Source organism: Indicator indicator, chromosome 27, assembly GCF_027791375.1.
Source record: "Indicator indicator isolate 239-I01 chromosome 27, UM_Iind_1.1, whole genome shotgun sequence".
In the NCBI taxonomy this organism is placed as follows: domain Eukaryota; kingdom Metazoa; phylum Chordata; class Aves; order Piciformes; family Indicatoridae; genus Indicator; species Indicator indicator.
In genome coordinates, this window is record NC_072036.1 from 6,757,323 (window position 1) to 6,901,501 (window position 144,179).

The following is a 144,179-nucleotide window of genomic DNA, read 5'->3' on the forward strand; positions in this document are numbered from 1 at the left end:
TGCTTGGGAGGACGGCGAGACAAGAGCGGCAAGGCTGGCGCGGCTTGGCGCAACAGCCCTAAGGGGCTGAGGCCGCAGCCCGGTGCTGTTGGTGGGGACGGCGGCAGTAGGAAGCGCCTGAGGCCGGTCCCGGGGCTGGAGCAGCCGTCTCTGGCAGTGCTTCGCGGCTGGGGCGCCGTCGGCGCGGCTCCCCGATAGGGCCCGTGACGGCGGAGCCCGAGCAGCGGCGGGGGCCAGGCGGTGAAGATGGCGACCCCGGGGATGGGCTGGCAGCAGCCGCAGCACAGCTACGGCGGCAGCTCCGTACCCGGCGCGGGGAAGCTCGGCTCCGGTTCGGCACAGCCGGGACTGGGCGCAGAGCACAGCCCGGACCTGCATTTCAAAATGAGCAAGAAGATTGCCCAGCTCACCAAGGTGAGGAGCGTTCCCCCGTGCCGAGCTCTGCCGCCTTTTCTTCTTGCCTCTTGTTCTGTTTCCCTTAGCATCTTGCCGGCACCGAGGCAGAGATGCGGCTGAGAGAGGCCGCGTTGTAGCCACGAAGGCCGAGCCCGGCGAGACCGCTTTGCTCCGGGAGAAGCCCCGGTCTCCGAAGGGCGCCCTGCCGGGTCCTGCGGTGAAAGCTCGGGCACACCGCGAACGTGGAGACCGGGAACGGCGGGTGTCAGGCAGGAGCTGTGCACGGGAACTGCCGCAGTACTGGTTCCCGGTTAGCTGTGTCCACATTCCTTTTGGCACAGCCAAGTATCTGGGTATGTGGTGGTGATGCCTGATTGCTAGGATGATCTTTGCTATGTAGACTGAAAATTGTAGCTTCTAGCTCCTTTGCAAGCCGTTCTCAGAGTCTTTAATCAGAGATGTGGGTGATGCATGCTTTCCTTTAGCCTAATAGAAGTGCTCTGTAAGGTGTCTGGCAATATCCGAAATGCCTTGGAGGGTGAGGGAGAAATTAAAGTATCTCTGCTCGTGTATTGCTGATTGAACAGGTTCTGTTGCAGATGCCCAGGACAGAAGATACACTGTGCCTTTGCTAAAGGTTGGGGTAAAAACTACAAGGTGTTTTAAAAACATACTGTTAAGGTTAGTAGGCCCCACTTTGCAGATGTGATTGTGGCTGTGATTTACTGAGAATAACTCAGAGAAATGCCTTGGTGCTGTCATCTCTGTTGTATGACGTTTCAGCTGTAGGTGAACAGCATTGTTTAGGAAATGAAAGGCAGATTATTTTTGTTAAAGCAGAAGAAATAGTTTTTGCCAGGAATGAAATAGCTAAAGGTTGAAAAGTATTTTAAAAGCACAGTGGGAACTGCTAGTAATCTTCAAATGTATGCTAAAATGGATGAAGGTGACATTTCATTGGAACTAATAATGAAGAGAATGAAGGCTGCTGGCAGTGTCTCAGTGGAGACAGTTTGTATTTAGGCACAGCTGATGTACTGTCGACCATTTAAAAATAGTATTTTTCATGGCCCACTGTGCACCTTAATGTTCTGGGAAACTGATGACTGAGAAGTATTTCATCTTGCCTTGGAATTCATACTCCAGTTTCTTTATATGCTAACATTAGTGGAACTAAAATTATCATATAAGGAGAAAAGTAGAATTAAAATAACTTGAAGAATCTTCTTTTGATTTTATTCCGGCTGCATATTACGAATTACAATATTAAAGATGGGACAACAGACTTTTGCTCCTTGAAAGCTTCAGAAAGTACCTAGAGACCACAGAAGTATTTTAGACTTACTTTAACACCTGGTGCATATACAAAATACTACTTTCAAAGAACAATTTTTATTTATGTGGGTGTCCTTTGATATCACTTCCCTTCCTGTCTCTAGGAATTTACTTAGCTATTTATAGCTGATCTCAGAAGCGGTGTTTCCCTTCAGTTGTGAAGTTATTTGTGTATGCCCATGAGTTCCACGTCACTGGGCATGTGCCCTCTGATCTCTTGCTGTGTGATATATCTTGAGGTGGATGTGAGTTAAAGATGGATTTAAATGTGTGGTGCTGGAATGTTTTGAACTTCTGTATTGGGAAGAGATTGAATGTAAATACTGGTTTTCCTAAGGTATTTTATGACCCATCGTAGAGTTCTTCTAAAATTTTAGAAACTCTTTCCTGACAAAGACTTCAGAGTATGCTATGAATTGTCTTCTCACAAATTTAAAGTAAGTGTAAACTATGCTCTTGTACAGGGAGTTTATATATGAATGAGGCTTCTGACTGAAAGCTATTATTTGTTTCCAGTGATTTGCAGATTCTAGCATTGGTTTTGTTTGTGTTCTGTTTTCAAGTTTTAGGGAGAAAACTTGGAAAAGCAGCTTATCTTTGTCCTGACCGATGGTCTGGAGTGGAGAACAGAATTTATAGATGTAAAGCAAAATGTATAGTAAAGATATTTCTGCTGCTCCTATTGCAACAATAAGACTAAATATTTAAAGATTAAGATTACAAGTATTCCATAGCATTAATTAGTAGCTGGAAGGTTCAGGTCCTACATTTCTATTTGTTTCTTGGCCTTTCAGAAACAGAGGCTTAGAAGAAGTATAGAAACTTCTGGGAAAAGTGTTATCTAAACTTTCTAACCTGCTCTAGGATCTGAATCCTGATTTGTTAGATGGCTGCAGAAATTAGTCTTTAGAAAGGACTCAATATACAGGGGAAAAATAAAAATGTGTTAATTTCTGTAAGTGAGAGTTAACTGTCAGAGAAGAACTTCACTTTGCAGCAGATTTCTGGAAATAAACTGATAGGAAGAAGATAGGATATTTCTATGAAAGTCTTTTGACCAAGTCTTTCTGCTCTAGCTTTGTCAAATGCTTACTAACTTAAGTGTACAGAATTCCTCTTCAGTAAACTAGAAACTTCTTATTAAGAAAACCACTTCTTAATTATATAACACACTTCTCACATACATTCCGTTTTCCCCCTTTATCTTTTTTTGTCTTCTAACTCTTCTCTGCTAAGTCTGTCAGTGGGTTTAGAGCTGGAGTGAGGTGCTTTACCAGGTCAAAACAAGCCCATCAATATAGTTTAAATCTAAATATGCATGGGGCATTGCCAAAGGGGTATGTGTAGTTGAGTTACCCAAACAGCTTCTCACAAAAGAAATATTGACTTTCAAGAGTTTATTTTTGCATATACTTAAACAGTTTGTATAACAAGCTATGAGTAGCAGCAAAAGTGAATGCTTTCCCCGCAGAAGGTGCAGGTCATTCATGAAGTAAATGTGAAATTCCGAAATTAGGATTCCTCTGTCATGTTTTTGCCTTATTTAGAGAGAATTTGATGTTTCAGTCAAAATAATACAGAAACACAAAGAAAAAAGTGAAATTTGTTTAATAACCAGATTTAATCAGTAATCCAGAGTGAGGCAAAAAAAGATACACATTTTGTAGAGCACAACACTTCTGAAGTAGGGAGGAAAAACTTGATTTAATACGCTTAATTCACAGGGGAAAGCAAAACAAATAGTTAGAACTGCAGCTTTAAAAAATAAAATGATACTCTATGTCATATGTGGAGACTGTGGTAAATTGTAACTGAAGCAATTTTTAGACCTTCCTCTTCAGTATAAGCTCTCTATTTTTAGGTATTTTGGAAGGTCTGTGTACCAGTTTGGGGATAAAGTAGCATCTGACACAAAGATTAAAGCCAACAAGAAATGAACTGCGATTATGAGATTGCATAGATATGTTTGCACCACTGCATGCTGGAGTGCTAATGCAGGGCTGAATTATGCCTGCTGCAGATGGAAATATGCATATATATATTTAATAAGTTTGCATAAGACAACTGGAATAGAAAACAAAAAAGCAAGTTGCTGCTGTGCTTACATCAGTGGGGGAGAATGGGATTAATTTTTACAGTTGCCAGAAGTGGCTTTGGTTTGTTTTTTTTTTTTGTTTTATGTGCTGTAGTTTGCAGCCTGAGCATTTGTGATTGAAAAATCTGCGTCCTAAATGTGTCTGCAAAGTCTGTTGTGCAAGATTTGTGAAATCCACATAAATCTTTGACTTCTATGGAATATCTGCATGGGTCCATGTGGGCGTTATGCAATGGCAGTCATAATTTATGTGGTTGCATCATGTTAGTTACAGAAATCTTACGGTAACTGGAAGAAGAGTCTGTAGGTGACACACAGATGATCTCTGTATTTAATCAAAAGGAAAAACTGTAGAACTCCCATCTTTTCCCTTGGTACATGCTCAGGGCTGGATAGTTCAGTTCTGGAAAAGTTCCAAAAAAACCTCAGCTAGTTCAAAGGCTGAGGCAACAAAGTTATCTGAGAAACACCATAGTTCAGTAAACAAGAAATTAGACTGGGGTCTCCTGAGGCTAGAGTTCTGTTCTCAAATCTGCCATCACTTTATTGTGTGAATTTGGGGAATGTTGTTGTTGTACGTTGTTTTGTTTGTTTGGGGTTTTTTGTTGTTTGGTTTGGTGTTTTTTGTGGGGAGTTAGTGGTTTTGTTTGAGTTGGTTGGTTTTGGTTTGTGGTTTTGATTTGGGTTTCTTGGTAGGATGAAGTGCTGGTGTATTTTTTTTTTTTGAGGATTTTGTGTGTGTGTTTTTGGGTTTGGGGTTTTTTTGGATGGTTTTAAAAGCCCATAATTTTCTACTTTTTCCTTTCTGACTTCCTGTCTTAGAGGGAAGTACTTGAAGACTGGATGTTAAGGTAATAGGTGACCCCCTGAGAGTAATTAAACCAGTGAGTTGCTTGGGAGTGTAGACAGTAAATTTCTTTCAAAGAATAAAGAGCAAATTTAATGCTCTTAAATTCAGGTGGTTATGCTTCTTATTGTGTGTACTTTTTTCTGGAATAGTTACAAGTTCTCCCTCAGCCATCAGAATGCAGTGCTATGAAAGAAGAGCCATAGGGTTTAACTTACAGTAATGATTTTTAAAAAGGGTTTCCAGTGAAACTTTGCCAGTATTTATTTGGAAGTATCCTGCCTCAGGAAGCAAAACTAAGCCTCTCGCAGAAGGTTCACTGTGCACAGTGAGAAAGTGAAAATCTAAACCCTGTAGAACTGTTTTGATGTTAGCTGTCACCATGTGGTAGTTGATGCCATTAAGAGTTTTGCAAAAACTCGAGTTTTAGTTTTTTAAGCAGCCTTCTGCCATCTTTCCAATGTGTGTGAACATTGGCAGCAGGCCAGTATTTGCTAACAGTTCTAGGGTTGCATGAAAAGAACGGAAATTTAGAGGCGGCTGTGATCTGACTGCGGATTTGGAAGTCAAATTTTTTGCATATGCTTCTGACTGGTAATGTGGGAATAAGTAGTATGTTTTGTTATTGCATGAAATAGTTTTCAAGGACTAGAAGATAGGAAAATGTAATATTAGGTATTAAATTCTTTTGCATTTCTCTGGAGATATTTAATTTTGGTTTGTGTTAATTATGCCAGAGGTAGCTTAAGTCTCTCGAGAAGGGAGAGACTGAGGACAGGAACTGAGACAGTATTTTTAAAGCAAGTTTCTTAAGATTTTGCTTTTTTCATCATGCTAGTAAAGTCTCTCCATCTTCCTTGTCTGGCTCTGTCCATGTGGTGTTCTCACTGTGTCCTTACTTGGCAGTAGTTTTGGTCTTCAAGGATGCTCACAGAAGAGTAATTTTCTATCCTGATGGTGGTATAAGGGCAAAGATGGGACTGGGTAAAAATGTCAGGGCTTTAATACCATCTGGTGTAGTTCAGAAAAATCAAGTAGAGCTTTTAGGCTCCCAAAATCTTCTTCAGACCTTAAATATAATCAACAGTTATTGTCTTTATCTGAGTACTTTCTGGTTGAAGAACTTGGAATAGCTTTGAAGCAGCTGTGGCTTCTAATTTAAACCTTCCCACGTTTAAATAAAAAGATTTGACAGTCCTGATATGAAGCCTAGGAACTCTCTTTTAATGTTGTTTATTCCCAATCAGGACTCATTGAAAGAAGTTAATTTTTTTCTGATACCTTGAAGACCATGTATGCCTTATAGTTCTTCTATTCTCTATCATTGCACACTTATAAGGGCAGACTGCAGGGTGCTATATGGACTTAGAATATATATTATATATTATATTTTACAGCTCAGTATGGTGGTATGTGTGAATTAGGTCAATGACTTTTCAGCCTTTTTTTCACAAGATGTTAAGAATAAGAAGTAAGCAACAATGAAATGTTTCGTATAAAAACAAAACAAACAAACCCTAAATATTCCTTTGCTTTCCACCTCCATAACCTTAATGGCTCACTACTAACTCAGACTTCTAGACCACTGCCAGCTCAATGTCTTAAAGATACTTTCTGTCTGTGTAACTGAAAGTGTGATGTTGCTGAAAAACTGTCTGATCACACATTTGCTTGTCTAAGCTACTAGTCTAGAATGCCTCTTAAATGTGCTTGTGCATATATCAGCTTCTCTGAGGTTATGTTGAGGGTTTTTTTTCATGTTGTGCAAACATTAAAAGCAGTTAAAATTAAAAGATCAATACACTGGGGAGGAGAATGAATACTGATGTGGCACTTAGGGACACGGTGTAGTGGTGGACTTGGCAGTATTAGATTTACAGTTGGCCTTGATGATCCTAGATTTTCCAGCCTAAATGATCCTCTTGCTCCATGCTTATTCTTTACTGCTACAATTTAATAATATAAAGATACAGGAATTGGAAAACTGTTAGGTGCTATTGCTCTGACATGTATGTCAGGTGTTACATCTGATACATCAGTATGAAGATATTTAAAGAAAAACTATGAAGAGGATTTTATCACTGAGTTCAGCGTTGCTAATATGTCAAAATCTAAAAACTAAGGAAGAAAGAACATGGAGGCCACAAATGCATCCTGATACTGCAAGTTCCATAAAGATTAAAATCTGTTAACCTTTAGCTGCTTTTCATGTGTGATGATATAAGTCCCATGGGGGAAAAATGTTTTGAATTCAGTTTGATTTTTGAGTTTTTTAGCAACTGTTATTTTGGGGGTAAGTACTGCATAGTGAAAGAAGGCTTTTGCTGTTATCTCAATTTAGATGAAATCAAGGAAGTGCCAGTTCAGAGTTAAGAACGTAATACTGAAATGCTTTCCTCCAGATGCAACAGTTGTAAACAGGACAGTCTTTTATATATATTTGGAAAATAAAATAATTGAACTCTATGTAACTGTACAAGGTATTTATGGTTTAATTTCTTTTGTACACTTATAAATTAGTATGGACACAGCACTTTGAAGTACTCAGTCCTGCAGGGAGTTTTGATTTGTCATGTCTTTATAAAAACATGTCAGCAGAAGACAGGCTCATTTTGAAACAACCTCTGTGCACATTTGTGGCACTCCAGATATCAAAAAAGAGACTATTTGAGTAAAAGTCCAATTGCAATTTAATCTTAGTAGTAGTTCTGTGTTCTTCAACCATTGTAAGGCTATATTCAGTAACAGCCTTGTTTGGATTTGGTAATGTCTGTATTCTGCAATCTGCTGGTGTTGTGTACCTTTTTTCATGTCTAGAAGTAAAATTGGATGTGTAGTGCATCCGATAAATACGTATAAATTTATTGTTAAGTCACTTTAATGGGACAGTAACTGCCAGCCTTAAGTAGCCACTGAAATTCTTTCAATATCTCATTATTTAAACTCAGGCTTTGGCATTAAAACAGTTATTTTGTCAGTGATGCTACTGTTTCCCTACCCCTTCAAGTCTCTGTTGAAAACTTTACCCTCCTGTTAACTATGGGGAGGTGGGGGACATTACCTTTAGTAGTCATTAACTTTTGCTGTTTGCAGGCTTACTGCTAAATCAGCAAATCTCAACATAACATTATGAAATCAGATGAGTATGGCTCTTGGCTGATACAAGTTTGGCAGTAGTAAGCCAGGCTTTTGTACATTGTTCTAATGACTGATGTCATACCAATAACCAAAGGCATTGCTTTCTAAAAATAACCAGAAGAAACAAAAACATTCTGAAGCTATTCACCATCTTGTCCTACTTAATGCATATTACCTGGTTCTGCTCCCTCAGTCAGGCTTTTTTAACTGAATCTGGAAAGCTATGAGGAGGAACAACCTTTTGCTGAGGTTGTCACTTGGCTAAGCTCAAAATGACAGCCTTTAAAAATAGCTACTGTTAAAAAGTTCATGAAGTCCTCCTTGTTCCAGGGGCTTCCATTAAGTGAAAGACAGCTTTTTAGCTAAAAATGATATGATTATAAGAAATATATGCTAAGAATAATCTCACGAAAAGAGAAATCTTTCCAGCCAGTTTCCTCGAATTTCATTTCTGGAAGCCTGAATAGTAATGTGGTTAGAAAACAGGTGTGCTATAATCCAGAGATTGGTAATTGAACAATGCTTTTGCTTACAATGTGACTGAAAGCTATAATTTCTAGTGAAGAGCGTCTGACACTGCCTCCTCAGATCAAGTATTTTGCAGCATATATGCTGATGTGCTTGGATGGGTTGTACTGTATTTCAGTAATCTCCTGTGACTGTCTTTGTCCTGTTAAAATTTCCCAAATGAGTATAATGGTGCCTTAGATCTGTAATCAAGATTAGGGGCAAGGACTTGATTTATTTTAATCTATTTTCTGTAATTAAGTTCAAGTTTCACACTTGAAAATATACAAAGTTTATTTGTAATAAGTACTTGAGGATATGTTTGCAGGCTAAAAAAAAGGGAATTAAACACCTTGGAAACTTTGTGTATGTCTTTCTTTCTAATATTAACCTGTATTACCAACACATTAATGTTAAATACCTGCATTATTTATTTTTATATGAATATAAATAATACTTTTTGTGTTGTGCTACTGGGTGGTAGAACAGAAGAAATTTTTGATCCATTGATTTGGTTGAGTTGTTCGCTAGCTTTCTGTGCTGTGTTGGATACAATATTAACTTTGTTCCATTAAGTTCCTATGTCACAAAAATCAGTCAGTCCTTACCCTCTCCCCCTTCTTTTTTATTTTTACTTTTTAAAAGCATATAGTTGTTCGCTTTATGCTGAGATTTGCAAAAATATGTTCTAAAATAGAAACTGATCTTTGGCAGGGAGGACACTTGACTTGTTCTTTAGCTGATCTGAGTATATTCTGTGGCCATTCTCTACTCCCATGGTTCTTGTCTTACGTTCCTCTATTTCCATGCTCTGCTTCACACCTTCTCAATCAACAGTGCATGAGAGTGCAGTTCTTGTAATTTCTGTTGGGGCAGGCACTGCTATATTCAATATCCTTGAACCTTCTGTGCAAGCAAAGAGCCTGAAGCAAATTTAACTTCTTTTTGTTTGTATTGTTTTCCATAGCTGTGAGTTAATACTCTAAAATGAACTGTATTCTATAGCCCAAAATATAACATTACCTTTTTTGACATATATCTGTGTAATTTTTTTTAAATGGCAAATTAACATGTTTTCTGTTTGGTTTTGTTCTTATGGGCTTATGGTCCCGGTTCCTGAGAGAAGGTAAATTTCCTGCTTTTAGGAAACTATTGTGTTGTTCAAAGTTGGAGATGGACGTAGAATGTTGTTTCACTATAAAATGTATATGCTTCTCTATCTGCCTGTATGAAATTCTGGTAAACATAGCTTCTGAAATTTAAGCTCTGACTGGCATGCCCTAATTAGTGGCTGGTTTAATGACCACGGTGGTGTCAGGTTAATGGTTGGACTCCATCTTAGAGGTCTTTTCCAACCAAAACAGTTCTATGATTCTATTTGATTGTAGATTTGCTGCTACTTCTTGAGCATCTTCTGTTCTCATGTACAGAAAATGGATTCGTATAGGGTAGCATTGAAGAGGGAAAAAAATTATGCTTGGTACAGAAAAACTTGCAGAAAATTCTCTCATCGGGGAAGCCAAGCCCCAGTCTTTTGTCCAAGAATTGAGAGTATCCTCCCGCCTAGCCCCGAGGACTGCCTTGCTGCCGCTGTTCCTGGTGCTGAACGTGGGGCACGCCGGGGGGCGGGCACCTGCCGCTCGCCGTGGTGCTGAAGGCGGCCCGCCGCGACGTGTTCACTTCTCTCTGCACAGATCATACAATCATAGAATGGCTTGAGTTGGAAGGAACCTTCGGGATAACCCAGTTCCGACCCCCTCATTGGGTAGGGACGCCTCCCACTAGACCACGTTGCTTAAAGTCTCATCCAGCCTGGTCTTAAACACTGCCAGGGATGAGGCGCCCTCAACTTCTCTGGGCAGCATGTTCCAGTGTCTCACTACCTTCATAGTAAGGAACTTCTTCCTGGTGTCTAACCTAAATCTACCCTGCTCTAATTTAAAACCATTGCCCCTTGTCCTGTCACCACAGGCCCTTATAAATACTCCCTCTCCAGCTTTCTTGAAGTCTCCTTCAGCAACTGGCATGTCAAAAGCAAATGAGTTTTACTTCCAGTGATGCAAACCAGTACAGTTCCCTGATAGCAAGATCTCTTTAGAGGCTCAGCTTATACAATTACAACTGCCCAGTGCTTGTATGTAGTCAGTGTAGGGAGCTGTAACATTAATTACATTGAACACTAGTGGGTAAATACAGTGAGTTACTTCTTTGAAAATGTGTGCTGTGCCATTTTGCAGTGGCTTCCCAAAAGCCTCATAAACAGAAAAAAATGAAGATAAAAATACCCACTATTATTTTTCATGGACTTCTATCAGTTAGCAAAAGTTTGAGAATATTTAAATGAGTGGCAGCATTTTATTCATGTCATCAAAACTCTAGAAGAGAGGTGTCCTAAGCTGACTTGGGGTAAATGCAACACAAATGTTGACTGTTTCTTTCAGAATTTATACTTGCTTTAATTCTGTTTTGAAGTGGTGGCATTGTAAACCTTTTAAGGGTTTTTAAAAGTTGGAATTGCAGTTGTCTTAAAATTCATTTAAGGGATATATTCTGTTGCTGGATGTTGCCCAACATATCTTAGGTTTAAAATCTCTTGTAGCTCTCAAAAGAAGAGGAAATCGCATCTTGTAATGTCAAAATAAATGTGTTTTATTTTAATCAAACCCAGCAATACAGATTTCTAAGATGACTACCTTTTTTAAACTCTGATTCTCTGCTTGACTGATGGTACTTTTTATTTTGGGAAGCTTTGTTCATATTGTGCTGCTGAGAGAAAATGTATTTGTATATGGAACAATTCTTGTGGAGTGAAGATCTTTGCTATGTTGTTTTTACTGTTGTGCCAAAGGCACACTGCTCTTATCTCCTCAATACAAAGTCAGTTGCTCATCTCAGAGAACTTTCCAGTGTATTGTTCACAGTCTAAATGCCCACAAACAGATGCAACACAAATCTACTGCCTTAATTTCCTCTGTACAGGGATCTCTGTACCTGAAAGGTTCAGATAAAATATGCAAATATTCCAGAATTAATTCTGTAAGGAAGTGCACCTCAGTGCCTAAGACACATCTTGGAGTAGCCCTTTGGCCTATTCTGTATTCCTTGCAGCAATTTAAGGTCTGATTATATAGCAGATGTGTCAACTGTATTCTAGATAGATGATTGGAGGGGAAATGGGATTCTTACTCACCAGGAGGCAGATTGGGAAACTTGTACATCTGTCACTAAATCTTGGTTTTTCTTCTTTCAGTATGCTTCTCAAGATTTAACTGTCTTAGGAAATGGCCTAAAGCTAACCACACTATAGATTTGTGATGGTTATTTCTCACATAACCTGACTGATAGTGGTTAACATGCCAGAACTGAAAAAAGAGGTTGATTGAGTGTGCGTAGTGCCACATCTCTCCCAGCACAAGGGCATTGGGTGGCAGTTGCAAGTGTATGCTAAACCAGCCTGTAACAGGAAGAAGTAGTTCACCCAGGCTGTGTGCAGAATTAATTCCTAAGCTCGGCCTGTTCATTTTCTGAGTAACTTTTATCACAGTGGAATTTCCTATCCTCTTGGTCAACTCTTACATAATATTTGGGGGGAGGTGGAGGAAAGGCAGCACTCTTGAAGTCATTTGAGTCTCTGACATTCTAATTCAAATCAGATTTATTACTTGATGACTTGGAGTATAATGCACAGCTGACTTTATTTTTTTTCTTATGCACTTGTGTTTTCCTTTTACAAATGTTGGGTTTTATGCTGAGAGTCCAGACAGTCTGAATCAGATGCTGAAACATTAATGTTCTGGCGGTTACACCTTTACCACAGTTTATTCTTTCTCTATGCTTGTTTTATAAAGAAAACTGTTATGCTCAAGTAGGAATCATAAAATCATAGAATCAGTCAGGGTTGGAAGGGACCACAAGGATCATCCAGTTCCAACCCCCTGCTATGGGCAGGGACACCTCACACTACATCAGGCTGGCCAGAGCCTCATCCAGCCTGGCTGCAAACACCTCCAGGGATGGGGCCTCAACCACCTCCCTGGACAACCCATTTCAGGGTCTCACCACTCTCATGGGGAAGAACTTCTTCCTGAATCTCCCCACTTCCAGCTTTGTTCCATTTCCCCCTAGTCCTGTCACTACCTGATATCCTAAAAAGTCACATAGCCTAGACTGCATAGCTTATTTTTAGGTATTTTTTGTCTATCCTTAGGCAACCGGGACAGGATGGAAGTTGAAGCTACAATGCAGGTTTCACTTCTTGACATGTGTAGTATATGAGGGATATAGATTAGAGGAGTTCAGCACTAACAGCTCATTTCATATCTTGCTTTCTGAAGTACAGTATAGTATTACCTGACATGAACCTTCTCTGTGATGCAGGTTTAAGAGCCTTGCAAGGAAGCTTATATCACTTTCCTGCAGATGTTCAACACTGAAAGCACTGAAAACCTTAGTTTTCATTGGTTTGTTTTGGGGTGGGTTGGTTGATTGGTTTGTTTGTTTTCACATGTCCTGAGAAACACTGTGATCAGTTTCTTTATCTTATGTTGGTTCTTAGTTTTTTCTCAGTGGAGTAGAAAGTAAGTCTAATTCCTGGTGGTGAAAAGGAATTTCTGGTTACTTAATGCTTTGGTAATCAGTCCATACCTGCTTTCTGCTTCTTTTTGGCATGTTTGTTTGGGCTGGGGGGCACATTCCTTCTTTATGATACATGAGTATCACTAATGTTCCATTTTAATGACACATCAAAGAATTAATTGGAAACTCTGCATTGAGTTCTAATGTATTTTATGTCCTGGCTCTTTGACTTCAAGACTGCCCAAAATACAGGAGGTGTACTTAAAATTTAATGGAAATTAACAAGTGCAAGCATTGAACTTTTTATCTGTAAAAGGACACGTTTCTGAACTGTACAAAGTTCTGTTGGTGTACACTAAGCTTGTTCATCTTTAGGAGGCTTTTCATCATAAATAGCTACACTTCTATGGAACAGATGTTGTTTTGGAAGCTGTATTGTACATAGTCTAACTCTTGAAATATAGGTAGAATGCCATGGAAGTTCTATTGGAGTACAGATTAGAATTAGGGAGAGAATCTACCAAAAGCAGAACAGAAAACCAAGTATCAAAATCTGTCTTCTCTTAGGAGACACATACTTACAAACCAAAGCATAAATGCTATTTGATAGCTAAATTTGAAACTGCACCTTGAAAAAGTGTTAGAGAACAGCAGCAAACTTGTTGTCCACTGCTAAATGTTTTTTAATCTGCAAAGAAAATTCTCCTGTACAGTACCTTAAGTGAAGGCATCATTTATCATAGAATCACAGAATGGTTTTAGGTTGGAAGAGATCTTAAAGATCATCTAAATTCCAACCCCGCTGCAACTGGCAGTGATACTTTCCATTAGACCAAGTTGCTCAAGGCCATGTCCAACCTGGCCTTCAATAGCTCCAGGGAGGGAGTTCATAATTCTGTGGAATTAAAACTGGTCTGTTGGAAGCTGAGTTGTACACAGAACAGTCTGTCAATATGCCTCAGAATAATTTCTCAGATTCTATGACTTTCTATTCTTTATGTGGCTTATGAAAATAATTCTTAAATCTTTCTCTTAGCCAATTGTATATTTTGCAGTATGCCACCAATCATGTTGTTTCCATTTCCATAGGAAAACAGACTTTTTCAGTAGTAGTTGGAACTAGGCATGTGTGAGAGACTGAATATATAGAAACTGACATGTGTGTGATGCAGACCTGTAGCCACCTCAGGGCTGCAGTCCTTGAGCTAATCATTTAATGTGGGGTTGCACACGAGTGCTCAGTAATTTTAATTCCTTTTTCCTGCAAATCTACTTAATTTATGTGTTCCTTGATTTGGGATTGCCACTAGTTTTTCAACTGCTGAATTTAAAAAAAAAGTATGTGGAAGGAAGAGGACTTCTTGGTTTCCTTTAATTTCTTTATTGTATTAGCTAGCACAGATTTTCTTAGGATAACTCCCCACACCCAAAATGAGGTCTTGATGAATAGTCTTACTTGACTAACCCATCAGGTGTGGGCCATTTTTGTTGGAAGTGAAAAATTCTGAGCAGTCTTACTACAGACTGTAGTATGATGAATTGCTGGAATTAGGAGTTCATGTCTCCCATTTAATGTGGAATAAAGTATGTATTGTAAAAGAGGCAAATCTAGCTAATTATTACAATTTAAATTATCTTAAAATAACCTTCATGTATTCTAGCTGCCAAACAGAAGCAATGTTAGAAGCCTTTATTGCAATTACATGGGATGGCTTTTGAGGAATATTCATTAGTGTGGCTCTCTGGAAGAAGACTCTATCACTGATGATGGAATGAAAGGAGAAGAGGTGCTTTAGGATGAAGCTATATAGTTGTCTGGTTTTACCAGGGCACCAATTTTATTATAGATCTGAAATGGAGACACTATAATTTTCCTCCTTAAGTATTCATAGTCATTCATTATTTTTTTTTTCTTTATTGAGTAGTTCAGAAAACTTGTGGTGGAAAGAACTGCACAAACTTTCCCAGTCTCTATCAAGATACTTTAAAACATGTGTTCAGTTCTTTTTTTGTAGAACTTGTAAAGGAAATGTAGAATTGTTACATCTTCACTGCTGCTTGAAATATGCCTGTGCTTTCTCCAGCTGTGTTCTAGACAAGTAGACATGAAAGTGAATTGAAAACTGTCTGAGCTGCTGGGTTTGAAAATATGATGGTCAGCAGCATGAAGCCCAGTTGGAGCCAGTCTCTAATGGCGTCCTCCGGGGGCTGATACTGAAAGCAGTATTGTTAAACATCTTTGTTGGTGATCTGGATGATGAGATAGAACATTCATTCAGTGAGTTTGTAGGCAATACAAAACTGGGACAAGTGGTTGATAAAGCAGGTGGGTGGGCTGCTATTCAGAGCTGGGCAGGCTGGAGAAATGCACTGATAGGAACCTCATGCGAAGCTGTGCATCGGGGGCAGCGTAACAAGTCCATCCTTGGGATTGACTGGCTGGAAAGCAGCTTGACAGAAAAGGCCCTGGGGTCCTGACAGCCACAAGTTGAATATGAGCCAGCAATGTGCTTTTGTGGCAAAGGCAGCCAGCAGCATACTGGACTGCAGTAGAAAGAGCATTGCCAAGAAAGAGCAGCTCAAGGGAGCTGAGCCTTCCCCTCCACTCAGCACTGGTGAGACACCTGGAGTGCTGGGTCTAGTTCTGGGTGTTCCAGTAAGAGAGAGACGTTGACTTTCTGGAGCATGTCCAGCAAAGGCTACTAAAGTGATTAAATGACTGGACCATCTGTTGTGCTAGGAGAGGCAGAGGGCTGGGACTGTTTAGCCTGGAGAGGAGAAGGCTCAGGGGGATGTTGGGAATGTGTGTATGTACCAGATGGCAGGGAGAAAAGGCATATTCTTAGTGGTGTCTTGTGAAAAGAGGAGGTAATAGGCACAAACATAAGTATATGAAATTGAGTTTAAACATAAGAAAGCACTTCTGCTGTGAGGATGGGCAAATAGCAGAACAGATTGGCCAGAGAGGTTGAGAAGCCTCCTTCCTTGGAGGTATTCAAAACCCACTTGAGCAAGGCCCAGCACAAGCTGTTCTAGCTGACTCTGCTTTGAGCAGGGGAAGCAGGGATAGATGACCTCCAGAGGGGCATTCCACCTACAGCTCTTCTGTGATTCTGTGCACATCTTATTTCTGTAGTGGTTAACATGCCAAACCTTTCAGTTGTTGGTGTGAAATGACGAAACTAACAGCCAGTGTTGTGTAAATACAGAGAGGTAGCTAGGAATTATGAATAAATTTAACTTCTGGTAGATCCTATAGCTTACTGGAAAGTATCCCAGTGGGCCATAGCAGACTTGTCCTAGATTCATCTCAGGCTGAGCTTTGAGAATAGACTTGGACTCCCAAGTGGTGTGATTTGGGCAAAAGTGACTGTGCCACTCTCTTTGCTTACTGTATGGTTTTGCTCCTATAATAAAAAAAAAAAAGGGGAAAAAAAAGAGCAGGAGCTTAGTAATCAGTCCTTAGTTTGAAAATATTTTTTGTTGTTGTTAAAATATGGGTATTTTTTGCAGGGAAAAGGGAGAGAAATTACTTCAAGGTAGTATATGGGGAAGTGGCTCCATTTCTTCTACATTTATTAATAAGTCTATGCATAGACAAGTTCCAAGTTGGAGTTTCCTTTATTTTCATTCTGGAAAATTAGCATTTGCCATTGAACCCCCAGTGATGATTTGGTAGTTAAGGCCTTCCCTAAAGTTGAAAAAACAAACAAACATACGAGAAAAAAACCCACCATCAACAAACTGGGAGTCTTACAGTGTGCTTTTCCACTAATTTTTTTTCCTGTATAGCTGCGTACTTTTTTGGAAGGCTGCATAATTTTCTTTCTTCTAAACAAGTCTGGAAAGTAGAGAGACAATTATGATCAAGAAATGAGTTTGTTTTCCAGCATGCCATTCAAACCACTGCTGAGGAATTCCTCTTTGTTCTGTAGAGGCCACATGGTATAATTCTCTCTGAATAGTCTCTCTTTCTGTGAGGAACCACTAAATGCTGGAATTGGTTAAAATCTGTAGAAGCTCGTGGATAAATAGCAATCAAAATAGATCAAACTTTGAGAGGAGAAGACTTGCAGGCAGAGAGAGTGTGAAACAGCTTTGTTTTGTTGAGGAGGAGAAACTGGGAAGACCGTTTGTGTGGCTTGTTGTACAGTAGTGCTGCATAAGTGGGGAGGCTGAATACAAGAAACCCTTTGTTTTCATCTGCTCAGTGCTTGAGGACTCATCAGTAAGCATGAATAGCATGTGTAAGGGACAATAATGCTGACTATGTTTGTAAGCAAACAAAAAGGAAAAGAGAACATCTTTCTTTTAGTGTTAGCTTGATTTCCAATTTATCCAAAAGCACTTGTTAAGTTTTCAGGGGATGGCACTGAAAAATGTTGCTCTGCATGTTCTCTAGAGCAGATTTGGAAATGGAAATGCTTCATTTTGCCTTACACTTCAATGGTGGTTCTGTCTCTACCACCACCCCACAGATTTAAAGGGTAGATGAAGGTAATTGGTCCTTTGTCCCAAATCACTCACAGGTTATGCATGAGCAATTCCTTGTTGGCACTGTAGCTGTGGAGTTCACTAAGTGGGTGTGCAGCAGAGTCTTGGGATACCTCTGGAGGCTCTGGTGTTCCAAACCTGCAGGTACAGGCAGCAGTGCTCATGAGCAGCAGCACTCCAGTGGCACTGCAAACAAGACACTTCACCTGAACTGGGCTGAATGTAGTGCCCTGAGCCAGGGACCCATGTGTGAAGTCTAAACTGAAGGTTTGCCAGAGACATAAGGCTGATGTTTATGTAATGTGTGGTGATGATGTTTCCTTATAGCTATCAGTTTCTGATTCCATTTAAAATGAGAAAGAATCAACTGCAGATGTTTCTTGAGAGATTTTTTTTTTGTGTGTGTGTGTGCTGCAAAATACATTTGGCACTTAATACTAGCACATACTTAACTAGAAAAGCATTCTGTCATGACTAAATTGCTGGCAGGAGCAGATGACCAAAGGCAGCTGACCATGAAAGAGCTGGTCAGCTCTCCAAGCCATAACATCTGGTTTGGAGGCAAAAATATTTCTCAGCCAAATGGTCAAACTTCCATTTTTTCAGCCACAAACAGTGGAAAACACCAGTGTTTGTATTCCATGAAGTTCAAGACCCCAACACTAATTCAGCAACAGACTCATTTAGCCTTACCTCATTGAGTATTGGATTATTTAGTTATATATATTTGGGGAGATGGTTGAGGTCCCGTCCCTGAAGGTGTTTAAGGTCAGGCTGGATGAGGCTCTGGCCAGCCTGATGTAGTGTGAGGTGTCCCTGCCCATGGCAGGGGACTTGGAACTAGATGATTCTTGTGGTCCCTTCCAACCCTGACTGATTCTATGATTCTATTATTTGCATTAAAAAAAAGTTATTACTATTGTTGTTACTGACTTACTCTCTTATAGTTCTGCATATCAAAGCACATAGCATTTCAATAGATTATTATTAATGATGTTATTGTTTTGTTGAAAGAGTATTAAGGCCTTTAGCTGGCAATCTGGGTGCTCTTGGAGAGAGTGTTGTTCTGTCTGTATGTCTGGAATGATATGCTAACAGAGATTACAGTAAAGCATGGTATAAACTTACTTTTATACTGCAATGTGGATGATGCATTTAGAGTGTAGCTGGCAAAAACACTAATTACTAAAATGAACAGTTTATGCTTCTTAATAACATGCAATTGCACTGAAAAAATTGCTAGTATTTTTGAAAGCATTTACCAGCAGGCCCATGAAATGACTCATCCTCTGGTAAGAGTACAAAACTTGCTTGATCAGCCCACCTCCAGCTTTTGCAACCTTACTGCCTCTTGAGTCTCAAACTTACTTAAGCAAGAACTATTTATTTGAGCTAGGATTTTTAAATGCATTGATTTCTCCAAATGTATTTCAGTTTCTGTTTTCACTTCACTGAAATGCTGTTAGGATGTTTTTGCTTCAGTGAGCACAGGCTTCTTTTCAGTGTTCCTGTGCTAATCCACTGCATCAACTTCTACAGCTGATTTCATCTTTGAGCTGTTCTATTACTTTTAAAATACTTAGATTTGTAATATGAAAAAAAATTCTTAGAGCTGGGATTCAGGCTGCTGAAAAATGTTATGATGTAATATTCAGGTTGTGATAGGATGAGAGGGAATGGGTTGAAGCTTGAGGAGGGCAGATTTAGACTGGGGATTAGGAAGGAATTCTTTACAGTGAGGGTGGTGAGACAATGGAACAGATCACCCAGGGAGGTCATGGATGCCCCTTCCCTGGAGGTGTTTAAGGCCAGGTTGAATGAAGCCTTGAGCAACCTGGTCTGGTGGAATTGTGTTCCCTGCTCATGGCAGAGGGGTTGGAGCTAGACGATCTTCAACGTCCCTTCCAACCCAAACCATTCCATGAATTTGATTTGTGTGCATTTTATTTTTAAGTTTTCCATGCCTTTCATTTAGGGAATGAATGGTGCTTATTGAATATGTAGATGTTCAGTGCTCTCCTCCAGCAGTGTGTGCACACCTTGGGATTGGGCTCTCCCTTTTTACATCCTTGTCCCCACAGTTGTTATTGGGATTTCTTGAGAGTTCCTGGGGGAGGGGGAGGGTTGCTCCTGCCCCAATGCCCCATAATGTCTGGCATGCCCCATGGGTCTTGTTTGCAACCATAGAAAACCTCCCAGAAGCAACTCACTATCCCACTTCCATAGAGCACCTCCTGTTTCAGCTGCTACTTGTTTGTTTAAGACAAGATGGTCAAAAGTTTTCAGTCTCTCACAGTATGCTAGAAAAATTGAATTAAGGTGATATAAATTAAACTGATTTTTGTGAGTCTCTTAAAATTATTTTCTTGCCATATAAAAATGAGTGAGTCTGGATTTTTTTGTTTTTCTTTCCACCTGATATTGTTCCATATTCTTTCTTTGGTGCTTATTTGTATCATGAAAGCCTGCCAGTTGGTCAAAGAAAATTTCAGAGTGCCTAGGTGATTTTTTTTTTTTTTTTCCCCCAAGATCTACCAGGTAACTCTAATGCCTTTTCTGTGATGCAATATTATTTTATGTTTCCAGGTAATATATGCTTTGAACACTAAGAATGATGAACATGAAGCTGCTATCCAAGCCCTTAAGGATGCTCATGAAGAAGAAATTCAGCAAATTCTTGCAGAGACCAGAGAGAAAATCTTGCAGTATAAAAGTAAAGTTGCCGAAGAAATGGATCTCAAGAGAAAGATCCAAGTCTTAGAAGAGTCACTGGAAGATCATAAAAAGATGAAACATCAGGCCTTGACAGAATTTGAAGCCTACAAGGATAGAGTTGAAGATATGCAACTTTGTGCAGAAGCTCAGCATGTCCAACGTGTAGTGACCATGTCAAGAGAAGTAGAAGAGATCAGAAAGAAGTTTGAGGAAAGGCTACGAAGTTTCATACAGCTGCAAGTGCAGTATGAGAAGGATAAGCGTACAGCTCTGGAAGATTTGAGAGCTGCCCACAGGCTTGAGATTCAGGAACTTCTGAAAACTCATCAGAGTCAGAATGCTACTTTAAGTAAGGGGCAAGAAAAGCTGGAGGAATTGCACAGACTGGAGCTGGAAGACTTGAACACTAAAGTCGAAGAGTTAAGACTGGAAAGAAAAAAGCTCATTGAGGACTATGAAGGCAAACTCAGCAAAGCACAGTCCTTTTATGAACATGAGCTGGATTCTTTGAAAAGATCACAGCTTTTTACAGCAGAAAGTCTGCATGCTTGCAAAGAAAAAGAAGTGGAGCTAAGAAAAGAATTTCAAAACCAGGAAAGTATTTTACGGAAGAATCTAGGAAAGCTGAAAACTGAACTGCAAATGGTGCAGGATGAAGCTGCCAGTCTACGGGAGAAATGCCAAAAACTTCAGGTGGCTCTTGGTACAGCAGAAAACAATGTTCAGGTGAGACAGATGATATGTTGTTCTCAAGACTGGGAGTTTTCTCTTTCTGTTTTGGGTAGTAGGTTGAAATGACTGGAACATGTGAACTTAATTATTTTTTGTCACTTGTACTTGATTATTATCGACTTCTAATTTTATTGATTTCTAATTTTTAATTATTTTTTCCCCCAGACTGAATTAATAGTACTTTATTTTAGCAGAATCTAGAAGCCCCTCTCTGGGGGAAAGTTTGGGTCTCCTTCCTTTCAGCTGTTTGTGAACAGGACATGATTGATCTAGTTGTAACACCAAAGTGTAGTGCACTCCGTAAAATATTCAAAACTTGCCACTTAATAGACAAAGATCCCAAACCAAGTCCTTTTCCCTTCTCTCCAAAGGTAAAGGTGGGAAAAAAATTTTTGTATCAGGTGTCCACATAAATTCATCCCTCCCTCCCAAAACAAAAAGATTCAGAGAGGAAAGGAGAATGTTGTTGACTGGTACCATTGAGATGCTGACAAACTTGGAACATTTGCCAGGGAGGTTGTGAAATGCCTCATCTAGACTGCACAGTTTCTTGCAGAAACACATTTGACAGCAATGTCTTACAACTGACACTGTAAACACAATGAATAGTCTGTGCTCAGTGCAGCCTTGCTTGAAGAGGTTGTTAGTGACTATCTTGCCTCAAGGTGTTGTGTTAAGGGAAGTAGCTTTGTGGGAAGCAAGAAAAAAAAAAGGTGGTGGTTGTTTGGGGTTTTTTCTAACTTTTTATTTCAAGGTCTTTTTTAGTGTTTCCACAAGCAGTAACTGAAATACTGCACACATTTTCAGTGTACTGGTTTTGGCTGGGATAGAGTTAATTGTCTTCAGAGCAGCTGTGATGAAAACATGTTGACAACACAGAGATGCTTTAGTTACTGCTGAGCAGTGCTTACATAGTCAAGGCTTTTCCTGATACTCAGGTTTCCTTACTAGCCAGTAGACTTGGGGGTGCACAAGAGTTTGGGATGGGACACAGCTGGGACAGTTGACTTAAACTGACTCCAAGGGATATTTGATATTAGCAAGAAAAAGGTATAGGAAGAAGAAAGGTGGGGGGAGGCATTTGGATTTATGGCATTTTGTCTTCTCACATAACCATTACAGATGATGGAAGCCAGCCTTCCTGCACATGGCTGAACTCCTGCCTGCTGATGGGCAGTGGTGAATGAATTCCTTGTTCTGTTCTTGCGTGCACAGCTTTTGCTTCAGCTGGCAAAGTGTCTTTATCTCAACCCATGAGTATTCTCATTTTGACCCTTCTGATTCTCTCCCCTATCCCACTATGGGGAAGAGAACAAGTGGCTCTTTGGTACACTTAAGTGGTATGCTTAACACTGGTAGGCAGATATGTTTGAGGTTCTGTCAAACAAAAATACCAGAATGGCCCTTAGAATTCTTCAGAGCCTAGTGCAAATAGAAGTGTGGGTTATTTATGAAAGTGCTCCTAATTTTTAAGGATTGTATGAATGAAACTTCTTTACTGAACTGTGTTTTCTGTACCTTTTAGCCTAATGCTCATTTTAATTCATAGATGCACAGGATAGTTTAGGTGGAAGGGACCTTAAAGGTCATCTAGTTCCAACACCCCTGCCATGGGCAGGGACACCTTCCACTAGACCAGGTTGCTCAAGACCTCATGCAACCTGGCCTTGAACACCTCCAGGAAAGAGGCATCCACAACTTTCCTGGGCAACATGTTCCAGTGTCTCACCACCCTTACTGACTCCTCTATGAAATTTCTTTACTGAAATGCCTTTTCTGTACCTTCTTTGAAACCTAATGCTCATTTAAATTTGAACATGATAGTATATAATGATAACAGGCATTATACTGTGCTTCCTCTAGGTTCTTCAAAAACAGCTAGATGATGTGAAGGAGGAGGAAATGTCGTTGTTAAGCAAACACAAAGAAGTGGAAAGTGAGCTCGCGGCTGCTCGAGAGCGCTTACAGCAGCAGGCGACTGATCTTGTTCTCAAAGCCAGTATGTGTGTCAGTAACTTAATCTGGAAATGAACTTCATCTGTGTATTTGAGCCTTGCCTTTCTCTCTCAACCCTGTGCAGGATTTAGAGTGCCTAAAATCTGTCCAGTTCTGTCCGTAGAAATTTCTGACAAGTTTAGGGGCTTTTAAAAGCTGAGTGTCTGCTGCCTAGGGGAGCTTTATACCTAGTTCCTTAGCAACTGAAATTTAAAAGCAATGCTTTATTATTAAAACTCAACTAATCTGTCATTTTTGAAGGCTGTAGTAAAACAGGGGAGTTGTGACTGGAAGTCATGACTACAAAAGGAATAAAAAATATTTATTCTGAGTAAACATGGAAGTTTCTTACCTGGATGCTTTCTCCATGTGAAACTGTTAAGCATCTCTGTGTAATCCTTGAAAGACTGTTTAGGTGATGATTTTTATTTTAATCATATGCTAATTTTGAAAAGGTACATTTCAAACATGTCTAGGTCAGGGTTTCTGTCAGAGGACTTCATTCCAAGGTGGAATATCAACTTGGCTATGACTTCATGATGCTCCTGCAAAGATGGTGAAATAGTGGGAAAATCTCCCCCCCTCTTGTCTTTGAATTTAACAGTCTTAAAAACATCCTCTTTTTCAGTCTCCTGCACTCTCTTAAGCCTGTCCCAGAATGACAGAAGTTTCACTTTGATCAGTTACCTAATAGCAGTATTTTCACTAACACAGATGTAAATTTAGAAGAACAAGGACAAAAATTTCCTGAAGTTGTTAATCTTTCCACTGCTGATGAGGACAAATTATTGTCCTGTCTGACTTTGGAAATGTTTTTTATTATTATTTAGGGAGTGAAAAAAAAAAAAAAAAGTCTAACCTGCAAGGATTTAGATTGTGCTTTGCTGTGAAGAGAATGAGTTCTGTTACATCTTTTAGTCATGCCTATAGCACAAAAAAAAAAAGTCTAATTCAAGAAGTTTTATATAGCTTTAGCTGCTACACCTAGCATGCTGCTTAAGTTATAAGTTTGATAAAACAAATGCCTCTTTACTGTTAGACTTCTGTGTTCTGCTTATTGTTGGGTAAAAATGTGTGGGTTTAGGTGGGGTAAGTTCTTCAAGGTAGACTGTGTTCATACACAGCCTACATCTGATTTCTCTCAAAGTCATTGTGCAACTCTAAACCAGGAAAATTGAAACCAGGCACTTGACTGTAGTTGGTTGTTTTACAATAAAAATAAAAAAGGGAGTAGTTGAGGGAAGGGTAAGCAAAGCAGTGAAGGTAATGAAGATCCAGAAAGGCTTCCAGAAGAGTTGTACTTCTAGAAATAAATCACTGGGGTATGAATGTATACTTGAATTGTGTGAAACCAATGCCATGAGGTTTAAAAGAGTTGTTTTGGCTTTAGGTCACATTGGAATGCTTCAGGCTACTCAAATGACTCAAGAAGTTACAATCAGAGATTTGGAATCAGAAAAGTCAAGATTAAAAGAAAAACTATCCCAACTGGAAGAGGAAAGGAACTTATTACAAAGCAAAACACAAAGTCTGGATGAGCGACAAAGGCAGCAAATTCTGGCATTGGAGAAGGTTCAACAACTTACTGATTTCAGCTGAATAAAACCAAAATGCTTAGAATTCTTAGGGAAAATTTTTTTGATTATTTGTTTGATATGACTGGAGTAGGACCTGTAGTAGTATGTTCCAAGCATGTCTCACGTAGCAAATAAAATGAGTAATGCGGAGTGTAAAGTGAAAGTAGAGAGGAGTCAGGTTAGAGGGTGTTCAGACTGCTTTGCATGTCTTTTAACACTTGCATTTGATTTATGACCTGGTGTGTAGATGCCTAGTAGCTAAAGTGTCTCAATAAGGAGAAAGGTGAAATGGTCAAAGAACAATTCATAAAGCCATTCTCTGAAAATGTGCTGAACATGCTTGGAAATACTGAACTGAACTTTTCTATGGGCTTGATACCCAACTGCTGTTTTCAAATAGAGCAGGGAAAATTATTTTTAATATGGATGTAGTGCTTTGCATGGCTATACTGAAACTATTTTTTTATTGAACTATTTAATTGGTGCTTAGTGTTTGCTCAGCTTGTTTTGTATGAAGACAATTTTTCTGGGTTTATGCCACCAGTGATACGTGTGTGTTTTTTCTTCCTACTGTTTGGATTTCACTGTTTAATCAAAATAATTTTGTTTTTCTCTGTCTCATAGAAAGTAAATGAAGCAAGGGAGACACAACGTGAGTATTATGAGAAGGAGCTGGTAAAATTGCAAGCAAGATTGGAAGGAGAAGCTGCACAGTTAAAGGAGGCTCATTCCAAGACCTTGGAAGAATTGGCATGGAAACACCATACTGCAATGGAGGCTGCACACAGTAATGCTAATAAGGATAAGAAAAAACTGCAAATGGTAGGTTTGTGTCTTCTTAATGGTCAAACATATTAGAGAAAGCAGATGTTAGAGTTTGAACATTGTATTGCATGGTCTTGTTGTGTGGCAAGGTTTATTTGGAGTTATCATGTCTCCTAGCAATGGAAGTAGTTCTAGGACACATTCATTTAATCTTTCAGGTTTGCTTTCTTTGTAAATTTAAATATGCCTGTTATTAAAACAATGTCTATTAAGGATTTCTGGAAATATATTTGTTTTATTATAGTCAAATGTGGGTTCCTTTTTTTTTGTTACTAGTGTTGAGAATAAAACAAAGGATAACATAAAATTCTTCTTCTTAAATCATGAAGTTATTTTAAATGGGAAATAGCTCCATAAATGTGAGAAATGTGAAATGATTTTTAGCAAGGAAAAATTAACTACAAAAACATCTTGGGTCAAGGTCTTGGATCTTAACTGTCTCCTCTGTCCAGCCTGTCTTGCTAAGCAGATATTTTTGTTATTCAAGGAACAGACAGTCCCAAAGGCAGAGAAGAATTGAGTTTAGTATCACAGTATATCAGAGGTTGGAAGGGCCCTCAAGAGAACACCAGGTCCAACCCCCCTGCCAGAGCAGCATCACTTAGGGTATTCCATACAGGAATGCATCCAGGAGGGGTTTGAAAGTCTGCAGAGAAGGAGACTCCACAACCCGCCTGGGCAGCCTGTCCCAGTGCTCTGTCACCTTCACTGTGAAGAAATTTCTCCTCATGTTGAGGTGAAATCTTCTATGTTCTATTTTGAACCCATTGCTCCTCATCTTACCACTGTGAACCACATAGTATGAGGAGAAAGCATGGTACTAGGAGCCTTGGGATAGAGAACATGAGGATTATTTGGACGAAAATACTGGGAAAGGCATTTGGGATTGGAAGTCTTTGGGGAAAAAAGAAACAAGAGAATTCTAAAGAATGACAGTAGGACTGAAGAAATGGCCTAAATATCTCTCTCTGCTTCAATTCTTCTATCTATAAAATGAGCTGTAAAAATGGTATCAGTTCATAGGAGAATTATGAAAATAGAGATGCTAATAATTTTGCAGTACTGCACAGCTGTACTGACAAGTGTCATAAAAGAACTAATTACTCAGTTGTAAGAACAGGGTCTGAATAGCATTAGTGAAACTTTACAGCCAGCAGATTTCAGAGTGAACAAGAAAAACTGAGCAAGTCCCTTTTAGCAAGCACTGTTTGTCCCACATGGTGACTGATCTGGGCCCAGTGAAGAAAACAGGCACTTGTGAGTTCTGAGTTTGAGTTTTGTCTCTGTATTGCTAGGAGTGTCTGCCTTGTCACTTGGGTCAGCTTCCACTAGCCCAGTTTGCTCAAGACCTCATCCAACCTGGCTTTGAACACCTTCAGGGAGGGGGCATCCACAACCTTCCTGGGCAACCTGTTCTAGTGTTTCACCTCCTTCACTGTAAAGAAATTCTTCCTACTATCCTGTCTAAATCTCCCCTTCTCAAGCTTCCATCCATTCTTGTCCTATCACTACAAGCCCTTGTAAAGAGTCCCTCCCCAGCTCCCCTGTAGCTCCCTTCAGGTACTGGAAGGCTGCTTTTAGGTCTCTCCAGAGCCATCTCTTCTCCAGGCTGAGCAGCCCTAACTCTCTCATCCTGTCCCCATAGCAGAGGTCCTCCAGCTCTCTGACCATCTTCTTGGCTTCCCCTGGACCCACCCCAGCAGTCTGATGTCCTCCTTATGCTTCTTATATTCCTTATAGATGAGGAAGGGTTGGTCTCTGTTGCTTCTGGGAATGAGCTGGATGACACTAAGTTGCTGTCTTCCAGCTTCCCAGTTTTTCTTAGATTTTTATATCATTTTATGGCATTTTTTTTCCTCTTGTTTTTGAGTGCTCAACTCTCCTTGTCTCTAGTCTTACCAATGCCTGCAGTTGTGTTCATGCATGGCTCTGGTGTATGCATTATCATAGCTGTTCCTGAGATATTGACTTCTCAGAAATCTGAGTTCAGGACCACATGGAAGCACTGAATCAATGCTAAGCTCTGCACTAAAGCTAAACCCCTGGGAGGGAGTTAACAAAGGAGCCCCAGCAGCTGCAAAGAAAACACTGGAGTCTTATATCACCTGGCTCTGCAGCACCTTACCTGGCAACTTTAATATTCCTCAAAAGGACTTTGTGGTATAATAAACTATATAGCACATTCCACTGCAATATAGAGCTGTTGAAGTGTGAGAGCTGAAATCCTCTTCCCACACTGACAATAATCAGGCTAGCTCAGGCTGGAAGCAAATGAAGTTGTATTTACAGTCAGAATACAAGCTATGATGAAATGCAAGGAATATGTACAAATATACACTATTCACAACATTTACAAATATCTACAATCAACAGAAAAACACAACCAAGCCCCCTGGCTCCCCCCTAATGGGCCAAGCCAGAAGGACTCAGACTGCCCTGGCAGAAAGCAGAGAGCCAAGAAGCCAAGAGGCTGTTAGCCTTAGCTTGTCAAAGTCAGTATGCAGGAGTGAGTGAGAAGGCAGAAAGAGAAGAGAGAAGCAGAGCAAGCTGAGAGAAGATGGACTTTGTTTTGAGTAGTGATTCTTAAACATTTCTCTTTTTCCAATGGAAGTGTATAGAATAATCATTATATTGCTCTCTTACACCCAATAGTGATCTATTTACATTCTTTCACTTTCTCTGCTTGAACTTTGTGAGAAGAAAAATTAATGGCAGTCTTAAAACCATCACAAGAAAAAAGTGATGAACTTTAGCATGATGCATTTTGTCATGGAAATTGTTCTTCTGAAAATTTACGCTGAGTATTAATAAAGCTGAAACTTAGTTTTTCTTTAAAAAGGAGAAAAATTCTAACATACATATACAACATAGGCTCATGTGAGAAATAAAATTCATCTTTTCAGAATTTGGCTATTACTCCACAGAGACTGAATGAAAGCAGAGGTATTATTTTTAATGGAGTTGAACTTGAAGACTAACTGTTGATTTCTTTTTATTTCTACATAAAATTTATATGTGTAGTGTGGGGCTTCTTTGTTTATTGTAACAGCCTGAAAAGCTTCCCAAAGCTCAGTCTGGATTTTAAGCATTGCTATTTCCTGTGGGGATTATGTGTAGGAGATAGATGGGTAAAGGCTGAAGATTAAGCTTGTTATTGGTGGATTTCTATGAGAAGTGAAAACTTGTGCATTGAAAAAATGAAAGTGAATGTAGCTTTAATGATTTTGAGAATGAAGTGCAAAGTGTAACCAGTAATTGAAAAGGAAGTCCTGTTTGTCTCTATTTTGTGATTAAACAAGTGTGTCAGGGTAGAAAGTGAACTAACAGAAGAGGGCATCCATTGGAAAAGGAAATAAAATTAATGGTTACACACTTTAAGGAAAGGATGGTTGTTGGTTGAAATCAGGAATCATGCAGGTGCACCTGTAGTTTGTGATGACCTTATGACAAGTATTTAATGATTCTTCCATCCTTATTTCTGAAGGAGCTGGAGCAGCAGTTTGAGAAGGAGAAACTGCATTTGGAGGATGATAAGAATCAGCTTCGACAACAGCTAGAAAACGTGAAGGAAGAGCTGACAACAAAACTGACTTCTGCCAACCAGGAGGTGAGGGTTGACTCAATTCACAGAACCACAGAATTGTCAGGGTTGGACAGGACCTCAATGAGCATCTAGTTCCACCCCCCTGCCATGGGCAGGGACACTTTCCACTAGATCAGGTTGCCCAGAGCCACATCTAGCCTGGCCTTAAAAATCTCCAGGGGTAGAGCTTCTAATTGTACAGTTGATGTCAACAGCCTTGCTTCTTTGAACTCTGCTTGTTTCCTCTTTAGGTACAAGACCTATATGCAAAATATGTCAGGAGACAGGATGAAAATTAACTCTATTTGTTTACAATTAGCATTGTGAATTCTGGTCAGCTTCCTGACTTTCAGGTTATCTTCATATATTTCCATCAAAAGATGATAAGAAGTATTTATAGTAAGACTCAAATTATTTAAAGTGTTTTGATATCTGTTACTACTATTGAATATGAACTGTATTGAGATACATTTTTTTAAGTTTGAAATCAACACCTTTCATAACATTTTTAAACTAGAAGTACTTTCATACTGATATCAAAAGGATCAGTCCACTGTCTGAAACTTCTGTCTTGCTGCAAGAAAACAATTAATCCATTTCATTGGTCAGCAGGTCATATGGATGACTTCAGTCTGTGCTTTAAGACAGACTTAGGCTTGAATATAAGTGCTTTTCTGCAGTATTACTTTTCATTTTGTGTAGTGTACAAATTCTGGAAGTGGTAGTTGTTTGTCTAATTCTGGTGGCTTGCAGTTTGCACAAATGTTAAATTTCCTTTAAAATAAAACTGCTTTTAATAAAGGGGAAAAATGCCCCCCTCAAAGATATTTATTATTGTAATATGAAGGTATATATTCTTCTATGTTTAAATGTTACATACTGATATTATTTACTGTATCTTCAGTGAAGGAACTCAAACTAAATAAGGAATTGGGGCCAGCTGCTGTTGGGTAATTGAGCTTATGCATTCTTATGTCAGGATAAATGTCACAGTGTGTTTTACATATGGAGAGAATGAGAGGAAGTATGCAGGCAATAAATTTGGGGTGGTCTGTAAATCCGCTCTGTATAGTACAGAAGTGATGTACAGACAAATGCTTCACTTGGAGCCGCAGCTTACTCCTAGCTCTCTATTGACAGCTGACAAGAGTTTCTCAGTGTCTTCACTGACCTGGAAGAGACTTCCCTGTGAAATGCCTGGCACATCTTTGGCTTGGTGCTTGCATTTCTGCTGCTGCTGCTTTTTCTGTTTGCTATGGATGTCACTTAACAGTAGGTGTGTACGTCTGGTTAGCAGTTGGACTCAAAGATCTTAAAGGCATTTTCCAGCCTAAATGACTCTATAATTTATTACTTTCTGCAGATTTTTGCTTAGTTCCAGCTTCCCTGCTGAGAGAGCTGGGTTTGAGCCCATGCCATCCTCTTTTGCTTGAGAGTAATGTGTTTTACTTTTTTTGGCCATAGGTGTGTCGTCTGCAAGACCTCGTACGAAAAAGTGAACAAGGCCTTGGTACTGCCGAAGGACACATCTCCAGTCTTCAAGAAACTCAGGAAATACTCCAGAAAGAACTAGAATTAACCAGAGCAAGACTGAGAGAGACCACAGATTCATTGTATAGTATTGAGGTAACCATAATACTAGAGAGTAAATTCTGCAAAGTACAGTCAAGGTGATTCTGGTCACATATTTTAAATGGCAAAAAGTACTATAATTTACACAAAAGAGCTTCATATGGCTTCTTTAAAAGAGAGACTTCTCTTTCTATTTCAAGCAGAGAGAGCAAAAAAATGGAAAGCCAAGTTGGGTTGGGTTGTTTGGTTTTTTCACTTGGTTGTTTGGGAGTGGGTTTTTTGGTTTCCTTTCAGAACACTTCTAGTGTTTAACAGATATTGCTGCAAGCACATCATTCTGTGGTTAATATAAGTTGTAGCTACTAAAGTATGTCTGTACAAAATACAGCCAGAGCTGGATTTTTTCAGTGACTTGACAATTTCAGGAGAAAGTAGAAAGAACACGTGTTACACCAGTGCTATTATAGATAGTTTCATGTCTTGGTGTAAAACAAGATCCAGAGTTTACTGGCTCTAGAAATCAATGAAACCTTTAAAATGTTTTGTTTTGGTTTTTTTAACCATGTTTTCCTCCAGTAATGGGCACAATCTCCATTTCAGGCTCCTAAATTAGAATTTCAGAAGATGCTTGAGAACACTTTAAGATGCATCCTATGATATCTTGAAGGGTAGCAGGGCTATAATCCAGAAAGCGTGCCCATTTCATGGATATGAAGCCATGAATTTGTCCAAGCACAAATACATTGCCATTTCAGTTGGCTTAAATGGAACTGGAACCCTCAGTAGTTCACTGACTTCAATACTAAGTATAACCTTTACTGTTTTAGTCCTCAGTAAACAATGTACATTTACAAGATCACAGCAATATTTGAAGCAGAGCAGCAAATAAAATAATCCCTGAATCTCTTTTCATACTGGTGTTATTTTCTTAACAAAACCAGCTTGAAACAGGATATTGTTTTTTGTTTGACTTTCTTTAATTTCTTAGCTATAGCTCTTAGATGTGCACCCTATTAAAGTTCATAACTTCCTTTTTTTTTTATAATTTCACTACATGTCCATGCAAATTTTCACACAAATGACTGCATTCTTCTCTCTTCACCTATTGCAACATTTAGCTTTTCAGAGCAGTTTACACACAATAGCATGTACCATAACAGATTAAAAATACATATAAATGAGAAAGTCATACAAGAAATTTCGAAGTTTAAAAAGTTTCAATTAAATTGAGATGATTGAATGAAGGAAGCAGTGCTGAAAAACATTTGTGTATGTATGATTTCTAGGTAGCATCTTACACTATTCTGATATGGTAAAATTTGAACAGAAATGAATAGCAGTTTCAATTTACTTATTTTTTTTTTCTGTGTTCAGATTGTAGCCCTGTTTCTAGCAGATTTGTCCAGTCAAGAAGCATAAGGAAGATGCTTGAACTTTGTATCAAATACAGATAGTTCAAGCTTTGAAATCCAAATGCTATTTTGCTGCATTGAAGAATTTTTTTCTTCAATTCTTAAAAAATAAATAAACCTAAGCAGCCTGCTCTAATCCTGAAGTTAGTTCTGCAGTGAACAGGACTTGATGACCTTTTCAAGGTTCTTTCCAACATAAATTACTCTGAATTTAGTGTAACAGTATTTGAAAAGATTACTTCCAGAATGACTGATTGGAGAATTGCCTCTTTTTAGCTTTATACATGAGTGCAGAATTGTATTCCACAAGCAAGACATATCAGCAGATATATAGGCATTAATTTTTTTCTAATTAGGAATTACACACTGATGAAGTTAGGGTTCCAGTTTTATGAGCCAGTTGTAACTGTTTTTATTATAAATACACTCAAAGGTTTTTTGCTGCTGATCAGTCTCTATTGTGAAGTTTGTGTTTGCAGGGAGAGCTAGATCAGGAGAGACAACAGCATGAGGCAATGATTGCTGCCATGAGGGAGGAGGAGAAGTTCAAAGTTGACAGAATGGCTCGTGACTTGGAAATCAAGTGGACAGAAAATCTTCGGCAAGTATTTATTTCCTTGAATTCTTTAAGACCTGAAGTATGGATTACATACAGATGTAAGGCAGAAGTTTCTGTTATTGTCCACAACTGGTAATTGTCCACTGATTTGGCAATTCTTTTTGACCTTTTGAACAAGTTTCCACTGCATTTTTAGTTATTTGACCTTTGCTTGTAGACAGGAATGCAGTAAGCTTCGTGAAGAGCTGAGGCTGCAGCATGAAGAGGATAAGAAGGCAGCCATGACTCAGCTGTTGCAGCTGAAAGAACGTGAGAAAAATGCAGCAAGGGATGGATGGCAAAAAAAAGTTGAAGATCTTTTAGACCAGGTAATTATGGTGTCTTTGAGAATAGGAATGCCCTTAGAATTTAGTTGCTGGTGGTTTATTGCCAATCAACTACATGGAATTAGGTGTGAGATCTCTTGGAAATGAAATTTTTAGCACAATGCTTCTTAAAACTAATCATTATCAAACTTCTAAAGTAATATGTGGAGATGCCTTAAAATTATACCCATGTCCTTGTTTGTACTAAATGTGGATGAACCTTTTTTGTAATTCTGTGGGGTTTTTTTTTTTGAGGGAGGGGTTTGACAGTCACACCTCTTTACTATCAGGTTTTTTTTTGATCCTGTCTGCTCACCTATTCTGTTGTAAACATTTATCAATGCTAAGTCTTCAGAGCTATCCCTTATCTTTACAGTAATAGCAATGTACAAGTCACTGAAATGTCCCTTAGTTTCTGTGACAAGTTTTGCTATGTCTGTGTCATTTATGTGCTTTGGAATGATTTTTTTGGGATTTTTTGTAAATACGGAGTTTTTAAATTGCAAGTCCTATTTCTAGACTCAATTATGTTAAAAAAATTACAGAAAATACTTTTAAGAAACCATAAATGCTATAGGATTGTTTTTGTTGACTACAGTTTGAAAGAATAGCTGATAAAGAAGAAATATATTTTAAAGTAAAAGGAAAAGCTTTTGGAACTCGTTAAGTGACTGATTTCAGGCTGATTATGTGCAATGGCATTTAATTTCCTGTCTCATTTGATAAGTAAATGAACATGCACTTGATAATGCAGCTTCCTATAGGAATTTGGTTTGCTGACAAGAGAATTTAAGTTTGTAAAATCTTGTGGCTTTGGCTCATAAAGCCTGCAGGCTTTGGGAGTTCTTGTTCTGTTACTTTTTACAACGTGAATGTAATAAGACTTGGGCTCATTTGATTTCAAGTTACTCTTCTTGCCTTTACCCAATTTTAATTTACTCTCTTCTACCTAAGAAATAGCATTTTTCTCTAGGAAAGTACAATGTAAAAGGGATATGTTAAACTTTCTATAGTTTTCATGTACTTCTGAAATAACTTATCTGTACTTTTTTTAAATGCTTTCATAAGTCTGACCTACAGTTTCAGAATGGAAAAGCAGTATGTTGAAAATGAACAACTCTGTTTTTCTGCGTGTGGAAGAAACTTTGTATCAGAAAGCTAAGTAATAGAGTAGAGAATCTGCAGACATAGGAGGGGTTTTGGCATGTTTTATAATGCAAGGATTACTGGATGCTTTCATAGATTCATAGAATGACTTAGGTTGGAAGGGACCTTTAAAGATCATCTAGTTCCAACCCCTCTGCCATGGGCAAGGACGCCTCCCACCAGCCCAGGTTGCTCAAGGCTTCATTCAACCTGGCCTGGAACACCTCCAGGGAGAGGGTACCCACAGCCTCCCTGGGCAACCTCTTCCAGTGCCTCACCACCCTCACTGAAAAGAATTTTTGCCCAATACCCAGTCTGAATCTCCTCTCCTCAAGCTTAAAGCCGTTCTGTCTAATCCTATCACTACAAGCCCCTGTAAAAAGTCCCTCTCTGCCCCTCCTGTACCCCTCTTCAGGTACTGGAAGGCTGCTCTGTGTTACTCTAGAATGAAGCTATTCTGAGTGGAAAATGCATTGGGTCTGCTTTCATACTACAGGAACTACTTCAGGAGACTTACTTGTGCTTGGCAATCTGTAAATGTGCAGTCAGGTTCTGCCCCAGAGGGTTCACAGTCTAAACAGGCTGGACATAGCAACAAAGGTGAGATTCTTCTGCTGTTACAGATATTTGTTAACAACAGTGGGAAGAATCCAGATTTTGGTTCATCAAAAGGATATCTCTTCACAGCTGTCTTCTTTCAACTACACTGAACTAGAGCAGCCTAAGATATTGCAGTGGGGGAGGAAAATTGTGAATTTGTTAGACCCAGCCCCAGTTGTCATTAGTGGTGATGCATTAAAAAACAATTTGAAATGCATGAAGCATGTGTGAAAATTAGGAGTAGAGCAGCGATCTGAGTCCCCTTTCTGCAATTCAAATTTTCACACCTGAAACTCTGATCTATCTATACCAGTAGTACTATACAACCATTGCTGTCTACAACTACCTGAAGGGAGGTTGCAGCCAGGAGGGGTTTGGTCTCTTCTCCCAGGCAACCAGCACCAGAACAAGAGGACACAGTCTCAAGCTGCGCCAGGGGAGGTTTAGGCTGGAGGTGAGGAGAAAGTTCTTCACAGAGAGAGTGGTTGGCCATTGGAATGTGCTGCCCAGGGAGGTGGTGGAGTCACCATCCCTGGAGGTGTTCAAGAGGGGACTGGACGTGGCACTTGGTGCCATGGTTTAGATAGTCATGAGGTTTAGGGTGACAGGTTGGACTCGATCTTTGAGGTCTCTTCCAACGTTCTTGATTCTATGATTCTATTCTATTTACCAAAATAGAAGATTTATCAAAATAATGCAAGATCAGGAGCTCTGCTAAATAATTTTAAAATTCTTAACTTGACAGAAAATGTGGTGTACATCTGCTCTTTGTGTTGAGAGTGCATAGAACTTTACTATTTTGTTGTGTAAATGCTATTCAGAAATTAAATGCTTATCAATATGGGTGCATAAGTTCCTAATCTGTATTGATGCATCTCAGATTTGATTGAAAAACAAGCTACAAAGAAATGCAGCACCTAACTTGGAGTGTAGGAATGGTTATGTGAGCAAATTTTTGAGAGAAAAGAATCTAAACAATCAAAGCCAATGAAAAAAAAAAACCAAAATCCCCAAAACCAGGATTAATTTAATGGAGATAAGTGACACAGTGTAGATAAACTATAGAAAAACAGAATGCAGAGCATGCCCATTTTGGAATGCTGCTGGCTGATGCCACAAAAAGTGAATGAAGTGGTAGAGCTGTAAATGGCAACAATTTTTCAATCATAAAATTAAGTTGAATCAAAAAGAATCTGTCCAAGAAGTGTAGGAAGCTGGTTTGTTGTTTTTCTGTTGTTGTTCTGTTTTTCCTTTATATTGTTACACCAACCTGCAAATTTCTTCTTTCTAGTAGTTGCACATTTGAAAAGTGAGCTCTAGCTCTTACATAAAGTGAGGTAACAGTTTAGCTTTGATACCAGTGATGCCCAGTGGGCCTGATGGAATTCATGTAGGGTTATTGTTATTCTAACAGTATAACCTTGTTATGAGTAAAATAATTGCCTTGAGAGAAAAGGCTGTTCAGCTGATGAAGTGCTTAAATACATTGACAGCTGCAAAGCATCACTTCCTATCCACAGTTACATGTGGTTGGTAGGTTAACTAGACTGAAGTCTAGAGACCAAGAGTATAGTTCTTATCTCTGATCCAAGAAAAGATTCTAGAAGGCATAAAAAGGAAGTGTTTTTCCTTTTTTCCTGTAAATTTTACCAAGTGCTTCTCTGTCAATCCATGTGAGAGTTTCTTCATGAAATATGGAGTGAACTCAGATGTGGGAGCTGTTTTCCATTTCTCTTAGCTGTGTAATGGGCTTTTAACACTTTGCTTGAAAACATTTTACTGCTGAGAAGGCATCAGGCATGGACGAAATGGCAGCAGTCTTCCTGTTTAAAACAGAAATCTTTTCTCTCTTCTGCTTCTCCCTCTTGTGCAAACTTCAGTTCTGGGCACTGTGGTGGATTGAAATTTTCCTAGGAAAATTTTCCTAGGCATCAGTCTAAAAATTCCATAGGCACTGGAACACACAGGTTAAGACTTGAACTCATTTTAGCCCTTTCTTCTGCTGGTAAATGTTTCTTTCTGTAAGCTGAATCAAGTGTCCTGTGGATGGATTTTGCTGTATCTGAGCAAATATTGCTTCTCCTATCTTCCTTGTCAGTAAAACATTTTCCAGTAAAATAAATGTTTTTGTCATTTTTTCTCATTCTTATGTATCTTCATGATATGACATGACCAAACATGTGTGGCACTCTGCTTTCTAACTTTATTGAATTTTCACACACAAAGGTAGTATCTTACCACATCTGGTAATGGAAATATTACAAATAATACTGTGAGAATGGACAAAAGCATACTACATAAATTTTGGTAGATGTTGTTTGCATTTCCTGCTGCAAAGGACAAAAAATAAAAGTTGTAGAGGCTTTCTTGTTGACATTTGTTCCTCTTCAAACTGTCAAAGTAAATACAACACATTTTTTATTTATATCAAAATATAAATACTTCATTCTCATTTAGGCATTGAAACTGTAATTTTCAGAAAATTTCCAAGTCCTCCTTGAACCCCCGGCCCCGGAATTCTCTGTGTTTTAGCCTGGGTCTGGGGTGACCTCTTAGCAGTAGAGAAGGGGAATGGGGGAGAAGATGACCACTTGGTTGAAATGAAAATGGAGTTAATGAAACAGCCAAGCTCCTACCAATGTAAATATAAAGTACACAAAGTTATACTCAGCCCAGTGAGTGCACAGCAGTCGCAATAAACAGGAATGCAGTCCTCAAGTGCAGGAGAAGAGCAACAGGGTCAGGAGGAGCCTGAGCTGGAGAATGCCCCAATCCTCAGCAAACTTCCCACTCTAGAGTAAGTGTGAAGTTCATGGTGTGGGATACATCCGTGAGCCAACTCAGGTCAGCTGCCCTGGCTGACTGGAAGCTGCTACTGGCCTGCAGCCCATGGCAGCCTGTGCTTCATCTTCGTGTGCCTGTGTGGAGGTGCTTATCACAGAGCTGACAAGCATCCACATCCACATCAGGAGAATCAGGAAAGCTGCTTTCCATCCCCAGCACAAGGGTTACTGCCTACTCCACAGCCTGGCTAATCCTTGCTTTAGATTTGCTGTTGAATGGATGCTGGGAATTTCTACAAGAAATAATCTTCACATACCATCTGTAAATTTTCTGAAAGAAGGGAGCTTGACTTTGAGCACAGAATCATTTTTCTCTGTCTCCTTTCACTTGATACTGTCCTGAACATACTGTTCAAATCCTTATCTGTCAGAAAGTGAGAGGAGGTAAATTTCGAGTTACCTTCCTCTAATTCTGTTTGGTCATTCTTGCATTCAGTAATATTAGTAGGGCTACCATGACATCTAGTGGATGGTAAGGGATTTTGGGCTAGGTTTAAAAAGCACTTGGAAATCTAAAATGCTGAAATCCAAAATAATAGTAGTAATTTTAAAATCACACTGAAGAGGGAGCAAAGAATGGGGAGTACCTGGAATGCAGTTTAGGCTAAGATTGTAAGTCTCTTCTTTCAGCTGTAGATACTCATTGCTTTTCCAAAGGGGCACCACTTCCTGAGCTCTCAGGAACCTGCAGAAATGACTGCAGTCTCAAAGCTGTGCTCTTAATGGGGCTGTGCTGCAAGTCCTGCAGGACTTACAGAATCAGGGGAGCTGTGGGACTTTCTGTCTAAGTCCAGTATCTGTGTACATCCTGCCACTCACCACTGATTTGCAAAAATGAGCATTCCTGTATTTTGAATGGGGAAACTATGCTTTAAGCAAGTCAAAAGCTGTTGGACTTGAGTGTGTGAATAGTCTTGTCATGCAGTGTCTGAAGCCCCAGGGGGCCACCTGTGGAGGGTGCTTCCCCTGTGGCATGATTGGCTACTTCTCAAAGTGTCCCCCTTGTTCTGGACTCCCTGTTCTGTGCAGAAATGTGATTCTGAAGGTGGTGGTGGTGCTTTTGTTCTTTCCTGACTGCTCATTGTAGTTCTGTCTGAAGCTTGAATGTGAAAACAAAAGCCTAACCTTCAGCTGTACTGTCTCTTTTTCTGAGCTTTTAATTATGGTGACCCCATTCAGCCCATACTGCCCTCTCTTCGTTGTTTTACTCTGTGTTTAAAAGATTCTCAGTGTAACAGAGGAAATTCATTAAAGACCATTTACAATGAAGAGCTACTCAGCAATACAAACAAAAGCAACAAAACAAATTGGAGTTTTCAAAGTATTTTCAGGGAGATGCAGATGGAATATTAACAAATGTTAGCTTTGATGCTAACATTAGTAAAAAATATGTCACTGGCCTTCTTTTTTTCTCTCTCTTGGTTCCTTCTTAATTTAATTTTTCCCCTCTCATAGTGCTGTTTAATTAAATTTAAAAATATATCTAGGCTGATGTTTGAAGTTATATCTTCCAAAGAAACTTGTCTATCTGATCACAAACTTCTAATTAGAATTGAACATGACCAATTTTTGTTTGGCAGTGTTTGGAGATAGTAAGGAGGAGACTGAAGGACTTCTTAATTGTACCAGTCAATGGATGAGAAAAACATTAAATTTTTAATACAGTGTATTTAATGGATTTAATATATTTGTAATTAATGATGCACAAATCAGAAAATAATTGATAGTTTGTGTGAAGTTTACTCTTGCAAAACTTGTACATAGAGGTCTAAGCCAAAGCAAATGGTAATACTGTTCCCAAAATAAAATTTTAATCCTCAACTCCCTTAAATATAAAATAAAGACTGACAAGAAACTAGTTTGAAAATGTTACTTTTAGCCTGGACTATATTTGTTTATGTAGCTTTTACACAGGTTCAAAACCAATGAAAACAGTGGACCCTGGGAGGTATGAGATATAACTTACCAGGTGGGGCAACACTAGTTTGATATCCAGCAGCTGAATAAAATTCTAGATTAAGGGCTCTTCTTGGCAGATAACTTTGTGCTTCAAGAAAGATTAGCTAACATGCATTTATAATATTTAATGTCCTGACAGCATTATGACAAATAAAATGAAATGAAACTCTAGTACCATTCCAAAATTACCAGGAGACTCGAATGATCCTATTTATCTTCTGACCATTGAACTTGCACTTTGTCAGCTTAAAAGCATATAATCCATAAGTCAAAAAGGTAAAAAATGGTTTAAGTAACTACATATTTTGCCTAATGGTTTAATAGAGTTCTACAAGTGGAAAAGAGAAGAGCTCTGCCTTTTTCAAGTACCTTACCTTGTGAGGTTCCTACAGACCCAGGAGGAAATGAAGATCAATTAGATCCCAGAGACAGTTCCATGTTTCAGAATGCTTTATATTTAATTTTCCTCATGAAAAAACATATTTTTGAGAGAGAGAGAAGGGGCTCTGAACACTGCTTTTTCTTACCAGCCAAAGAAGGCAAACTTTGCAGCTGTTTTGATTCCAAGCATGTCACAAGCCTGAAGCCAAGTATGTAACATTGTAGTAGGAACCAGCTGCTTTCCAAATCTCTGCAGAGTCATCTGTCACATAAGCACTGCACAACCAGAGACAGAGCATCTGCTGACACATCAAGGCTTCCTCTTCAAACCAAAGACTTCTCTCAGGGGAACGTTTTGGGGTGGTTGTTGTTATTAGCTGGATGAAATAAGCTTATGCTCGAGTTCTCTTCAACTTCTTCAATAGGCATCTCAGAAAATAGTGTCTTTCACTAGCATCTGATGGATGCATGTAGGTTTTCTTGTTCAGAAAGCTTTAGCAGCATCTGTTGGAGGCCATTCTGAGAAAGGTTAGCAGCATCTATTGGAGGTCGTTCATAGAATGAGGCAAAGGCTGCACAGCAATCTCGATCTGCTTTGATACAACAGATGAAGCTGAACCTTTTCTAGTTAGGGTCTCAGGTATTACACAATTCCTGTTGCCAGCACTACATTGAAAATTCAGTAAACTGTATGCCAAAGGCAGGTCTTGATGTAGTTTGACACTGAAATGTCAGTGATATCAGAGATCATTCCTTCTCTTAACAGCTTTCCCCCTAAACAAACCAGACAGATGTGGAAGGAAGCTCAGAACATAGGTGGATTTCTTCAGACTGGCACTGTCAAAAGCCAGTGTTGGAAAGGGAGCTGGTAGAGGCCAGTCTGTCATCCTCTCCAGTGTGGTGTTTCCTGCTGCTACCCCCTTGCACAGAAAAGTGCTGCTCTCTGCAATTTTCATAAGATAATTTGGAATATTCTACAATAACGATTTTTTTTATGACATGTCTTTTTAGAGATGCAGGAGAATAAATTGTCATTTATTCTGTCTGTGTTTCAATAAAGCATTATCTAAAAGTTCCCAACTACAGGCTTCCAGGCTGGTGTCAAAATACCTGCTGCCCCCTGAAGAAAGCCATCTTCTTGACTGACCTGTGCCAAAAAGGGGAAATTGGTCATGTTGGATTTGAAATTGTTCTCACTTCATTTCTGATGACTGTTGTGTACCTCTGTGTGTGCCTGTCTACACCATTCATATGTATGTAAACACACAGCCATATTTATATATGTATATGAATGATGTGGATTATTTGTATGTTCAATAATACTCTATATGGAACATGTACTTGGTAATAAGTCTTAAATTTTTGCTTTTCATTAGCAGTCAACTATAGTTGGGGTATATTAGTGGTAGAGTAGTGAAGTGGTACATTAGTCAATTTTTACTGGGGACTTTCAGGAAGAGTACCCATCTTGTTCTGAAGTTTAAGAAAAATAAAAGTGTGTTAATATAAATCTGTCTTCAGTCTAAATTAGTTTTCTGCCCTTTAGCAGTGAAATTTGATCTTTAATATGATGTGTTTAATATGCTTGTGATGTTTCAGAGCCACAGCTGACTGCTGATTGAGTCCTTTCGTAACATCTTTTCTAATAGGAATGCAAATTGGTGTACTTAATGATTTCTTCCCCAATTATCTGCCATAAAGGTGAAGAAAAAACAGTTGGATCATTTCAAAAGTGTTCAGCTGCATAGTACATGAAGACATAGTAACATTATGTTGAAGAGATAATGCTGCCCTGTATATTCAAAGCATATCACAGGGAGACACTTCATTCTGTTCTGTGTTCAGTGGTTTATATGCTGAGTTAAAGCAACCTATTCATATGTTTTTTCCAGATAGTTTTCAACTTATTTTTCCCTGACCAAATTATAATTAATGTTCTATGTTTTACTCTCCCTTCCTTATCCCTTTTTCTTTCACTTAGTTGATTTCTGAATGTTTCCCTTTATTCCTGTGATCTTTCCTTCATAGCGGCACTGTCTCGGTGAAGCTTTGCATAAATCTATCAGCAATGTAAGTGATTTGCACTTACAGCTTGTGAAGAGGGCATGTTTGCACTGAGAAATCTGCATATCCTGTGGTACTGCTTTAGAGCTTTAGCCTATGGAGCAGAATACATGGCCATATTTGAGAGGAGAACATTTGCTGCTAGTTATCAAAAGCTTGTGTACTTGTATGCATCCATTCATCTGTGTCAATGTTTATGTCACTGCCCATTCAGCACTACATACATGGTCATAATACAAGCAGCATTTTTATGTCATTGTTCAAGCAAGCAAGCTTGTGGGCAGTGCAAATGTGTATCGCAGAGCTTTCTACAAAGCATGAGATTGATGCTGTATTATCATTTGCAGTTTTGCAGTGCAAGTTGTAATTGTAGCCAAAATATTCTTTCTAGGTTTTGGGTTGGTTTTGTTTTTTTTAAATTCTTAGCAATGCTTTTAATGTGTAGAAAACCTTGGATAAAAGAATTGGAAGTTCAGAGAATAGTGTTGAGAGCTGTTCTCTTTTGAATCCTTAACACAGGAGTATTGAAGGAATGCTCCCAAGACATGCAAGGGGAGGCACTGATGTTTTCAGAAAGGTGCTCTTAGGAGTATTAGTATATGTACTGGATAATCAAAATAATGCTCAAAATTGTATGCTTTTCTAAAAATAACTAACAAATTTTTAATGTTTTATGTGCTTTCAACAACAACAAAAATCTCATTACTAGGAACATAGTAATCTGACTTGCTTGTTAGAATCATTTAATCCTCATATTTTCTGTATAGTCTACTGATGCCAGTAAGCATCTCCAGACATTGGCTTATTTCAGACTGTGCTTTTGCAGCCATGTTAATCTGGTGTAAGTGTGAACTGCTCTTGAGAAGGGTACTCCTTGATCACTTCTACGGTGGCTTTCTGGCCAGATGTCAGACTTCTCTTGGTCATCTCAATTAAAAAGTTTTCTGCGTATCCAAGAAATCAATGAGGAAAAAAAATTGCTTAGCTCTTCGCCCATGCTAAAAATATTTATAAATGTTATATGGAGAATATCAGAATTTGGAGCAGGAGCTTAAATGAGAGGCAGTTTGAACTTCATTTCATGGTGCAGGCTAACTGCAGCAGTGGAGTGAGTTTCTAGGGTTGAAGAGAAAGTATACAATAGAAGGTTGCATTATTAGTTTGTCTGACCAGCATGGCCATGGTCTGCTAAAACAGACTGGCCAAGAAGATCTGAGGCTGCTGAGGAAACTCAGAGGGAAGTTTTTGTACAGATAGACAACTGTTTGAAAGACAAGTATTGAGTACAGTGTTAGCACAGTGAAGGTAGGTTGTCATTCGAGCTGCTGTTGAGTTGAGCGATGTCCAACACAATTTCTTTTGCTGGTTGTTTATGAATAAGTAAGGTGCAAAGGCTTGCAGCTTATAAAAAAGTTACTCGTGGTGGGAAGGACAAAGACTGACTGAAGAATTATGGAATAGCTGTAAAAAGCCAAGAGATCTGGCAATAAAATGGCAGATGTAAAATGATGAACCTTACCTTGACCCGTTACAGCTAGAGATTAGGTTTCTGGACTCTAATAAATAATTCCATGAAAATTTCACCTCTGTGCTCAGTAGAAGTCACAAAAGCAAATAGAACATTAGGAATATATGAGAGAAACAGAGAGCATAATACATGAAGCCATATAAACCCCTAGAAAATCTCAGAGTTTGCTCTCATTTTATGCTGTTTTGGTCTCCTAATCATAAAATCTTTAAAATAGTAGTAAAGAGGCAAGTCAGGAGAAATGTTATGTTAGCTACAAAATAGCTTTCACACAGAGTGACTCAATAAACCAAAACTGCTAAGTATTAAAGAGGGTGTGAGAAGGGAAATAGTGGAAATCTACAGAGACATGAGCAGAACAAAGGAAACTTCTTTGGACTCCTTTCCATTGCACAAGCTAGAGGTCATACTGCACATCTACATGGAACTTACAGCAGGACACCAGGGATACTAAAAGCTTCTATGGATTTAGATAGTAGTTGTATTGAATTAATATTTCTTCCATGAATTGCCCCAGAAAATACTATTTCTGGTTTAAGAAAAATTGCTGGATGGTGGTAGACTTCAGAGTCAAGATCCTTATATTTATGCCTTGGCTTTGCTTTCCCAGAGTAACACAGACTGGCCATTTCTGGAGGCAGAATAGGAGAACAGACAAACCTTTGGTCTGACACGGTACAATTTGTTTGTGATACTTAATGCATTTGGTAAAAGGTTTTACATGTGTGGTTCACATTACAGAAAGTAGTGTAGGCCTCACTATATTCCATCGGTTGGAGCTGATCTGTTTCAGGGGTATCTGAAGTAAAATACTGTTGGTACCGTGTACTTAGAAACTAGAATATATATGCCCAGACACAAAGACCTGGTAAACTTAAAATGCAGAAGCTGTGCTCATTTCATTCAAATTAATTTGCTTATTTTGTTTTAGTGCTAATTTTCCTTTAAGTATAGCTTTTTTTGTTTTCTTTCAAATCTGCTTAAGCTGTGCCCTTCTGAAAAAATACACCCAATAATAATGATCATGCTGCAAGTTGTCCCTGTCATGCTGCTATTAATTTTTTAAGTGGTGGCTTTTAATGTTCTGTAAATCCAAAAATTGATGTGCAATGTCATTATTAATTTGGCATAATTAATTTTAAGCTATGCAGAATCAAACAACACAGGCTGCCATTTATGATACAATTTTGTGTAATGCTCTGCGGCTTGAAAGTTATCCTTGCTGATTCTGATCTTGGTCAGTGTAGCAAAATTCTTTCTGCTAAATCTTGTTTCCAGAATTGAAGGGAATCACTCTCATGTTTGGCTCTAAAGGGAGTGCAAGTTTTGTATTTTCAGTCTGAAAAGGTGCTGTCTGATGTGAAGAATGAAATATAACCTTATTATAAAAAGATTGATGGGATTTTTTTCAAGGAGCACAGTGTACTCTAATGTATTAAAACGCTTGTTGGGTGAAAAGCACCATTTGTAAAATGATGTGTTTCTAATAATGTGAGTGTTTGTGACTCAGATTGCTCAGACCTTAAATCTTGAAAACCAGCAGAAAAATCCCTCTCAGTGTATTGCTGAGCTAACAAAAATTTTAAAAGGAGGGGAGAATCCATCAGGTGTAACATTTTATTTGTGACATGTAGTGCTATGCTACCCTTTCTATTTAAATGAGAAAACTGCTAGTCAGATAGGACCATATCATATCAAAAGACACAAGAATCAGTCCATCTAGATGTCACAGGCTAGCCTCCCCTATCAGCTGTAGGATTTTCCTTACATAGTTGATGTAATCTTGCCCTGAAGAATAGTTGGTCTTAACAATGAAGTGCTTGATTTCAGACCTTGATAGTGTCATTTTTTTTTAATTGATCTTTATACAAAACCTAGAAGTATTTTTTTTATAATTTGGCTATGAAAAATTTGTTATAGGCAGTGCAGTAGTGTGAACTGACAGATGTGATAATCCTTACAAACTACTTAAATATAATTATTCTTTTTCTGAGTTAAGAGATACTGTAGATGGAAAACATTGCTTAACTTTTAGTTAATTTCTGGCTTTAAAATTCTAAGTATTTTCTTCTTTTGAATGTTCTTCTCAGAGTTGATGTAAGTATTAATGACTAATGGATATTTGCTGTTCTGTTGTGGGTTAGATCTCTTTACTGAAGCAGAATCTGGAGATGCAGCTTTCCCAGTCACAGAGCTCTTTACAACAGCTACAAGCCCAGTTCAGTCAGGAGCGACAGAGGCTGACTCAGGAGATCCAGGAATTAGAAGAGGAGCATCAGCAAAGGCATAAATCACTTCAGGAAGCACACATCCTTGCCTTTCAAAACATGGAAGAAACAAAAGAGCAAGAGCAAAAGGCATGTTTATATAGATATTCCAAATTGTTGTAGGGAATGTTGCCATTTTAGCAATTTATTTACACAGCTGGAGTTAATGAAGAAAAGTATCTGCACAAACAACCACATTTCCTTTTCAGATGATGTCTTACAGAAGCATTTTTATCCAGATAAATCTGATGAAGACATATGGAAAATCATCACTAATAGTGGCATTGTTTCATGCCTTGCTTTATACTCTAACAGTATATGCATATATATGTCTATTTGTATATCTATATAAATCTAAATATATATATAATTATCAACACACAGTAGTTTGACATTGCTGTCCATAACATTAATGCAAAACAGGTTTGTCTGAATTTTCCATTATAACTTGATTTCACAATTTTTAATGTATTTCCTAAAAATGGACCCACTTTGTAGTGTGGTTTATGTTTTCATTGTTTTAAATATTGCATAAACGACATTCTGCAACTTGCAAGATAATTTTCATGTCCAGAACAATGTCACACCCCATACTTTTTTCAAAAACTTGACTAAACCAGCTTTAAAAATTGAAATTTTGGCAGTGCATGGTACTTTTAAGTGTCTTATATTTTAAAGTCCAGATCTAGACTATACCTTTGCAATTTTTCCATTGTCCCAGCTGAGTACTCTGGTTCACTTCACAAACTGATCTTGGCATGCACAAAGTGGATTCCTTTTGTTTGAAATGAAAAGTAGATGATGTGCACCACAAACATTCTGCACCATACACTTCTATAGGGAATGAACAGGGATGTAACTGAGGAGCAAAGATCACCAGATGTCCTTCATGTACACCCTAGACCCATCTATGGATTTGTACCTTATCATGCTGCTTGCTGTTGTAAATATCACAGAATCACAGAAAGATTCAGGTTGGAGAAGACCCTCAGGATCACCAAGTCCAACTGATAACCCTGTTCTACAAAGTTCACCCCTAAACCATATACCCAAGCACTGCATCTAAGTGAACTTTAAACACATCCAGGGTTGGTGATTCAACCAGCTCCCTGGGCAGCACATTCCAATGCCTGACCACTCTTTTTTGTCAAAAAAAACATGCCTAAAAAAATATCCATAGATTGGGTTTCTTTCTTTTTCTCTAGCTGTGAGCAGAACTCAGTTTTTGTGCATGGGTATCAGCCACTGAAAAAAAAAAATTCTTAGAGAATAAAGTCTGAGCAATTATTTGTGCACTTGTAATAATTTCTAGGGTATGGCAGTGCCTGCTTTTTGTTGCCAGTTCTTTATTGTGTAATGTGTTTTACGTTCCCTAAGCAGGTATAGAAAATGTTTTGTCAATTTTGATTCCATAGGAATTGGAAGAACGTTTACAGCAGAAACACTCTGAAGAACTACATGCACTGAAGGAAACACATAAACAAGCCATGGAAGGTTTCAAACTGGAGATGGAACAGGAGCTTCAGACTCTACGATTTGAGCTGGAGGATGAAGGAAAAGCAATGTTAGGTATGGAGTGTTTTCAGATTGGCAAGTAGGTCCCAAAGCATTGTTTCTACATGGATATATGTGTGTGGATTTGTCACACTGTAGTGTATCTCAGTCATTCAGTGTTGACCTAGTTCCTCTTAAAATCAGTATAAGCTTTAACAGGTAAGCTTAAAACTGTTCACTTCTGAAAATTCTTAACTGCTTCTGGAAGGGGTAAGTGACCAAATTTCATGATGAAGAATTGTTTCAGGAAGTGACAGGAGTAAAATGACAGCACAGTTGCTTAGCTGATGTGAACAGTGTGTGTTAGGTCAGCAGCAGTACTTGAAGGAGCTAATCAATGCAAACATTTGCCAACTAAACTTTTTTGTTTGTTCATGGTAACCAGCTTCCTTGCGCTCAGAGCTAAATCATCAACACGCAGCAGCCATTGACCAGCTAAGGCACAACCATCAACAAGAACTGGTAGCTGCTAAAATGGAGCTGGAAAGAAGCATAGACCTTGGCAGGCGACAGGTAAGAGCCATTGCTGGCAACTGACTGTGAAACTGCCTGATCTGTATTTGTTTTCTCTAAGCTGGAGGCAAAAACTGTTGTGCACAAACCACAAATGTAATCCTTCCCAGCACCATCCCTGACAGTTTACCTAAACTTCTCTGCTTAGCTGCTGCTTCTTTCAACAAACCTCATTGGAAGCCTTCTAAAGTCTCCATGTCAAGGCAGTTTCAGAAGTGTGCAGCTGTCTGGGAGCACACTGGCTTGTCTTGGGAGGAAAGTGCCAATTCTCACAAAATTCTACCCATCCTCAGCCACCAGAACAACTCAAAAAGAAAAAACCTGTTTCTCTGAAGCCTAAGTGAAGGCTGAGAAGTGGTTGCTTAAAACCAAACCTTTGCTTCAAACCAACGAGGAGCCAAATTGAAAAAGATAAATTGGCATCTAATGAAAGCAGGGAATGTAATGTAACAGTTTGTGACTGTTTCTTAAAAAAACACCACACACAACCTCCCCCCCTCAAAAAAAACCCAAACCAAACCCACAAATCCCAAAGCTGCTGTTGACTACCTTTGCTTTCAGCAGCAAACTGATTCATCCACTTTTACCTTTTTTTTTTACCTTGTACACAGTCAGTTTTTTCAATAGTAACTAGAAATTCAAAACTTGATCTCTATTGAAAGGAAGCCAGACTCTATATTTGGCTGTACAATAGGCTTTTCAGGATTCATTTACTGATAGTCCAGCACTAAGGAGGGGGAGTGGGTTTAGAAATACATTAACAGAGAAAACATGTTTGGTTGGATATAGCCAACACAGTCAAAGATCAGCCCTTCTTTTTCTCTTCCTTGCTGGTTTGAAAGTGTGGGCACTGGAGGCAAAATTGTGGTGCTGTCAGCAGTGAACCTTGCAGGGTTTAAGAGGACAGTTTCAATCATGTTAAACCTAGAAAAAGACATCTAAAAGAGATGTCAGGAGTTTTAATTACAAGAGCAAGTGTCTGATCCAAGCAAATGCCATGTACTTGTGGCCTTGTGATGAGCAGAGCATTGTACTAAGCTTTATTTACACTGAGGGCAAAGCAGTTAAATTGTGTTTTCCTGTGCTAGAATGCTCATTAGTTCAGAGGATCAGAGCTGAAGTAGATGCAGAGAGGTCTGACCAGGGTGGTTATATTTGAAATATTTAAATGTGGATAGAAATTTTCCAGGGCTTTTTCTTATAACTTTAATACAGTCTCTCTGTTGGGAGGTAGAGGGCTATTTTTAAAGGTCTATTCTTAAAGATGTCCTATAAAATTTGTGTATTTGTATTTCCTGTATGCATGAAAGCACAAAGTACAGTGATAGATAAAACTGCTTTGAAATATCTGCTGATTTTCTATCTGTGCAAGCTACATGGTCATTAATTATTGTGAACCTGTAAGAAGTGGAACTGCTGGAAATGGAGAACTCTGAAAAAGGTTGATTTTATTACAGACTTTCTCTAAACTGGGGAGAATCAGTATTAGAACCAGGATAGGTTCTGGATGAGTTTCTCAGTTGTTAACTGTATTGGAATTTCTTATGCAGAAAGGATGATTTTATTGATATACTGGACATAATATAAATAGTATATATACTATTTAGCATGTGTTCTGCTATGAGATATATATATGTATGAGAGGAGACTTCTGAATTGTTGTTTCTTGGTGCCTTTTTGTTCCATTTATGGGGATGAAAGGGGAAAAATGTTTCTTTATATTGTATGTTGAAAAGGTAGAAAAATGCTAAGTGCCCAGCACCCTGGTTCTTAGCAGTATGTGTGGGCAAAGGGACAATATGCTGAGCTACACAAACAGGCAATGACAGGTTTTACATTTTTCTCCCAAATGAAAGCAGTTTGTTCCAGAAATTTGATTTCTTCGTTATTTGTACTTGTGCACAATAAAACCACCTCAGTTTTAACAACATTTGTGTCAGCATCAAAAACTGTTGAATGGAAGCTGTGCTCAGCTGTTCTCTTCCAAAAGCAAATATTGTGCTTCTGAGAGTCTAAAATATTTTGCTGCTGCTACTTGTATCATAGGAGAAAGACTTTTTGTGCCGAATATCAGATCTCCAAGATGAACTGAGACACCGAGACCATCATATATCTGAACTGGACAAAGAGATTCTGCACCTTCATGAAAATATAAGTGCATTGACCAAGGAATTAGAGTTTAAAGGGAAAGAAGTTCTTAGAATACGTAGTGAATCCAACCAACAGATCAGGTATGAATTTTTCCACTCTAAACTCGGATAGGTTTTGTTTTCCTGAGTAAAACAATATGTGAATTACCATTTGTAGCTTTTAATTTATCCTCTCAATCAAGTGATGTTTTATCATTTAGTCTGCTTTAGAAAAAAAAAAGCTATGCCCATTGCTAATAAACTTAGTGAATGTAACCATACAGCTGAGCTCCACTCAGAGATAATATTTTGGCATATTACAGCAACAGTCCACTCAAGTCTTGGTTTTTGGTGGTGTTGTTTTTTTTTTTATAATTCATTACATTGGTTTATTTAAAAAAGCATTAAAGGAGATGCATTTCCCATGAAATAAGCTAGAAGATTGGAGGCCAGTAAAGCAGTGGGTTTTGATGAATCAGTAATTCCTTCTGTGTTGTCTGATATTCTCTAATAGTTATTAGAAGCATGGCAGAAAATAGTGATGAAGAAACAAGTCTGCTTTTAGAATAACTCTCTTTTTAACAAAAAAATAAATTAAACAGGATGCATGAGCAAGATTTAAGCAAGAAACATGAGAAAGAGCTGGATGTCTTGACAGCAGATCACATCAGAGAGAAACAAAGCATGCTGGCAGATTTTAATAAGACCCAAGAGCTGCTCAAGGAAATTAATTCGGCTTTACAATTTTCGTAAGTTTTGTTGTGTTAAAGAAAAAATGTCTATGTAGCTGCATTTGAGTGAACAGTTTATTCTGGTGTCCATAAATTGCTGGAGATACTGCAGAGATGCAGATGTATGAAAATCTCAGTCAAGTAAGGGGCCCAGTTTTGCATTCTTTAGGAGACACAATTCTATAAGGAATTTAGTGAAATAGATCGTTAGGGATTTGAGACTGAAGAATTTCAAGTAGGAAAGATATTAAATCTCTGTGGTGCTTAGGAAGATTGGAGAAAACATTACTTCAAACGTTATTTGCTCAAACTTCAATACATCTTTTTTGAGAACACAGGAGTTCCTTCAGCAAGTTTATAAACAGTACAATATTTGCCACTAGGAAGTCTGACTGTAGCATGAGTGAGGCAAACGTTTTTAGGTTTGCCAGCAGAAGGAGAAATAGTGTCTGAAATCAGCATAACATGAGCATAGCAATTACAGAATACTTAGAGTGTCTCCAAGTGTACTGGTTTATTGGGGGGATCTAATTCAACCCATAACACCAAGTCAAAATGCCACCTGGGGTTAGGCCATCTCTAGGAATGTGTTGTCTAGGTGCTGTCTTCTTGTCTCCTACATCTTACCTTCTTTATCTGTGTCTGTGGTGTATCCTGTTCCATCAGGGTTTCTGGCTGAGGTTTCAGAGCACATTGAGAGCTTCCTGACACAAAGTTGTCACTGAGGGATTTGTATTTGCAGCACAAAAGACTGATGGCAGAGAAAGCAATTGGGTTGAACTACATGATAGAAAAGTTTTTAAAGTATATGTTTTTAAATGGACAATAAAAAGCAGATGCATCTAATTCTATTCTTTCCGAATAACATGCACTTAGAAATTGTCTTCAAAGAAGATGGGTGTAAAATTCTAGTTCTTACTCCCTCATTAGCATGTCTAGTGCACACCCTTGTGACCTGAAAAGTGTGGTAACTTGCCATTCAGTAAATTAGGTGTGAACTACCTCCTCTTTACTGCCTGTATCTTCTTTGAGTAACAAGCTGAAGAGCACCCACCAGAACTAGGTTTTGGAACTATTTACCCTAACTTTTCCTCCTGTTAACTTGTTTGGTTTTCAGTATCCTAACATTTTCTGAATTTAGTTAGTTTCCTACTCCGAGTTTTGCTCAGCTTAGAGTTGCAAGGAAGCAGCCACTGGCCTACAAACAGCAAACATTATCCAGGATCATAGAATCATACAGTGGTTTGTACTGGAAGGGGCTATTAAAGGTCATCTAGTCCAACCCCCCTGGCAGTGAGCAGGGGCAACTTAAACTAGATCAGGTTGCTCAGAGCCCCATCCAACCTGACCCTGAATGTTTCCAGGGATAGGGCACCTGCTGACTCTCTGGGTACCTTTTCTGGTATTTCACTACCCTCATTGTAAAAAAAAGTCTTCCTTCTATCCTCATGTAAAGCTATCCTCTTTTAGTTTAAAACCATCAGCCCTGGTCCTGCTGCAGTAAGCCCTGCTAAAATGTCTGTCCCCATCTCTCTTTAAGTATTGAAAGGCCACAACAGGGGCTCCCCAGAGTCTTCTCTTTTCCAGGCTGAACAACCCCAGCTCTCTCAGCCTTTTTTCACAGAAGAGATGTTCCAGCCCTCTGATGATTTTTGTGGCCTCTTCTGGACCCACTCCAAAAGATCCACATCCTTCTCATGCTGAGGGCTCTAGAGCTAGAGGCAGTGTACTCCAGGTGGGGGGTCTCACCAGGGCAGAATAGAGTGGCAGTCACCTCCCTTAACCTGCAGCCCATGCTGCCTTGGATGCAGCCCAGGATATGTTGGCCTTCTGTGCTGTGAGCCATTCTGCTGGCTCATGTCCAGCTTTTCCTTCACCAGCACCCCCAAGTCCTGTCTGCAGGGCTTCTCTCAATCCCTTCATCACCCATCTTGTGTTGATACTGGAGTCTGCCCCTACCCAAGTGCAGAACCTTGCCCTTAGCCTTGTTAAACTTCATAAGGTTCACATGTGCTCACTTCTCAAGTCCAGGTCCCTCTGAATGTCCTTCCCAGCTGCACCACTCAGGTTGGTGTCATCTGCAAACATGCAGAGAGTGCACTTGATCCAGCTGTCTGTGTCATTGCTGAAGCTATTAAACAGCACTGGTCTGAGCACAGACCCCAGAGAGACACCACTTGCCACCCATCTGCATCTGGGTGTCAAGCTGTTGACCACTACTCCTTGGAGTAGGTCAGGGTGTCCTGACCTGGCTTTCTGTGTGTTCTCTCTCTGCTTACACTGAAGCTGGGAAGCCAATTGTAAAAACCCAACAACAAAACAGGAGAGTTTTATGCAGCTCTTTCTTAAGTATCTGTCTGCAGATTCAGCCTCACCTAAAGCACAGTCTCATGGATGTTCATGAAATGGAGAATCTCTCTCACACTGATTGAGAGCAAGTATCACTATTTAGGCTCTACAGCTAGAGTCTTTACATTACATTTTCTCTCTTTGAACCAGAAAAAGCCCAGTTATCTGAAATATCTGAAAATAAATTTACAGCTGTAAGTGTGCTCTGCACTCTGGGGATCTGTCCACAGTAGCTGAACCCAGCAGAAATGTCTAAACACAAACTGAGCCAGCTGAGCATATTTCTGTTCTGCTGAGTCAGGTGCCTTTTCTGAAAATAAACCCAGTCATGTTCGCATTCACAATGTTTTATGTAAATACATTATGTAATCTCCTCTGATTTGAAGGTTATAAATACAATTTAATAAGAACTGGGTTTTTTTCAGATGCACTCAAACTAAAAATCACATAGCTGCTTCTGAAGGTAAAATATTTCTCCCTAGTCAGAGGTGTCTAACTTCCAGGTGTCTTTGTGGAATGAAGTTTGAGCTGACACCTTAAATTCATGGATTTTTGGTTTTTCAGGGTTTGCTTGGGATTTTTGTTTTGTTTTAATTTCTTTCTTCATTAAGTTTTACATTTTCTGAAGCTGTTCTAAAACTTGTTTCACTATTCTACAAGAGGGCTGAATATGTGAGAGGTATTTTAGTAGTTTCATTTGGTCCAATGTTTAGTATCATGAGCATTAGATGATGTTTCAAAGAGACATTTGAAGTAGTCATGTCTTCAAAACTTGTTCTTTAGGGAGAAACAAGCATGTTTATGCAGTCTTTCTCAGTTGGCTTATTTCACTTCTCTCCTTTAATGCTTTCCCAGCAGGCATTTCAAATTTCCTCCTATTTTTTTTTCCAAATGTTTATCACTTGTTACATTTCTCTTAATCCATCTATCCTAATATCCAAGTGTTACTGCTTTTCTTTTGCAGCTCATTGCTTTATTTCATCTTCATCAGTGGTACTAACTTGATTTTGTGGTGAGGAATTAGTTACCTATTAGTCTCCACTCTCTTGGATAACTTTGCTCCAGTATGTTCTACATGAACTAAGGAAGATGGTGCCAGCCTTGTCTGTCTGTCCAGTTTCTCCAGTCTCACAAGCATGCATCTTTATTCAGAGTAGTCATCTATAAAAAGTAAAAGGAGTTTGTTTTCCTCATCAAGAAAGTGAATAGCCACCTTTAAAAAATTACATTAAGATGAAGTGTAAAGCTGTGTAGTCCCTGTATTTCATAGAAGGATCAATCCTAGCCTTGTCTTCTGTAATTTTGCTGTCCATATGATGGCTTTGAATGCCTTAAATTCCTTTTGTCTTCCAGGAAGCTTTTTTGCAAACACCTAGTACTGCATGCACAAGAAGGATGTGAAGGTTTTAGAATTTTGCCCAATTAGTAGTTATTGGAGCAAATGTTATTGGTATTGTTGATAGTTTTTTGGGGGGGTTGGGCTTTTTGTTTTTTAACTAGCTGAATTTGAATGGTAATACAGAAATTAATTTACTTCAAGGAGATAAAGTCATCTTCTGTTTTCACTCCCTTAACTCTCTTTTGTGCTGATCAAAGATGTGAGTATTCACTTATGATTGAACACTGGCTCAGGCTAAAGGGGGTGTTCTTCTTTCCTATAAAGTTTAGAAGAAATGGAAGAAAAGTATAAAAACAGAGAATCAAGACCAGAAGATTTACAGCTTATCTCAGAACTGAAAGACCTAATTGCAGAGCGGGACCAACTCATAAAGAAACTGATTGTAAGACTTTTATGCTCTCTTGGTTTAATATCTTGACAGATATGAAAGTTAATCTAATTCAAAGTGGTTTTAATGTATTTAAAGAACCATGTTATTCATATTTTTCAACACATTATTCCTGTGATTCCACTGACTCATAGTAGTAAAACTAATTAGATATGAAGAGTTTTTCACAATCAAGCATAACACATGATTACAAAAAATATTTCAGTATGACCTTGACCACATGTTTCCTGTCTCCAGTCCTGGAAGAAGCCAGCCATATAAGCCATACAAGAAGTAGTCTCTTCTTTGAGGTTTCTCAGACAGATTTCCTGATCCACTGAGCTTCCCAAATTCAGATTAGTCTGATTAGATGCTGATTCAGAACAAGGAATGAGGAAATTGAAATTAATTAGAGATCAGACATGAACTATACTGAGTCCCACTGCATACTCCATTAGGTTATGCTTACTCTCAGGAACATAGAACCACATCAGAACTGCATAAATAGAAATTATTTAGATTGTTACATAGAATACTATATGAAACTTTAAACATAAATTGAAATATTTGGAGGTACTAATTTCTTTTTAAAGAGAGATCATTTTGTAGGCAGATTTGGCCACTAACTGATTGAAAATGCATAAAAAGAAGTTTTCTATTTGTTCTTCTTTTTAGGAAGACAAAAAGTTCTATCAGCTGGAGCTAGTTAACAGGGAGACTAACTACAACAAAATGTTTAATGCAAGCCCTAATGTTGGTGTTATTAATCCATTGGTGAAGGTATGTTCCATGGACTTCATTGCTAAAGTGAAGAAAAAGAAATTTAAACTTAGGATACAGTAAAAAAGAAATCTGTGTATGTGTGTGTGCTTACATGTGTACATGTATCACTCTTAAAAGACATGTTCAAAACAAGGAACATAGTTTTCCATTTGTCTCTACTTATCTCTGTGTAGGTTTGTTCCTTTTTGTGTTGTTGAGAGAACCACTGATATTGTTGCCCTGTTTTGCTAGACATGTATGACATAAACCAGTTTAATCTCACAGAACTGCAAAATCAAAATAGAAAAGTGGCAGAAAAGCACCAGGGGGCAGGACTGTAGCATGTAATAGAGAAGACTGACACCTGTAACCATAATTTTTCTTGGTTATTTTGGAAAGTGCAAGGGCAATTCCGTTTTTCAGATGGTGCTCAGGATGGAAGACCATTAGAAAGGTAGAGGGAGAGGAGTCACTAAAGGAATAGAGTAAGGATGAAAAGGGGAAGGGAAAGAGAATGAAAAGGGCATGGAATGAGCCTGAATGGAAAAATAATACTGGAGAAATGGAGTGACAAAGCAGGTATGGACTGTGAGGGCAACAGGAGACACAAGTCAGTCTTTAGCCTTCTCAGTTATTGTCACCTCCTTTACGAGTGAAAACACTCCAGTAGCAGCCTTTTCCAGTTCTCTCCATCCTGCTGAACAGCAGCCAGGGAAGGCTACTCTACCAGCAGGCATAGTCTGTCTCTTCAAAACCCAGCAGCATTCCTTCATGAGGAATGTAGACAGACTGCAGAAGGGTGCCTTCACAGAACACACAATGTTAAGGGCTGAAAGGGACCCTGTGCCAGAGCAGGGTCACCTGTACCAGATCACACAGAATCAGAATTAAGTCCTCTGATGTTTCCTTCCTCCTCATAATAGCTGATAGGTTATTTCACCTGCATGGAAAGGGAAGAGATTTGTCCCAGTTTAGAAGGAGAACAACTCTGGAAGGTTCTGAAGCAGAGGGTAACCCAAGGTGCACAATATGAGCAGCTCAGGTGCCTGAGAGCTTCAGTGATCAAGGTCCAGTCCCTGCTATTTGAGAGGAGGTTTGGCTCCATTGTATGAGGCCAGGCTGTGTTATTTAGCAAAGCCTCACTGTAGTTCACATCAGATCAGTGCATTTCCTACTTCTGCACAAACTGCTGCAAATTTTCGAGATCTTCCTACATTTTTCAGGAGCCCAGCAGCTCTCACAGTCTTATCTGCAGATGCCCAGCTTTTATGCATAATAGCAGAGAAGAACTTAGTCTGTTCCCAGTAGAGACAATACCAGGACTGCCAGACACAATCTGAATGCTTTCTTTTTGTGATAAAGGTTGTTTGAAACTTTTGGAAGTTTGTCTGAACCACTCATCTGTAAAGATGTGAAATGTAACCATCAAGTATACAAGCTTATGTTTTGTGTGAAATCTGAAGTGTTTGGGGAAAGTGCTTCAGCATATTTCCATAGTGATAATTCATATATTTTTATAATATGCTTCTATCACTTCAAATTGTTCAGACTTTAGAAGTGTCTTGTACACCAGAACGTTTTGTTGTCTCATTTTGGAAGTTGTGGACTATGTTACTTTATTTTGTCCAAGCATGTATTGTGTTATTGGAGAATGAATTACAAAGAAAACAAAAATCTCATTCTCTTTTTTTTTTGGTAATAAAAAGACAAAACTTACGAGTTACTACTTTGCATATTAATGCAAAATTAGACCCATTGCAGTATGTATTACAGATTCTCCTATTTATGCAATGGATCTGTGTAGTATTGCATTGTTACATATGAAGTTTCTTAATACTTTGCATGAATTTCATGGAAACAATACACACTATTTTGTCTCTTCATATTTGACTGCTTCAGAAGCAAAGATTTTTTTTTTAATAGAGAACAAGACACAATCTGTAGTACTTTTCTAAGCACTGTGAATAATAGAGATTTCCCAGAAATGAGCCACCTATGAAGCACACAGATTTAACTACAATGTTTCACACCACTTCAATTAGAGTGTATATTAACTTGCCAGATGTATTTTACACACAGCTGCTTACTTCTACCAAATGACCTTTTCCACCATAATGTTATTTCAGCTACTACAGAAGTAAAGTGCATGGGACAATCTTAGTTTAATTCTCTGCAGCTAAAGAGCTTTGTCTGTGATGCTTAAAAAAGACTTTTTTTTTTTCTTTTTGTATTGAAGCTTTCTGCTAAATTGTTGAGGGGGGTAATTGTATTTTGTCAAACATCCCCACCAGTGTGGCTACAATTAGTAGCATTTGCATCTGCCAGCACTAGAGAGGTCAGGCAACGAAATCACAGCTAGTAGAGAGCTAAAGAGAAGAAAGTTCAAACAAACAATAGGACTTTGTGTCTCTGTTTGATCTCATGCCTGCCCTTGAATGGAGCAGCTCTTCTGTCTCAAGTGGAATTCAGCTGGAAAATGTGATACAGAAACATGAGATTCCACTTGCCTTTCACTTTATTTAGTTCAAATTTGTGTAATTCATAATCCCTTCAGGTTTTTTTCTTCCCCCCCCCTGCTGCTTTCTTAGGGTTGCATATATGTAACTGAATGGAAGTGTTTATTATATATTCAACTAATACATAATTCATGGGAATAAAGGAATCCATTCATTAAAAAATCCTATTTTTGGAAGTAAGGCTTTTTAAATATTAATATTTTATTGTGGACATGGACTGTTTGATAGAAGTCAGAAAATACACACAGAGTCCTGTCAACACAGCTATTTTTAAAAGGCTATGGAATTATTTGAAGCTTCCTTCTACATGAAAATGTCTATAAAAGTAGAGGGGATAAATACTGTATGACGTGTTATGGAGAGTTAAAAAGTGATATAAAAATAAAATTCGTCAGTGTTTGGAGTCCCTTGAAATCCTCTCAGTAAAGACAGGATTAAGAAAAATGTTCTGTTGTGCCATCTGGTGGTTAGAAATGGCAAATATAGCAGTGTGGGAAGCCTGGGTTGCTTCTGCAAGAAACTGAATTCCTGGACAATAATCTTTTTATCTCTGTCAGTGCTGTGAAATGATGGCTGACTACGAGGCTGTAACTGCTGTAGAAGAAATGTAGCTGCTTGTCTAGGTTCCATGTTCCAGTTATCAATATGTGCCTCAGTGATGGGGTGAAACGTTGGAGAGTTTAATTTCTTTGGTCACTGAGATTGGCTGTTACTACATTTGACAGCAGAGCCGTTCTGCTGATCTCAGAAAAAAAAAAAAACAACCAAACAAACAAAAACCAAATAGAAAGATTTAAGTAAACATGAAAGGTTGAACAGACTGAATGACAGTTCTGTCTCAACTGCCTTAAACTGAGCAAAATGTTGTACTGGAAGATCTCATGTACTCATTGATTATTACACAAAGTGTTAAAAACTTCATATCTTGATCAGAAATCTGATTTTTCTATTAAAATGTGTTATGTTCAAGTCTCGTCAAAGCAATAGAATTACCACTGGGGAAAAAAAAGCCCAATTTATCCCAATTGCTCTCCTTCAAAAGAAACCCCAATCCAACCATCAGTAGAGCTTTTGTATTTGCAAATTTCCTCATCTGTCCTGGTGCACGAAGCCTTCCTTACATTTGTTATTTTTAATGCAGCAAAAGAAGAAGAATGATAAATCAACAAACAGGTTTGTGAGTGTCCCCAATTTAAGTGCTGTGGAATCTAGCGGAGTGGTGGGCAATGGACATCCCAACCGCCTGGACCCCATTCCTAACTCACCCATCCACGATATTGAGTTCAACAGCAGCAAACCACTACCACAGCCACTGCCACCCAAAGAGCCCAAGATGTTTTTGAGGTGAGCACTGCCTCACCAATCTTTTTTTTTTTTTTTTGCTTTTTTTTTTGTGTGGGGTTTTTTTTTTTTTTTTTTTTTTGCTTAAGTCAGGAAAATTTTGCATTCCTATTGAGCTGAATCTGACTTTATGAACCTTTCAGAGGTACAAGTACTCTTATGGCATTTTTAATTTTTATATTATATTAATAGCCTCTTTATAGTATTCCTTTTTATTGCAGACCTTGTTGAAGTGTGAAGTATTCTCTCCCTTTTTCATAAGTCTCAAACTTTGAACCTCTCTAGGTACTTTAACATGTGCTTCCAATTGTTTACATATATGAACAATTGTTTTAAGTGTTTGTGTTATTTACTGATTATTTACTGATTGTCACTTAGGAATTGATACTAGCACAGAATTTTTTTCATTCAGTATTATATGATAATGTTTTTTATGTAAGAAAACTTATTTTCTGTGCTACATGAATGTTTTGTGTTTCCCCTTTGTTCACCTGTATCAAATTGTTTTATAGAGTAACCTTACCACAGCAACAGGAAATGTGCATGCTTGGATGCTTAATGCTGAGCTCCCAGTCACCAAAACCAGCATTTAAGTCTGAAGTAATTCTTGCACAAAATAATAAATTCAAAATAGCATTGTAGAGGCAGGATTTAATCTTTTGACTTGATGCCCCTACACTTTAAACACACTGAAGGGCTGTACTCTGTATTTAATAGGTGCTGATCTCTTACCTTAAAGTTGGCAGATTAAAGCAATGTGTAATTATCACAGTTTGCTGTTTACTCTCTCCTTTGGTTTAATGCAAAAGACCACATACCTAGCAACTACTACTAATAAAAGGAAACAAATAACAGGGTCTAAAATAGAAGAGGAAACACCATCTATTTCAACAGAAAACAATAGTGAACAAAAACCCAAAGCCAAAAGTTACTGTTGCTTATTTTTTCCTGTGCATGTGATGTGCATGAATGTACTCAGAAACCTGTAACATGCATGTGCATGAACTTGTGGACTGTGATGCTGGGGTTTCCATTCCAATTGGGCTTGTTTTCCATATTATCCAGTAATCCAGTAGGGATTCTTTGATTACAGATTGTTGTTTTGTTTTTTTTTTTTTTTCATTGATAAAGGAACTTGTGTAATTAAATTTAAATTATTCTCTCTTGCCCACTCTGTGAGAATTTTAAGTATTCAAGGGGGAATGATATCTTGTCTGGAGTGCAGCAGTTTCTTTTTTCCCTAGGATATTAGCATCTTTTAAATGTGTGCATGAACAGCACTTCCAATGATAGTTGTGCTCAGTGTTCAGTATGAAAATGTGTATTTCTGTTCAGTTGCCAACCAGTCTTTGTGAGCACATGGCTACAAATATGATGCTTGCATCATATTTCCTTTAAAATTAACTTTACCCCAGGAAAAGGATGCTAAAAGAGGACCTTCTCCAGTCACGCTTTTCCAAGAAAATCCTTTTTGTTCTTCCTGAAAACCCACAGCTGCTTATGGGATTTAAAATCATGTTTTCCAAAATATTATTTGCCCATCCTATAATGTGGCTTCTGAACTGACTTGTCTGTGCTGCTGATGCTCTCCAATGGAGTGGATAATCACAGATCCTGTAGGGAGACATTAAATCATGTCCTGAGGCACACTGATAATTATTAATCCATGGAAAAAAAAAAAAAAACAACTGAATGGTCTCTGTAATTTTTATTTTCTCCTAACATTTCTAATGTTTGTGTAGTTATGGGATAATTATTTCTCTTTCCTTCTTGTGAATTTAGCCCCCCTCAGACTGATGCTTCACCAGTGGCTTCACCGGATCCTCAACGCCAGGAGTGGCTTGCCCGGTACTTCACGTTCTGAGAGATGCTTTGGTTTTGTGGCACACGTGATGTGGACTGTTTATAAAGAGCATGACCTTAAGTAAACCCTCCTGTGAACAAACTTTGCTGTAATTTGTCAGAACACTGTGAATGAGAAAGTATTTGTCTTTCTGATTTGAAACTGCACTGTATTTCATGTTATCTTTGTTGGAATCACTTGACATGGTACTATATAATCTGTGTAATTATAACTATTATTTTTATTTAAAATGGAAGAGTCTTTAAACTTTGTAATTACTGCATAATAAATTTTGGTAGAACAAACATAATGCTTTCCCCCCTTTTTCCTATAAATGTGTTTTCTTTGATTTCAGGCAAGGCTTTTCCCCCCAAAAAAATAACATAATTGCATGGTTACTAGAAATACAATCGAAATTGTGAAAGGAAAGAAGTATCTAAACCTCTCCAGTTTGGGCAGGATGTGTTTAAAGCATCCCAGTTTTGTTCTGTTACTTTGTGGCACTTCAAAAACTGTCTCATTTTAACATTCCTGAGGAAGAATGTGAAATAAATCACAACTAGTGTAGCTGCTAGCCTTCAGAGCAGAGTGATTTTGACAGGAGGCCACAAAGAAAGAAAAAAAGCCACAAACCAGGAGCTGTTCTCTGGGGAGGGAGCTGTCTCCTTACCTGTTGCTCATGAGGCTTTGCTGTTATAATCAGTTTATCACTGAATTTAAGCAGAAACTATTCCCACAAGTTATGTATCTTTTCTGTCAACAGAAACAAATGCTTAAAACATTTAGAATGCTGTACTAAATACCTGCATAGATCAAGAAGCTACATTTTTGAGTGTATAGCCCTTCTTTGGATAAAATTCATGGCTGAAATGGGGGAGGAAAAAAAAAGGCAAACAGAACAACCACCTATCCAACTTTTTCCCATTTATTCATTCTACAGATACAGATCTTTCATTAAAACTCCCCTTCCCTTGTCTATATTAAAAGGTTTTTCTTCTTCTTGAACTGATAAATGATTTTTTTTTCAGCTAGTGAGCATGACTCTACAATCTACCCCTTTTGTGCTGCTGCCAGTGTTGCTTGAGAGTTTTGCTGCAGTAGATAGAGATCTAGAGCTTAATGTCTTTTTTTTATATATATTAATATATATATATGTTTTTCATTCAAAGATTACCACAAAGTAACTCACACTGGTAGTCTCAGGGAGAAAATTGTCTCTTTGTTTTATGAATGTATTTTTAAGCTGAATTTCTTCTCTTTTAAATGCAGGAATAAATGCTTGAGTTATTTGAATAAAGTTTTAGTTAGCATATATAAAGGACTTTAATATTTCATCTGAAGCCCTAACGACATCCTTCTTTTTTTTCTTTTTTTGCTATATGCACAAAGGTAAATACCCAGATCAAGATACTTGCTAATTACAATGAGTTTTGTATGTAGTATATGTATAAATGAAGAATTTGTATGTTTTCATATAAACAATATAAAAATCTTCTAAAATGAACATTTTAAAACTTCTATCTTAGAATTCAGCTTGAAAACTCCACTGAAAGCTGTATTCTGGCGATGCTGCCGTGGATTAAAGATGCAGAGAGGAGATTTGCTGTAGCTGGTGGACTCAACTGTAGGTATATGCAACTTCTTAATTTTAGAAGAAAGCCATATTGGGCAAAATGTCAGATCTCTTGGCTGTTACCCAAAATAAAATACACTAGCTCATTTTGTTACAATGTTCTGAAGCGAGTGTTGCGTGTTTCTTCTTGCGTGCTTGGTGAGGGCTCAGCCTTTTTCACCCATCCTCCACTTCATGTGTATGATTTACATATGGAGTTAAGAACTGTAATTGAAAGATGATATTTATGTTTCCTTGACCTGTTCAGTAAAAGCTGTGCCCATGAGTTTATTCTTAGTAGGCATTTTTCTTTCAGAAAGGAGAAGAAAGTTAAGAAGCACTCAAGCACTCAGTTACCATGCCTGCCCCAGTCAGCAGCTGTCTCACTACCCAAACAGCCTCTTAAAGACCAGAACCAAACAAACAGCAACAGCCAAAAACCAAGATGAAGAAACCAAGAGGAAACTGATTTTCTACCAGATGGCATTGAGAACTCTGTGAAATATATTTCTAAACAAAGTTTGCATCTGGCATTTGGGATGAATACAGAAACTTGCATTATCATAATGCCTCTGTGTTCCTGATCTTTGCATTATCTGCTATTCTGGAGTAAGCTAAAAATGCAGCTGGTCATGAGTCCAGCTGTGCAGACCTCTGCAAATCTCAGCTCACATATGCAGGCAGTCTTCTCTAGCTCAACAGGCAGCTCCAGATAATGAGGTACAGAATGACTGCTAAGTTGCATGGTGCTGCTTACAAAGGTGGGAAAACCGTTTGGCTGCCAGGAGCTCTTTTTAATTGATCATCTCCAGGAAATCACAAACATTAGAGCTCAGGTAAACTGCTGATTCCACAAACATGTGGAAATAGCTGAATCTTGTCATTAGGAAAAAAAAGCAGCCTGGTTTTGTACCTTGCAAGACAGTACCATAAAGATGACAATGCAAGAATATCGCAGACAGGATTGGTGTGACACAGCACCCAGAACAATGTTTATCAGAAACAGTTTTGGATTTCCACAGTGATTAATTTATATATGAGGTGCAGGTAGAGATCAGCAGTACTTCTGCAGCTGTATCAATTCAATTGCATAGAATGAGACCATTTTATAAAACAAAATGGGTTTTGCTTCTAGATCCATCTCTAGGGGTTAAAATATTTCTTCTTTATAACCCCCCCGAAAGCATTCTTAGACTTGTGTTGTAAGCACTTTTTCCTTCAGGTGAGGATTTGGGCAGCATCAATACATTGAGGACAAGTGAAGTTCTATCCACTGATTCAGCAGACAAGTCATATGCAGGAAGCTTTTCCAATAGCTTGTGGAGTAGCTGTTTGGAGAAACGATTTGTGATTTAAAGCACCAGCAGTTCCACCCAAGAAGCTTTTGCCCAAACAGACCCTTATCTGCTGGCCAAATGTTCCTTGTATCAATTCATGGATGGTGAGATACTCCACACAGTTAACAGAGGTGAAGTAACTACTCTAGCTGTCTTATTCTTTAATATCACGTATGTAAATGTGGCTGGGAGAAAACAAAAAAAACCCAACCAAACATTCAAATTCATTACCTTAGTTTAATTAAGGCACATATTGAAGCCATGTATTATAACTTGAAAATAAGGGATCTAAAGCATTTTCTGTTTGCTTCTTTGAAAAGCATTCATATTTTCCTCCACCAACTCTAAAAATATTTGTATTCAAATACAAATATTGTACATGTCTTCTGATACCTTTTTATTATAGAACAATTGGCACTGTTCTGATAGCAGGGTAGTGACAGTACAGTACACTTTTCTTACAGGGGCAGTGATTTTTGGGTTCATTCGATTGCAGTAATTCATCTTTAATACAAGCCCACAATGGGAGGGAAGAGCTCAGTAAGTTTGAAAATCTTTCAAGCACTTTTAAATTAAGGGAGCATTAAGTTATTCTCCGTGTTATCATGAGACTTGAATGGATATATGATACTGAAATACTTTATCAGAGGCACTGAAAAATCCTGTGTGGTAATTCAGAAGACAGTCTACCTGCACTGAACTCGGTGGGGACAGAATTCACAGGTACAGGCCTAGGACTTGTCAGAGGGGCTAACACATGCTGCAAAGATACCCGAAGAGGAAACAAAAGGGCATACTGCTGGAAAAACAGGCGTTCATCTTCATGCCTGGAACTCAATTTTGAAACAGAAGTAACTACTTTAAAGACAAACTGTTTCAAGGCTGCAGAAAGCAGCAGCAAATACGAGCTTGAGCTGCCTCGCGGCTAACTGTGAGCGCAGCACCCCTCCCTTAAACCCTGAATGTACCAAGGAGCAGCATCCCTTTGTAACAGGAGAACCGCGACAGAAGCATTGAGACAATCAACGGCGTTCGGCACCCATTAAAAAACAACCCGCTGACGAGGCAGAACAGCTGCGACACCCCCGTACCCACGGAGCATCCCCCTCTCCCCGCAGAGCCTCGGGAGCCCGTACTGCTCGGCGGGGAGCTGGGCCCGTCGCCCCGCAGCAGCTTCCGGGAGCACCGGCCCTCCCGTAGCCGCGGCGCTTCCCCCCTCTGCCGCCCGGGGCCCCACCGTCCTGCGCTGCTCCAAGGCCACCGGGCCCGGGCGTGCAGCAGCGTGGAGGGGGCGGGGACGGAGTCGCTTCTCCTGCCGGGTGAGGGAGCTGCGACGGCCGCGGCGGGAACCCAGGCGGAAGGGAGGCGGTGTCGGCGGCCCGCGCTGCAGGTACCGAGCGACAGCGGAGTGGTTGCGGAGAGCTCTTGCGGCAGCAACCGGCTGGTAGGGGTGAGAGAAGCTCTTCACACACGCTCCGTCGTAGGAGTACACCCGCGGCCCGCACTGTCCGGAGGCAAGGCAGTACGACTCTGGGGCAGCCGAGGCAGGCGGGTAGCCGGGGCAGCGCGCTCCGGATATGGCGATAGATGCTTTATATATATAAGCACATATATTTATGTACGGCAGTAAGGCAGCGAGAGCGGGAGGCCTGGCTCCGTGCTGGCGGCAACGTCGCTTCTGCTGCTACCGCCGCTTGGGGTGGAGCAAGGCGCGGTGGTCCTGCCTCCCCTTATCCCTCTCCGAGAGAGAGGGCTGCCGGGCGCTTCCACTTTCTGGCACTAACCGACCGCTATATCCCGCCCGGGCCTCGCAGCCGCCCGGCAGCCGTGAGGAGCGCGGCGCTGCGGGTGACTGACGGGAAACAGGGCAATTCTGATTGGCTAACTTTTTGGAGGCGGGGCGAAGCCGATTTCCTTACTGATGGGAGGTGAGGCGAAGCTGATTGGTTGACTAAGGCGAAGCAGATGGGCGCTAATTGGTCGACCGGGGCGGGGCGGGACGGTTGGTTGGCGTTAGCCGTCGGTGGGAGGTGGCGGGCGGCTCGTGGCCGGCGGCTGTGGCGAGCGCGGCGCGTGGTGAGGCGGTGCCGTCCCCGGGATCGTTCCTGCCGCGCTCTCGCCTGGCTCCGCCGTGGGGTTTTCCCCGTCAAAAAACGTCTTCCCGGATGTATTCTGGCTTTATCGGGAATCCGCCGTGTGAGCCCCTCATCCACCTGCCCGCAGGCGCAACATGGTGCTGAGCACGGAGCAGGTGACCCTCATCGGGCAGGTGTTCGAGTCCTACGTGCTGGAGCACCACAGGGATGACATCCTGGGCATCCTGAGGCAGGCCGATGACGAGGCACACTATCCTGTCGTTGTCGATGCCATGACGCTCTTTGAGGCCAACATGGAGATCGGGGAGTATTTCAACGCCTTCCCCAACGAGGTGCTCCCGATCTTCGACAGCGCACTGCGCCGGGCTGCCCTGGCAGCGCTGCAGGCTGCCCCGGCCACCCCGCAGCTCAGCGTGAAGCACAACCTCCATGCCAGGGTCTCCGGTGAGTGGTGGGGCAAAGGTAGCAGTGAGGTGCCCCGGGGACATCTCCAGCGTTCCTTACTCCGTATCAAACTATCAGGGCATCACTGTGTAATTTAACTGAGACCTCACCTGCAGTGCTGTGTGCAGCTCTAGAGTCCTCATCACAAGAAAGATGTGGACCTGTTGGAGTGGGTCCAGAGAAGACCATGAATGGTCTGGAGCATCTTTCCTGTGAGGCCAGGCTGAGAGAGTTGGGGTTGTTCATCCTGGAGAAGAGCAGGCTTCCGGGAGACCTTATTGCAGCTTTTCAATACGTAAAAAGGGGCTACTGAAAAAGATGAGGACAATCTTTTGGCCTGTTGTGCTTGGACAAGGGGTAATGGTTTGAAACTAAAAGTGGTTAGATTGAGACTAGCTATACGGAAGATGATTTTTACAGTGAGGATGGTGAGATACTGGTGCCCAGAGAGGTGATAGATGCTTCATCTCTGAAAACATCCAGGTCAGGTTGGATGAGGCTCTGAACAGCCTGCTCTAGTTAAAGACGTCCCTGTGCACTGCAGTGGGTTGGATTAGATGGGTCCTTTCCAAGCTAAAACATTCTATGATTCTTTGAATCTAAGTCTTGCAGTTTGAAGCAGTAGGGAATGGCTGGTGTTTATTAAACAGAAACAAACACATGCAAACACATGGAAATGTGTAGACCAACCTTAAAAAATCAATGGCCATCCCTAATGGCATGCAGGACTTAACACCAGTATAACGCTTTTTCCCTAGTGTTCTAGGATCCATTTGCATCAGTTACAGCTGAAGCATGAGAGCAGAGTTATTTTTACTTCAAGCATTTTATAAGCTACCAGGAATTATCGGTAGCAGTAAAGTAAGGGGCAGATGTTTGCTGCATAAGTAGCTGCATCTGTAAGATGTCCTGGTCCTATTATCAGACTGTTGCTGGAGCTGACCGTGACTGGGAATTTTTCATGACTACCCAGCCATTGGCAGAAGTAGGAGAGTAAAATAGCAAGGTTTTCTGTTAGTGCTCAGCACCTGATGATTTTCACTGTCTGAGGCCAGTTAATGAGTTTGATGGTACAACAGAAGAATTAAAGAATCACATTTTTTGTGTTTAACAGGTTTGCCCGTTTGCCCGGAGCTGACTCGAGAGCACATCCCTAGAACCAGGGACGTGGGTCACTTTTTGTCTGTCACTGGGACTGTTGTACGGACCAGTTTGGTGAAGGTTTTGGAGTTTGAGCGGAGTTACATCTGCAATAAGTGCAAGAATGTGTTTACTGTCAAGGCTGACTTTGAACAGTACTATGCCTTCTGTCGTCCATCAGCCTGTCAGAATGAAGAAGGCTGCAACTCAACCAAGTTCACCTGTCTCTCTGGAACAGCCTCTTCTCCTACCTGCTGCAAAGACTATCAAGAAATCAAAATTCAGGAACAGGTAAAAAAAAAAAAGAGGAAGGAATTAAGGTCTAGAGTTCTCAAGTACAAAAATATTTAACTTACTAAAGAAAGTGTTAAGGGGCTTAATATCCTGCTGGAATAAGGTAGCTGCTAATTTCAGTGATATTGTTCATGCTTATTTCAGAATTAACTTTATCCCATTTTTCACTGATAAGTTTTATGTGCTAAGATAAGTGCCAAAGTTTTACAGATTCTGCTGTTGTTTAAAACAAACTCCTGAGAAAACTAAAAGAAGCCAGGCAGCCTGTTAGTCAGAGACTGCCAGTCAATGAGTTAAAAATTTAAGCACATCATGGAGTCATAATAGAATTGTTTTGGTTGGAAAAAGAGCTGTAAGATCATGGAGTCCAACCATTGACCCAACACCAGCATGGCCAGAGCACAGAGCGCCATGTCCACACATTTCTTGAACACCTTGGAGACAGTGACTCCACCACCTTCCTATGCAGCCTTCCAGTGCCTTTCAGGAAAGAAATATTTCCTAATATCCAACCTAAACAAGCTTGTTGACTAGACATATATAATTAGGTAACCACCTTCAATATTGTACAAAGCACCTAGGGTCAGTGCATAGATGAATTTTCCTCGTTGAATCATTGCAACACCAAGTGTGCCTTGTTTCACTTACTGTACCTGTTGCTGATGTTCTAAGGACTAAAGCCAGCCCAAGTGGTGGCCAATGCCATCTGTAAGAGGTGTAGTATGGTCAATACATGTGTCTGCAAATGCCTGTTCCCTTCAGCCAATACTGAATTTAACAGTCATGGAATTTGTGATCCTTACAGAATTTCCATTGGTTTTCCTGAAAATAGCCCTAGGTGGAAGTGCAACTGAGCTGGAGAAATAACAATTTGGCCTCTTATTACCATACTGCATAACTAAGACAAAACTGGCACAGAAAAGTCTGTATGAAAATTTAAGACTATGTAGGGCATACTGCAGGCAGTGTTTCTGTGCTTGTTTCTATGTTCAACGTTTTCTTCATACATCTTTTCTAAAATACCTTCAGTTGTTTCAGGTTTTCATCTTATAAATAAGAGGGCAGTGGTGCCAATCTATGTGCAGTATGTATGAAAACAGAAATGTATGAGATTAGAGGTGAAGCTCTTAAAGTTTCAGAATAGTAAAAAAAAAAATCAGAGAACAAAACAATTTCTAGGAAATAAGCCATATGTGCATAGTTCATCTACTGATTGTTTCTGGCATATGGTTACTGTAACACTTTTTTTGTTTCTATGTGACACACAGTAAACACAGTGTGATGGGAAAGATTTTGAGCTGCATGATCTTATTAAGCACAGTAAAGTTAAACCAGAAATTTCACTCATGTTTCCTTGTGAGCTTTGCAAGTAACTTTGTATCTGCCACCAGTGCTGACAGTGACAGGAACTGTCTGTGGCCACTTAGATAATACAAAAAGGTGAATTAACCTTCTTAGGCACCAGAGAGTGAACTGATCTAGAATCCTAGCATGTGTGACCTCTGCTGCAGAATGAGAACGAGCTTCTGATTGTGCAGTGGATGTTCTAAAAACTATGACAAGCTTAAAATGTAAATGGAAAGATTGCTGGTTGGGAGTAGACTGTGACAAGATTGCAATGACTTTTCAACAGGATATTGAAATCATGCTGCACCTCCCAGGACTGAGCACCTTCAGCTGATTTAGTACCCAAGCCCATTTCCATTAATGTTGAGCATTACATTTCCATTATGACGTTCATGGCAGCAGTGGCATCTGTACTGTGTAAATTTTGTGACAAAAAGCAAGGCCTGACCTCAGTTCCAACAAAGGAATGTAGGTCCCTATGCCAGAGCAGCTATAAATGCTTTTTGAAAAGTGCTGTTCTTAAGTGTTTTTCTTTCGTGTCTCCTAGGTTCAAAGACTGTCTGTTGGGAGCATCCCTCGTTGCATGATGGTTGTTCTAGAGGATGACTTAGTGGACAGTTGCAAGTCTGGTGAGGATACAGCACGTATTGCATATGTTTGTACTACAAACAGTCTTTTATTTTTCCATTTGAGATGAATCCTTGCCAAGTAGGTTGTCAGTATTGCGGGCTTGTTGATTGAGGTATGTTCATCTGTCACGCTGCTGTTTGAGCTAGGACATTAGCATGGCTGTTGAAGACTATTCTAGAAAATGCCATACGTCCCCATGTTCTGTCATGTTTGACAGACCAGTTTCAATAAGTCGTGTGTTGTGTTGTACAGAAGGTATTTTAACTTTTGTTAGTTAAACCTCTGGAGGAAACTGGGGCACACCATCACATGCAGAGGTGCCCCTCTGTAAGTTCGGAGAGCTCGGGAACCTGATTTATCTGAGGAGTGCTTCAGGTGAAAAAGGCTATCTGGCATTCAAAAAGGAAGTTTACTGGCAGGAGGGTATATGAAGAATGAACCAAAAAATCCTCAGATACATACATCCTCACAAGAGATTAATTTCTGTTTGTACTTTATCAGAAGAGCCCTGTGTTAATGAATGATTCTGGAACTCATCACAAAAGTTGCCAGAAATCAAGTTTTGACTAAGTTTTTTATATAGCAAATCAAGCTGATAGAAGAGCTTTTATAGTTTCCATGAATCCCTCTTTTATAAAAGAGGAAACAAGCAGCAGTGTACCTTTAAGAATTAACCTACCTTAAACAGAATTAGAAAGACACAGCAACTTCCTGCCAGAGATACAAGCAATCTGCCTAATGTTTGCTTTAGAATTCCAGTAACTGCAGGAGGTTTGCTGTTTGTTTGGTGATCTTTTTTATCCTTATTAACTGTAACACAGGGTCTGTAATTGCACATTACAGCTAATTACCCATCTGCATATCTCAAGTCTGCTGTTATTTTACTAATTTTTGTTGTTACCTCCAGGAGATGACATCACAGTGTACGGAGTGGTAATGCAGAGGTGGAAACCTTTCCGCGAGGATGCACGCTGTGACTTGGAGCTTGTTTTGAAAGCCAACTATATTAAAGTAAACAATGAGCAGCTAGCAGGGGTTGTCATTGATGAAGAAGTCCGCAAGGAATTTGAAGACTTCTGGGAAAAGCATAGGGATGATCCCTTAGCAGGTTAGTAGTTGAAAGCTTTTAAGTAGGACACATTTGGATATAGGTGAAATCAGGACTGAAAATGCAGTCACTCGACACATTTTTCCCCAATTATCCTATCCCACTATTCATTCCTCCAAGAATAATTTTTTCCAGTACAGGAATATGAAATGCTTCAATACTACTGGGGAAAAAAACACCAAACATACTGCATTAATCTTCTTTTTGATATGTGAGTGTACATAGGACAACTATTTGTTGGTGTACACAGGACTTTAAGTGTGCAAAAGAGTCTTTGGGCAATAAAGCTTTACTCTCAGGGCAGTGCTGAGCGCCATTTTTTTTGCTTCTGTTCTAGGGAGGAATGAAATTTTGGCTAGCTTATGCCCTCAAGTGTTTGGATTGTACCTTGTGAAACTGGCTGTAGCCATGGTGCTTGCAGGTGGTGTACAGAGGACTGATGCTACTGGAACTCGAATCAGAGGTTGGTATTGTTTCTAGCAGCACACCCTTCCTAACACTTGTTCCCATCCCTGTCTTCACCCACATCCCTCCCCACTCCAAAATCAAACCAGTAAGGTTTTAGAACTACAAGCATCCCATTTTCTTGAGCGAGAACAATTTTTGATTACTGCCAAGTATTACTTCAGAATCATAGACAAATATAGTGAGTGTCTAGACTTCCTCTTTTTAATAGTTCCAAAACACACCAAACCAGTAAAAGCAGGTGTTGAGGATTCCATTAGGTAAAATATTAAAGGTAGTAGTTTTAGATAAAACATAAACTCACTTTTTATTGTGTAAGTGACATTTTAAAATTATTTCTAGTAGAATATTCCCGTCAGTATTTGCCATCAAAGGGTGGAATATTAATGTTTCTATAATGCTAAAGTGGGGAAATTCACTGGTTGTTTTCCACAAGATCACTATAGAATGTTGAAAGGAAAAATTAAAGAATTCGTTTTACTCCTAATGCCAGACTTGTCCATCTGTGATTGTCAGCACATTTCACTTAGTTCAGTTACTGTAAGTTATCTGCCTGCTGATCCTCCTTCTGTTGTTATTAGATGGCAAATATGTCATGTGCCAGGTGGTATGCAGGTCATAATCTATGTAGGTCACAATAATTCTAAAATAGTATGTCTCTATGTACAAATACTTAATGCTTCAGCAGCTAAATAAAGCTATAGACTTTGTATTTGAAGTTGCATTAGTATTTTGTCGAAGACAGAACAATTACTGTTTCAAAAATACTGAGTTGCAGAACTGGTGGCAGTGTAACAGAATTAGTTAAGAACAACAACCTGCTGATTTTATTAGTCTTTTTTGCAAGAATTTAAAGTAACTGAACAGTGGAATGATAATTAATCTGGGGATCCTTTTGTTTCACATTCGAGAGTTGTCTGAGAAATGAGTATTCTACAAGGTAAGAACTCACATTACGAGAGCTACTTCAAATATCTGCTAATGCTTTTGAAACATTTCATTTGGTTTGGGTGCAGCAATATGACTAGATGCTTTCTTTAAACAATATATTTATCACACCTCATAAACAGTGCAGTTTTCAACAGAATTGCATCTTGCACTGTATAGGTAGTGCTTAGGTGAATAACGAGAAGTGTGATTTAAACCTGAGCATTTTGTGTCTTACCTTTCTCTGTATATGAACCATCTCCTCCTACACCAATGTTTTTCCCCAAGGTGAATCCCATCTTCTATTGGTTGGAGACCCAGGTACAGGGAAATCTCAGTTTCTGAAGTATGCAGTAAAGATTATGCCACGCTCTGTGCTCACTGCAGGAATTGGATCTACAAGTGCAGGTATGTGCTTCTGCAGCTGGCCACTTGACTGTTTTTACTCCAGGATGTTTATGTAGAGGCCTTACACATACATGAACAGATGTGCTCAGGTTGTATGAGCACAATGAAGCAAAGAACTGCTGTGGAGGTGTATGAGGTTTGACATGACTGCAGAAGGGCAGTCCTGCCCCTTCTCTGTCAGTGGAGTAGTTTGATGAGCTTCTAACAGGGTATCTTACCAGCCTCATCTCAAGGCACCTCTCACAGCTTTGTTGTATTTTTAGTGTTCTTCTCAGCTATGACAAATATTAAGTCTTTCCAAAGTGCACGCTGTGTGATGGGCTAGCATAGTTTGGTTTCTTCTGAACAGGTACTCCCCTATTTTCTTTATGTTTGGTTTCCGTTTTCTTTCTGGAAATTCATGCCTGTGCTAAGGAATTATTTCTGACTCTTTAAGATGGTTTCAGAAAGGAAGCTTTTTGTTGTAGTGGAGGTGGTTAAATTTAGATACGTCTCAGCTGGCTCTGAGTGCCAGGTATCTTTACAAAGTCTTCTGGGGACACTGTGCAGTGTCAGATTACCTCTGCAAATTACTTCAGTTGAGCAAATGACTGTATTACTAGTCCATTCAAAATCACAAAATAATTAGGGACAAACCCCAGTGTCTCAGCTGGCATATGTAGCCTGAGTGTTCCTCACATAGTACTGCTTTCCATTTTATGTCTGGGAAACAGCATTATTTATACATAGGAAAAACAGAGAATAAAATCTTTTCCAGTTGAATGGCCACATGTACTAAATGTATCCTGGGTCTTCTGTACTGTGGAAGTGGAACATGATGTTGAACTTGTTGAGATTATGTCTCTGGTTTTCCATTCAAACTGTTGACAAATAGGTCTGGAGAGAAGCCAGAGAGAACATTTTGGCTCAGCATAACCTTTTCTCCACCTTTTGCTCTGTGTTAAGAACTGAGAACAGGCTGGATAATTGTAAATTTTGCTAGAGGACTGACAGTGACCTGGAGTGAAATTTTACCATCCATTCCAATGTGACTTTGCCCGCTTCTGTCAGGAGCAATCTCCCCGTGTCAGCTGCTCTTGGCCTCTGAAATTGCTGTTGCCTTCTTCACCATGTCTCCCTTCTGTGCTTAATTTTCCATATGATCTGGTCTCCAGCTCAGATATGACAGCAAGGTTCAAAGACATTTCCCTGGAAACCAATATTGCAGTCTACAAGCTTACTGTATACAAGCTTCATCAGAGGTGTGGCACATCTGTAACAATATCTCATCACTTGATTCCCTTAACTTCCTCTCATTAATGCCTTTGTCCTTGGACAGCTTTATGTTGAAAGGCAGACCTCCTTATTTGGTGGTCCAGGGGTGTTTTGCAAGGAGACCTGAGAATCCCTAAAAGCTCCTGACCTTTCGGCCAGTTCTTAACACTGCTGTTAATATGTAGCAATTGTCTTAAAACTGGTGCAGCCCTTTTCCATGCCTCCAAACCAGCATTACCAAAATGCTGAAGTGTATTCTCCTTCCATGCCCTCCTGGAAGGGTTTTTACTTCGCGAGTTCCAGACAGAAAGCTGGGGTTTGCCTTTAACTAAGCCTCCGTAGTGACTCCATCTGGCTCTTCTTTCTTAGAAATTCTTCATCCAAACCAAAAATCAAGCAAAATCCCCCCACTGCCCTTCTGCAACCCAGCTCTCATACTGCACTTTACAAGACCAGCTCCTACAAATCAGAACTTAAAGTGGAAACAGAAACACAAATGGGAAGGCCTAGCATGAAGTCCCACGCACTGCTAGCCCCTAGAGGTAGTGGTCAGTTTTGTTGCATCTTCACACAAGGCACAGAGCAGAACCCTCCAGCTAGTAACGGCAAGAACAATTAAACCATCATCTCCAGACCAAACTTTTGTGGCTCTCAAAAAACAAGAGAGTCTCAAGATTGCAGACCACTGTGCTATGAGTTAGGGGTAGGGTGGTTAAGTATGTGAAGGATCTCCTGCAGCTGCCCAGGCAGAAAAGCCACAAAATAATGTTAGCTTTGCTCTTTGTTTCTGGGACATGAGGATTTACTAGGAGTGTACATGCATAAGGTGGTTTGGGCTTTTTCCCTTTTCCTTCCCTACCACCCTTTCCAGATGGCAGTGGACAGCATCCAGCTGCAAGTGGCTTGCCTGCGGTCGAGGCTGACATCCAGAAAATCAGCAGTTGAGGCCCTGCCACAAAAATAATGGACTGAGACCATCAGATTGTGATTTTCTCACTCACATCTCACCAACAGATTGCCTGGTGAGCTATAAACTGAGTTACTGTGGTTACTGCTGCAGAGTTCTGAGTTGCTGCAGTCTTTGAAGACTTGTTAGGAAGGTTGGGGTTTTCAGTACAGCTTTGTAGAGTCTCTGGAGAGGTTCGTTCCATTCTACCAGTCTCCATTAAGGTGGAGCTGGAGCATTTTTGCCCCCTTCAAACTGTCAGTCATTCAGACCAAAGGTGATGCACAACACAGCACAATTGTAAGCTGAAGGGCCAAGTATTTTCAAGCTAGACTTAAGAAACTCAACCCATGTTTTTCACCTGCCAGGTTACCTGGTCTTTGTACAGGAGTATTCTCTTGATAAGCATTCTGACAATCTTGTAGTTGATTCTAATCTTCTAATGCCCTCGAGTCTATCCTGTGGTGAGATGCAGGACCAGCCCTCTCAAGAGAATCTGCAGCATTCCCTCACATCTTGGTGGATTCAGAAAGGGGAAGCTTGTGAGAAGGTGAACTCGTCTTGAGCCATGAAACTGTGATGCTGTGCTGTCTGCACTGAATGCCATGTGTACAGCCCTGCTGTTTCAACACTTAAAAGACATCATGGACAGGTCTTTACAGAGGTGCCTTCTATGCAGTGTGCAAGCCCTAACTTGTGCTGCAAGGTTGTCTGATAAGCCTCTGGTGTACTGCAATTTGGTTTCTCAAATTCTGTGTCTCTGGAATGTGATTTTGCCAGGAAATGTACCAGTCATTAGTCTGTATGGACTGCTAAGATCTGGACAAAGTTATATAAGACCTGAGAGTCATCCAATCTCTCATAAAACACAGAAAGACCATTCCTCTTGCAAACATCATGAGGTATGCCTGTTCTCCATTTTTTTTCAAGCAGAGCAGGGGCATTCCTCTTCCTGTAATTAGTGGGGCAGCTAGATCTAGTATCTGTTAGTGTATCAGGCAAGGTGGTACTAAATTCTACTGCAGCATCATGTCATCCAGTCTAGCTTGAAGTTCATTGTGCCCCAGTTCACATGTGCAGTTGACTTTTTTCCTCCTAAATGCATCTTCACTTTCTGATTTCTCTTAAGTTAATTGGTTTGCTGGGTGACATAGCTTTGCTGTCTGTATGGTGTAGTTGTTTCTGCAGTAGCAGTTTGCTTGTATCATTTGGAAGCCTTCAACACTACTGGTGGAGAGATTCAGGTCACAGCTTGTACTTGATAGCATTTTCATTTGAATCTTCAATGGGTGCAAGGGTTTCAAATACCACTACAGTGGCCTTAGCTCAAGGCAGGCTTCATTAGTCTGCCACCCCTTCAGCAGATGACTTATTTACATGGTTACATTTAAAAAATAAATTAATTAGATTTATAAACAGAACAAAATGCATGAAAAATTTCACTATAGACCTTAACTTTGCAGTGCAATTGAAAAATCAAAAAATCTTAAAAGTTCACAGAATTTAAGCCCTCAAATGAAGCAGCTGCTGGTTTGGGGGACCAGTTCTTTGTGTGAAGTTACACCAATATTAGAATGTTAGTATGTTTAAATTGCTAAGCATTAGTTCAAACAATTACAGAGATATTTTTCTGGGCACAGATTAGGAGGGTTCCAAATATTAATAATTCTATTAATTCAGCTACCATATGCACTGCTGAGTTTCCATACAAGAAAAATGTGGGTACGTTCAGATCAAGTCATTCCTTTCTGATTTAAAAAATATGCATGTTAGAAATGAAGGCAATCTCACTAATGATGTGGAAAGACAGAAGTGCTAACTGCTTGGGACATCTTCATCCCTATTAGAGAATGCAGAAAGAGGAAAGAAAAGATTCTATTTTTATTCAGAGCTATACTGTCAGTCATCATGAATATGTCTTTTTTTTTTTTAAGGGCCTGGAACCTACAAGCACTCAGTTTGGACAATTACTAATAACTATCAGAACTATACTCCTGTAATCTGACATGACAGATTATATGTTTAAATGCACATACAGTCACAGTAAACATATAAGGCTAATGAGGACTGGAAGGCATAACTAAATTGTTAGTGTCCTAATCATGTCTTCAAGTCTTCACCATTCACTGCTTAAGTTCTTTTTATCTTCAAGGATGCCTCAGGTAATAGATGTCTCAGTGCAAGAGCTTCAGGGCAAGCAATGTATTCCTGAGTGTCATGCCTACCACAACAGGGTCTGAATCTTGATTTATACTAGTGCACAGGATTGCTTTAAAGGGTAGAGAGGAAACAGTTTTAAATTCCAGCTGTCTCAAAGCTGAAAAAGAGCATCTAAACTCCTTACTGCTAGTGCAGAAGACTGCAAGAATAAAGCACACCTGAAAATAAAGGTACCAATAAGCAGCTGTACATCATCATCTTGCAGAAGAACATTTTTTGGATACTCATACTATTCCTTTTGACACTTACAGCTCCTAGTAATTGCTTGAATGCTTCCAACAATGTGTGCCATTAGGGTGGCTGAACAAGTTCTTTTCCTGAGGTACACACCCAAATTCATAAGAAACATTGTTCATAGCAAACCACAGTTTGAGTAAACAGCATCAGATTAAAAAAAATGTCCTAAAATCCAATATAGCAGATGGTACATCTCAAATTGCATGTTTTAAGTAACAAGTATGTGCCTTGAAAGGAAAAAGCTTGCACCTAAATTTACACTGAGCTGTCTGCTTTCACAGCAAGAGGACGTTTTTGGACATTTTTAAAGAGTTACTTCTTTCTTTGCACTTCATCTAAATGACAGTTTTCTTCTTAAGGTGCTATTAAAGGGCACTTTATATTTGGCAATTTGGCTATCAGAGATGAGGACATGGCATTATTTCTTCATTCTGCCTGAATGTTTTAACTTTTTTTTTTTGTTTTTTCTGTTTTTAATAGTGCTTACAAAGTAAAGGGGGAGGGGGGAATACGTACGCTTTAATCAGGTTTGGTTTAGACCACAGAGAATAACATTAGAGAAAAAAGGCAATTACTTAAAAATAGCTGTATTTATATTCCACAATTTGCTCAAATACTGTTTGTTTGGTTTTGGTTTTCTTATAAACTTTCTACAGGATGTTTCAAAACAAGTTCTTCACATTGCTTGTCAACTATGTACTTATGGAATTTGAGGGAGATAGTTCTGTAGTTCTGGTTGTTTTTACAGTTTAACACATGTACAGTACCAAAATGATGGTGGTTAGTCACATGCAGTCCATATGAGATTCTAACATGACATTTAATGAATTTTCTGATGTTGACCACCCCTTTGATGCTGAAGGTAATGCATCTGTAGAAAGCAGTGATTGTAGATTTGGGTTACTGCTCTCCACATCTTCCAGTTTTTCAGTGTTGTCCTCCCAATTAATGTGAAATCTCGTGACTCTGGGATTAGATGCCAAAATATTCCTTTGAAGCTGGGAGAGAATAAAACAAAAAACAAAAAACATGGATCATGTAATACATACATCTCAAACTGGAGTTCACATGCATATAGGTATTTTTTCCTTTTATTCCCCATAGCCTTGTACATATAAAATATGCACCTATAGCCACTATCTATGGATCAGAAACTTGTTTACAGAAACAAACCACTTTTTCATTTATCCACTATCCTACTCAGCAGAGTAACTGTTTTCTTGAGAGGATATTTAACTGTGAGGTGAGTTCAAGGCTGTATGAACACTCCTCAAGTAAAGTGCAGTAAAAGCCAGCTTTTACTCAAACAAATGACTACCCACACAAAGATTTCTGCAAACCCCAGTACTTCATAAAATTTTCCATCAACTTTATGGTGTTTGTAATAATTGTATCAATTCCATCAACCGTCTCTCTCCATCCAAGAGTACAACCTATTCTTAAATTACCATACTTTGATTTCATTCACTGAATTTCCAATTTGTCTACTACAGTATTAAAGTAAAATCATAGAACTTAGATTTGAAAGATAGTAACACTGAGGAGGGGAACATGCCTAGTCATTATGCTTTATTCTCATAGCTGGCCTTCATCTTCCTTTGAAAACATGGTGCATTTGTTTATATATGCAGCAAAAGGGAAACAGTCACTTTATCTTGACCTTTCATCATTTAAGAGCATGAAGTTAACTGGAGAATGGCAACTTAAGGCCATTGGTCACTCAGTATAAAAGGACTGAGCACAGGAAGTTTGCTTTGGTAGTGATGCTGATTTTATTCTCCAAGGAAGTGCTCTTATTAAATATTTCCTGACCCCTTACTTTTATTGGTATGTTTAAATCCTGTCTCCAAGTCAAAATAAGGACTTCTTATACAAATGCATGCTCTTCTTCATAGAAGCAGAACTAGCTTTTTATATAAGCAGAGAGTTAAGACAAGTAGTTCTAGGCATATCCAAATTCAAGTGCTTAAAGGAAGTCAACATTCTGGCATTCACACCCAAAATAACAACCAATTAAATTATTCAAATGAAACAAAAGAACAGATAAGTTTAAAAAAAACTTCAAAATTAAAAAGAATTTTGAGAACATATTGAGCATCTGATCCCTGAAAGTGAAGGAAATCATTAGCAACTCTTCTAAACCATTTTACATACCAGTTCAGTATAGTTACATCTGAAGATCAGTTTCAGGGACTTAGAGGCAAAACTGGTGCACTTGCCATTCCAGTACCAGCATTAATTCATGCTAACTTGAGAAATACAGCTTTCACCATCATACAACTTGGGAATCTAAGTGTGTACACATGTACATCAGCCTTCAGAAAGGGAAAACCCTCCTCCACAACATCTTCCCTGAAAACAAACCTGGATGCTGTGTAGAACCTTGCTGGTTTGTACAGTCTGCCTGGGTAGAGTATTTCACAGGATTTATGACTAGTTTCTGATGTTTAATTGGTCCTTCTCCTCAAGGTATTAGGATTGAAATAATTCTATTTCTAATCTTTCAATTCTAGTCTGGGCTTAATTTTTACCATGAAGGATATATATACTTTAAACTTAGTCTATAGCCTTGCTTAGTCAAATTGTCCATTCAGGTCATGCAACCTGCTCTTACCAGGATACCCATCTCATTTTATACCTAACTTGTTCAGTTTGTTTCCATTCTGCAGAAACTGCAGGTCTAACAATACAAAGCTGGACAAATGTGTTAAATTAACACTTAAAATTTACTTCCAGCTTTACTGTTTTCCTGAGAAACAGAGCCACTTTCTCAACAGTGGTGCAGGCAGAAGGAACCCGATAGCTCGCTTAACTCAGTGTAAAATAGTAAGTCCAGCCAAGGCTTCAAGCTGGTGAAAACTGTTGCAGGTTTCTCAAGCGTTCTCCAAATTTTTGGCAACTGCTTGGTACTTGTAGTTTACCCCCCAGGTTTTTTCAATTGATGTCTTGTTCCATGCACTTCACAGAATCACTTGGAGTGCGTTTTTCTTTCCTAAAAACCTCTTTCTATAAGCATACCTTTGATAAAAGAGTAGAACAAAACATGCCTTACCTTAGAAAAATCTGGCTTTACTGGTGGATTCTCTCTCAGTTCTGTCTCAGTGTATTCATTGTTTACGTAGTAGCCAACTCTAATAAATTCTTGACCTCGATAGGTGCATGTAATTAGCACAACTGTTACACCTACTGCATCTGCATCTGGAATAAGCCCTGGGTTAGGTGCATCAGCCTAAACATGAAAGAGAAAGATGGATTAGAATAAAATTGGTACCACATACCTATTTAACAAGGGCATCTTAAGGAGTATGTCTGAACAGTTGAGTAGTGACTGTATTTAGGGTTGTTCAAGTTAACCAGAAAATACACTTACTTTCATATCAACCCTGAATTTATGGTACTATCCTCTAGAGGTAGAATGACCTAGAATACAGTACATTCTAAGTATCTCTTATGGATTATTAGACAGCTTTGATCCAAAATTGTTATTAATTACACAATCAGCCAAACTGCTGTGCGAGCAAGCGTACTAACATCCCTCCAGTTCCACAGTGTCATTGTTCTCCAGCCCATCTTGGTAATTTAGCAGAGAAAAAAAAATTTTTTCTTCTGTACCTCTGAGGTTGAATTGCCCTGCATGTGTGCTTTTAACAAGACTAAGAAATACAGACTGCAATTTATACTCCATCAGGAAGAGCAGGAACAGGCTACAGTGAGGTTCAGCTGTCCTACAGATTTCTAGGAAATAAACTACTTGCCTCCTTCCACATGCTTTTGTTTTAAATGTACACAGCTAAATGCATCAGCACTCTTAAGACATCTGACATTTTCAGCCAGGATGCAATCCCAATTAACAGGCAACTCTTGTAATCTTCTTCAACGTCCCTACTCACTGGGGCTCTGCAGTTATCAATAATCACTAAAATTTGCCTCATAAAAATGTGGCTTACAACAATCCCTTAAAATGCTTCCTAACTACACATTTATTGTTAAAAGTGTGGTGCCTCATTCTGCTGTGGATTTAAAGTAACAGTAGTCTAAGCATAAAGGGAACAGCTTCATGCAGATCTGCAGTCAGCAAATAACTGTGTTGCAGCTACAAATTGGTCTTAGCAATGTATGGAATAGAATGGTATGGGTATAATGAATCTAATCTAAGGACAGAGGACAAATAGGATTAATTCCTGCTGCCCCTCTCATCCCTGAATTCCTGTAGTACTTATATGCTCGAGCTCTGTGAAATTTGGGAGCTAGTGGGTCATGCAGCATTGGCTTCTGCTCTTTGCTACTTCAATTATAAGTGTTCAGTCTAGCTTTTTATAAGCTGTAGGCACTTTGCAGAAGAATTAGATGTCAGACCTCTCAAGTACAAATACACCAGGGGGAGGAAAAGCAACCAGGGTAATCAGGTAAAACACAACTTCCTGTAGTCCTGAAGGGAATAGAAAAATGCCCAAATGGCTTTACTGTGGAAAAGATGAACAAGCAATAGACAAGTTCAGATGCTTCACGAGAACTGCCAATACAGATGAAAACTACTTTAATTTAGGAGTCTTGTTCTAACAGTGCTCAGGACTTTTCCACAGTGGGCAGATATGGACTAATATGCTGCAAAAGGACACTGTGCCATTTAACCCCCCCATGAAACTCAACTCCTGCTCTAATGTGGGATTTTAGTTCTTCCAGGCTACCACTGTCATTTTGTATCCTGTAATATCCTGTGATGCAGTTCTGAACCCAAGAATACACTGAGTTGAAAAGACACTGAATGCTCTTTAAAACTGTATTCTCAAATTTTTAACTTCCTGCCTTGGATGTCAAACCTTGAAATTGCCTGGGTAGCAATCAATCATACACAGGTGGAAGAAAACAGAAGAGCTTGCTGTGATAAATATTAAGTGAGCATTTGCAGAGGCAGTAGATTGTAACTTTTGCACAAAAGTCACTGTCTTAATATGCTATTCTTACGCTAAAATTACTTAGAATTGTATGAAATCACTCTGTGTATATGTTCTCTTGAATTGTCTTGTTTTAACTTGATACACTTACACATAGCTATTACTCCAGAGTAGGTACTTAAGGTCTCCCCCCACTTAAAAACAGTAAATTATTTATGTACTTATGTTCTCAAAAAGAAGTTTCTGTGAATTTATAACAAATTCAAGTGCAAAGAGAGAAGGAATCAAGTTTCACTACTTAAATCTTGGAATTTAGAATCAAACAGCCAAGCTGCAGGCCTTTAATATTGAAATCCTTTAAAGTTTTTTTTCTTTAAAAAGAGAAGGGCAAACTTATTGTGTAAGTCTAAGAAGCACAATAGTTCTCCATCTTTCTTTATGTAAGGCTGACTTCCAAGCCTGATGCGCAGCTCCTTTTCAAAGGTAGTTTTATCATGCTCAGTGTTTTATCTGGCTGGTACTCCATTTTACTTGCTGTTTCAGCCATTTTCCTATTTAGAAAAATCTACAGCATACTATTAGCTGAAAATTTTACACACCTCTGCAAAGGCCCTTTCCTTGTGCTGTGCCTAGTAAGTACAATCTTTTTCTTTATATTGTATGCCTCCTGCAGTTCTGTGCTTTGCCCCATTCTGGCCTTCCCTTCCTAGTTTTTTCCATCTCCCAGGCTGCTTCAGTTTGGTGAATAAAATAGCTTCAGTCATCAGCAAAGGCCTATTGCAGCACTTTGGGTTTTGGGGATCTCCTGGGTCTTACCCTCACCTGAAATACAGTGCTTTTGAAGTCTAATGACTTAGACCAAAGCTCTTCTGTGAAAAATAAAAGGGATGCTTTATTTACCCTAACAGGAGTACTGACTCTTAAAGGATCTATTCCAACCTAAGCAAAATGTCTACATACCAACTGCTAATGTAGCTATAGTGTCAGTTACAACCAGCATACAATCAGCAAGTCCATCATATAGAAACTGCAATTTTCAGGGCCTTCCTATCCATAGAGCCAAAATATTCCTTTTCAGGCACCTGCCTCCTGCTCTTTCCCATCACCAGTCAACCTTCATAACTTCATTGAAGATAGTGCATCTTTTACCTTAGAAATGTAAACACCAGCTGATTTCTCTGGATACAGTGCTACAAGGTAGCCCCTTTGAGGGCAATGGAGGATTACCTATTTCTCACCAATTAATGTCATAAGCTCTAATAGCTTGATAATGGAAGAACTGTTAATAAATGATGCATTTGTTACACATCTGCTTTATTTGTAGTGTGGAAAAATTAGGCCCAGCTCCAAAACCAAAGAGAAATGTTTCAAGACTGGTTTGCACACATGGTTGATAAATGTAACCTCCAGCCTAATCCTATTTCTTTAGCCTGTCTGTAAGAAAAAGAAGTTTCCTGGAACATGCAGGATTACTCAAAATGCCTCAGAAATGTTGATATTTTTAAAGAGTTAGCACTTTATTTAATGCTGATATTCCAACGTGCATTTGCTGTTAAATAATTAAGTAAAATCGTAGCATTTAGAAAATAGCATAGTTCTTACACAATAAGCCTCTCTCATACAAAATCTGATTTTTCTACCGAGAGATTTTGCTCTCGGTTTACAAGACAAAATACTAGTATTTGACCAAGTGAACTAAACCATAGTTTTGATTAAAAAACAAAACAAAAAGCCCCAAAACACTTCTATACGAATTCAAGCAAGTCTGGTTTAGTTTTCCCTCTCATTGACTTAAAATGGAAACCAGACTAGGCTAGTAAGCCATCTTAGTATTGTTCTCTCCCTGGTTTTGTTCCCTTCATTATTCCTACTTAGCAGTAAAGCCAAAAGTAACTACTGTTCTATAGGACTATCCCACTCCAGAGTTTGTTGGACAGTCTTAATGTACACACTTAGGTCCCAAATGCCTGCTATCTACCGTTGGAATTCTGTCTCTTTACAAATTGCTATATTCTGTTGTTATTTAGCAGGTTTAGCCCAACATTTGCAGTTGAACATTTATCTTGCCCAACAGAAATGAACTCTTGACTCTTCTGGCAGATTTTTATAGTGAATTTGTTGGCCTGATCTTCTGAAGGTGTTGCCTTTATTAACCTGTGCTCCTGATTGTCTGAAGCTGCCACCAACTGCAGTAGAGTGCAGCCTGATGGTGCTAGTGTAAATCAGCTGTCACTCTTGATTAGTGAGTGTTCTAGAATATAGTTATAAACCAGATTGATCAAAGTTATCAGTAGCTACAGGAACAGTGATTCTATCACCCTAATTATTGATACCACAAGTGGAAATACTACCATGGAAATATCAGGGGCAAGAAATATCCAGTCGTGAACAGACTTTGAAGGAAGGTATATCATACCTGAAGAGATGACTGAAATAATTTTTAGCTTACCATTATTTCTCAAGTGCCTCTTATTTTAACACAGTCATCTTTAAACAAATTAACACAACCTTTTTAGAACAGTTAAATCAAACTTACCTGAAATACAAACATGTGTCTGCCCGCAGGAACAGGTCCTACTAAAACAGAGTCTAACACCTGGTCATACTCTTCACTTTCTGCTGAACCCACATAAATTATTTTCCATTCCAAATCTAGAGCAAAACAAAAATTAAACAACAACAAAAAAAGTATTTATCATTACAGCCAAGGGTCTTCCACTCTTGCCTAAAATAACAAAGGCCTGTCTTCACTAGGAAAATTTATTAACGCTATTCCAGTCCTCTTGGACCAGAGACCATCCCATCATCTCTCCTTAGCCAGTGGATTCCTTACAGGAATCTCTTTTCCTAGGCCAATTTTCACGTTTTATACAGAGGACAGGGCCTGTTTACTTGTTAGGAGCCCTCTTCAACATTTTCTCCAAGTCTGTCAGAATGGCTGCAACACAGGGCTGATGCCTCTAGACACATTCAACACACTGCATGCCTTGAATACTGACTCACTTCCCAAAGAGAAATTCCCACCTTCTACATACACACCTAGCATCTTAAATTAAACAGATCATGGAAGGGGGCTTGAGTGAGTAAGAAAGCCCACTGTGTAAGCACACCAACTATAGACCCCATTCCTTCACATGTAACTTGTGTACCCTGAGAAGTAATTGCAAGAGTGACTAGATCATCTCATTGAAGATATGGGTGCTTAGATTTTATCCACATCCTGAATTACAGGCAAAAAGATTAACATTTAGTATTCTGCTTCTTAAAATAATGGACCCCTTTTCTTAACTCACCCTCTTCACCACAGGTGTTTGGAAACTACAAATTAGCACACATTAGCTCTGCCTGGGTCAGCTTTTCACTTTCACTATTTGATTCAAACTCACATGCATAAATACCCATACAGAACTAATCTTGACAGATTTGGTGGGGGAGCAAGAGTGCATTTTTTAAGCAAGAGGGGGAAAAAAAAAAAATCACCATTACAGTAATGGAACTGCTGCTTCTGAACTATACCTTAAAAATTTACAACTTTCTTTTTTGCATAGGTTTTTCCTTATTAACAATGAACTAATTATCTATGCAAAACCATAATGCTCTGCCCCATTACATTTACTTTAGCTCTATGCTCTGCAAAATCCCGAAGTCTGCATTATGCTTTCCTTAGAGAAATGAAAACAAATCATAGAAAAAGCTTATCAGTTTAATGCTATTTGGCTGCTTTAGGACTGCAACCCTCTTTCCTCATTAATGAATTTTTATTTGTTTTAATGTAAGTTTTGGGGGTTGAAATACCATAATGAACAGGGTCTGGGATAGGATTTTACTCTGCTGTACAGCACAACTGGCGAGGTACTATTATCAGAGGTTTCATTTACCTTTTATGCATGTAGTACTAGCTGCTGCCAGTACTGCAGGCTACTCATCCAGGACAGTTAAGGACCTCTTGTCAGCACCTGAACGTAATTTACCACTTAGAAGAAATGAGAACATCTAGGCTAAACTTAAGATTATTATACCACCCTGTGCTATTGTTCCAAGAGAACAGTATAAAGTTCATTCTAAACCAGTACTACTTGGTACTAAAAAAATCGAATTTTTAAAAATACATTTTAAATTATATACTTAATAGGTTGATCCAACTGCTGTTTAGGTATCTTGATATGGAATAACAACTTTTCTTTGTTAAAGGCTGGAGTTCATGACCTTAATTTTAAGGTCAGCCATGCACAGGGCTGGCTGAAGAGAAAAAAGCACGGTAAATATACATACTAGCACATGGAAGCTAGGGCAGTGACAGCAAATTTTTCATCAAGTATAAACAAGATATATTTAATCTTGGTTTTACATGTGAAAGATAGCAGTGCTCATCCTAAATTTTTCCTCTACTCTAACTTGCATTTAAGTGGGTGAAGGGAACTAATAATTTTGCATTAGACCCTCTATAATTCTACTCATCCTGATTGTCTGGGATTAACTTTAGCATAAATCCAGAGTGAGTACATCACATACAGCTGTGCACCACAGGAAGAAGAGGCAGAACGCCTTGTGACAAGCGCCTGTGATGGGCACTGCACCTGCCACAGCAGTAGCCATCGAGGGGTCTGGTGCTGTATCTTGGATAAGGCTGGACTGACTAGAGATGCAGGCAGCAACCTGGTGATGGGCATGGAGCACACCCTGCCCCAGGCAGCTCCAACTGGTCAGTTGCGAGAGGGCAGGAGACTAGCAGCACAGGCCTAGAGAAAATCCCCGGCTCAGCCGAGACTTCCTCACAAGTTCCCGCCAGTGGGACCGTCCCTCCCATGGCGGTAGCGCAGGGCGGGCTGTCACCAGGCCGCCGGCACGCACAAGTAACTACTGCTACAGAAGCAGGCGGCGTGAGGCAAGTTTAACCGCAACGGCAGGGAGCCTGCCAGCTGTTATCGCCCGCCAGCTCTGGTTTTCCCTCTGCCATCCCTCGCCCCTCAGGCCCCTGGGGTCCCCTGTCGAGTAGGCGATGCCGGGCTCCGCCGGGGCCAGGACCCCGCCGACAGCTGCTCTCTTCTGTTCGCAGGCAGTCCCAGCTGAGCGGCCTCCTCCCGGAGCAGCAGCCGCTCCCTGGTACCACCGGTGGGCAAGGACGCCCCGCTTCCTCCGCCAGCCTGCCGCAGCTTTCCTTGCCCTAAGCCGCTGCGTTCAAAACTCCCGCCCGAGGGGCGACGCGCGGCCTCTCGGGGCGACTCCCGCAGAGAGCCGCGGCGCGGCCTGCCGGCAGCCCGGCGGGCGGCGCTGCCGAGCGCCGCCGAGGCGAAGGCGGTTCGCGGCCCGCCCGGATGAGGGGAAGGCGGGAGCCCGCCGGCGGTACGGCGAGCCCCTCAGTGGGGAGTACAGCCGGCACCCCAAACTCAGGCGGGGGGTCCCCGCGAAACAGCTGTAGGGCGGCGGCGCCGGGGCCGCCCCCTACTCCCCGGCGGCTGCTGATAACTTTCGAGTGACTTCCAAAAATAGTGGCTGGCGCCGGCCCCCTCCCCCACCACCAGGGCTCCCGCAGCCACCGTACCGTGCCGCCAGCCCCGCGTACCCCACCGCGCCGAATCCCACCGCGGCAGCTAGCTCTGCTGGCACTCGGGTGCGAGCCTGCCCGGCTCTACCTCCCACCGCTATATTTTTTTTAATTATTATTTTTTAAGTATTAAAATGGAGCATGAGGCCAAAGAATTGCTCGCCGCGGAGCAATTTCAGCGCCCCGAGTACCGCCTGGGTATTCGGGGTGCCGGCCGCGCAACAGCCCGTGTCCCCGCGGGCGCGGGGATGCGCGGCAGCCGAGCCCGGTTAACCCTCTCCCTCTCGCGCTCCCCCCCACGCACACACAAAGCTGGCAACATGGCTACCACCACTCAAACAAGTTCCTCGCAACTTGAAGCTGGCCTCGCCGATGGCGCGGCGCGGCGGGAGAGGCGGCCCCGGTTCGGCGGCCAGGGCAGGCAGGCGAACGCCGCCAACTTTCCCCGCCGGGCTCAGCGAGAGCGGTTTTCCTTCGGCGGCAGCTCGGGCGCCGGCGAGCACATCCCTTCGCCTCGGCACGGCGATGCAGTGAAGGAGAAAACTGTTAAATTGTAAGAGCAGGCCTGTGCAAAGTTTAAGCCTTAAAACCCCTGAAACTACGAGCCCGGGGTTACAAAATCCGTATCGGGAGAAAATCTACTCACCTTCCGACAGGTCCTCTATGCACTCAAATGTGATTTCGAATTGAAAAGGATTGTAGAAAGGAGAAGGATTATCCAACACCACTACATTGTTCACCTGAACCTTTGCCATATTTTGAAAAAAACACAAACAATAGGAAGAGCGCGTTAACGCAGCTCGGTAAAGTCCAGTGTGTTCGTTTTGTGCAACGCACAAACCCCCGCGCCAGTGCCTGAGCGAGGCTGCGGAGCTGCGACTTGCAGAAACTTTTTTTTCCCCCTTTTATTTACACCAGGAACACTCCACACTGTTCGCAGCTTTCCTATTTCACTAAACTACAGCCCATTCTGCCCTGCTCGCCGCCAGCGCCCGCCCGGATTGGCCGCACGCCGGCCTAGGGCCCTCCTCCCGCAGCACGGCTGCCGAGCGGCACCAAGATGGGCTCCGCCGCTCCCGCTCGCCAGGTCGCAGCGCCCCCGCCCGGCGAGGCGCGGCGGAAACGGACTGCCAACGGCCGCGGCTCGCCGGGCGGGGCTGAGCCGAGCCCAGCCGGGCGGAGCCGGGGCGGGAGCTTTGCTGAGGCACCCTCTTTGCCGGCTTCGCCCCTTCTCGCCCATGGGGCTCCGCCATGTGCTGTGGAGGGCGTTTTTGGACTTCCCCCTCCCCCCTCCCCCCCCCCCATTTTTTTTCCTTTTTTTTTTTATTTTCATTTTTTGTGACCAAACGTGATGGGGGTGATGCAATGAGCTGGCCTTTCAGGGGCTAGGTGCTGATGGGGTCCTGGGTGCCAGGGTGCCTGCATGAGGATATTTGGCTGACAAGAGGCCAGCCATGCCAGGGAGCCATGCCGTCCTGTCAGCCCCATGACACTGACCTCTTGGCTGAAGGCAGAGTGCCAGGAGGTGGTGAAACAGGGAGCCCATCTGGTGCCTGTCACAGGGGTGCTCTCAAATAAAGGGTGGTTTGTGGTACCCCATGTATAGGCAGGCTGGCTGTGTGGGCCTGAATTCTGCCACAAATCTGCCTCACTGCTGCTAGAGAGACCACCACAGGGTCACAAAGGGGCATGTGGAGGGATTGGAGCATCTTTTGTGCAGCCATGATGCCATGAAGAAGTCCCATTCCTATATTAGTAGAGAAGGCCTTAGGTAACATAACAGGCTGTGACAGTACAACACGTATCCCTGTGCAGCAGCAGGAAGCCCAGGGAGGAGGCCATCTTGTGCAGCTGCAAGAGGCCTGTAGAGGAGGCCATCTTGTGCAGCAGCAGGAGAACCATAGAGGAGGACATCTTGTGGCTGCCACACAAAAGGGATGGGGAGGAGGGACAGATCATCATTGTAGCACCAGTTTATATGCTCAGAGCATGGGAAGCATGAGTTGTGCACCCACACAATAGGAGATTCTGCATAGAAATAACTACGTATCCAGTCTAGTAATGTCTGCAGGTTGGCCTTGAAAGCAGTGATACGATGCACAGCAGGAAGACAGTGTAGGAGCCATCTTCCCACCTGCATGGAAAAGCAAAGCCCTGCTGGTGGAAGCAGAGTGCTGCCAGATCTGCAGTGGGCAAGAACACAGCGCTGAGGCTCAGAGCCTCTTGGCCTACAGCAAATCTCCGAGCCCATTGCAAGATTTGGAAAGTAGATGACACTTTTGTTTTGTATTTACAAAGAAATGTCATCATCTGACACTTGCTTGACGTGTTGTTTACTCCAGTTTTTAATGGCATTATCCATATCTGACACGAGACTACAGATTTTGTTTTTGCTATTTTATAATCCTGCCCAAGTTGTTCAGTGCAGAGTTCAGGAAAAGCAGGAAAGATTGGATACAGTGGGGAAGTTTCCTCACATCAAGGGGGTTCTTGGGCAAGTTTTGCTGTAGTGTTCCAGAAGATTTTAGGCTGGTTGGAGTTTGTCATCTACTAGGATATTCTAAGATATAAACAGTGGAGTGAAAAAGGAGGGGTAAAGATAGAGAAGCTGGGAAATAGGGAGTAGAAGGTTTGAAAGGAGCTGCACTTACTTGATAATGAATGGCCCTTTTCACAGTTGTGCCATTTTTGACCTGCTGTGCATGCAGTGTTGTATCATGTGCAGGATTACTTAGACACATGTTGTGGGATTTTTTCCCATTTGATTCCTTGGCATCTTTGGATTTTCATTTTTGCTTAATGCTTAGAGGAACCCAAATCTCATAAAGAAATTTAATAGCCTTAGTTTAAGATGAGAATTTGTCTCCAGTTCCTGCCATTAGAAGGACAGTTGAAATAATTTTTCATTCAAAACATTTTTTCTTTCAGTTCCAAAATGATTGTTTGTTTTAGTAGTTGATCAGAAGAGGTCAGTTCCATAATGTTGCCCTAATTTTCAATTTGATCTGGCAGATTTAGTCTTCCTACCCTAATCTTTTGTTCAATTAACAAAGGCCTGAAACAAGTCACTATCAATCATGGGAAGCTTAACAGAATCTGCTCCACAGGTCCAGGCTAACCTGCTGAACTCTGGTGGGATTTTTTAACACTAAGTGTAAAATTAATTACATGGTAGAGGTGTGTGCTGGAGCTAACCTTCTCTTTTACCTTCTGTCCATGGCACAATCCAGTGCACTGGGTCCTTTTCTTTCACCCAAGTGCATTTTAAGGAAAAGACTGACTGAAGTAATTGGTGTTTCAGGTCTGACAGTGACTGCTGTGAAAGACTTTGGGGAGTGGAACTTGGAAGCTGGAGCACTGGTGCTTGCAGATGGAGGCCTTTGTTGCATTGATGAGTTCAACAGTATCAAAGAACATGACAGGACCAGTATCCATGAGGCAATGGAGCAACAAACCATTAGCGTTGCAAAGGCAGGGTAAGTGGTATGTTAACTTATGTGATAAAACAATGGAAATGTTTCTCTTGTATTTGAAAGATGGAGAGATGTTTGACATGCTTATTAAATATCTGTTTTCTTTGTTGTACTTAATGATTTTGTTCTCACCAGTATTCTTAAACTAGATGAGTCAACAATTCCAAGGACAGTGCACTGGACCAGAAGTTGCAAGCTGTCAGAATAAGTACATAACCTCTTCACTGTTGGGTTTTCTGGCTGCCACTGCAGGCCAGTGCATTTTCCTGAGAAGACTTGGTGTCCTTTTTCTTGTCCTTTGCTGTGAGCGGTCATAATAATCATATGTGAAATGAGGAAGGTTGTAAATTTTTAATTGGAACTCAGCAGGACCTCATTTCTCCAAAATCCAGTCATACTGCATGTTAACAAAAGAAGACAAAAAGATTTCCAGGCTGCTGAACTTTATATGTTGGGCATGGCATAAATATAAACTCCTCCTTACTTTAAGTTCCTTGCTTTCAAAGTAGTGTGTGCTCAGATCTGCTATTTTCCACCCTCTTTGAGCTCATATCTCATTCTGTTAGTCATATGCAGCTTTTGTCCAGGCCCAAACCATTTTCTGAACTCTCCACTGCTCAAAAGTCATCATCCTTTTCATGTTCCTCTTGTCATCTTCAAGTCAGCTCAGCATGCTCTTCTGACTGATCATGTCCTTTCTCTAACCTGAGCATCTCCACTGAAGCAGACAGCAGACAAGTACTGTTGCTCTCACCTGGTAGATTAGTAGCTTTTGCCAGAAATGCAGCTGGAATAAACCTGGTCCTATCTACTTAGTAAGATAGTGACATATTTTAACCAGGTTCCTTGTTGCAGTTGGTTGAGTTTTGTAGATCCCAGACTACAGTTTGCTAACTTGCACATACAGCCTCAGTTGCTTACTTTTAAGGACTACATATAATGAGGATTTTTTGAGTGGTGACTTAGCACAGATAGGTTTGTGCTAAGATAGGACATTTTGTGGTCCTTCCTCTCAGTTGCAGAAGAACTTCAGAGGTGAGGTAGCAGTTACCCTGCAGCTGACTAGAAATAGCTCAGTGACAAACCAAAGTTAGAGCATTGCTGCTGCTGTCATAACTAAAAAGACTCCATTTGGGTGCCAGAATAAAAAAAAAACACAAAACCCCCAAAAACCAAACAAACCAAACCCCACATTTCCCCACATCTAAAATCCCATGCCAGGATAGCATGGTTAAGAGAAGAAAATGGCTGTTTCCCTGGAAAAACAGTTGATATGGCTGCCATCATTGGTTGGTTGGCTTCATGTTCATAACATGTTTACATACAGAAATAAAATATCCATTTATTTACATTATCTTTTGCTTTCTTAAAATGTGAATTAAGCTAAAATGTTACATTTCATCATAAGAAGGTCTTTCTATACTATATAAATCAGCAAAGTAATATGTATTTCTGGCAAGTTATGTTGGTTTTCACCATTTAAGGACCTAGCTATATACAGAGATGACTCATGGCAATATTGCTTAGTTCCTCTTGGTATCCTGATCACTGTCTCTCTATCTAGGTGCTATTCTCAGATGGGAAAATGTTATATATATAAATACAATAATTAAGTATATTCTTTAGCTCTCCTGGTCCTTGAAACTAAGGTGTGCTCTTCATAACATAAAAAAATTGGTACATTTTAACACTTTGAAATAATTTCCCATACCTAATTTAATTCAATCATCATGTTCATCATACTTTTCTCTAGCTTGGTGTGCAAGCTTAATACAAGGACAACTATCCTGGCAGCAACAAACCCAAAAGGCCATTATGACCCTAATGAGTCTGTGTCTGTCAACATAGCCCTTGGCAGCCCACTGTTGAGCAGATTTGACCTGGTCTTAGTATTGTTAGATACAAAGAATGAGGAGTGGGACCGCATCATTTCATCTTTCATCTTGCAAAATAAAGGTAAGAGTAGCCTTTTTTTAAATTATGAGGGGTTTCTTGCTTGGCTTTTTTGTTTGGTTTGGGATTTGGGGGTTGTTTTGTTGTGTGGGGGGTGGTTTTGGTTTGTGGGTTTTTTTGGTCACCTTTTAGTTTAGTTTGTTGTTTTGGAGTTTTTCATGTTAATCAATGTTTACATTTTTGCTATGGTAGTTTCCTGTGGAATGGTTGCTTTTCCAGCAGGAATAAGATAGAGATTATTAATTAATTGAGGTGAGCTGAGAACAGTACACTTTTACTCTGTGATCATTTACAAGAGCTTTTGGCCCAGACTGCTCACCAAATGGATAGTTTCAATCTTGTGCCTTTGCGTTGCTTAATATGCAGATCCTACACACCATGCAATTGTCCATGCTCTTAATGAGAAACTTAATTCAGACAGAATAATTCCGAGCTGCACTGCTGCAGGACTCAAAGAATGAACAATAGTATTCCCTACATGGAGCTCTGTGCTGTGGAATTAGCGAAGGCAACGTGGTTTTATTTTAACCATCCCCTTTCCATCCAATTCAGGAACATGGCTTTGGTCCTCATTAGGGAAGATGTGGTTAGAGGGAACTTCACCAGCTAGCTTCCTTTCCTTCCCAAAATGTTTCTCTGAAAAAACAAAACTAAAACCCCTCAGAATACAGCAGGTAGATTTTGGCTCCTACAAAGTCCTCCTACAGCCAGAGGAGAAATATGCAATCATGTAGCATTTACATTTTGAGGACTACTACAGCACTTGGTACTGACTGTACCATCTGGTGGGCAGCGAGGCTGACAGCAGTTCTGTTAAAATTACTGGAGGCTTTACAGTGGATTTTGATAGGGGTGGGACTGGATGGGTAAAATTCCACATCAGAATTTGACCAAGTCCTTGAGGACTAGAGTACTGACAACCCAGTATGCCTCAAAAATAATGTGCCCTTTGTAGTCAACTGTCTGTTTCACAGGAAGTGTTAGAAGAAAAGGTTGCTGTGTGTTGTTAGAGAATTACTGACTAGGCAGTTGTAATGCAGGGTGCCCAAGGAGATCAGAAAAGCTGTGGAGCATGGACAAGATGAAAACCTATTTCTGCCTTATCAAACGTATCCAGCCAAAACTGTCTGATGAGAGCAACCTGATCCTCGTTCGCTACTATCAGATGCAGCGTCAGAGCGACTGCAGAAATGCTGCCCGCACCACCATTCGCCTCTTGGAGAGCTTGATTCGCCTGGCAGAAGGTAAGGCTCTGCAAGTTTATTTTTAGGCCAACAATTAACTTTTATACAGTGAATAAATCAGGAAGTATAATTATAGCCAGTAAGCAGAGTAGCAGCTTTTCCTTAGAGACAGGTGATTCTTCTGTTGCCTTTCTAAGCTAAGGAGACTTGGGCTTGGAGATTTTAAGTGTGGGAAAGGGCATTATGTTTAGATTATCAAAATCAATTTTAATGTTGCCATTTTCACACATAATAAAAACGAAAACCACTGAAAGAAATCACATTCCAGGGAAAAAATCTCAGAATTCTTTATAAAAAGAAATCTTGGATTCTTCATGTCCAAAATGCAGAAGATTTCTGGAGGGGGTGTACAAGAAAGCTGAGGAGGAACTCTTTACAAGGGCTTGTAGCACTAGAACAAGGGGCAATGGTTTGAAACTAGAGCAGGGTAGATTTTGACATTGGTAAGAAGTTCTTCACTATGAGAGTGAGAGAACACTAGAACAGATTGCCCAGGGAGGTGGTGGAGGCTCCATCTCTGGAGACATTCAAGGTCAAACTTGATGGGGCTCTGGACAACCTGATCTAGTTAAGGATGTCCCTGCTTACTGCAGGGGCAATGGACTAGAAGACCTTTAAATGTCCCTGTCAGTCCAGTGCGTTCTATGATTTACTTCACGTCATTTGATCCATTTGATCTCCTAAAATTAATATAACATAAAAAACCCCACATTTTTGTTGTCTTAACTATCAGTAATCAAGCCTATATTTTGCAGTAAAACTCCAGCATTTCCATCTCTGAGTTCAAATCATATTTCATTTATAAGAACAAATCCAAAGGAAGCAGTAGGTCTCTGTCTTTATATGATTTTGTTTTATAAAATGGCATCTCGAGTAGTATCAGGATGAATTTCAAAAGAATTTACTGTATTTTTGTATACCAGTCATAAATGGTCTTTATGCTTTCATATGCAAATCAGCAATGCAGTACTTACTGTATCCAGATGTTTTTGGTTTTGTTTTTTTTTTTCATTTTAGGGAAAAACTTCTTTAAGTAAAAGACATTCCTAACTTTCAAGGATTCACTTTTTATTTTCACATTCAGTGTCTTTTCCATTCTCATGCTTTCACACGATTGAGGCTTTTAGTAGCATTTTGTTCTCTCAAAGTATGGTATTAATTAACCTGCCTTTCTTTTGCTGAATAACAATTGTGTGTGTTTCTGTGGCCAATTAGGAGAGCTTCATGTGGTAAATTATTTGCATTATATCCATTTCTAAAAATCAGTTTTGTTTTGCTGACTTAAGAAAAGGAAGCAAAAACCCCAACTATTGTAGAGAAAAGCATTTTAAATAATACTAAATTTGTGACACAGACTGGTTAGAGGAGATCAGATCTTTTCTGACCTCTGATTAAATCTACATTTAGTTTGTTACTTTATGGTGATGGTGCATCTCTCTCTTGATAGGAATGTTTCACATTGCACTCTTCATTGTGATATCTAGTACATTACATTTTTAACTGTAACATTTTGAACATGCTTATTAGAACTGCCACTGTAACTAATCTGGAAGTCACATTGCCTTCTTCTCTAGTCAAATTAAGCCTTCCACTTCATGTGGAAATTGACACTAAACCCAAAAGGTTATATTCATGTTTAAGTTAGATACATAAACAAGTGTTTGAAGAGCTGAAGAATTAGCTTTTTTTCCTGCAGTAACACTTGCTTTCCATGTCCATTTATTTCTGATAGCTCATGCCCGGTTGATGTTTAGGGATACTGTGACTCTGGAAGATGCTATAACTGTAGTATCAGTGATGGAATCTTCTATGCAGGTAAGGTTTCTTGCAGACATTGCCATTGCTTCAATGTCACATTTAAGGAATTCAATTCAATTTTAACATGCATATATGTTTTTCCCTTTGGAGAGGGTTTTGTGGGCTCATGGTAAATAGGTCTTCAGAGACCTTAACAAGTCATTTTTAGTCCATCTTGATTATTAAAATCCTTAAACAGAGATTATACTGAAAAGTCTGGATTGGTGATACAGACCTGGTACCTTTTTTTGTAGACTTTGCAGTCCAAATAAAATTTAGGTGTACTATTGACTTTTGGCAATCTACATTTTAAAGGTTTATATCACTGTGTTTAATAGTCTCTGATGGATTTTTCTGCCATAATATTAGTCTGTCACTTGTTAACTAGATAGGAGATATTCAAAGTTGGTTTTTTTCTTTGAGCAAGTTTCAAACAGTTGAAAAGGCCTACACTTTATTTTGCCATTAGATCATTTTAAATTATGTTGGTGGTGATACTAAAGCTCAGAACTTTTAGAAGACTAAATTTACTCTGATAAACCTTAGCAGTCCAAAACTTGGGTTGCACTGAAAATTGTACATTGCACTTATCATGCAGATATGTAAAAAGGCATTGAAAAAACGTGTAAGGCTAGATTCCACACAGATGTGTGGAAAATAATATGCAGTACTACTTCAGCTAGAATATTTTTAAGGGAAATAAGTCTTCATGCTTTGGAGTAGAAAAAAATTACCATAAGCAGATTATCCAAAGTTTTATGCATGGAGGATTTTTAGCACATCTGAAATATTTGGATTTGGCTCTGTCAGAAACGGTGTACTCCACTGCACAGATGACTGGTCTGATCCAAAATGGCATTTCCTATGTTTCTGTATAGGTTGGTATGACTATATTCAGATTAAAACAATTTTCAATAGCACCTGTTAGTTCAATGGACCTTAAAGACCTTTGCAGGAGTAGATATGCTTCTTTTTTGGAAATAAAGCTCTTAAGGATAGATGCACAGTCACAAATGGCAGGTAGGCTCTTGTGATCTCCCGTGTTCTTACAGTGAGGGTTGAGAGACTAATTGCAATTTGTGCCACGGATAATCTACTGCACAATGTTGCAAATGGAATTTGTCTCAAAAATACTACAGGGCCTGACCTTATTAAGTAGCAGAAGATTATTTCGCTGTCTGCTGCAATTCATCTTGCACTGGTTTGAAGAGCTCAGCTTCTCAAAGACATCACTGCATCTAAGTTAAACCAAGAAGCTGCACTATTATATGCAGTTGAAACAGCAGAAGATATCACATGAGTGTTCATTAACTGTAGTTAAACCTGTAATTAACTAGATGGGAATTTGATGGGACAGTGGTTTCAAAGCAGCATGGGCTCCGATATAAGAAATCTGAAATACTTTTGCTTTTATTCATACCAGACAAAATGTGGAATGCGTATATATAATAATAATGAATGTATATTGTCATCTCTGCATCTTTCTACCTCATCAGCACAAATAAATGTAAAAGAATTGGTTTAACTGTGAATCGCTTTTTCATAATTATACAGCCCAGCCCTCCAGGGCTGTGGTTTGCATAACAAGCATTTATCTAATAAAAGTCAGTGAGAAATGTGCCAAAATTATAACTGCAGGACACTACCTAGGACTAGTTGGTGTGCTCATCGTATCTGCTTCACTTTTCATGAGGAAGTAGGAAAATGTGTTCAGTTTTGCTAGGAATCTGCAAATTTGAGATCTGTTATTTAAAGCCAAATTTTACTTTCCTCCTGGAAAATAAAATTTAATCACTAAAACAGTTTCTTTTTGAAGGAAGTGATTTCTTTTATCAGAAAAAATAGAAGTCACACGCAAAAATTTATTTTCAGAAATTGATTCCTTCCCTGTAAAAAGCCCAACCTTTCTGTATGGATGGGCAGTGTTTCCTGCCTAATTGTCAGCCTGTAGAATGAGGTTGTAGGTGGGGCTCTTGAAGGACTCACTGCCACCTTTCAGCTCAGCAAATTCTGTCTTCAGCAATCTTTGTAACTTCAACAGTCATATTCTTGCCACTATAAAATCAAAATTCACAGTTCTCTGGTCAGTGTTCGGATATTTCTTGTTAGCAGGCTTGGGAAGGAGAACTATCAGAATTTCATCATCAACCTAGTTCATTGGGGATTTTTGTTTCATCTGTTAATTGACCTGTATTTTTCTCTTTCCTGCTTTGTAAGTATATTCTAATTCACCTGGCTTCATCTTTTCTTTGCCTCATTCCCTCTTTGTTAACATTGTCTCCCTCCTTCGTTGGTCATGTTTTTGTCCTTGTTTTATTCCCTTTCCAATCCCTCGTTTTTTTACTGCAGTAAATTTTTGTCTTATCCTTAGGCACTTTTACACTGTTCCTTTCTGCTAACTATCCTTGTAATACTTTATATTTTCTCTCTGGTTTAGAACCTCAGCCATCAGTTCCACAGCATGTGGATTTGTCATATGGCTACTTTCCTCTACTCAAAATGATATCTCAGAGTCTCACAGGGCCAGATATCTCAGAGATGTAAGCACCAGCACCAGGGATGACACTTCACAAATACTTTAAATTCAGTCCCATCCCACTTATTTTTCCAAGAAGAAATTGACTACAGAGCTTTTCCAGATTATTTGTGGTGGAACAAATCATTTCGTGCAGATGTTCTGTTCCAAATTAGAACTACTTCACTTTCACAAGGCACTGCAAAATTGTCTCAGATTAAAATCATTTACTCACTGCAATTATTATTAAGGAGCTATTCATAAATATTTTTGCTGGTCAGTTTAGCCTCTGTTGACAAGCCATAATACCCTGGGATTTCTATTTAAATAATTAGCAAAAATTATGAAAACTTTTAGTAGCCAGAACTTCTTCAGTTATAAAAGTTGCTCTCTTGGGCAGAATTGTTACAAGGCATTTGAAACATTTTATGTATTCATAGAATAGTTTGGATTGGAAGTGAACCTAAAGATCACGTAGTTCCAGCCCCGCTGCCATAGGCAGGGACACCTTCCACTAGACCAAGTTGCTCAAGGCCTTCTTTAGTCCTGGATGTAAATTTTTAGTCATGATATTCTCAAGCCTTAGGTGGACTTGCCTTTTTTTTTGCATAAATAAAAATAAACCAGCGTGTATAAAGTGTAGGTTTGATCATGGAATTGCTTTATGTGCATGAGAGACATTGCCTATGTGAGCAGAGCTGATGGGGTGCTTTGTGTGAATCAGTAAATATTTGCAACCTCAAGCTTTAAAGTATCTCAGGGTGAATTTTTGTATAAAATGGTCTCTGCTGTTTAGATATGGTGCTGAATAATAAAGGCAGCTCCCTGCTCTGTTTTTATCTCCTTGGTGCCATAGGGGGGTGCACTGCTTGGAGGCATCAACGCCTTGCACACCTCATTTCCAGATAACCCGATGGCACAGTACCGAACACAGTGTGAACTCATACTGGAGCGACTGGAGCTACAAGATCTTCTGCACAAGGAGCTACAAAGACTGGACAGGTTATAACATGCACAGTACCAAAATAAGTCAGCAGTGAAAAAGACTTGTTTTGGTTGAATATCTGAAGAGAGCCTAAAAATAGGATCTGACGTTGGGAAGGGACTTGTTCTTTAGAGGAGATGGATAAGCAGGGAAGTTGTTTTAAAGTAGCACTCTCAGATCATCACAAGATCATTTCTCCCTCTGGGTTATGGAACTTAGAAAGAATTGAGGAACATTTTAATCAATTCCCAACTCATAATTCTATGCTCAGATAAGTTTCAGCAGAGCTTCTTATGGTCTGAACACCAGATTCTGTGCTGAGTATATTATTTTATATAACCTTTTATGACTTGATTGGTAAAATACAGCAGATCCACTTCATATTTTTAAAGCTTTCTTTTGTATTGGGCTTGTCAGGATCCTTCCCTTTCTCTTACTGGAAAACATAAGCCTGTGTCAAAGTTTGGTTCTTCTGGGTGATTTTTTTACATGCTGGAGTTTTCACTGTATCTTATCTGGTTTTCAGTTTACTGCAAAAATTCTTGGAAAGTCTATTTGCTGTTATTAATCAAAAACTTTTAGCATGCTGAAGCCGAGAGGAAAACACTAGGATTGGAAGGAATTAAAACACAAAATATTAACATTTGTTTCCTGAAATGAAATTAGACTCTAAAGAAACTTTCTTACTGTTACAGGAAGAGAAAGGATATTATCGAAGCTAATGGAAACAGCTTTTTTACTTTAAATATTTTTCAGACTTATTTTGTAACTCATAGTAAGGACATCTTAAATAACCACAGATGCAATAAAAGCAGATAAAAATGAGATATCTCCAGAAGATTGACAAAAGCTAGTTTTAAGCAGCAGCATGGTCATAATGTAGGATGGGATGGGATATCAAAGACAGGATCAGGTCTGTGTTTGACCTTCCTGGTCAGAGCTTGTGTTATCTGCTCCAAAGGGCTCCTAATGAGGAGGATTTTCCATTGCCATTGGGTTGTCCATTCCATTATTGCTCCATCCTTAATGCTCATGAAGGTTTTCCCAATATCCCACTGAATCCCTTGTGCTGCAAATTAAGCTGATTTCTTCTTTTCCCCTTTAAGCAGCTTAGAGAATACTAAATGAGTGTCCTCTTTAAAATAACCTACTCTGTATTAGACTTGCCCCATGCATTCCCACTAAACTATAAAGCATCTAAATCTTTCAGTACTTCTTGACAAGTCTGATCATTTTTGCTACCTTCCATTAGAATTTTAAGAATAAGTATGTTAGTAAATAATTATAACACCTGTTCTTAAATATACGTGTCAATTTAATGTTTCCTCTCTCATATGGCAGAGAAGCTGTTTCTAATGCATAGGAATCATTTCGCCTACACTAATGCAGTTATGTTTGGGATGGAATGTGGCTGCCCTTCACTCATGGTTAGCAGAATGTGAAATGTTATCTGCTGTGGAAATCATGTGTTTAGGTACAGCAGGCAGAATTATCAGCTGTCCTGAGCTTGAAGGAAGCCTTCATTTAGGCATCTATGATGTTTAGGAGGGCCCTGAGGATATTACTAGCCACAGACAGTGATAATTAAGTTTTATAGTGATCTGAGTTGCTTTCACTCTAATCATGTGGAGTTTTTGACATGTTGAGTCCACAGTGATTGTGAAAGAAAACTGAGAGTAGCCACTGTTCCAAGTAATGACTAGATTTTCCATTCTGATAACTGCTTTGAGGCTTTGCCCTGCTTAGGATAAAACCTGAAGAGGTTCCTGTTCTAGAAGATGTATACGGCACATGTAATCCCTGAGGGACTCTAGCTGGAAGTAGTGCAGAGCTGTTTGTTTGGGGTTTGTTTGGTTTCCCAAGGAAATGGAAGTTTAGGTGGCTGCTTTCTCTGTCCATCTTCTACTGGGGACACTAAATTCTGCCACTTACTGTAGAAAGCACCGAAAAATCAAAGGCTGCACCACCAGCTTTTGGAGTTGTATGTGAAACTTAATAATGCACTTTTGTGACCTACAGTAATTGTGGCTTTTCACCATTCATACATATTAAGTATCACTAATGCAAGAAAGAAAGAAAAAAAATTACTATTGCCTAATTATTTTTTTCATTCCATAGATTACAGAAGGAAAATTCATGCCAACTGCAGCCTGAAGAGGCAAGTTTCAGTACTATGACAAGATGCTTGTATGAGGGTACATTTGGGCAGTCAAAGCAAACATCTCTGCTGGAACTTTCAAATCAACAACAGAATAATTCCAGGGCACAGCTTGAAGGCAGCTGTGGAGGGAACAGGCATCTAGAACCCTTGAGCAACCCAACACATGGTAATGACAAACATATAAAGCACTTAATTAAAGATGCTAAGAGAGGTGATGATAGTGGCCTGGTATGGTTTGATAGCCTGGAAGAGAGCAACACTGATGCTGAAGAAACTTTTCAGAACAACTCCCCAGTGCCCAAGATATCTCCAAAACACATGGCTTCAAAAACTCTGTGTAAAGCACCCTGTGCTGCAGAAAGAAGTGTTTCAGTACCAAGGAAAGGAAATGAAGTGGCAACTGAGAATCTCTGTGCTCCTTTGGAACAAGACAAAGTTTCCAAGAAACACAGGAAAAGGACTGAAGAACACAATTCCTCTTCTTCAGAAGCAAATAGTCAAGGCCCAGCATCACCAAGAGCTAGTCTGCAGGGTTTGGTTATTACACAGCGGGTTCCTAAAAGCTGTCAGAGACTGCACACAAAGAAATCACGGGGATTCTTCACAAGTACACAGGACCCTGAGGCTGCAGTATTGCCTGTGTCTGACCTACTAGATCTTTCAAGTGATGCAGATTCTGTGCTAGGAGCGGGAGAGAGCAGTGTATCTGTAGCAGCAAAACCTGCAGCAGTTTCCATGAGAAAAAGAAGTAAAGGCCAAGCAGTAAAGGCAAAAAAGGTAGTTAGTTCCCATGATCCAGAAGTCCTTGACAGTGAAAGTCCTCCAGCAGCTAAACTAGCTAAATTTTCTTTCAGACCAAGGACAAAAGTTGATCTTTCTTCAGAGAAGAAAAATGAAGAATTTTCTCTTTGTCAGACTGAAACCACTTCTAAGCCTGGAGAGAAGCTCCAGGGAGAGCAGCTGCCAGAAGAATGTTGTCCCCCTGAGAAATGCAAGATGACATTGACTCGCTTAGGAAAAAATAGTTTGGAAAAACAATCAATGGATAATAAAGGGAGAGAAAAGCAACAGAGTGAGGCCTTAGGCAAGGAGATGAGAGGAAGTACAACAGTACACTCTGTTGACAGTTCTGGTGCTGTGTCATCCCCACCCACTGAACAGAAAAAGGAGGGAAAGGAGAAGCTTGGTGGTCCAAGGCCAGGGAAGGTGTGCTCCAGCACATTAGCCACACTGTCAACGTTTTCCTTTGCATCACGTCCTGAATCAAAATCGGAAACCTCACCTGCCATCAGGATTGACACTAACAGGGGAAGCCGTAGCCCATTGCTGAAGGGGCATGTGAGCAATCCTAGCAGGAGGAAGAGTTTTGCATTGGGAAATGCTAGTAAAGCCAGTGTGGTCATACAGAAATCTCTCTTCTCCATAGCAGAGCTGGATGATGCTGCATTAGATTTTGATTGGGATGAAGAGGTTAGGAAAAATCCAAGCACGTAACATGGATTTCCTCCAAATATGCTTGACATGCAGTTCTAAATCTCCACCCTTCTGTCTGGCATTTACAACCAATCAGCCAGGACCTTTGCTGATACCGTGGAACTTACTTTCTTTAAGGACCATATACTTTACACAAGCTAAGGCCTACATAGACTTCAGGCCTGATGTGGCTTTATGTTTTCTAAACTCTTCCAAGACTATTTAGGTCAGCTGACTGTTTTGATTGACCAGATGTGACCTGCAGACTTGTATAGCTCTGTTCATATATCCAGAGTAGAGTGAATCTTCCAGAAGAACAGGCTCCATTGTAGTCCTTTATTTCATGTAATGGTTAGCACCGTGTGTGGTTCAGATTGTCCTTCTAAGTGCCTCTGCTACTTTAGAAAGATGATGATGCTAAAGCTATGTCATTGTATTTTGTTTACTTCCTTGTGCTCAGCATAGTTAGCAGAGTGGTGGTTTATCATCATGCTGTGGGAAGTGTATCTGCATTACCAGTATCATGACAATTTTGCTGCATCTCTGATTACTGTGCTCCTTGTCACACTGCTGATGTTGAAGACATGAATCAAGAGCTTTTTGTTTGGGTTTTTTTTTTATTATTCAGTTTTAAATACACTGGTTCAGGTATCCCTGTGTGTATTCTGGGTCATTTTATCAGCACCAAACTCTGTAATAAACACATAGTTCTCCACTGCAGAGAGAACAAATATCAGGTGAGTGAAGGGGGATTGTCAGTAAACAGGGTAACTTTAATGGTTACCCAGGGAGGTGGTGGAGTCACTGTCCCTGGAGGTGTTCCAGAAACATGTGGACATGGCACTTTGGGACATAGTTTAATGGCCATGGTGGTGTTGGGTCAATGGTTGGACTTAATGATCTTAGAGCTCTTTTCCAAGCAAAATAATTCCATGATTCTAATGCAGGCATTAAGCCCTGGCATATAAACTACACTTGAAACCTATTAGCATGGTGAAGAGTTACCCTGATGTAGCGTGGTTCTGACTCAAATCATGTTTACTTGTTGACTATTTTAATTGTGATTAGAGTTCTGCTGCATCTGATATGCAGTTGTAGCATGCTGCATCCTATGTCATTCATTTGCCTAATGGGAAATTAATCTACTAATGCATTGCATGTTTACAGAGACAAGTAAGCCTTGAGTTTCTGTCACTGACTTGCCTGCTGTGTTTATTCTGTATTTGAATTCTCCACAGATTATTCTTGTTATTACCTGCGAGGTAAACAGAGAACAGAGTGGTTGCTTACAGCACAGTAAATCCTCTGAGAGGCTTGCTAGCACAAAGATCTGATTCTTGATTTGCTTAAATTCAGAAGTAGCTCCCTTGAAACCAGAAGTGCTAAAATACCTTTCAGACTGTCTGTAAAATTCCTGATGACCCAAGTCTATTGAGTAAGTAACCAAAGAATAAATTTGGAAGAATAGATACTGCTGAGGTCATAGAACAGAGTGATAGAAATGTTGTGGTTGGAAAAGACCTTTAAGATCATCAAGTCCAACCATTACACTACATTAGATCTTTTTCTTTTTTCTTTTTTTTTTTTTTGCCAGACCAGTTGAAACACTCCTGTTGTGGTATTGCTTCTTTTTCATAGCAGGAATTCAGAGCATTCAAGATAAATGAGAAGCACAGAGTAAGAAGAAAATTATACCTGCTGCTGATTTACTCTCTCCTTCCCCATTGCCATCGCTATGGAACCCATTTATCAGTGCCTTGGCAGGGAACATTGCTGACATCTTTCCCTTTTCAAATCATCTTCCCCCACTAACAGCCACATGTCTTCATGTTTTCTGAGCACTGCAATAGCCCAGTGATGGGAGGGTTTAATCCATTATGGCAGTGACAGTCTGCTGGGTTAATCTACAGATGAATTTCCTCTGTGAACAGTTTGTGCAGTCAATAGGCAGATGAGTCACTTCCTGCACACCTACCTTCCTGGCCAGGCAGGGAGCCATTAGCTGCTTGGTGTTTTAATGCTTGCTTCTCTGAGCTTATGGTCTGAGAATATAATAACCTGTCCAATGTGTCTTCTCAGGCTGACTATGTACAAGGAGACATCATTACTGTTGAGCACAGTGGTATTGCACTGAGCTGTAGTGTATGAGTCTGGTCCATTAAATAATGTACATGTGGCTGAACCAAACCTTGGGAGTCACTGGTTCTAGCAGCATGTTGGTTTGTGAGGAGCAGTGAAATGCTGGTGTTAGACATTCAGTGGCCACACTCCATTGCCTCGGCTGAAACCAGATCACATCATGTTAATAATCAGTTCCAGTCCTTCAGAATCACCTGGAATTCTTGTAGAGACAGCAGGATATGTGGATATTTGTTACCTTTCAGGATCTTAACAGCACTTACGAGTACAAAGCTGTGGTTCATGACCTTCTTATAGTCCAGGCTTGCTGGGGACCATTTGCAACGCTTTATCAGACAGGGTCTGTGACTGCTGCCACTGGTTCCTTAGTCTCCCCTTGAGGTGCCTCCTCACCTCCTTCCCTTCCTCCCAGATTCTTGTTGCTGCCTATCTCTGTAACTCAGGACTGTTGTCACTGCCTGGTCCTGCATTGTCAGTGCAGCTCTCCTCAAAGCTCCCCTGGGAAGTGTTGTCCATCTTATTTTGAGGCACTTCTGGGGCAGATACTTAGTTCTTCAGCTGGTAAAGCAACCTATGCTAGGGATCACTTGCTGTGTAAACATCTTGCAAAACCAGTCTTCAGTTTTTCCCAGCTTTATGGAAATTTTAGACAGGAAGTAAAAAAAAAAAAAAAAGTGGCAGAAGACAAACTGAAAAAGGGCCTATGAGCTGCTCTGCTAACATGTTCTTGTGCTGACTGCAGCTAGTCTCACTCCGGTTAGATGCTGCTTTTCCTTCTCAACAGCTGGTAAAATAGCAGGAAAAAACCCCTCCATGGCTGAGTTTGCTTGTTGCTGGTGGTATTCTCAGAACATATTATTCTTGAGTGTCAGGATTGCTGTCAGGCAGGTAGATTAACATGTTCAGTATTGTGAAGTGATGTGCCCCCGGATTGCAAACCCAAGTGAACTAAAGCCAAAGGCAAGGCAAAGTCAACACAGACTGAACTGAAACTTCTAATTAGGGGATTCAATGTGAACAGATCTCCCAAGTGAGGACATATCACATCACATTCTAGAGGGAATGTATTTATTGATGGGAAGATGAGATAAACAGAGTATTAAGTGCTCTGTATTTCATGTGAATGAGGCAATAGCTTCATTATTAATGAATGCTAATTATGTCATCTCCCTTAGGTATCTGGTATGCCTTTGCTTATCAATACTTTCTTTCCTGGCAGACAGAAGAATGTTAATAGTTCCAAGGTATAACGTTGTCCTTTACTGAGTAAAGAGGACAGCTGTTTTGAAAAACACTGAAAATATGTTTCATACCAAGTTTGATTATTCTCAACAAATCTGTGTAATTACAATTGCACACATGGTAATTACAGGAACAAGTGTCTAGCTGTGTAGATGCAATAGTATGTGCATAACATCCATATTGTGTAACAATACAACAATTACTGTACAAATAAACTCTGTTATTGCAGTGCAGCTTAGGAAAAGATCTCCTTTGGATCAGTGACTTTTCAATCAGTAACATTTCCTAACCTGAGCTCAGTAACTGTGAGGTAGTTACAGTAAGATTATGTAAATAGGCAAGGAAAGAAGTGCATGTGTCATCCAAGTCCCCAGCAGAAAAGTTCACACAAGCAAAACCTGCACGACTATGATCACTCACGAGGGGTTTGGCATCTGAATAGGAGATATAATGTCCCAAATCACCCTGTTGCTACTGCCAACGTTACTGTAATTCCATACTCCCCAGCAACTGAAAGCAGGGATCAAGAACAGTAGGAGCTGCAACTTCTCAGGTGTAGTCATCTTCCACATTCAGCAGCCTCTGTATGCTCTTCATCCTTGCTCTCAAATACTAGGTGAGTGCTCTACATATATCCAGAAATGTTGACTTGCTTTTGTCCAGGTTTTCCTTCTCCCTTCAAGGCACCAACTTGTCACAAGCCGTTGTTCATCTATCAGAAGAAAACATCACACAGAAGAGAAGCATCACATCTGCACCTTCAGCAGAGAGACTAGTCAGTAGTTTGAGCAGCTCCACCTGCAGTTCTTCTTCTAGCCCATCCCCATGCTCTGGAAATGATGATCTAATTCAAGGAAGCATGCAGCTTCCCTCCCTCTCCACAAAGGCTTGGGCCAAAGTAATTTTAAATATACCATAAGATATTAGGAAGATTGAAAACTTGAAAGTCACTAATGGGTCATTCAAGTTCCTGTGAGAATCAAAAGGAATATTTCTAGTAAATTCATAGATTCATAGACTGGTTTAGGTTGAAAGGGACTTTAAAGATCATCCAGATCCAGCTCCTTCCACTAGGTCTCATCCAACCTGGCCTTGAACACCACCAGGGAGGGACATCAATGACCTCCCTGGGCAACTTGTTCCAGTGTCTTACCACCCTCACTGTAAAGAATTTCTTCCTAATATCTAGTCTAAATCTACATTTCCTCAAGCTTAAATCCATTCCAATTCAGTGGGGTAATTTTCTGGTGACCTTCAGATGATTCAGCTCAGTAGCACCTATTTATGGGTCCATTATCCAGTTATCAATATGCAGAATTAATAAGCCTTCTCATCTTTTGAAACATACCTTTTCTTCAAGCAAAGTGGAACTAAAAACACACTGTTCTCTTGGTGAACACAGAGAAAATATAAGTGCTTTGGTTTGGTTTCCCCCCCTCTATTAGTAATTGAAAATGTAAACTAAATTGTTGAGAAGTTGAAAGTTAAAGTTCCACCTCTAATCACCTCTGAGTGGTGTCACTGAAATGATGTAATCTAATGTAATCATTAGATTTGAAATGATCTTGTTCTGTTAAGTGCTATCTTGATTTAATCAGCTATTCCTGTAATTACATTGTGGCTCTCCCGTTAGTATTTTATTAGCCTCATTGAGGGCTGTAAACCTCCAATATTAACATTTTTTATAGGCTACAATTTGATGTGCAGACTTCAGGTAGGTTGGAATTTATTGCAGTTAAACTGCAAGAACAGTGAGTTACTACAAGAACATGGGAAGCAAAGTTCTGTAATCTATTTTCAGATCCCTTTAATCCATTCAGAAAATGAGAATTTGCCTTTTAAAGTTAAAGCTATCTGATATTAATGACAAAAAAGATGTTGAAGTAGAAAATTGATTTTTGCAGGGGAGGTTGTTGTATGCAGAGTAAAAGCATGCCCTAGAAAGGGGTACCGAACACAGTACTCAAGCTGTGGCCTCACCAGGGCAGAGGACAGGGGCATGATCACAGGATCACAGAATTAGCAGGGTTAGAAGGGGCCTCAAAGATCACCCAGTTTCAAGCCCCATGCCATGCTCCTGCTAAGGGTAAGACGCAGTTTCTGAGATAGATCAGGATGCCGTTGGCATTCCTGACCGAGTAGCCACCTAACATGAGTGCACACCAATGAGGAATTCATGGCAGAATGCAGGGACAGGGCAGATGCTTGCCTTAAACACTCGGGTACAGACACTGCTCCTTTGCAAGTCCTGAAGCTGGACTTAGAAGAAACCTTTTGTCTCCAAAAGGTAAGAGGAATGTCAGGGTTTTCTCCAATGCAATATCAAATGGCAGAGACACTGTGAGAGGAATGGCAGGGTTTTCTCCAACGCAATATCAACCAGCAGAGACACATGCCCCGATAAGATATGTAGTAACTTCTTCCTTTTCTTAATACAAAACAGGGAATTGCTTAACTGCTGATGAGCAGCAGGCGAGAAGGCTGAGCAGCTGTGAGTGGAAGTTGCTATGGAGCCAGCAGAGGGCGCTCCAAAATCTGAATTCTATTTAGCAGCCACAGACGGCCCTGGGAGCGACTGGTGGAAAATCCTCGGCGCTCGCTGAGCGGTGGCTGCCGGCACTGCCTCTTCCCTGCTCCCAGGAATCCTAACAGCAAGCTGATGTCTCGTTCTTTGGGAAGGAGTGCCTGGCGTGCTTAAAATGTCATTTAAAAGGCTTTTGTAGTCCCACTGTTTGTTGGTCTTCCACTTTTCCCACGGTATACCAAACTCTCCGCATCCCAGGGCAGCACTGCTGTGTCTGTCACCTGAATCCGCTGCGCTCCCCAGTGAGCCATGATGAAGAGCCAGACTGTGACATTAAATGCTTTTCCCAAACTAAGACATATGATATCTCAACAGAGTGCCCTGACCTGACTCACAACGTGTTTTCTTGTTTTTAGAATTATTCCCAACGTGGTGGGGGCCAGAACACTGAAGGGACATGGAGCATAGCTATGGATTTCTTCATGGTCAGGCCACCAAACCTGCTATGCCTCAGCAGTCTACCCTGGTATGGACTCACACAGATCTAGACCCTTTGGCATTCTACCTTCCTAGGTAAGAAACTGTCCTGGCCAATAAGAAATGGAACTGGTTTCACTGTCAAAATCTCAGACTGAAAATCAGGCATGGAATGAGCTGGTCAGGTGCTCCCCAAATCTCTCTGCTAAACATCGTCACAGAGTGCTTCTGCCTTTGATTATTTCTTTTAGCAAAAGGGACTGGAAAGAAATTAAATCCCCTCTCAGCACAATGTATTAGCACTGAGAGCTGCACAACCCAAAGTTCCTTGTCAGCAATGTCCAAGGCAGGGATGGCTTTGGTGCCTCATCCTTTCCTTTATGCTTATGCATTAGCAGAAGCATTAAGCTGATTAGCTTTAGCTTAATTGGTGGCAAATCAGGTTTGAGCTGAAAACTCTTTCTTCTTGAGTGACTTTGTCTCTGTGAAATAAAAAAAAAAAAAAATTCTCTTTTAGTGCTAGCAACACTCAAATCTTTCTGAAGTGTAAACAAACAAACAGCTCTGACCAGTGTAATAACACCAGTAATTATCAATATCTGCTAAAAGGACCTTTTCATAGATTCACAGAATGGTTGAGGTTGGAATGGACCTTGAAGATCATCTAGTTTTGGAGATGTTTCCTTTGTTTCTCTGATCTTTAGAGTGATATTGCCAGCTTCCCTGTACCAAACGCATTTACTAACCCCCCTTCTTCCAAATTAAGACAATAGTAATGTGCTTTCTGTAGCTAGCAACATTTGCATCTCTTTACTCCTGGTTTCTGATGAAGTTCTGCCATTCCCCAGCTTTTTCCAGCGGCCCCTGAATGTTTTGGCTAAGGAGGCCTCTAGTGCCTCCTTGCTTTTCAAATCCTTGCTGGTGGGTGATTTAAACCGCAGAGAATTCAGCCACTTTGCTCCCTCCCTTATCTACTACAAGTGGCAGTGATGACAGTCAGCTCAGCAGTCTTGGAGCTGTGGGATTTGGGGACAGAATTATCAGAGCTTTTGTCATGAACTGATACTAGGTTTAAATTGAAGGGCCATCATCTATTTGAGTACAATCCTTGATTGCTTTTTAAGATCAGTCAACAGTTTTTTAATCAGTAGACCTTCAGAGCTTTGTTTGCAGTTTCTTCCAGCTGGAACCTCTACCCTGTGGCTGAGCCTGGGTCTCTGGTTGTGCTGGGGCCAAGCTGTGCCTGCTAGTCGCAGGGCTCTGAGGAGCATGAGCTCAGGTGTGGCCAAAGCAGGAGCAGGGCCTGGGGAGCTTTCTTGTATCTGGCACAGGCTCCAGACAGCTTCATGTTACATCCAGGAGATGCCTAAGCAAAGCTTGGTGCAGGTGCTTTGAGCCCAGAGTTGTTAAGGACAAATGAAACATTAGCCTGTCTTGGGACAGTCACTCCTGAGACTCCCTTCCTCTGGCACTGTGATGAGGACAGAATGCACACAAGTCACAGGTGTCCACAGATACAGAGCTAAGCCAGTGCACACCTAACTAGAGGTCTTGTGTCTAGCTCATTGTGCTGCTTGTCTGCCAGCTGTGTGCCTCATGCAAGCTGAAGAGGCTGCAGATTTGAAACAGACAATTTTCCATTCCCTGCACAATTCCCATTCAGAGCCAAAGAATTCTGTTTCTGCTCACTGTTTAAGACTCAAGACAGCAGGGTATCTTTTGAGAGTGTAAATAAAATAAAGTGCTTTATAAATGTATTTATAAATGTATAAGTGTATTTATAAGTACATTCCTCATATATCTAAGTTAAAATTAAGTTTCCAAAAGGCTTTTCTACTAGGATTATGTTGGTAAGTGATGGATATGTTCATTTCAGATCTCTGATTTTAAAAGGTGAATTCTAGAAAACATCTCACCAAGTTTACTAAGAGATTTCCAAGCTTTAATCATCATACAGCTGCTTGGGGAAAAATAATTCAGATATAATCTATTTTTATTGCTATCATGCTAGATTTGTATCAGTTAATTCAAATTAAATAAAAACATTTGCTTCATGAGCTCAGGGTTCCCACATTGATATTGCTGATAGACTCTGGGTGCAATTAAATTTCACTTCTTCAAAGTGCCTCTGTTGGAGCCTCTCAACTGTTCTATTTGAGATGTCTAAAGCAGGCACACAATACAAGAAATATCTGGTTCTTATTAGTGCCATGGAACCACCACCCTCCCTGAGCTGAGAGTGTTTGTGATGCCAAAAAGCTAATTGGGTCATTGTGTCAGTTTACACTGTACAGGAGATGAGCATTAAACGTTTACTACATTTAACTGTCTGTTTCTGGATCTGCAATGTCTCTTTGTTAGGATAGAGCAGGAACAGAGACACTGGGCTTTAAATTAATCATAACTAGTACACTGAAATGTGTGCAGGAAATGAAGTGGCAGTCAGAATTACAGTATTTATTGTATTATCTAAATTATGAGGTCAAGCAATAGCTGAGGAAAGGGATGGCTTTCGGAGTGGATATTCTGCAAGCATTTAGGTGGCTTGTTCTGGATGCAGTCTGGAGCAACTCCTTAGAGGTGGTCAAAAAGGTCACACACGAAGGAACAATTTTGAAGTGCATGCAACAAGAATTTCCAGGTGTCAGGTACCTTCAGCTGCATCTAAATGATGAGACAGGGGATCACCTTGGAGGTGCTGGGTCCAGCTGCATGCCCTAAAGGTACCTCATCTTTGTCCTCTGTAGACTTTAGCATGCACCAGCCCTGTTCCCTGGGCCATATGCTTAGTTCCACGAGAAAATTCTGAGTGCACACCCCAGAAGGCAGCACTGCAAGCTTCTGGCAGGAACTCAGCTGTGAAATCAGGAGAGCAGGGCACGCTGTAGTGCACACCTGGCCCAGAGCCTAGATGCATCCACTTTGCAAGTGGGATTCCTAGCCTGAAATGTTTTGGGGTTATCAGTAGGTGCAGAGGACACCAGCTCACCTTTCTGCCAAAAGAAGTTATGCACTCCTCTGGCAACACAGGGCTGAGAGCACTCCCTCATAAGGCAAGACCTTGATTAGTAAAGTGTCAATCCTTAAGATTATTCTTATCCTTGTGCAATCGCTGATGTGTCCACCATGACTTTGTGTGTGATAAATTCACACTTAACAGTGATTTGCTTTTCCTCCCCAGACTGGCTGAAGTCTGATGAGCACATTGAGGGGAAAGCAGCTCCACTAGGAACCTCCTGGTTCATGATATTGTAAGGGGAGGTCATGGGAAACCTGTTCCTTCACTGCAGCCCATAATCAGTTGGGGTGTGAAAAGCTTATGCTTCCACTGCTGGCTCAGGTTGCACAACATTCTGGTGACAGAGCTCATTATCTTCTGGGAGGAGAGCAGAGGGAGAACTTGTGAGAAATAAACTGAAAAGTACCTCAAACACAGACACAAATCAATTTCTTAAAAACAACCAACCCACCAAACCAAAAAGATAAAAAAACAACCAAAACAAACAACAAAACAAATCAAACAGAAATACCCCAAACAAACAAAAGCCAGCAAAGCAGTAGGATACAGTTCCACACACAGGTAACTGGATGGGTTTAGAGGCCAGGCCATCAGTTAAAGCTCCATATCAATTTCCTGTGCTACCCACCCATAGGTCTGCTTGAACAAGGCAAAATTAACTGCTGCCCAAGCCTGATGCAATGGAAATGGCCATGCAACAAATGCAGTGACAGCAACAGCAAAAGATATACTTCCCAAGCAAAAGTCTTTGAACCAAGCTTGTATCTTGGAAATACAACTTGGGGAAAGACATCTGGGGGCAACCCCCCACCCCCCACTCCGTCTGAGAACAGCAGCCCTTTGTTCCTCAGGGCTTGCTCCTCGCCATGCTGCAGTGCTTGAGTTGTGGTCTGCCTGGGTAGCTGCTGGCAGCTGCAGCCACCAGCTGTATCCAAGGGGATCCTGAGAAAAAAAAACCCAGCTCAACAGCCATGCCAACAGCACCCCGAAGACACAAAGCAATTGTTGGTCTGCATGCCATCAAGCACCAGGCAGAATGAGTACTGAATAAAGGGAAGAATAATCTCTTCTGAGTCACTTTACCTATCCCGTTGTCCCTGTTAGATCTCTCTCTTCTCCTGTGATTATTTCTCAGTGCAGTGTTTTTAATGGTTGTATATTTCATTTGATATGTAGGGAGGAAAGATAAAAGGATGAAGCTCCTGGAATTAGTGCACATTGACCCCTAACCTTAGCCAGTGGTATTACCCTTCTGTGAGTCTATCCTCTGTCAAGTAACTGTACCCAGGAAAGAAATATTAGTCACTTAACAGCTGTCCTGGAGACTACATCCATTTTACTACACTTCCTGAAGAGAGTAAAGTAAATAGAGTCATATGGAGTTATCAGACATGATTTCATGTTCAAAGACCCACTGAAACAACATTCTAAATGCAACACTAATGTAATTATTAAAGGGGAATGTGGTCTGTTTAGTATTGTATTGATTTAAGCCACTCTTTCTTAATCTGCAACAGCAGTGTCACTGCTGTCATTGAGTTACCCTTGCTAGTGCCATTACATCTTGGACAATACTTACACTATAGCAGTGAATAATGTTAATGACCAAAATTTATCATATGGATGAAGTATTTAGCCCTGATGCTGAAAGGGGAGGGCTTGTGCTTACAGGAATAGAAGATGAAAAGTGTGGAGAAGCTAGAAAGCATATGACACTTCTTTTGGCTCTCTGAAACATAGGTGGGGAAAAAAGTGACTTTTCATGTTCCTTTCTGTGTAGGTTGATGCTGGGGGTAAGGGGGAGAGTTCTCAAAAGAAAAAAAAAAAAAGATTTTGAGATGTGGTAGCACTTTTCTTTTGTCCCTACAATAGTGTCCTTCTTCTCCCCAGCCTGTGATGTTGAGCCTTCCTGCTGCCTTTGCTCTCCCACCTTTTATTCTTTCTCAGCAGCCTCATTCTTTCTCATTTTTCCCTTTCTTCAGTGCTGGCCTCACAACCTCCTTCTCATATTTTTTACACAGCTCTTTTCACCACCATAATTCAGCCTCCTGAAAGCACACACATTCCCCCACACAGGCACATGTGCATAGCCCCAAGAGTGCTGCTTCACTTCTTATCTCCTGCACTCTGAGTTTATACCCACTGTATCAGGACAGAATGCATACACACTAATATGCATGTCTCTAAATGGCTCTATATGCAACTTGTGAACTCTGGATCTGGGATGATGGACATCTCCTTTTAAAGACAGCTCTCTGGAGTTCTGTGCATCTAGGCTCAACAATGAGCTGTGCCAAGTGTGTTCCACACCAACCTGCTTAAGCAGTCGCTGAGCAGGATGATCACACTCAGAAAAGAGAGCCTGGATAGGCTGAAGCCAGAGACCTTGCCTGTCTGCAGACAAAAGGATGGAAGAATAGAGGAATAGACAAAAAAAAAAAAAACAAAACAAAAAAAAAAAAACCTGACAAAAAAGATCCTCTGAGGAGGAAGGCATTTAAATGTATTTTATGGTTGTTAAAGAAAGAAATCTCCTTCCACAGCATGCTTCCCATCCCATGGCTGTTTCAAACAGCACCCTGCCTGTGCTGACACACTTCTGACAAGCTCCAAGCTCTTGCTCCAAGATGTCAGTCTTGCAGGACACCAGGAACTAAACCAGACATTTGGGGACCTGCCCAATTACAGGGACAGATACACTTTTAGGTGAGAATTGTGTCAGCTCTTCTGCATCGGTGTCAGGAGTAATAACAGTATTTGGCACTACCTCTAAGGCTTGGTTTGGCTGCAATGTTATGGAGAATGCCTCTTTTTATATTTTAAAAAGTAATTTCTTGATTCCTTGTTGTGTAGAGAGAAAAAAAAGATAGAGCAAAGGGGAGGGGGGAGCTTTGTAAGTGTGAATTCCCATGCTCAAAAAAAAAGGAGAGGGAAAATAGCAAAAGAAATCCTACAGGTAGTACAGTTAATCTTTAACCTCACTTGTGATTTTGATTCTTTTTTTGCCAGCAGTGCTGCTTTAGATGCATTTGCAAATGCAGGCAGTGCTGCATTAGATGCATCTGCTTTTCTTATGTAGAGGATAAAAAAGAAAAATCTCTTCTTTTTTTGATCTCACATGTTCATAGGAACTGTGCTGAAAATGTGGGGTTTAGTAAATTCCTGTGGTGGATGTGCAGAAGGAAAGCAAAAGTGCCTGGGTCCAGCAGAGGGAGCTGCAAAATCTTTTTTTTATTTTCTGTGGGGGTGGCAGATGGGACTTGGCTCTGAACTCCCTGATCTCTGGTAGAATCTTCTTTGTTAACATATAAAGCCTCTGATGATTTTCATTCCCTTCTGTTAGGAATTCCTGTTTTTCTCTCTCACAATCCACACCACTAAAATTACATCAGAATTTGTCTATGGATGAGAGATTTTTTGAGGCTGTCCTAACATGCTAAAACAATTATTGTGTAGTTAAGTGAATTTAAACTTGAATTTTAATGCAGTAATTGGCTTTTTTTTTCCATAGCATTTGTCTAAATACTTCTTTCTGGGGAGAAAAAAAAGAAGTCATAGCATAAGAATTATTTATTTGCATTTTCATAGAATCATAGAATGGTCTGGGTTGGAAGGGATCTCCAAAGGTCAGCTAGTCCAACCCCTTCTGCAGTAAGCAGGGGCATCCTCAACTAGGTCAGGTTGCACATGCAAATTGTTTCAGCTTAGCAAATGAAGTTTTTTCCAATATATGAAATACATAAAATAAATAAAATACATAAAATAAATAAAATACATAAAATATATAAAATACATAAAATATATAAAATACATAAAATATATAAAATACATAAAATATATAAATACATAAAATATGTATCTATAAATGTCCACCTGTTCCATCCTCTGGTCAAGTCAGCCAGTGCCAAATGAAGCAGTTTATGTGAATTTTAAGTCCTTTCCCTTACCATCAGTACCTGCTCTTCCTTCAGAGTTCAAATTAACCAAAGAATGGCTGCAGATCCTGAGGCACTTTGTTGCATCTGATAGTATTTAACTACTAATCTAAGAGGTATTCCTCTGCCTCGAGGTGTGAAGGGTGACATGCAGAATGGTATTGCCCTCACAAATGTGTTAAGTGAGGGCTTTATTAGAGTTAATATGGAAAAAAAAATTAAATCATGTCTCATGTTCATGTGCAGAAACAGATCCCAGCCTTCACTGGCCCAGTGGCAGGAATGCTGAGCAAGTGAAGAGTGGAAAGCAAAAGCATGCTTAGCTCTCCCTTTTGGCTTCCCTTTGTTTATTTATGTATTTATTTATTTTAAATTTTAATTCCTCAGGCTTAGAAGCCTCAGGAACTTGTAACAAGCTGTGTCTGCTGCCCTCAACTTTTAGTCTTACAAAGAAGACAGAAAACATGTGGCATTTAGCTCCTGGTCATGTCATGACACTAAAACATCCACTCTGCTGGGGCTGCTTCTATTTCCCTGGCTTGGAGAGAAAGTAAGCTTCAGAGGAGTAGCTGTGCAGTCCTTTAGCAGCTGCTGTGTCTGCAGAAGGGGTCCTGAGAGCTGTGTGTGGGATGAATGCCCTTCTGAAAGCAGCGTGGCACTGCCCTTGGTGCAGCTCCTCCTTCTGCCGAAGAATTCGTGCCAGGATGTTCTCCTGCCCATCCCTGCTCCTGCCGTGGCAGCCCCCCGATGCAGGAGAATGTGTCATCGTTAGTTTCGCAGACCAGAAGGCAGTGAATGTTTGTTTGCTGCTGGCTGCTTGATTTCTGCATGCACTGCTCTGCAGACAAAAGACAGCTGGAAGCCATTTGTGCAATTTGGAGCTTCCCAGCACCAACTCCTGGGTGTGTGGTGGCTGCCTTGGGCCCAAGTAGTCAGAAAGCAGGATCTGGCTCCACAATCTGTTTTGTTCCCCTCTTCCCCTCCTCTTTTTGATCTGCTTCCAAGAGCTTCCACTGGAGCCAGTGATAATTCCTGGGCTCCTTGGATATCTGAAAAGCAAGCAAATTTAGGTGCAAAAATAGTGCTTTAGGCTCATTTTTCAAGAAGTTTGCTGATGCCTAGGGATGCAAATATTGAAACATTACTTGTCACACTGCAAAGAACAGTTACTAAACACTTAGGTTCACATTTATTTGTGCAATTTAAATGTGTGAGAGTTGTGTCACAATTTATTGCTTATAAACATGGTGCTTTCCCAAGCCAGCCCATCTCACAGAGAATAGAGAAACCAAACTTCCACCTGGTGTCTTCAGTTCAAAGCCTGCTCACTTCCCAACTCCTCTCCCTCTGACATGGGGCCAAGCAGAGCTGGGAGATCAGATTAATTCCTGGGAGACCTTGTGCTCTCAAACCACAGCTGAATTTCCTCTTCAGGTGCTTTCCAACAAGGCTAATTTCAGGGGCTGGTTCCTCAAATTCACACTCTCATGCTTGCTGAAAGTAAGATTCTCTTTCTTAAAAATTAAGGTGTTAAGATAATTATTTGGTGCAACTTTTCCCCCCTGTCCAATTCCACCACCCAGGGCCTAATGTCAGTCACAGATCAGTCTTCAAAAGGTAACTGTGGTCACTGCACTAAGGATCTGGTTTCTCCTCTTCTAAATTTTTTGAGCACTTTGGAGCTTCGTGCCTGATTCCTGATCTGCAGCTCTGCAACCTCCAGTCCTGCTGCTCCCCAGTGCATTCTATCTGAAACACACACTGCAACAAGCTTGCCCTCTGAGCATGAGATCTGAGAGAGAAACAACCAGGAGAAACCCTGCTTTTGATCTAGCTCCTCTCTGTCATTCCCACGGCCTGACTTCAGTGTGTGACAGATGTGGGCTTCACGCTCAGCCCACGCAGGCAGAACGGGAGCCTTGTGTCTCCAAGTGCCACCACGCCTCTCTGCACAGCCCCAGCCTGCTTGCCAGCCCCCAGCACCCTTGCTCTCCACCAGCTTCCACCACCCCTGCTGAGCTGCTCTCACCATCCCGATCTGGATAACGCAGGCAAGGGCTAAAACTAGGGAAGCACTGGGAGGTGTGAGTCCAGTTTCCACCACAATGTGCAGTGCCCCTGTGGCTTTAAGCCAATTGCCTGTCTTCAGTTCTCTTTCTCTATAGGAGGTCCTCTGGGTGTTTGGTGCTTGGAGGAGGATTAAAGGAGGAGCAGCCAGGTCCCCCCCTTCCCATGACTCATGATGGGCAGCACCTGTGAGGGTGGTGCTCACAAAACCACCATCTCAGGCTTCTACAGGGCATGGCTATGAGTCTCTTCCTCACAAAGGTGGCTGCCATCTCAGCAGTGCTGGGGTCAGGCTGTGTGTGCCCATGGCCTGGCTGCCATCTCAGCAGTGCTGGGGTCAGGCTGTGTGTGCCCATGGCCTGGCTGCCATCTCAGCAGTGCTGGGGTCAGTCTGTGTGTGCCCATGGCCTGGCTGCCATCTCAGCAGTGCTGGGGTCAGGCTGTGTGTGCCCATGGCCTGGCTGCCATCTCAGCAGTGCTGGGGTCAGTCTGTGTGTGCCCATGGCCTGGCTGCCATCTCAGCAGTGCTGGGGTCAGGCTGTGTGTGCCATGGCCTGGCTGCCATCTCAGCAGTGCTGGGGTCAGGCTGTGTGTGCCCATGGCCTGGCTGCCATCTCAGCAGTGCTGGGGTCAGGCTGTGTGTGCCATGGCCTGGCTGCCATCTCAGCAGTGCTGGCATGAGGCTGTGTGTGCCATGGCCTGGCTGCCATCTCAGCAGTGCTGGGGTCAGGCTGTGTGTGCCCATGGCCTGGCTGCCATCTCAGCAGTGCTGGCATGAGGCTGTGTGTGCCATGGCCTGGCTGCCATCTCAGCAGTGCTGGGGTCAGGCTGTGTGTGCCCATGGCCTGGCTGCCATCTCAGCAGTGCTGGGGTCAGGCTGTGTGTGCCCATGGCCTGGCTGCCATCTCAGCAGTGCTGGCATGAGGCTGTGTGTGCCATGGCCTGGCTGCCATCTCAGCAGTGCTGGCATGAGGCTGTGTGTGCCCATGGCCTGGCTGCCATCTCAGCAGTGTTGGGGTCAGGCTGTGTGTGCCCATGGCCTGGCTGCCATCTCAGCAGTGCTGGCATGAGGCTGTGTGTGCCCATGGCCTGGCTGCCATCTCAGCAGTGTTGGGGTCAGGCTGTGTGTGCCCATGGCCTGGCTGCCATCTCAGCAGTGCTGGGGTCAGGCTGTGTGTGCCCATGGCCTGGCTGCCATCTCAGCAGTGCTGGGGTCAGGCTGTGTGTGCCCATGGCCTGGCTGCCATCTCAGCAGTGCTGGCATGAGGCTGTGTGTGCCCATGGCCTGGCTGCCATCTCAGCAGTGCTGGCATGAGGCTGTGTGTGCCCATGGCCTGGCTGCCATCTCAGCAGTGCTGGCATGAGGCTGTGTGTGCCCATGGCCTGGCTGCCATCTCAGCAGTGCTGGCATGAGGCTGTGTGTGCCCATGGCCTGGCTGCCATCTCAGCAGTGCTGGGGTCAGGCTGTGTGTGCCCATGGCCTGGCTGCCATCTCAGCAGTGCTGGGGTCAGGCTGTGTGTGCCCATGGCCTGGCTGCCATCTCAGCAGTGCTGGCATGAGGCTGTGTGTGCCCATGGCCTGGCTGCCATCTCAGCAGTGCTGGGGTCAGGCTGTGTGTGCCCATGGCCTGGCTGCCATCTCAGCAGTGCTGGCATGAGGCTGTGTGTGCCATGGCCTGGCTGCCATCTCAGCAGTGCTGGCATGAGGCTGTGTGTGCCCATGGCCTGGCTGCCATCTCAGCAGTGCTGGCATGAGGCTGTGTGTGCCCATGGCCTGGCTGCCATCTCAGCAGTGCTGGCATGAGGCTGTGTGTGCCCATGGCCTGGCTGCCATCTCAGCAGTGCTGGCATGAGGCTGTGTGTGCCCATGGCCTGGCTGCCATCTCAGCAGTGCTGGGGTCAGGCTGTGTGTGCCCATGGCCTGGCTGCCATCTCAGCAGTGTTGGGGTCAGGCTGTGTGTGCCCATGGCCTGGCTGCCATCTCAGCAGTGCTGGCATGAGGCTGTGTGTGCCATGGCCTGGCTGCCATCTCAGCAGTGCTGGCATGAGGCTGTGTGTGCCCATGGCCTGGCTGCCATCTCAGCAGTGCTGGGGTCAGGCTGTGTGTGCCCATGGCCTGGCTGCCATCTCAGCAGTGCTGGCATGAGGCTGTGTGTGCCATGGCCTGGCTGCCATCTCAGCAGTGCTGGCATCAGGCTGGGTGTGCTCATGGCTTGGCTGCCAGCTGAAGAGCTGCTTGGGTTGTGGAGCACAAGGAGTGGAAGAAACCTCATGCAAGGCAGGAGGAGGAGGAGGCCAAGTCTGCAGGGAGCAGATGGGAAGGGTGAGTGCTGGGTTATGCCAACGTGCAGAGATCTCTGTGGCCACAATCACTGTTGGCAGGGTATCAGGGCAGCAACAAATGCATTTCTAATTGAAGCTGATGTTTCATATACTTCAGAGGGAGTATTTTTTTATTTATTATTTTGTTTTTCCTATTTCCTGGATTGTTGGCATTTGCTTTTTTGTTGTTGCTTGGTTGGTTGGGGTTTGGGTTTTTCTGGGGTTGGTTTGTTTGTTTGTTTGTTTTCATGAATAGCCTCTTACCTCTGGAAACATGCAATTTCAAAGCTTTCAGCAATCCACAAACCAATGCACTAATGTGCACCAGGGCTTTCAGTGGAGAAGTGATTGCCCTTTCTGAGGGGGTATGGGTTGTGCCTGTGGCATTGGTGCTGGTATCATCAAATCCTAATTGAATAGTGCCTTTTATTTTTTTTTCCCAAGAGCAATCCAAAGGTAAAGTCAAAACTGAGCTGACCCTTAATCAATGCAATTAGGCACATTGTTTTTCTATTGTGGGTCTCCCTATTTTAAAGCACTAAGTCAAAGAAGCCTAAAGCTTCGTGGATGTTGATGTTTTCAGTGTGTGTCAATAGTTAAGATGCTGAGGCCATTTACTTTGTGTTGAAGGTACTTTTAAATTCAGTGAGTTTTGGATTCCATCTGAAGTGCAGTGAACCATGAGAATGGGGGGGGGGGGATGTATTTTATGCATTTCTGGTCTGGATAAACACAGAAAACTGAACATTTCAGGGTTTTATTTGCTCTGTATGTAACTTTTTACAGCCTCCAGGACTATGCTATCACAAATGGTGATTAGAAAACATGTGTGTAACAACCTTGGTGTGTTTTCACCTAATATTGCAGAGAGGGAGTCTGCCCTTTGATAAACATGACTGGGTGTAGCAGAACCAGCTGGGGAAGCCCTTGCCATATCCCTTGGAGGGAATGGGTGAAGGGAGGGATGTCTCTGCTGGAGCTCATCATTATGAGGAGTCTTTGCTGTTACAAATGTTAACATCCCTGCCTCAGGATCCACTGGGGACTGTTCCCCAAAACTTACCTCCTTCAGTTCCTTCTCAGTTCCAAATTCTCTTACAAACTAGGCAGTTTGCTGATTAGCTTTGTTTTCTCACAAAGGTTCTTCTTGGTTTGGATGACACGGCTTCATGTGAGACTGTTGGAAATGCTCATGGCTCAGTGTTGCTAAGCAAAAGAAATCCTTTACCTATTTCTGAGATGCAGATCACTACTGCTTCTCTCAGGCAAGGCCTGGGGACCTGCTGGGGAAAGCAGCTAAGTAGCTAATACTGACAAAGTGGGGTGGTCCCCTTTTTAAAAGGCTTTAGAAGGCCACTGCCCATGAGCTATGTGTATACTAGGAAGTAGGACAGGACTAGGGCACTGGTCTGAAACCATGTGTCTTGTTCAATTGTTACAACACTCCATGGTGCAGGAAAGAAAAAGGATTGCATGCCACAGATCTGTCCTAATGGGTGGTTCAGATATGACCATCAAGCCTGGAGGCAAACAGTTTAGCTCTGTGTACATGTGCCAGGTCATGTTGCATTGCTTCAGGCTACAGGAAGTGTCTAGTCTGTTGTATTTGCTAGTACAGACATAGCCTTACAGCTTCATCCTTAGTGCTGCCACTGATTTTACAGAATAGCATCAATGTGGAGCTCTGAACATCTGTGGCACTCACCCTAGGTGCTGGCAATTTTAATTCTAGGTTAGATAAGTCTGCAGAAGATGCTATCACTGCAATGCTTTTGGTGTGCACTTAGCCTGTGGGTAATCTTGGGAAAAAAAAAAAAAAAAGAGACAGTTCTCTTTTTCTGCATTATTTTTCTTTGTTTTAAATCTCCTTGCAAGTGTGAATTCCTTGGTAACAATGTGCTGTAATTCAGTCAGGCTGGTGAGGAGATTCTCCAGGTAGGAACACCACATCTGCAGGCAAAAATGCAGCCTCCACGTTTTGTTCCATACAGACCTGCCAAAAAAAAAAGGAAAATCAATCTGTCTGTTCTTGTTTCTTCCTGTAGCTTTCCCAAAAATCAGGGCAATCTGTTAGATAGTTTACACCAGTAAAAAACTGTTCCCTACTCACCTGCCTCTTCACTAGGAGTGAATGAAGGATACCTTTCTTAACTGAGCTGCTGCCAAGACAAGGGTAGTAACACCAGGGGCTCCTGGTTTATGAAGTGTAGGCAGGGTAACAGCTTTGGTGTCCCTTCAGGGCCTTATAGAAAGGTTTTAGAACCTGTTACATCAGTGTCATTGTGAATAAGATTCTATTTTATGCCTCAGGAGAGACAAAGATGGTGAGAGGACAAGGGGCATGGGCTTCTAACTAGAGAAGGGCATGTTTAGATTGGGTATCAGGAAGAAGCTCTTCACTGTGAGGGTGGTGGAACACTGGAACAGGTTGCCCAGGGAGGTGGTTGAGGACCCTTCCCTGGAGATATTCAAGGTAAGACTTGATGGGCCCCTGGGCAGCCTGATCCAGTCAGGGATGTCCCTGACCTTTGGAGGTCCCTTCCAGCCTGGACCATTTAAAACGGTGATTTTAAAACGAAAAACTATGGGATTTTAAAACCGTGTGAGCAGGGCATGAATCTGTTGTAAGGCCCCTGCTGACTGATGCTTTGCTCCCTGGGAGGGGGACATCCCAGCAGCACTCTTTGGCAGGGCAGTGATTCCCTGCAGAGTTCTGGGATGCACCTCCTGCACTGCCACTGCCTTAGGGCTGCCGGTCACATGGACGTGGTCCTTGTTGGAGTCCTCAGCAATGATCAAAGAGGTTTAAGAAGGAGGCTTTCAGCCTCATCCGGCTGAGCTCTTTGGCACACATCCCTTCCTCCTGAGGAAAAGCAGCCAACTGGATCCCCAACAAAAGCTGCACTTCCAGAGTAGGTTATTGGAGTGCCAACAAGGTCAGCTCTTAGCAGAGGTTCTGGGAGAGAGTGAAGAGAACTCAGGGCAGAGTTTCTGCACACTTTCTTGTTTTAACTGCTTGCAGGTACACAGCTTTTGGGGGAGAAGGAAGGGGTGTGGAAGGGTCAGGACAGATATGCATTAGAGGGTCTGACCAAAGGCCTATCTAGCCCAGGTTTTGTGTGTCACTGAGCAAAACGAGGCCACTACAGAATGAGTGGATGCTGCAGGAGACTGGAAAACAGCAAGAAGGGAAAATGTTGCAAAGACATCAACAAGAGCAAGGCACTCCTGAGGAAGCAGTAAAAGGTCTCAGTGCAAGTTTGTGTTTCAGCAGACAGAGATAGAGGCTAATGGGCTGTGAGGGAACCAGAAAGGGCAGAGCCCTGAAAAGGATGCTGCTTAGTTTGGGACAGATTGCTGCTGTGGCAGGAAGCAAACGAGCTAGAGGTACTCCTCTGGAGAGAGGCAAGTGAGAGGTTCTTGAGTTCTCAAACCATGGACTGGGCCAAGTGTGAATCCTGGAGCAAAAGCTCCATCAGATGGTGAATATGCCCAAGGCCAGTGAGGAAATGCAGCAGGAGGTCAGAGAGGAAGTGTGAACAATCCCTGGTTTGGTGACAGTCAGCTCCAAGGAGCTCCAGGACATGCAGGATTACTTAGAACTGAAGCCTGCTAGTGGCTTAAATGCATAAGGGAGTCGATGGTAGGTGTAAAATCCTGCTAATTGTGTATTTATTTAGTAAAGATAGATAACTTGGAAAAAAGGAAAGAAATTGCTGGAAGACCGTGGCAGCAGGTGAAATGGATGTGACACTTCTCCCCAGTGTTCTCTGGGCTGCCTACATATTTGATAATCTTCTGTGGATTTCCCATCTACTGATCTGTCCCTGAACATGTGTAGACACAAATAGAGGGAAGGGCACACAGCTGTAATGTGGAGCTGGTGGGACTGGGCATTAGGGATGGGTACAGGGGCAGAGGGAGCAGGATGTGAGGGTGATGAAGATAATGAGACCTGCATACCTGGGAGCCTTAGTCACCAGCAGCAACAGTCAGAGTGCACTGTGTGCTGGCTGAGGGGCATCATCAGATCTCTGGCTGAGGGGCATCATCAGATCTCTGACTGAGGGCCTGTGTGAAAGATGTGTGTGCATGAGAGGCACTGTGACTGCACTGCATGCACAGGCAGCCATGGGCAAGTCCTGACACTAGACGGCACACCAAGCACAGCAACTTCCTTGGTTAGGCTTAACTGCCATCATTTGGTGCTTACCTCCCTGCTTTGGAGGTGTGGGCATCACTTGGACCAGCAATACTCTGCTGAAAACTCAGGCTGGAGTAGAAATGAAATTGCACTTGGATGCTTTTTTTTCTTTCTGCCCCAAGCAGAGTACTGTGAGAAAGATTAGGAGACTGGTGGGGGGAAGGCAGAGGTAGAAGTGGGAATCAGAGCTTCTAGCCCCCTACTCTTGTAACATTGGTAGGAATCAATAATGAGACAGTATTCATGTTAACTGCTGCCTTCTAGGAATCCCTTGCATTTGGAATCTCTGCAAGACATACAATTGCTGTTGTAATTAAAAGAAACTTTGGGATATGGGTAAGAAATGTGTAGGGGAAAAAAAAAAAAAAAAGAGTTCTAACTAATCTATTTTTGGGCATTTATTTGTAATGGCATCCTGGCCATCTGCTTTCCAGAACCTGCAAAATAGATATTTTTTTATTAATAACCATATATTTATTATTATTTTTAGTTGCAATGACCATCAGTATGTTGTTGTCTTTCCTGATATCACAGCATTGGGCTCATTGTCTGTTACTACCTCAAACTGACTTGTTCCTAATAATAGAAAATAGGTCATAAATTTTGTCCTAGATTTTTTTTTTTCCCTGAATTTGGGCCCCCCAAAAGTGGAACAGTTTTAAAGATACTCATGAGGTTTATATACTGCAGGGAAATATGGTGATTATTGGTTTTTAGACCAAAGTGCTTCTGAGCACGTGAAATCTTTCAGTGCTACTAATAAATGACACAAGAATTTTATTTCCCTTGTTTGAAGTAAGAAAATAAAGCAGAAAGTGGTCCAGCTTTTAGGCTAGTTTTATGGCTGTGGTGACCAGGCTGTCAGCAAGTTTTTACTTATTTTGCAGACATCAGGACCTAACATACACACAGCAAAGGAGCAGCCTCTGAAGCCCAGTTAAACTGAATTTCCATACATGAAGAAGCAATGACTTTAAGACTTTGCTGTCTCTTGCTGCTGACTCTGGATGGATGTGAAAGAGCAGCCCACAGCTCACCAAGTGTTTTGCTGAGCATGATCATAGGTTTTGATGAAGTGGAAACCTGCTCTTTAGAAAAATCAGGAATGGCAGTTGGTGTTTCATGTGGTTCTTCTGTGCAGGTTCAGAGGCAAGGAAAGTAATAGTGTGCAGCAGCTGAAGCCAAATCAGAGTGTTTGTGCATGGGGAAGTATCACTGTCCAGTAAAACAAATGTTTGTTTCTGCCTTCATTTAAACTCACAGAGCAGGGACAACATTTGTTACTCTCAGAGCCTGCAGGTACAGAGTGGTGGAGATGTCTGTGAAGAGCCAGGAGGCTGCTGGGGTGCAGCTCTGTGTTGAAGTTCATCTGGCTGGTTTGGTGTGGTCACTCTGCAGAGGGATCTGGGATGGTTTCCTTTTCACAGGCTCCTCCTTTCCCTGCCCATATCTCACAGGCAAGTTTTTCAAGTCATCTGTGTTACTCTGAAGCTGTTTTCTTGTTCCCTGGTTTCCTTCCGAGTGTGGTTCTCTGAATGCTCTTCACCAGCTCACCTCTGTAGGCTGTGACATGCATGGTAGGTAGCAGGGAAAACAGGAAGCTTCAATGTGATTCCCAGGAGCTATGTGTGGGATTGAAACCAAAACCTGTTTTCTGTTTGTTTTGGCCCATACAGCTGGAACCTAATGCTGTGGAGTTATTAATGTTCAGCAAAACATTCCAGTGGGTACGTACCCATGAACCTGCTGACTTCTTGGTGCTGTATTTAAAGGGATGCTGTGGAAAATAAACCTGAGTTGATCCAGCAGCAGGTTTAACAGCACTGCATCTGTTCAGATGGTGTGGTTTCTAACAACAGGCCTTTTTTGGGAACTCCTGTTACTTTTCTGATCATTCCTTGGGCCAGGACACACAATCTTTCATGCACATACATTCTGTTTCCTACATTCCCTGAGACTCCTTTCTCTGAGAGGAGGAAAAGGGAGAGAAACAGCTCTGTAAATTTGCCCTCTGAAGGTTTTTCTGCATGGAGTCCTTCATTTATTGGGACAAGATTGGGAAAATAAAAAGTACATTAGCCAGCAACAAAAGTAAAATTGACTGCAGTCTGTAAGAAAATCATCTCTAGAAGTCCTCCCCATCCCCAGACCTAAAGGCTGGTCTGTCTTCTAAAGCATGAGGAGCCTAAAGTACCAACCTAAATTTGTTATGATACTGTAATGATCTAGGGTCTGCCTGGAAGTGTTGCAGCAGCTTCCTCCCTTGGGAGAGCAGCAATGTTGTGTGCCTGTCAGCAGGAATTTCTGGTACAAAAGATGTCATACGGGATTTAATTGACACTCACTGGCTTATACCAGCTCCTCAGAAAGTGCTTCTCATGTGGGTCTTGTAGTTATATCTCAGGGTAGCTGTAAACACCATGTGCTGTGGAATGCTGCTATTGTGTAGCTAATAGCTTGCCCTTTTACCTCCAGCCTGTCTTTCTCTCATAACACAACTTAAGTTTAATGATAAAATAAATAAAAGATTGGTGAAGCAAGATTTCAGGTCAGGGGTTTAGCTACTGGGCTGGAATCAACCATCTACAAGAAAAGAAAAAGAACAGATATCAAACCCAATCCTTGTCTGCTTTAGCAATTAAATATTGCTTAGTTGCCTATCCTCTAAATGTATTTTCTCACTTCTGAATGCACTTAAACTACTACAGGGGATGTAGTCTAAAGACTTCAGGTTGCTTACAGAACAGATGAGAATGGTGGTGCAGATGTTACTATTTTTGCTCCAGGACAGGAAATGAAGCTTTTCTTTGTAGCCTGATTCCATTCTGTTGGCCTTGCTGCTGTCCTCTGTTTCTGGTAGATGCTTGTCTGAATACTCTCAGCTCTTGCTCTTGTTAGATATTTGCTTGCAGTTGCTGTCACCTATTACAACTCAGGGCACAGCCACAACAGAAATCCCAGTGGAGACAAGAAGGCAGGCAGCTGGCATGCTGCATGCAGGCTCACCTAGTCTTGCTCCAAGACCAGTATCCAATGCCACAGCTCCCACCAGCTGACCTGAACAGCAGCACTGATTTGCACCACTGGACATAAGGTTTCTGTGGTGCCTTGAGCCATGCTTCCCTTTTCTGTCTCTCTTGTCCATCTTCTCTCCACTTGTCCATACTTTTTCACTTGCTTCAGGCACACCAGTGCAATACAAGAGTTTTCAGACTGTGATCTCCCCCCCCGAATGTGACAGTTGGTGACATGTCCTCTTAAAAATCCATTCTTCAATCTGCTTACACTAAGAGGTTCAAACCAAACACTGGAAAGTTTTGCTGCCACACATGCATGTCTCACCTGGGAGGCCTGTAACAAATGGGAGGGTTGTTAAAACAGCTCAGCATTTTACCTGGAGATCTTCAACTATTACAACATCTCCTCCCCAACAGTTTTTCCTGTGTTTAGGTCGACAGCTGACAGCAAAATGTGCTTGGCTGATTAGGTGGTGGAGAGAATGAATGAGCAGACTGGGAGTAATTTTTGTGGGTTCTGATTACTTGTAGCACTTGGCTTGAATCATTTGGGCTCAGAGATGCTCCCAGTGTAACCCTTCTTGCTCTGTTCCACTACATTAAGCAGGAGGTAAAAATGCAACTTGCTAATGTAATTACCACTATGTGGTTGAGCCATTAAAGGATTAAAGTTGCAATACACTTTGCATTGCTCACATTTATTTTTAATCTGTAGAACAAAGCCTATGAAGCCTCATTTATATACCCTGCTCAGCCCTAGACAGGAAAAAAAGAATAACCTTTTCTCATGACTGTGGATTGTAATAAATAGTGCTCATAAAGGAACCTTTAAAGCCAAATTTAGCTCCCATGTAAACATTCATGACTCCTTCCAAAGCACCAGGGAATGGACTTGCCTGCAAGTAAACCCTGTCCCTATAAGGCTGAGGTTTGGCAGAGATTTCTGCATCTCTCAGCTCTTTAGTTCAGATTGCACAGAGCCTTTTGGAGATCACCACAGTGAAGTGTGAGCAGAAGCAACCAGCTCTGTGCTCCAGTTTCACACAGCCACATAAAGCAGCAGGGGAGGCCAAGATGATGGATAGCACTTGCTGTCACTTCAGTGAAAAGATTGGTATTACTGGATTAGGAATCCAATTTGCCACTCCTCCTCCTCTAGCAAAAGCTGGTGTGTCAAAGGTTGCTGTCTCTCAAGAGAGCACTGGGGCACAGATGGCTGAGAATCCTGACGTGCTTTGATGCAAACTCAAATTTTGGCCTCATCATTTGGTTTCTGACTTTGGAGCTCCTGAAGAAAGCAATCCTGTCACTGTCTGGCTGGGCTCCTCCACGCAGCCACTTCCATCTGTAGCCATCTTCCTGCTTTAGTTGAACAGATTTCTTCCCCAGATTGGTAGCTGTTTGCCAGACAGTGTTACAGAGCTGTCAACAAATGAACTGCAAAGCACTTTCCTATTTGTTTAAATGTAGTTTCTTCTTTTGTCTTTCACTCATCCTTGGGAAAGCTCAAGGTCAGCAGTTAGGGGGATTTTTAAAAAGAAGGGGGGAGAAAAAAAATCTTCTTTTCCACTGCATGTTTTTTTTGTAGGAATATATTATTTGGGGGGGGGGAGGGGTGGTTTGGTTTCAGATGAAGTTTAATTCTGGGCTTACAAAACTGGACTATGTTAGCAGTGTTTCTTATTCATCTAACAATCCCCTCATTTAATGAGGCATTCAGAAGGCTTTGCATTTTGTTAAATTATTGGTTGTTGCACCTATACTCACCAGAACATGTGAAGAATTCCTAGATGCCAATCTGGCTTCTGCTGGGCTTTGCAGTGATTGCAGAGGCATTTGTCAGAGCAGATCAGTGCTTTGTCCATCACACAGGGCCTCTGGCACTTTGGTGCTCCTGAAGGCAATGGATGTTTATTCCTCATTGTAGACCAAGGCCCATTCCACAAAATGTTTATTATAATTTTTTCTGTAGGTCTTAAGGGTGTACAGCAATGATCTTTGATTGGTGGTGGGAGGGAAGAAGTTTGCCTTCCCCTTTCCTTTTCTGTTCATCTTGCACATGTTGTCCAGACCCTGCAGCAGTCTTTGCAGAGTGTCCACCAAGGTTTGTCAGCTGGTGCCAAAGCACTTTGAATGGTGGCCTGTGTGGCATTACTGATATATTGGGGTGTAGGAAGTAATCTAGAGACATCTGGGTGAGTTAATGCCTCTAGTCCCCTGTAGAGAAGGAACTTTGTGCAGGCATTCTCCAGGAGTTCAGGAGGGAATTGGTAGACATCTAACAACAGAACTTTATAGGAAAAAACATCCCAAAACTGCTATGGAAGACCACCAAGGATTTGCTGTTACTTTGACCTCAGATCCAAGTATTAAATGGGGTGTCTAGCACTGTCCTTCTTGATGACTGCCAGCTGATACCAGGCTCACCAAGGAGAGCACTTTTCAGATCCTTTGAGTGATCTTCTTTTACATCCAACTTTTTGCTTGCTGAAGAATTTAGGCTGATGTATAATTCAGTCTCCTTTTGAGACCAGAGATGAATAGATTTCACAGACTGACTAGGCAAGGGTAGGAATAACTAAATATTAAACTTTTTAAAATACCTATAGGGTAGAGATTTAGTGTAATTCACATGCACAAAAAAATATTTCTGATAAGAATAGAAGAACCCAGAATGACTTTTGTGAAAGCAGATGCAGGCTGCTGTGGCTGTCCCTCAATGCAATAAATTTAATGCCATTAAAAAGAGACAGCTTATCTTAATTAAAATGGGATCAATTTTCTAAATACCAAGCATCTATGTCGTCTAGAAAGATCTGTGACCATGGAGGTGCTGTGGAGCAGAGTGGGTCCACACATGCCGTGCTACCTGAAACTTCTAGACCCCAATCATCAGTACCTGGAGACCTTGCAATGCCTTTTTTCTAATGATCAAGGTCCAAGACAGTCCATCAGATTGTAAAAGTGGCAGGAAAATGAACCTCTGCAGTTTTTGGAAACATGTAAACAGCCCCTCCAAGGCAGTTAAAAATGAAAAGTAATAAATAGAGTAAGTTAGGATGAAAGAAAATGTTTTACACTGTTTTCTAGTGTGACTGTTTGGTTAAATAAGCTGTGCTGTGAACTGGGCAAATTCTGTCCTGAACAGCCAGCATTTCCTTCTTGCAGTTCATAAAATTGATATAATCCTTTTCTTGCAATTATAATCCAATATCTGTTAGCTTGTTACACTGTCTTTGGACAACTCAGATGATAAATAATGCATATTTCAAGCCTGATTTAATTTTCAGTGATTAAAAAGTAATTAACAGCAGTGCAGGCAATCTGCTGTTAATCTTGTAAGTCACATCTCTTGCCATCACTTTAGCTTTCTTGGAACTGAGAAAACTAACAGCTTTTTAAATTAAACAAAACAAATGTTGTTTTGGTCTTTACAAACTGTTCATGGTAAATCCCTCTATCCTCCTGCCTGGAAGTAGTTGCAAGAGTTTCAGTGAATCCCTCACTTAATATTTAAGTGGAAGTGAAGCCTTGAGCTGCAAGGGTGAATGTGAGGGAGGCTGTTTCAGAACGGTTGCTGGGTCTGGCTCAGCAGTAACCCTGCCAGCTGTGCTGTACACCACTGCTGCCCCATGCTCTGCAGGGGACCACAGGCTTCTCCTGCAGCTGCAAGACTCAGGCACACAAGCTCAAAAGGGACGTTTTTGCCCTTCTTACAAGCAGAGTATTTGGCTTCTGGTTTATCTTTTTGGTTGCTTTCTTGTCTGGCTCCAGTGTTTCCTGCTTTCAAAGACATGGGTTATGATGACCAGTGTTCTGTGATGTATGTCTCCTTCCTTCCTTCTCTTTTTCTTCTCTCTGCTCCTTTTTTTTTTTTTTAATTTTGTTTAGTCTGTGTGATTGCAACCAAGTTTCTGCTTACCAAGCTCCACTACCCCACACATCACTCTAATTTACTGCAAAAGCTACATCCTGACTTCAAGTATACTTTTGATTCCAGCAGGCTTAACGTTCCTCATATGTATGTGAGGGGAGTTCTGTGGCTGCTCCAGCAGCCTCCTACCCTGAAATCCTCAGCACAATTCTAAAGCATAGCCCCACAGTATTTGCAGCACAAATCCAAAACATAGCCCCACACCAGCTACTACAAAGAAAATTAACTCTACCCCAGCTAAACCAAGCGCATTCTCCACCTCTTATTCCATACCATTTCCATCAAGCTCAGGTCCCACACCATCCCAAACATCCTCACTCACCACCTCCTCTCACCCTTCCCATGTTTTGATACAGTGCATGGATATCATTCCCTTAGTGTATGGACCATCCCTGTAAAAGGTCTTTAAAAGGTCCACAGACATCTACAATATGTCCACTGAGTTCAAATGACTTTGGGCTCCATCTGTTGTGGTGCTGACTCAGGACAGGAGAGGTGATGTGTGGTGTGGAGTTCCTGGCCATGGAAGCCAGCTCAGGTTGGGTCACTGATGCACTTTGCATTGCTTGTCGTTCTTTTTAACGCTTGTCCTCCACTGGCTCAGGTGATTCCTGCTGCAGTAATTCCCATTAACACCCAATCCAACCATGGGCTGCAATAATTCAGAAGTTATTTCCATTACAATCTCCACCCTCAGGCCTTTTGGACCAAGTTGTAGGTTTTAACATTGCAATGAACTCTGACTACAAAAAACCCCCACAAAAGTAACTGTCCATTTAATACCAGGTATGCAGAAAGTGGTTATTTTGCCTGCTTTTTGTATCTATAATTAGGCTTTGAGGACTTTACTGCCCTCAGGCAGAATGCTTGTCTCCAGCAGTTGCACGTGCACATTTCTTATTGTTTCCATATCTTGCACTTTCTTTTTTTCTTTTCATGGCCCATTGCTTAGCAATTGATTTTACTTCACAGAGTGAATTCTCTGTAAGTGAAAGGCTGGGAATAACCCTTTAACTTAAACAGTCAGTTGTTGCAGTTCTCCATTTATTCACTCAATACAGAGCTTACAGTTGGTAAAGAAATAAAAATACATTGGCTCAGACAGCAAGAAGCTGAGGCACTTCCAGCCTGAACCCCTTCCCAGCAGATGCAAAAAGATCCTGCATCAGAGTGTTAGTGCCTGGAATTGCTGGTGGATGTCACAGCAGCCTCTGTTTCTTGCTTTCTGAATTACTTCTACATTGCAACATCAACTGGCAGGCCCAGAATGAGTTGGGCTGGATAGGTGCTTCTGTGTTTGCCTATATTGATACCAGGGAAATAGTTATTTTGAAAGTCAAGTCTCTCACCTGTGCAAAAATAAGGCAGTGACAACACTGGCATAGCATGCACTGAGGTGCTGGCAGAGAGGAGAGGCTGCAGTCTGCAGCTAGATTGCTTTTTAAGTTCATTGCTTTGCCATTGCAGGATTGTGCATAGCAACTTTTGTGGCCATTTTGTGTTGCCTGCTATTGCTAAAGGCTTTTCTCACTTGAAAATCTTTCACTTCATTTAAAGCATGTTTTAAAGAGCTTGAAATACAAAGTGTTATCTTGAACAATCAGAGATTACTGTTGCTTAGAGCTGGTGGATGAGGAAGGCAGGCTATTAATGCCAAAACTCCAGTGATCTGTGCTTAAATCCTTGGTGTGATTATTTGGTAGTACTCAAAATATCTCAGTTCTGAAGCAGTGTTGTCCAATGCTGAGGTAAGTAACAGAAATGGGATTTAAGTGTTTGTACTGGACATGTTTTGGCAGCACAGTGTTAGCATGGCCACATTTCTAAAGATCACCTTAGATTGCTAACAATTCTTTTACAATTATTTGAATCAATCCAGTGGGTCAGGAATAGTCTTGCTTTTTTGGGGGGGTGGTTTCAGTTTCATTGTTTGTTTTGTTTTGTTTTTTTTTCCTTCCCTGTTAGAGGCACTGTGGGGATTCCTCCTGAATGAGAGACTATTTCCAGCTGTGTTAATAAATGTTCTGAAAAGATGACAATGAATTGTTTGAATGTTGTCTTTTAACTGGCTAAAATCAATTTTGCATTTGAAAAGGAAGTGTCTAATATCGATTTCAGACAGGCAGTTCACAAAGAAACAGCAAATGTAATGTGGGGAACAAATCTTTATGACAAGTAGAGGAGAAACAGCTCTGGAAATTTCAGGGATTCAGATATTTTTTTCAAAGGCTCCTCCTTGAAAAAAGTGCTTTGAAATTAAGACCCTTCCCTTTTGAAAAAAAGAGACTGTGCTTGGTTTTAAACTTGTCCTTGTCTGTTCTCAAACCACACAGAGTGAATTAAAGTAAGAAGCAGTAACCATATTTTTTCAAATGTTGCTCAGGACTGTGTCCATGAAGTGAGAGCAGATAATGTGACGAGAGAGCTTTGTGTAACAAAGGCTGAACTCCAAAGCAACTTGCTATTCATTTAACAAACAAACATGCATTTAAAAATTCAAGCATCTCTTTAGCATAGATTGGGCTATCAGCTCTAGAGAACAGTGATTTTAATGTGAGGTACTGTGGTTTGGTTTAGTTTTAGGCAATGGTTATCAAAACAGACTGTTTAGAGTAGTTGTTTAGCCCACAGGTATTTGTCTCTCTGCCCAGTGAATGTCTACAGTCTACAAAGACCTAAATTATAAATCCAAATTGCAGGTCTGGTTTAGCAGATCTGATCATTCTGAGGAATGATGGTGTTTGTTCCAAAGGGAAAATGGCTGTACGTGCAGAGACCTTTTGGTGAGGACAGCAAGATGTCTCCCCAGGTTGTATAAATGCAATGGAGGGATTCACCCATAGCCTAACACCAGCCAAATGCAATTAGTGGTGCCAACGTCCATACTTACCTCATCAACATTTATCTGAACACTTGCCTGGATCCCAAGAGAAAATGGCAGTGAGTAAGCCTCATTAGTCCCCTGAGGAAATGTCTCCTAGCAAGGAAAAACACTTTGGTGTTTCATTCGGCCTCAGGAGCATTGACTGCATCGGGAAAACAAAGGCTTGAACATCTGAGTTAAAAATTCAGACCTTCAAAACCCCTACAGTCCTTCTGCACAACACAAATGGGAGTTTGTGTGTGCCAATTTTCCAGCAGTGAGATTCCCTCAGGAGTTAAGTGTATGTTTTGTGTACAGTTGGTTGCTGCCTAGTGTACGTAGCTAAGCTACACTGAGATCTTTCTTGTAAGCAAATATCTGCTGAGCTCCTTGGGAAGACCTGGTACATTCTGTATCCAATGAACCTGCATCCATGTGCAAGGTATTTTCCTCATTAAACAGGAATTAAAGTGCTTGTGTGTGAGTTCAAGTCCACCTCCTGTTCATGAGTTTTTGAACTCATCTCTACTATGGATGCTTAAATTAGCTACGCAGTGCTACAGGGTGAAGCACCTTTTAATCTTTTCTATTGCAAAATGGAATGGTTTTATGAAATGGAGAATAACTTCCTGACTAGAAGACTATATTGGAGGAGGGAAAGAAGGCTTGGGTTCATGCTTCCACCCTGGTGAATACTTCACATCAATATTCTACCAATAAATTGTTTTCCCCAAACTTAGGTGAATGCTTAAACCTCAAGGCCAAGGAGAGTCTCAATGTAAATGTGTAAATATTCAATGCAAAGAACAAACCTCGCAACATGAGGAATTAACATAAACCCCATCCCATGCTGATGCCAAAGTTGGTAGCAACCAAGACAGAAAATGGCCTTTCCTTTTGCTTTAATTCATGTCATTACTAAATGAAAACTGCTTAGTAAAGAGAGGAGTAAGAGAGAAGTTAGGGAGATAGAAAGTGAAGAGTCACTTGAAAAGGAAACAATAGGAAGGTTAAAAGAGTAAGTAGAAGCCAGAAAAGAAAGAGAAAAGGAAACTCAAGGGCAAAAAGCTCTGGATCAATTGCAGAGACATCCAATATGTCAGGGGACAGCCTTTTCACTTCAGTCAGCTATTACTATCCACCACTTGTCAATCATATGGTGCAGTTATCTGCTGATAAGATGATAGTGACGGGGGGGGGTGGGGAGGGAAAGATGTGGGGTTTTTTTGGTTTTGTTTTTGGGTTTTTTTTGGGTCTGTGCTTGCAGGTTCTTAAAAAAAAAAAAAAAACACAAAACAGTCAAGTTCCCAAAGGTGTCAAATAAGCTGCAGGGCAGGTGCATTTAGTGCAGGCAGATCTTCAGGGAAGCTCAAGCTAGTTTTTTTTTTTTTTTTTTAGACACATCTGCTCTGAATGTCTGCAGACACAGGGAGGAAGAGTGGATCTGCTTCATGGGAAAAATGCAGAGTAACCAAATGTGTTTCACTGAACCTAGGTGAAACTTTTCCTTCAGGGAGTCTCTACTCCCTTTCACTTGTGTTACACAACAACATTGCTAACTTGCTTTAGATGCTGGCAGAGATGTTTCCTTTTATATGCACATCCCCAGGGTTTTGGTTTGGGTTTTTTTTTTATTTCCCCAGTCTGACATGTAGCTGCACAAGCAAGACCTCTTGGAGGCTACATCATGGGGCTGAGTCAGCTTACAAACAAATGCTTTTCCCTAGTCACTAACCCTGCAGAGTCAGGCTGAGCCCCTAAAGGCATTCTGCAAGCTGCTTGACTCATGCCCAGTAACACAGGTTCTGTAGGCCAGATCTGTTCTTCAGCAATCCTCTGCAACTGCTTTTTTGTTGTGAGGTTTTTCAGGTGTCCTAGCAGTCAGAATTTGTTCTTGCAGTTACAACTTAGTTAACAGCATTTCATCCACTTGCCTGAATATTTCATTGCTCTACCTTCTCTAACCACCCAAGTGGGTGCTAAACTGACTGTCAAAAATGCAGATTTGAGAGTATAAACTATGGTGAGGCAATGCACTTATTAAAACCATGCCAAACTGCCTGCAGCATCTGATGTTATCAGAGCTTTTCCATGGGTTCACAGCCTTACACAGATATTTCTCTGAGCAGGATATTAATGGCAGCTTTCTGCATCTGTCAGATGCTAATTCAGAAACAAAAAAGAGACTGTAGTTCCTGGCTCAAAGGCTGAGGGATGCTGGCATGGTTTCAGCTAGCTGTCTGCCATACTATGAAACTCTGTTGTAAGAAGATAGGAGCAGGATCCTGATTCACTGTGGGCAAAGTTCTGCCTCCAGCTGAGAATACAAGGGCACGTGGAGTTGTCTTTGGGTGCACCTGACCCCTCAGTGTGCACACCTCTTCTTACTAGCTTTTCTACCACTCTGTAGCAAAAGATAGGGCAAGAGATGTCTAAGTTCATCCCTGTAAAAATAAAAAAGAGAGGACCTTTCATAAGGTCCTTTACCTTTCATAAAGACAGTGAACAGGTAAAATCAGTAACAAGTGGCAGCAAACCTATGATGCTGTCGGTCTCAGCACTCCACAGGGATAAGTATTGCTATGAGGAGCACATAGCTATTGGAAGAAAGCCTTCTCCCACATGTATTTCACGTGGATCTATGTCAGGGACACTTCTCTCCACTCAGCATCTGCTTAAGATTTACATGCAAAGTCCAAGAAGAAGGGGAGGTGACTGTCAGTTGTTGTTACCAATCCAGTGCTGGCTGCCTTTGCACTTTGCAGTGGGTGGGTTGAGCTCGCCCGTAATTACCACAATTTCCTGTTGCACTCATTTGAAAAGACAATGTTCCTGAGGAAGTTACCAAGTCGGCAAGTAAGTTGCTGCCTTCATTTCTGCCTGTTTCATTAGGACTGCTGTTTTAGTTATGCCAGCTAGAGCTGATTTACTGTGCTGCTCGAATGGTGCTAGCTTTTAGAGGGATGAGAAGGCTTCTCCTTCCAGATAACATATGGGAAAACTCAGATATGCTACAGTCCTTTCAGCTCAGAAACAGCTGCAGAAGATTCAAGACAACTCTTTCTTTTACTGGTGCTGAAACTGTGAGGAAAGTAGCTTAAATATTCAGTTGCAAGTAACTGCTGCAGCTGGGGTATCAGATAAGAAAATGTAACTATTAGCAAATCCTGTGTGTGGCTGTGACTGGAAAAGTGATTTCACATCTTCAAACTAGGATGGGTTGGTATGTTTTTTTTTTTTTTTTTTTTTTTTTTTTTTTTTTTTTAGAGTAGTGAATTATTTATGCCTTCAGCTGGACTCTCCTGACATTTGTGCAGTGTGTGTTTGCTCACAAAGGGGTTTCAGTAGGAAGGATGTCTGCACCTTTTGCTAGCAGCCATGGCTTCCTGCCTTTGTTAGGGGAAACACAGTGGAGACAAGCAGCAAGTTTGCTGTCTGTCTGTCTGCTGCACAGATAACCTGTCCAGGGTGCACAGTGTCACTGCACAGCCTGCAGCACAGCCTGGGCTGCTGTGGCTTTGCCTGTGCTGTCTGTCACGACAGCAATTGCCTGGCTGGTTACAGCTGCAATGTTTACTGAGGGCTGAATATAGCTCTCAAATAGAGGGATTATCCAGAGAGAACATTAGGTGCTATACTATGTTTGTTTGTTTGTTTTTTGGGCACAGAACGTGAGTGAGGAAATGTTGTGGGAAAAGCTGAGTTGCTAGGCAGTTGTTTTGCTGGTAATGCAGGACCTAAGCCAATGTCCTAAGACCATGCACAGAGGCTATTCTGTTCAGGCCACAGGACAGCCTCAACGTCTTCTCTGCACTCTGAGTTCTCCTCTGTTATGAACATTTGGAAGCCACTGATGCCTTGTACCTCCACCCTTTGAAACTGATAAACCACCTGCAGCACTCTTCTCTCTGCTCACCCAAAAAGTTTTCATGTCTTTAGCACATCTCTTATGACTTTTTAAGTTTTATTTAAGCAAAACTTCTGTTATCACTTCCAGAAAAGTGTGGTCCAGTAAAGGCAAGAGAGCCACTTTACTTTTGAGAAATAGCAAATGCAAACAAACAAACAAACAAAACCCAAAACAAACAAACAAAAAAGAAAAACCACAACAAAAAAGAAAAACCACAACAAAAAAAAAAACATGATTTTGCCCTTTTTTTTTTTGGTGTGAAATAAACAATACAGAAAATAAATTCTTTAGCTGTATGTTCATCAGTGATACTTTGGGTCACCACTTTAAAGATTTATTCTGCTTAAGGTTAAGCAAACTAGAATGTTCCTCTCTACACTTAGACTAACTTAAAACATTATTAACAGGACCTGAAGTGGCATGTGAAGGCCAGAAAAGTTCCCTGGAACTTTTATAGGAATAATTGCAAGATCCAGACTGATGACAGTAGCCTTAGTAATAGGGACTAATTTCCATTTCTAAGATGAAGTAGGGGAAAAGGTGCAGCAGATGAAGTAGAGAAAAACCTACAGTCCTTGGGCACTGCACTGCACTGCATTTCAGTGAACTGTGAAAGGCAGTCTTAGGTACTTCAGCTGCAGGATTGGAAATTCAACACCAGACAGCAGGAAGCCAGAAAGCTGCTCTCTAGGAGAGTCACAGATACTGTCCCAACACTCTGACTGGGATTTAAAGGAAAGAGAGGGTATTTTTCAGTGCTGCTATTCATCTTGTCTCTATTGTCTCCTGTGAGTCCACAGAAGGATTTGTGTCAGAGAACCACCATTAGACATGATGCTTATGAGTGCCAGCAGGGTCTCACGGCCAGAGAGCAGGATCTTGCCTTTCGAGTCACCTTCCTGCTGTCTGATAGCAGATTTTGTTTTCAAGGATTGATGTGGCCCAGCACTGGTGGTGCCAGCCCAAACCTCTGTCTGTGCCAAGCCTGGCAATGCTGTCAGTGGTTTGCTGTGAATGCTCAGGAGGTGGATGCAAAAGGGAGCTCTTATTCCTGCTGCCTATAAGGCACAAACTCTTTGGTGGCCTGAGAAACCAAAAGCTGGCTGTCCCTTGTCACACTTACTATATGCTCCCTCTTTCATTTGCTTTGGCACATTGCAGTTAACATTTCACAAGGAGTGGCTAAGAACATCAAGGCATCTTTTCAGCTCATGTTTGTTAGTTTCAGGTTTAGCTAGGGGATTAGCTGAATAGAAAACCTTCTTTTCTCCACACACGAATTCAATTTCCTTCTTACAGCACTTCATAAATAAGTCAATGTAGGGAATTGTATTACAGAAGCTCTAGTAAATAATAAATAATGCATTTGGTTTGCCATATGATTCTGTGCTTTTCTCTCTGTGCAAGGCTCCTCTAGTTCACAAAATGGTGTTATTATCATAGGGTATGTAAGTTAAGATTAGATTTTTTTTTTGTTATACCTTTCATAAAACTCATGCCTATTCTGAACTAAAAGCTTCTGCAAAGAGTTTATGCAGAACAACATTGTACACAGCAAAAGCCTTTATTTATTTTATGTTTCTCAGAAGTTTTGAGTTAGTGAAAGTTGGAGTTGATAAGCAGAGAGTTCTCCTAAAGCCCCATGAGTGTCACACAGATTTTTGGTTTCAAGAGCTTCTGAAGGTGCTAGGGGAGCTCAGTGCTACTCATTCTGTGTCTGTTGGGTACCTCACATGTGAAATCCATTCACAGAGCCACAAGGATGATTAGGGGACTTGAGCATCTCCCCTATGAAGAGAGACTGAGAGCCCTGGGGCTGTTTAGTCTGGAGAAGAGAAGACTGAGAGGGGATCTGATCAGTGTGTACAAATATCTCAGGGGTGGGTGTCAGGTGGAAGGGGCCAAGCTCTTCTTGGTGGTGATAAGAATAAGACGAGAAACAACAGGTTCAAGCTCAAACAGGGAAGATTTCAGCTCAACATGAGGACAAACTTCTTTACAGTGAGGGTGACAGAGCCCTGGAACAGGCTGCCCAGGGGCGTTGTGGAGTCTCCTTGTCTGGAGACTTTCCAACCCCACCTGAATGCTTTCCTGTGCAGACTACCCTAAGTGATGCTGCTCTGGCAGGGGGTTGGACCTGATGATCTCTTGAGGTCTCTTCCAACCCCTAATGTACTGTGACATAATCTGTATCTTTCACATCAAAAAGTTGTGTGTGATGAAGGCAGCTTGATCCCCCAGGACAGCGATTGTTTAAGGGAGCTGTGAGGAATTGTGCAGCAGAGGTGGTCTTGGGTTATGCAATGCCTCTGCAGAGGGAAAGAGAATAATTCTTGACCTGTGGTTTACAAGCCCCTGGAAATGTATGTACTGTGTTCATGAAGCACCAAGCACTAAAGCAAGGTTTTCTGTCAGTGAACTTAGCATTTCTGAATAGTGTTGAGAGAGCTGAGAGAAGGATTAGTGAAAAGGACAGCAAGTGGCATGTGCTACAATTTGCTTCCACCTACAAATGACTGAAGCAGATCTGTTAAACCCTGCAGCTCGCCCTGGCTCTGTAACTGTAGTTGCTCTGATAACACTAACCCAGATTGGCTTTGAATCCAAAATATTGCTACCAAATCTTTTAAAGAGAAGATATTTTCCAGTGTGCATCATCAGTTCCTAAATTGAAGCTGGACTACACAGTGCTTTCATCACCCTCTGAGACACTTCAGGCATTGGTCATGTCTCCATATCCCTTCTCAACAGTCTGCCAGGAGGCTGAGGATCTTATCCAAAGGTTACTGCATCTACTGCTGACTCTGGTGGAAATACAGTAGCTTTATCTTCAAAACACTGGTGAGTTGTGTGACAGGATAACGTTTGTCAACATATTCCTCTGCTGTGTTTAATTAATTAGCATTGCTTAGTCTCTTCAGAGTTTTAATTTTTCCATCTGCTGCCTTAGATTTGTGGCAACAGCACAGTGTCCCCTCTGAAAGAATTGCTTGGAATAGTTTGTGCAGCAATGTTCGTGGGACACAAGGACACATGGTGGTGAAATCTTATTAGTTCTCACATAAGCCAAAGCTTTTCCTGAGAGGTTCTTAAGAGCATGTCAATAAGATATCCATAAAGCAGATTGATAGGAGGAGCAAACACTGCAGTGAGATGCAGGGGGGAGAAGAGGTTGGATGGCAGAGATCTCAGTACAAGTGCCAAGAAGTAGATGTAGTTACCTTTGCTTTAAGCTCTTTATAATCTCCTCTTGTGGTTTTGCCCCCTTTGCTACTGTGTGCATTCAGAGCTGCTGGCTGGTTGCTGGCACCATCCCATCCTTTCCAAATGCTGATGACACATTTCTGTTCTCATTTCCTCCCCTGCACATATGTGTAAGTCACACAGACTCTGTGCACCCATATTCTGGAGAATCCTCTGAGGTAAAAATAATAAGAGCTACCCAAGGGAAGAGATGAAGTCAATGACTCAGAGACTGGAGCCTAAAGCTTCAAACAGCAGTAAGAGTGAACAAACTGATGCTGTAGGGAAGTAAAGACATTAGAAAATAAAGAACTGAGCCTTTATGTCTGACTGTGGCTTTCAAAGCTAGAATGGTTTCCTTCCCCTACTCCTCCCACTATATATGCACAGCTTTCCCTCAGCATAGCAAATTATGGTGACTCCAGTTCTGAGGGAGAGCCAAAAGATTTGCTAATATATATTCTACACAAGCCACAGCTGGCTGTGTCATACAGAAAAAATGCATGGGATTTTTCTCCCCTATTTTTAACAACAATAACCAACGGACTTCAGGGCATTTCCTGAAGCTTCGTTGACTGGAGTTAAAACCCTTCACCTTATGGACCACCATTAGCTCCCATCCAGCCATTACTCTGCAGGAAACACTCTGCACTATAGTCACCATTCCCCACCTACCAGCAGTGCAAATCAGTAGAAATGGTGTTTGAGGAGTGGGTGGAAGTGCTACCCTGCACCTAAAATGTACATAATGTGCAAAATAAGGCAGGAAACAGGACACCCCTGTGCACAGGACCAGTCTGATTCCCATGGGACACAATGCTGGCCTTCTACTGGACACTCAGGGAGATAGGTTGACCTCTTCTGACCCTCTCTTACACAGTGGCTTCATCCCCTGCAATGAAGTTCCAGCAGGAAACATCACCTGAGACAGCAACACCTCAAGATGTTATGGTGCAGGCATAGGGTCTTCTCTGTCACCCTTCTCTGGTATCACACCCTAAATTAGCTCAATGTGTCTCCTTTAATGAGTGACATCTCTTCATGCCTGCAGTGCATTCAGTCTGTGAATGAAATTACACTCCCTTCATCTCTGAAAATGTACACACTGGGAGTAAGTGCAGCGTAAGGAGAATGGTCTTGGGGAAAGCACAGATGGAGCCTGCCAGAGCAGAGCCATGGAAACTATAGCAATAACAGCAGAATTGTTTATAAATATTTCCCTTTTTTGGGTGTAGGTGTGAGCAATTGCATTATTTGAAGACACTTTTCTCTCATAACATGTTTTTTTGATTACCAGTGCTGCAGTGAGCTCCTGGGGAAACGCAAAGCAGCAGGCAGGATGGCTGTGGGCAGGATGGCTTTGGGAGCTGAGCTGAGGGAGCATCCCTGGGGATCACAGCACAGTGGAGGAGTCCCCAGGCTGGATCTGGAGTGGGAGCCCAGGCATGGGGCAGAGCTCTGCCTTGCTGAGTGTGCTGTGTGAGCAGCAAAGCCAGGAGGCATGGGCAGTCCTTCCCTTGATGTTACTTAGCTGCCTCCAGCAGCCAAAACAGTTCTCGGGCTGCCACCAGCTGACTTTGTAGCCAGTCCTGTCCTGTCACTCAAGTGGTTACAACTGGAGCTTTCAGCACATAATTCAAAGCTGGTGTGATGAGGAGGGTATTGCAGTTTCAGATAATGTAATTTGGCTTTGCTTTCATTTACAAAACAGAACATTATAAGCCATTAGGCACAAAACCTCCTTGCTCCCATGCTGAGGGGTG

At 41.0% G+C, this 144,179-nt stretch overlaps 3 protein-coding genes across 5 annotated transcripts; 2 read left to right on the forward strand and 1 right to left on the reverse strand.

Moving 5' to 3' along the window:
- Window positions 1-246: 246 nt before the first annotated feature.
- On the forward strand, window positions 247-61,035 carry FAM184A (family with sequence similarity 184 member A). Of its 3 annotated transcripts, XM_054393122.1 has the most exons (18): window positions 247-414; window positions 19,974-20,828; window positions 22,698-22,833; window positions 24,220-24,401; window positions 25,031-25,228; window positions 28,716-28,838; window positions 30,279-30,440; window positions 32,278-32,403; window positions 32,579-32,725; window positions 45,388-45,600; window positions 46,926-47,079; window positions 47,450-47,577; window positions 49,624-49,808; window positions 50,309-50,455; window positions 54,450-54,567; window positions 55,228-55,332; window positions 58,972-59,174; window positions 60,954-61,035. In XM_054393122.1, exons 1-18 carry the CDS (start codon window positions 247-249, stop codon window positions 61,033-61,035), a joined length of 3,432 nt encoding a protein of 1,143 aa, XP_054249097.1. The 3 variants fall into 3 exon arrangements, with proteins under 3 accessions (XP_054249097.1, XP_054249098.1, XP_054249099.1); XM_054393123.1 differs by lacking the exons at window positions 247-414; window positions 50,309-50,455 and having other exon boundaries at window positions 20,175-20,828; XM_054393124.1 differs by lacking the exons at window positions 247-414; window positions 50,309-50,455; window positions 55,228-55,332 and having other exon boundaries at window positions 20,175-20,828.
- A 5,158-nt stretch (window positions 61,036-66,193) lies between these two features.
- On the forward strand, window positions 66,194-103,541 carry MCM9 (minichromosome maintenance 9 homologous recombination repair factor). Its single transcript, XM_054393050.1, has 13 exons — window positions 66,194-66,503; window positions 67,618-67,934; window positions 69,832-69,913; window positions 70,822-71,022; window positions 71,360-71,485; window positions 72,703-72,822; window positions 91,221-91,395; window positions 93,146-93,348; window positions 94,386-94,589; window positions 96,322-96,404; window positions 99,758-99,903; window positions 102,005-102,232; window positions 102,269-103,541. Exons 1-13 carry the CDS (start codon window positions 66,194-66,196, stop codon window positions 103,539-103,541), a joined length of 3,468 nt encoding a protein of 1,155 aa, XP_054249025.1.
- ASF1A (anti-silencing function 1A histone chaperone) lies at window positions 78,076-88,674 on the reverse strand. Its single transcript, XM_054393051.1, has 4 exons — window positions 88,566-88,674; window positions 84,911-85,026; window positions 80,532-80,708; window positions 78,076-78,477 (listed from the first exon to the last, which is right to left on the reverse strand). The coding sequence occupies exons 1-4, from the start codon at window positions 88,672-88,674 to the stop codon at window positions 78,265-78,267; spliced, it is 615 nt and encodes a 204-aa protein (XP_054249026.1). The 3' UTR covers window positions 78,076-78,264.
- Window positions 103,542-144,179: the final 40,638 nt, after the last annotated feature.

Coding starts and splice junctions, on each gene's coding strand:
- FAM184A (XM_054393122.1), top strand. CDS start 247: ATGGCGACCCCGGGGATGGGCTGGCAGCAGCCGCAGCACAGCTACGGC. Junction 25,229..28,715: donor ATAAGAAAAAACTGCAAATG/GTAGGTTTGTGT, acceptor TTATTTCTGAAG/GAGCTGGAGCAGCAGTTTGA. Junction 30,441..32,277: donor ATTCATTGTATAGTATTGAG/GTAACCATAATA, acceptor TTGTGTTTGCAG/GGAGAGCTAGATCAGGAGAG.
- MCM9 (XM_054393050.1), top strand. CDS start 66,194: ATGGTGCTGAGCACGGAGCAGGTGACCCTCATCGGGCAGGTGTTCGAG. Junction 66,504..67,617: donor CCTCCATGCCAGGGTCTCCG/GTGAGTGGTGGG, acceptor TGTGTTTAACAG/GTTTGCCCGTTTGCCCGGAG. Junction 67,935..69,831: donor AAATCAAAATTCAGGAACAG/GTAAAAAAAAAA, acceptor CGTGTCTCCTAG/GTTCAAAGACTGTCTGTTGG.
- ASF1A (XM_054393051.1), bottom strand. CDS start 88,674: ATGGCAAAGGTTCAGGTGAACAATGTAGTGGTGTTGGATAATCCTTCT. Junction 85,027..88,565: donor CATAGAGGACCTGTCGGAAG/GTGAGTAGATTT, acceptor GTTTTGCTCTAG/ATTTGGAATGGAAAATAATT. Junction 78,478..80,531: donor TAAAGCCAGATTTTTCTAAG/GTAAGGCATGTT, acceptor ATTCTCTCCCAG/CTTCAAAGGAATATTTTGGC.